Raw genomic sequence first — 143,606 nt, 5'->3', positions numbered from 1 at the left:
TGTTGTTATTTTACTGCTGTGGTCAAGGGCACGACCTGAGAGTTTTTTCTGATTTATAACAGCCACACGTAGTCATTATCTTTTCATAATTGAAACAACATGAAATGCTTCAAGCATTTTTAACTCCCCTACTCATAATCTGAAAGTATGAAAAACTTTCAACTATAATCTGATTAGCTTTTTCCTTACTGTACAATAAATATTGTTCTAAGTACTTTTAACTTTTTTTTAGCCAATTGTAAATGGGTTTTAGTTATTTCCTATTTGTAAACATGTTGAAGGCCTATTTCTTTGTTCATTATTCATTGTGGCAAATCATTCTTTTTTAATCGAGTTAACAAGTAAAGCAAGTTATGTGTTTCAGATGTGAGAGGCAGTGTGTAAGTAACACATTACCACTAACCAGTTGTAACAAAGTGCTTTCTTTCCTATTTGTGTATATTAAACTTCTTTTCATTACACTAAAGTCCATTATTTTCTTGAGTAGTACCCTTTTCTGGGTAGATTTAACCTGTTAAAATGCCAGTCACATTGCTTGTAATTATATCATGGTTGTCTAAGTTGACACACAAAATTTCAGTTCTTAATGTGTTCTTTAAATAGTGATGAGGGTTTGTGGGGGGGTTTTTTTATAAATCCCTTATCACTTATATTAAAAGGCAGACCATTAAATGTAAATTGTAGCCCTTTATGTGCTTGGGTTATAGAGATTTTATGTTTGGAGTTGGGGAACCTGAGTAGTGTTAGACCTGGTGTAGATACTGTCTTCTGTTTCGTGGGAAATTTGGGCTCTAGGAGTGGCAGGAACATGTTTCTTTCAAACTGATTTGACATATTAATACTAGCTCTGAAATGTGGGCTTCAAGACAAGTGAGAGCGATTTATAACTGTTATGATGCACCTGAGGTTTTGGTCAGCAAAACTAGTAGCACCTCCACAGTCCACCCACCAAAAATTATGTTGCTTCTGATGTTTTATCTTTTAATCCTCTATCAAAGATTGGATTTAGGCCTGACCTGTGGTGGTGCAGTGGATAAAGCGTCAACCTGGAACACTTGAGGTCGCCGGTTCGAAACCCTGGGCTTACCTGGTCAAGGCACATATGGGAGTTGATGCTTCCTGCTCCTTCCTCCTCTCTCTCCCTCTCTCTCTCTCTCTCTCTCTCTCCCCTCTCCCCTCTCTGAAAATTGAATAAAATCTTTTAAAAAAAAAATGGATTTAACGTCTTAGCTGTTATGTTCAGATTGATTTGAAGTTTAAAGACCCTAATAGAAGTATAGTTACAGTTATGGAATTCTTTAAGTAAACTCAAGATCATCTTTAATCTCACTTGGTTCCTCATTAAAATGAAATACAGTACAAAGTGAATTTCTTTCAGTTATATACTGTTTCTATAGTGTTTTTAGACAGATATATTCATGAGCTAATATTAACAACCATCAGAGAAGATGTGACTTTTTAAAAATATTTAGGTAAATTGAATGAAATGGATTAGGGTATGATTTAATAAAGAAAGGAGCCTCACCTGTGGTGGTGCAGTGAATAAAGTCTCAACTTGGAATCCTGAGAATGCTGAGGTTGCAGGTTCGAAACCCCAGGCTTGCCCAGTCAAGACACAAAAAGCAACTTCCAGCTCCTTCCCCTGCCTCTCTCTCTCTCTAAAATGAAAAAATCTTTAAGAAAGAAGGGGAACAAACTAAAAAGAGCCACTACAGAAGATAACTTAATTATTCTTTTTCTTTTTCTTTTTTTTTTTTTTTTTCCATTTTTCTGAAGCTGGAAACAGGGAGAGACAGTCAGACAGACTCCCGCATGCGCCCGACTGGGATCCACCCGGCACGCCCACCAGGGGCGATGCTCTGCCCACCAGGGGGCGATGCTCTGCCCATCCTGGGCGTCGCCATGTTGCGACCAGAGCCACTCTAGCGCCTGAGGCAGAGGCTACAGAGCCATCCCCAGCGCCTGGGCCATCTTTGCTCCAATGGAGCCTCGGCTGCGGGAGGGGAAGAGAGAGACAGAGGAAAGCGCGGCAGAGGGGTGGAGAAGCAAATGGGCGCTTCTCCTGTGTGCCCTGGCCGGGAATCGGATAACTTAATTTTTCAATCCTGGAATTTTAGAGCTGGAATGAACCTTAGATACATAAAAGGTGATTTTTTTTTTTTTAATTTAGGTTAGCAAGCCAGGATCCAATCTAGTGTTGGGCTAGAGCTAGAAATCTTCATTTTCATTGCAGTATTCCTATCCTCGCAGAATGGGAAAGCAGAAGCAGGGGTGAAAACAGAATTATTCAAGACTTACCTTTTAGGTATTAGGAAATAATTGTGTGTGTGTGTGTGTGTGTGTGTGTGTGTGTGTGTGTGTGTGTGTATGGTTGCTGTCGGAGTAGAAAAGCAGCAAACTGTAAACATACTTTTGTACTTCATATTGATCTTCAAGCATGATTACTGTCTTAATAACCTATGTTGCTATACAATATAGTCCTATAGAAAAATAAATGATCTCATTAGGAATAAAATTTACTCAAGTGATAAGGAAGTTTTATTTTCTGAATGACTTTTAGGATTACTGTACATTAGTATTTAGGGAAATACTGCTTTAAGAAAAAGTTTTTTTTTTATGGGACGCTTCACGAATTTGCGTGTCATCCTTGTGCAGGGGCCATGCTAATCTTCTCTGTATCGTTCCAATTTTAGTATATGTGCTGCCGAAGCGAGCACAAGAAAAAGCTATCTTAAGGAAAATTAATAAACTATTCTCTAGAAAATATGTAATTAGTAAAACAATCTTAAAATCCTACCCTCTTTTGCTGGTTGAAATTTCTTGGAAATTCCATTAATTACCACTGTCGTATGTTCCTTAGTTTAGTAACTATTTTATGGGTATACTGAAAATGCTAGCGAATGGAATTAATCTAATGTTACCCTTCTGGAAACCCTTTCATTTTATCTTCCTTCCTGTGTGACTGTAGAGCCCAGTTGTTGTTTTTTGTTGTTGTTTTTTCTGAAGTTGGAAACTGGGAGGCAGGCAGACAGCCTCCCGCATGCACCCGACCAGGATCCACCCAACATGCCCACCAGGGGGCAATGCTCTGTTGCAACCAGGGTCATTCTAGCGCCTGAGGCAGAGGCCATAGGAGCCATCCTCAGCACCTGGGCCAACTTGGCTCCAATGAAGCCTTGGCTGCGGGAGGGGAAGAGACAGAGAGGAAGGAGAGGGGGAGGAGTAGAGAAGCAGACTGGCGCTTCTGTGTGTCCTGGCGGGGAATCGAACCTGGACTTATGCACGCCAGGCCGACGCTCTACCACTGAGCCAACCGGCCAGGGCCTGTAGAGCCCAGTTTAACCTGTGTGATTTACAAGTAATATATCTGATGCTTAGGTAATAGAAAAATCAATAATACCTGTAAAAGTTTAAACTGGGAGGAAGGTTTACAAGACAAAGTAGAACTTCGTGGATTATGTATTTTGAGAGAGAAAATGTTTTAGGAAAATACTTCAATAGACTTAACTTGAAAAACACTCCTGCCTGGAAGAATGTGGAAGAACAGTCTTCATAGGGAAGGTGAGAGTTGATTAAGAAGTGATTATCCGATCAGGTCCAACACAACACCCACCCACTCCCTGCATGGACCTAGAAACAGAAACTCATACTGTAAATGAGGAGATGCTATCAACAAACATTTGCTTATTCTTTCAAAATAACAGAGAAATTACAAATGGTAGAATACTATTTTATCAGGCTTTTTTTTTTCCCTCATTTTCTGAGGCTTTTGCAAAAACAATGTAAAATTATTTTGGAGCCCTGGCTGTTTGGCTCAGTGGTAGAGCGTCGGCCTGGCATGCAGGAGTCCCGGGTTCGATTCCCAGCCAGGGCACACAGGAGAAGCACCCATCTGCTTCTCCACCCCTCTCCCTCTCCTTCCCCTCTGTCTCTTCCCCTCCCACAGCTGAGGCTCCATTGGAGCAAAGTTGGCCCGGGCGCTCAGGATGGCTCCATGGCCTCTGCCTCAGGTACTAGAATGCCTCTGGTTGCAACAGCTCAACGCCCCAGATGGGCAAAGCATCATCTCCTGGTGGGCATGCTGGGTGGATCCCGGTCGGGCTCATGCGGGAGTCTGTCCAACTGCCTCCCCATTTCCAACTTCAGAAAAATACAAAAAAAAAATTATTTTGGAAATTTAAGGCAGAATTCTTGAATAAATTTGAGGAGAACTGAAAGTGAAAAACATCTTTAAAAGCACAATAAAGCTGCACCAAAACAATGAAGGGAATCTTTGTGAATACCTGGTCTTTAATCTGACCTTTAGATAAGGTACCCACAAGTACAAGTTTCTCGTAAGTGATAATTCTTACAGTAAGTAATCAAAAATGAAAAATTCTGCTCTTGTATACCATAGGTTTGGACTGATTTGTTAAGGCAATATTCTCCCTAGAGAGATGTCATATAGCCTCAATGTATATATACATGCACAAGGAAGAATTATTTTTCTAATATTAGCTAACCTCTTAATTGTTGGAAAACTACTGTTATACCTCTACTTTTCTTTCAAAACTCCTGACATTTTTGTCTTGCTTCTTTCTCTATTGTTGCTTTACCTGGGAAATAAAATGAATAATAGAAAAGTCACCATAGTTAGGATTGAGATGAATCTCTTGCAGATTGCTTTTTGTTCCATATAGATTTTAAGATCATATACTGGCATATTTTTTTTAATTAATAATGGGCAGTACTGTCAGGACAATATATTGATAATTTCTCTCCCCAAATCAAGTTATGTATACCTTTTTTTTTTTTTAAATATTTATTTATTTATTTATTCATTTTAGAGAGGAGAGGGAGAGACAGAGAGAGAGAGAGAGGGAGAGAGGAGAGACAGAGAGAGAAGGGGGGGAGGAGCTAGAAGCATCAACTCCCATATGCGCCCTGACCAGGCAAGCCCAGGGTTTCGATCCGGTGACCTCAGCATTTCCAGGTCGATGCTTTATCCACTGCGCCACCACAGGCCAGGCTATACCTTTTGTATTAGATATTTGCATAAATTTTGTGGCCTTTAAGTAGATCATTCAGCCTTTGTTTGCAATTATGGATGTATCTAACATAAAAAAAGCCCTCTTGGCCCTGGCCGGTTGGCTCAGTGGTAGAGCGTCGTCCTAGCGTGCATAAGTCCTGGGTTCGATTCCCGGCCAGGGCACACAGGAGAAGCACCCATCTGCTTCTCCACCCCTCCTCCTCTCCTTCCTCTCTGTCTCTCTCTGCCCCTCCCGCAGCCGAGGCTTCATTGGAGCAAAGATGCCCCGGGCGCTGGGGATGGCTCCTTGGCCTCTGCCCCAGGCGCTAGAGTGGCTCTGGTCGTGACAGAGCGACGCCCTGGAGGGGCAAAGCATCGCCCCCTGGTGGGCAGAGCGTCGCCCCCTGGTGGGCGTGCCGGGTGGATCCCAGTCGGGCGCATGCGGAAGTGTCTGACTGTCTCTCCCCATTTCCAGCTTCAGAGAAATACCAAAAAAAAAAGCCCTCTTTGGAAAATTAGGAACTGAATATTCTTTCAACAAATAGCATGTCTCAGTCTTCATATTTGCATAATTATAAAGACCACTGTCAAAATCTTTGGTCTACCAATTACTTCACTGAGCTTATATGCACAATGCTTGTAGCATAAAAGGTCTTGCAAATAACATATTCATCCTCAACACTTTTTTAATTGGTGAGCTTTTATTCACTTTTGAAAAATTATGAAATTAATTTAAAAATAATCCTATGGTAATGTTTTTTACATTAAAAATCTAATACTGTAGTTAAGCATATTGTTTGAGTAAAATTATAATAAATGACACATTTCCCTAAACCCTGAAAATATCAAATTATATATATTGGAAATTGGTAGAAAGAAACATAAACTACATAGATGAGTTATGTTACTGAATTCTATTACTGAAATTGAGGTGATAGTTTTCAGTGAGAATGAATTGTGTAAATACAATGAAACTACAAAAATTTCTGAGCCTAGAAGGTTTTTCTTTTGCCTCTGCTTAGCACAATCATACTGACCTTATGAACACATGATACTATTTAATTTTAAAATATATTCAAATTTAAGTACTTTTAGAAGTTACCAGAATCTGTGCTTGCACAAAAGAAATAGTAAGTTAACTATTTGTCTGCTGGTTTCATTTAATGAACACTTGAGTTATTATTATTATTTTTCTTTAATTCAGTGACAGGAGGGGAGGCAGAGACAGACTCCATCATGTGCCCCAACTGGGTTGCACCCAGCAAGCGCACCAGGGGGCAATGCTCTGCCCATCTTGAGCCATTGCTCTGTTGCTTGGAACTAAGCTATTTTAGTATCTGAGGCAGAGACCACAGAGCCATCAATGCCTGAGGCCAACTCACTAATCGAGCCATGGCTGTGGGAGGGGGGTAGGAGAGAGGTGCAAGAGGGGGAGGGATGGAGAAGCAGATGGACGCTTCTCCTGTGTGCCCTGACTGGGAATTGAACCTAGAATATCTACATGCCAGGCGGACGCTCTATCACTGAGCCAACCAGCCAGGGCTACCCTTGGGTTATTAAGGGTAATGACTGAAGTGAAAGACCTCCTTTTTTATATACTGTGACCAAGTAACTGATGGATTCTGTATCAATACCAGTGTGAATGGGAACTTCTGTTTCAATTATTGGTTAGGCTTTTTTTGCAATGTAAACTGTTTAGAATCCATATACAGTCAAATTAAATCTTAAATCATATACATTGGGAAAAAAATTTTTTTGTTGTGCTGTTCTAAATATGGGCTCTTTGGTCTGGTTTACTAACATAACTTTTATAGTGCATTTGAGTTACATTTTCTTCCTTTTATAGCCAGATTCTGATAATGAAAAAATTCTCCAAAGGGATGAGATACCTATAAAAGCATTTTTTAAATTGGTTTGGGAGAGGTATTATCTAGTTCTAAATGTGTTTGCTTTGTGTAAAAGCTTTGATTTCCATAATTGACCACTTGAGGAATATTTAAATTACACAGAATAATGCCTGCATAGAATATAAATTAAGCAGGAGCCTTAAATAAAGTGAAAAACATGAGCTTTTTGACTGCCTTAAAATATGACTAACTCTCCAACACAGGCATACTATTCCTTTCATAGGGTCTATTCATTAAGTAATGCCTTAATAGCGTTAGTATTTCCAAAGTAAAGAACTCTAAGGGTCTTCTAGAGCTTTCACTTTTATGTACTGAATGGGTTTATTATAATTTCTTTTTTTTTTAATTCTTTTTTTATTTAATCATTTTAGAGAGGAGAGAGAGGGGGGGAGAGAGAGAGAGAGAGAGAGAGAGAGAGAGAGGGAGAGAAGGGGGGAGGAGCTGGAAGCATCAACTCCCATATGTGCCTTGACCAGGCAAGCCCAGGGTTTCGAACCGGCGACCTCAGCATTCCAGGTTGACACTTTATCCACTGCGCCACCACAGGTCAGGCCTGAATGGGAATTTAACTATTAAGTTTTAAAACGTTAGCCTGACCTGTGGTGGTGCAGTGGATAGAGCATCGACTTGGAATGCTGAGGTCATTGGTTTTAAGTCCTGAGCTTGCCTGGTCAAGGCACAAATGGAAGTTGATGCTTCCCGCTCCTCCTCCTACTACTCCTCTCTAAAATGAATAAAATTTGGAAAAAAAAACCAACCCAGAATTTGATTATACATTAGTACAGTGGTTCTCAAACTTTTTGAAGTCAGGGGGTACATTTAAAATTCTACAAATAATTGTAGGTGCACTATATACAAATTTCTGAGAAATATGTTATAATAATTAAGTCAAATATTAAATTTTTAAATTGTTATTTTTATATTTTTAATTTTTTTTACAGGGAAAGAGTCAGATAGAGGGATAGATAGGGAAAGACAGGAATGGAGAGAAATGAGAAGCATCAATCATCAGTTTTTCGTTGCAACACCATAGTTGTTCATTGATTGCTTTCTCATATGTGCCATGACCACAGGCCTTCAGCAGACTGAGTAACCCCCCATTCGAGCCAGTGGCCTTGGGTCCATGCTAGTGAGCTTTTTGCTCAAGCCAGATGAGCCCTTGCTCAAACTGGCAACCCCAGGGTCTCGAACCTGGGTCCTTCCGCATCCCAGTCCGACGCTCTATCTACTACACCACCACCTGGCCAGGCAAGTCAAATATTAAAGAAAAAATATGAAGTCCAAGTGTGCTTTTATGGTAATTAAATGGAATAAATACGACAAAATTAAATTTATTTTGACATTAAAAACATTTTTATGTTACTATTTTTGAATTATGCTTTTTAGAATTTGTAAAAAAGAGGGGTTAAAAAATAAAAAACAAAACAAAAAGTTATCTTTTTATATATGTAGATACATTCCTAGTAAGATTTAGTAAATTTGGCAGGTCCTGGAGCAAATGTGTTAAGTTTTTTCATTCTTGTGTTCATGAGAAACATGAGCCTAATGTGTTCTAGTGATTTCTTCAATGTTTGGGCATATATTTGAAAGGCAAACTCTCATTTCCTCGTCAATACATTGAAAAATTCCTCTCTTTTTACTCTTAATTGTGTTGAGTGCAGAAAACCCCCACCATACATATCATCTTAACTTTACACCAAACAAAGGATAGAAGAAACTTGCCTCCAGTCTTTCTGGGGAACATGGGGGATAGTGAAAACAATCCAGCACCACAGCTTAACAGCCTTTTGCAACCTAATCAGGCAAAGGAGGTGGGGGTTGGGCAGACTGTCAGCATACAGCCAAGTCCCCACACCTCTGTCCTTCAAAAATCTAAACTCCAAAAACTCTGTTGGTTTTTTGGTCCCTAACAGGCACATATTTCTCTGGAGTACCATAGGGCACACCTGGAAATCTTCTAGGGTGTACCAGTGTGCCCTGGCGCACACTTTGAGAACCACTGCATTAGTAGTTTAAGCACCCATTAACAGTATAATCTGGGATACTTATGCATAATACATATGTGACTGTTAACATCAGTAATATTTTGTTGTAGTTTGAGAGGATTTTTATTGTTTTATATAATGAAGTATCTAAGAAGCTGAACTTGATCTAACATCTCCAAGGACCAAGTTGCATATTTAAACACAATGAAAAATACTGTTAGTTCCAGAAATGGTTAATTTTTTAAGGGAATTTTTCAAGACAAAAGAAAAATACTTTATTTCGGGCCTATAAGCAAATTTTATTCAAAAGGCCGACTGTAGCTGTAAAACATTGCAACACAGAGTAGCCAGGCCAGGTGTCTGTCTCTTGACATTCTCATTTTTATCTACTTTGCCTTTCAAGCATGAATTTTTTATAAAACTGAAAGAAAACTTCAAGTTGTCAAGCTGGAGCTTAAAAGCACATGATTCAGATTTATAACCTTGTCATTTTTACAAAAGGACCCTGAAGAGAGAGGATGGGGGGATCCTGGGTCTGGTGATAATCTTACTGATGCTTTGTCAAGTCTTCCAAGTTTTCAATGTGAATAAAATACCCAACAATGTAATTTTGCTGTTTTCTGATAGATAATGGAAGAAATACTAATGCATTCAATTTATTTCAAGATAAAAATTTTCACCCATATTGTGAAATCTTGACTATTTTTGAAAAATACCATACTGAAAAAATAATTTTAGACATAGATTGCAAATGGGCATTATGAGAACTGTTCCTGGTCATTTGTGTTATTGTAGAAATTGATAGAGGTACTAAATAAACTCTATGCACTGCAAATATGTAATTGTCTTTCTATTTCTTTTTTTTTTTTAGATTTAAAAAAAATTTTTTTAATTCATTTTAGAGAGGAGAGAGAAATGGAGAGAGAGGGAGAGAGAGAGAGAGAAGGTGGGGAGGAGCTGGAAGCATCAACTCCCATATGTGCTTTGACCAGGCAAGCCCAGGGTTTCGAACCGGCGACCTTAGCATTTCCAGGTCGACGCTTTATCCACTGCGCCACCTCAGGTCAGGCATATTTCTTTTTTTTCTTTAATTTAAATTTATTTATTTATTTATTTATTTATTTATTTATTTATTTACAGAGACAGAGAGTGAGTCAGAGAGAGGGAAAGACAGGGACAGACAGACAGGAACAGAGAGAGATGAGAAGTATCAGTCATTAGATTTTCGTTGCGCATTGGAACACCTTAATTGTTCACTGATTGCTTTCTCATACGTGCCTTGACCGCGGGCCTTCAGCAGACCAGACCCAGTAACCCCTTGCTCAAGCCAGCGACCTTGGGCTGAAGCTGGTGTGCTTTTTTGCTCAAACCAGATGAGCCCTCACTCAAGCTGGCGACCTTGGGGTCTTGACCCTGGTTCTTTCACATCCCAGTCCGATGCTCTATTTACTGCGCCACCGCCCGGTCAGGCTAAAACAGGATTTCTTGTGCGAAAATATCTACTCAATGTTGCCTTTGGGAAGAGAGAACACAGAAGTCAACTATGTAAGTACACATTTTGTTTCAGTGCCAATTTGCAGAAATTGATTTTCTCTCTGAATCCCCATAAAATTTTTCCAAAAAGTTCTAAGATTGGAGCTGGCAGTAAGGAAGAGGATGAGGTCAAGTTGCATCAGAATATGCCCTCCAGCCTGACCAGGTGGTGGCGCAGTCGATAGAGCGTCGGACTGGGATGCAGAGAACCCAGGTTCTAGACCCCCAGGTCGCCAGGTTCCAGACCCCCAGGTCGCCAGCCTGAGCGTGGGCTCATCTGGTTTGAGTAAAAAAGCTCACCAGCTTGGACCCAAGGTCACTGGCTCAAGCAAGTGGTTACTTGGTCTGCTGAAGACCCCATGGTCAAGGCACATATGAGAAAGCAATCAATGAACAACTAAGGTGTCGCAACACGCAACGAAAAACTAATGATTGATGCTTCTCATCTCTCCGTCCCTGTCTGTCCCTCCCTCTGACTCTGTCTCTGTTAAAAAAAATAAAAACAAAGACAATCTCTTTTCCTTCTCTGATTCCCATGCTCTCATCCCCTTTCCCTCTGTCCGCTTTCCCTTTGGTCTCTTTGATCCCGCCTCTGTCTCTATTCTGCTCCTCAGTTCACATTGTTCATTGGATTCCTCAAATGAGTGAGGTCATATATATTTTTTTCTCTGCCTGGCTTATTTCGCTTAGCATAATAGTTTCCAGGTCCAGCCATGTTGTCGCAAAAGGTAAGATTTCCTTCTTTTTCACTGCCGCACTGGATTCCTGGATTCCATTGTGTGTATGTACCACAGCATTTTTTTTACAGGGACAGAGAGTCAGAGAGAGGGATAGATAGGGGCAGACAGACAGGAACGGACAGAGACGAGAAGCATCAATCATCAGTTTTTCATTGCGACACCTTAGTTGTTCATTGATTGCTTTCTCATATGTGCCTTGACCGTGGGCCTTCAGCAGACTGAGTAACCCCTTGCTCGAGCCAGGTACCATGGGTCCAAACTGGTCAGCTTTTGCTCAAGCCAGATGAGCCCGTGCTCAAGCTGGCAACCTCGGGGTCTCGAGCCTGGGTCCTTCCGCATCCCAGTCCGATGCTCTATCCACTGTGCCACCGCCTGGTCAGGCTGTACCACAGCTTTTTAATCCACTTGTCCACTGACGGACACTTGGGCTGTTTCCAGATTTTGGCTATTGTAAACAATGCTGCAATTATTATTATTATTATTTTTTTTTTTTTTTTTTTTTTTTTTTTATTTTTCTGAAGCTGGAAACGGGGAGAGACAGTCAGACAGACTCCCGCATATGCCCGACCGGGATCCACCCGGCACGCCCACCAGGGGGCGACGCTCTGCCCACCAGGGGGCTACGCTCTGCCCCTCCGGGGGGCGTCACTCTGTTGCGACCAGAGCCACTCTAGCGCCTGGGGCAGAGGCCAAGGAGCCATCCCCAGCGTCCGGGCCATCTTTGCTCCAATGGAGCCTCGCTGCGGGAGGGGAAGAGAGAAACAGAGAGGAAGGAGAGGGGGAAGGGTGGAGAAGCAGATGGGCACTTCTCCTGTGTGCCCTGGCCGGGAATCGAACCCGGGACTTCTGCACGCCAGGCCGACGCTCTACCACTGAGCCAACTGGCCAGGGCGCTGCAATTATTTTGACATACATAGCATTATAGAGAGAAGGAAAGCAAATCCTGCAGGGAAGGGGGCAGGGTGTGGCAAAGAGGGGGGCAAGGGGGAGGTTGAGGGGAACACGGGGGTGGGGGGATATACTTGGTGGGACACTTGAATCTATGTAAACACAATAAATTAAAATACATTAAAAAAAAAAGAAAAAAAAGACAGCCTTGGCAGGATAGCTCAATTGGTTAGATTAACAGAGTGATGCAGAAAGGATATGGGTTCTATCCCTGGTCAGGGCACATATAGAAACAGATTGATGTTTCTGTATTACTCAAATCAATAAATAAAAATTAAAAACAAAAAGTAAAAGACTAGATAAAGGGTAACACTTTTCTTAAACTGATCACCATTCTTTCTAGCCTATGGTTCTGGACAAAAAGGTTTTTTTCTCGGATACTATACTTTTATAAGCTCTAAGGTAAGGTGTTATGGACTTAATGTCTCCCAAAATTTATATGTTGAAACCCTCACCCCCAGTGTAATGATATTTGAAGATAATGGGAATTTGGGTAGTAATTAAATCTAATAACTGGTAATGGATTGGTGCATTTGAAAGAGAAACGAGAGCTTGCTTTGTTGCTCTCTCTCTCTCTCTCTCTGCCTCCTGCCCTGGGGTGCAAAGCCGGCAGAGGGCCTTCACAAAGACGAGGTCAGCTGACCTCGATCTCGGGCCTTCCAGCCTCCAGACCGGTGAGAAATAAGCTGTCCTCTGCCATCCAGTCCATGGTAACAGAGTTGCTCAGGCGAAGGCCTGGGCAGGAAGAAGAAATGGAAGGCGCCCCTAAAGTCGTAGGGCCTGGAAAACCCTGCCGGGTGCACGATACAACCATGCAGCACCCTCCCTCACCATCCTGCGGTCTCTGTGACCTGTGGTCAGCCTCCTCCCGAAAAGGGTCAATGGAAAACCGCAGCAGGAAACAACCCCCTCCCACATCGTGCGCTGCTCCGAGTCACTGAAATCTCGCGGGGTCTTGCTCCGTTCACAGCATCTCCACGCCCCAAATGCACCAGCCACTGAGTCACGTCACTGCCCAGTCAGTGGCCAGTTCCCCGTCTTCAAGTCAATACTGGAAACATGGTGGCCCCAGCTGGATGGCTGGGTTGGTCGACTGGAAGCACAGAGGTCGCTGGTTCAAACCCCGGTCAGGGCACATACAGGGACAGAATAATGTTCCCATCTCTCTTTCAAGTCAATAAATAGGAAGGTTTTTGTTTTTTTGTTTTTGTTTTTTTAATGCAAAAAGCACATTGTGTAGAGTTCATTAGCGTGTAGAGTTCATTCTGTTCTCTCCGTGGTCCCGTCTGCTGCGCATATTCCTGCAGCATTGTGACTGGAACAGTCGTTACATATGAGTGTCTGCTCTGTCCCTATGCACCATGCTGGGACTCTCATTGCCTCGTTTCTCAAATGCCACCTGCCCTTTATAAAAATGAACTTTGAGTCTCATGCTTAAGTCACCTACCTAGTCGTCTGTCATACCTGGTTAAGTGTGGAGAGTGAAATGAACACTTCTGTCTTGATCTAACAGGAGTGTTCTCTAAGGAGCAGGTAGGATGGTTTTAACTGAGGACCCCGTGCTGTGTGGTGACCCCCCCCCATCCAGATCCCTCCCCTTTCGCCCTGGGTTCGGTGACCAGAAACCTGCATAACTGGTTAAAACGGAATGTCCATGCCAGCCAGCCTTTGCTCAGTCCTAGAAGACTGGCACCCTCCTCCCCCACAGCAGACACCTGACTGACTGGCAGAGATGGAGGATTCCTAGGACCTCCTCTGTGGACTCAGTTAATTGGTAGAGCAGCTCACAGAACTCAGAAACTTACCAGATCACCAGGTTATTGTAAAGATGTGACTCAGGAACAGCCCGATGGAAGAGATGCCCATGGACAGCACTGGGGAGAGCTCAGAGCTCCCATGCCCTCAGGTGCATCACTCTCCGAATCCAGGTGTTCAACCAGCTCTCCAAACCCACCTGGGGGTTTGTACAGAGGCTTCATTGCACAGGCATGATGAAACCATTGACTGACTTCAATCTGCAGCCCCGTCCCCCCTCCCTCAAGTGGGGATAGGCCTCAACGGTCCCAACTCTTACTCGGTTCCCCTGGCAACCTGCATCCTTACTAGCATTCCAGATGTCACCTCGTTAATACAAAAAGACCCCTTTCTGGCTCCCTTCACAGAAAATTCCAAGCGTTTCAAGACCACTGTGCCAGGAAAGGGATAAAAGCCAAATAGCTAGTTCTTATTATAAATCAGTCACACACAAGGTTAATAGACTTCCTCTACTCGGTAACAGATTTAACAACACAGCAAGCATGTAAAATTTCTCATGACTTAATGCAAAACAGAGGATGTGCCATTCTCTATTCTGTGGGGGCTAAAAAATACATATATACTTCACCTGCTGACTTCTTCTAGCAGGGGGCTATTATCAAATTAGCAAAGATAGATTAACAGGAGAAAAATTAAAAATTTAATACACGCGCATAGGGAACGCACACAGGAATGAAAATTCCAAAGACAGCAAAGCAGCATTGGCTGTGTCAGGCATTTTGGACAAAGGACAAAGGGGAATGGGGTCTTAGATTTCAGAAGTGAGAATGGGTGACTTTCACATTATTGAGGAAGAGCACAACCTACATGCTTGCTGGGCAACTCAGACAGTGGGACACGGGGTGTCCGGCTAATGGGCCCCTGCCTGAAACCTCTTGTTTATCACACTTAATTCCACTTAGGCTAAGGTAACATCCTAAGATCTTTCTGAAGTAGGTTTCTCTGAATCCGGGCAAGAAAGGAGGGGGAGTCAAATGTTCTTCCTGAGTCTTTCATGTCTTATTAAACTGCTTAGCCCTGTCGGTTGGCTCAGTGGTAAAGCGTCGGCCTGGCGTGCAGGAGTCCTGGGTTCGATTCCCAGCCAAGGCACACAGGAGAAGCGCCCATCTACTTCTCCACCCCTCCCCCTCTCCTTCCTCTCTGTCTCTCTCTTCCCCTTCTGCAGCCAAGGCTCCATTGGAGCAAAAGTTGGCCCAGGTGCTGAGGATGGCTCTGTGGCCTCTGCCTCAGGTTCTAGAATGGCTCTGGTTGCAACAGAGCATCGCCCCCTGGTGGGCATACCGGGTGGATCCCGGTCGGGCGCATGTGGGAGTCTGTCTGACTGCCTCCCCGTTTCCAACTTTAGAAAAATACAAAAAAAATAAATAAATAAAATAAACTGCTTAAAGTCAGTATCTCAAAAGCAGCTCCCTGGTAGGAAAACTTTGGTTCCCTTCGGTTCTGTCCCAGCGTTCTAACATATCACATGAGCATGACATGGCCCAAATTCGTGTTTTAGCGGTGTCTCCGAATGGCCACCACTTGTCTTCTGCAAGACTGTCCCAGACGTCTTGGTTCACATTGACCACAAAGCAGCACTCTGCTTCTCTTCAAACTCATCTTCCTCGCTCTGGGTAGGTTTTTGCTTCCCAGTGCCTGGCTGTCAGCCCGTGTCATTGCTGAGGGAAATGCTAAGCTCTTAGGTGCTTCCTTCCTATAAACTCAGCTCCATTTCTGAATGGCTTCACGAATTCATCTTCATTCAAGGCTGAACTCTCCTTACTCTTCCTTTTCTGCTGAAGAGAGGCACAAAATGCAAAATGAAGGGCTTTTTTTTTTTTTTCATTTTTCCGAAGCTGGAAACGGGGAGGCAGTCAGACAGACTCCCGCATGCGCCCAACCGGGATACACCCGGCATGCCCACCAAGGGGCGATGCTTTGCCCCTCTGGGGCGTCGCTCTGTTGCATCCAGAGCCATTCTAGTGCCTGAGGCAGAGGCCACAGAGCCATCCCCAGCGCTCGGGCCATCTTTGCTCCAATGGAGCCTCACTGCGGGAGGGGAAGAGAGAGACAGAGAGGAAGGAGAGGGGGAGGGGTGGAGAAGCAGATGGGCGCTTCTCCTGTGTGCCCTGGCCGGGAATCTAACCCGGGACTCCTGCACGCCAGGCCGACGCTCTACCGCTGAGCCAACCGGCCAGGGCCTCTTTCTTTTTTAATAGGCAGAAAGGGTGAGAGAAGGTTTACAGCGGAGTGGGGGAGGCAGAGGTCTGTCAGGTGGACCTCCTCAGTGTGCAGACCAGGAGAGTCCCAACTAGCTGGTTACCGTGACACTCCTGGGAAAGGATGAAGCTGCAGGCAGGTGCCTCCATTTGGTAACACTGGTGTAACAACTAGGACTCCATTTCAGGCCCGTTGCCTCTTTTATCCCATGGCCCACAGGTGCAGTTTTGGAACTACTAAGTCATTGAACGAGATAAGTCCGTTTCTTATTGACATAAGTTGCGTTCCAGCCTAGCCATTTAATATACTACAAGGTGTGAAGGGTTGTCATGACACAGCACAGGGACGTGTCCCTGCCAAGTTCACAACTCTATCAGTTGAGATATATTTTAAAAGAAAAATCACACATCACTCCTCACCACTGAAAGCCATACAAGGTCAGGAGGTACTCCCTCTGAACAATATACATCATAAAGAATCTCAAATACATAAAATCCACATATAAGTTCCTAATAAAACATATTCTTGCCTGACCAGGCGGTGGCGCAGTGGAGAGAGCGTCGGACTGGGAAGCAGAAGACCCAGGTTTGAGACCCCGAGGTCGCTAGCTTGAGTGCGGGCTCATCTGGCTTGAGCAAAAAGTTCACCAGCTTGGACCCAAGGTCGCTGGCTCGAGCAAGGGGTTACTCAGTCTGCTGAAGGCCCGCAGTCAAGGCACATATGAGAAAGCAATCAATGAACAACTAAGGTGTCGCAACAAAAACTGGTGATTGATGCTTCTCATCTCTCTCCATTCCTGTCTGTCTATTCCTCTCTCCGACTCTTTCCATCCCTGTAAAAAAACAAAAACAAAAAAAACATATTCTTATCCACTGATGCACCTCCATTCCCCTCAGTTTTAAGTAGCATCTCTGCTCAAAAACTGGCAAGCAGGAAGATGAGGTTTTCATAGCAATTTACTCTTCATGAGTTTAACAACTTTGTCATGAAGATACTTCACATATTTAAAACATTCTTCAAACACCATCACTGAAATTCTTTTTACTTTTCTTAAAATAACACTGATGAACCAGTGGAAGCAATTTCCCTTCTTGATGAAGCCGATGGGTGTCCGTGGCACCGCCAACGAAAGTTCCATTGACGAATATTCTTGGCACCTGTAGGATAAACAAAAGAACAGGGGTCACCCTCCTGTCAGGAGCAGAAAACCATGTAGACAGATGCTCACAGTCTGGGGACTTCCTCCTAATCATTGTGGCATATAAAAGGTAAAAAAAAAAAAAAAAGGTGGCCTCTAATTGTTAACAATGTTTAAATTTCTCACACTTGTTTACTAAAGGGGAAGAGTACACTATGAATTTCTTCCACCCACACATAAGGAAAATGGCAACATTATATATTTTTTCTGATAATGCACCAATTTCATGAATCTTAAGAACATGGAGCACTAAAGCACTCCTATTGACACAGTAACTGAAGAGTAACCCCTGGTCTGTTCTGTCCAGGCGAAGGGAAGGAGCTCTAGAAGGATCTTAAAAGATTCAGACGAGCCACCCTGACACCTCCATACCTGCTGGTACACACACACATACACACACACACCCAAGGAAAATAAAATTAATAAACTCGACTATTTCCTATTCTATGAACCTATATAGTTCCCGGATCTGCCGTTTCTTTATCAATGTAAGATTCTCAGAGAATATCTGGGTCCCCTTTCCTAACACAAGGGTGACCCCTCACACCAGGTCACCATCTACTGCTAGGGGAGAAAAGCACCACAGACGACAGGATGGACTCACGGTTCTTTCTCCTGTCATTTTGTAAAGTGCATCTTGAAACTGGCTTCCATATTCGTGCATGTCCAGCTCTACCACTTTGTAGTTAACATTCATGTCCTGGAAAAGTTTTTTTGCCATTGTACAGTAAGAACAAGATGTTTTTGAGAAAATCACTACACAATTTTCAGAAATGGTTTCCTGAAATAAAACAAACAAACAGTTTAATGCCAGACATTACTTTTAGGAAAGAAATCATGATACAATAGAAAGGGTATGAATTTTGGGGGTGGGGGTCTCACGATCAATTCAGGGCTCAGACTAAGTCTCCATCATCTATTTCCTCATTTGTAGCTTGAGGGTAGTATTATTCATTTGAAAGGAACACTGTTAGGGCAATGGGATGTGCCAGGTGCCAGGTGTTGGCATAGAGCAGCGGTTCTCAACCTGTGGTTCGCGACCCCGGCAGGGGTCGAACGACCAAAACACAGGGGTCACCTAAAGCCATCGGAAAATATTTTTTAAAGACCTTCCCAGAAGATATCAACCTGGTTGAGAAAATACCCCGCAGGCCTTTCTCACAAAGAACATGACACTCTGCAAGGCATCCATATGGCCCATGAAGTGTTTTCTGTCTTTTTCTTTCTAATATGGAACACATCACAAAGTTGCGTGTCATCCTTGCGCAGGGGCCTTGCTAACCTTCTGTGTATGTATCCTTCCCATTTTAGTATCCGTGCTGCCAAGGTGAGCATGTTTGTTTCTAAATGTAGAAATGTCCAGGTCCTTCAAGAGATTCTGAATGGATAGGTCTAGGACCCAGGAACCTGTGTACATTATTCTGATGGGGGTTATAAGCAGCACCTTCAGGATGAAGGTCCAAAATCAGAAAGCAGAGTATCACGGCAAAATGGTTCGAGTGTTGTCCGACATACCGAGGTTGCAGGTTCGATCCCCACTCAGGGCACATACAAGAATCAATCAATGAATGCATGAATGAGTAGAACAACAAATTGATGTCTCTCTGTCTCCCTCTCTCTCTAAAAATCAATAAACAAAGAAAAAAAATGTTTTTAATGATCTAGAGCATTCTTGTCACATGGATTCTTTTTTTTTTTAACAGAGACAGAGAGAGTCAGAGAGAGGGCTAGATAGGGACAGACAGACAGGAACGGAGAGAGATGAGAAGCATCAATTCTTCATTGCAGCTCCTTAGTTGCTCATTGACTGCTTTCTTATATGTGCCTTGACCGTGGGCCTTCAGCAGAACCCCTTGCTCAAGCCAGCGACCTTGGGTCCAAGCTGGTGAGCTTAGCTCAAACCAGATGAGCCAGCACTCAAGCTGGCAACCTCGGGGTCTCGAACCTGGGTTCTCTGCATCGCAGTCCGACACTCTATCCACTGCGCCACTGCGCCACCGCCTGGTCAGACTCACATGGATTCTTTTGATGGCAGATTTTGAATTACAGATTAAGTTAGTCATTCCTTTGCAGAGCTGTGTCATTCAGTGTGTAAAGACACAATTCTGTTCCACACACAGGACGGTATACATGTGTCTCCCACATCACTCACCTGGATCTGATTCTCAGGAGCAGGTGCCGCCTTCCCCACAGACGATGACATAGTGCTCCCCATCCTGAAAGGGATGGTTAAAGGTGATAGATACATGAATTCCAAACTGCCCTCTTGCTGTTCTGCTTATCTGTCAGACCTCACCCTTACTGGACTATCGCCCCTGAGACAAAGGAATTCCAAAAAGTTGACAACCCCCCCGAAGGCGGGGCTCCGGATACACCAGGACTTTTGCTTCAGTATCCCCTCAGGCTCTCCCAAACACTATATAACTTGCCCCTAGTCTGTAACTGGTGCTCTTCTCCCCCGGGAGAAGTGCCCAGCAGGGTTCCTTTCTTCCTTTCAATAAAGCCTGTTACTCTGGTCTTTCAGACTCCCATGGATTCCAACAAAAGGTAAACACAGTTATTCATCAGCGAACATATCAGATGCAATGCAGTTGAAGAAAACAAACCTACTATGCAAACATGTAACCAAACTTAGGAAATAGAAAAAAAAAGTTTTACTTATTATCAGTACAAAAGATCAATTTATTTGTTTACTAAAACCAAAAGGGCCTGCATGCTTTTCTCAGTAGCCTCCTTGTGCCCTTATTTATTTTTTTCCTCTTTCTTTTCTTTTCTATATTGATTTTCTTTTTTAATTAATTAACTAATTTATTTTTTATTTATTCATTTTAGAGAGGAGAGGGAGAGACAGAGAAGGGGGGGAGGAGCTGGAAGCATCAACTCCCATATGTGCCTTGACCAGGCAAGCTCAAGGTTTCAAACTGGTGACTTCAGCATTTCCAGGTCGAGGCTTTATCCACTGCGCCACCGCAGGCAGGCCGCCCTTAATTATTTAATAAAACCACATTTCCTGTGTTAAAGCCTGGCACTAAATTTCAAAAAGACAGTTCTGATGGTTGGCCCATAACCTGACTATTGGTTAAAAAATACAGTTTCCATTTTCTTATTCTAACATACCAAAACTCCACAAACACTATGAAACAGATAACTACAAAGATTCAAAGTTTTTTTACAGCTACTGAATTATAATGTTGTACACCTGAAATTTATTAACTAATGTTCCCTAAATAAATGTAGTTTCAGGAAAATATTTTAAAGTGTAAAAAATAAAAACGCTTTTAAAAGTGAAAAAAAATTTAAGGAAACTAAGGAATCTCAACCACAACGATCAATAGCTCCAAGTTTCCCAACCTGCAAATTGGGAACAGTAATCACTCCCACCTCAGGATTTTGTGAAGGTGAAATGAACTGAACTGTTATACAAAAAACAGGACAGTGCTCTGAACACAGTAAATGTTCGATAACATCTGATGTTGCTGTTTTCTGATCCTAAGGACTCTCATTATACCTTGGTATTTATCATCCAACACCTAGCAGCTGGGAGCTTATAAAAGGAGGCATTCATTGTACTGTAAAGTACCAAAAGCTGAAAATTGATATTAATATTCTGGGAGGAAAGGTCAGGCTTTCCTATCAGGCTTTCCTGTTCTGTCCCTCCTTTAGGGAGTGGAGGGAGAACAATGTAGAAGTTTCTGGCTTGCAAGAACAATGGGTTATTCAGTTTTAAATCTAAAATAAAGGTTAACCTAGAAACTTTTTCTCTTTCAATAGGAGGCAGAATTTACATACCGCCTTGCATTGATTGTAGTTCCTCCCCCTTCCTGGAATCTTGAGAGTAAAATACCTCTAGGCTAGTGAGGGAGGATGAACCCTGAAAGATTTGTAAACATCTTTGATTGTGTTACCTTGAGTTTTGTTTTTTTTTTTTACAGGAACAGAAAGAGAGTCCGAGAGAAGGATAGACAGGGACAGACAGACAGGAACGGCGAGAGATGAGAAGCATCAATTATCAGTTTTTCATTGCAACCTTAGTTGTTCATTGATTGCTTTCTCATATGTGCCTTGACTGCGGGCCTTCAGTAGACTGAGTAACCCCTTGCTCAAGCCAGCATCCTTGGGTCCAAGCTGGTGAGCTTTTGCTCAAACCATGTGAACACGCGCTCAAGCTGGCAACCTGGGGGTCTAGAACCTGGGTCTTCTGCATCCCAGCCCAACGCTTTATCCACTGTGCCACCGCCTAGTCAGGCCCTTGAGAGTCTTAAGGTTCTGTGTATCCCCTAAGCCAGTGGTCCCCAACCCCCAGGCCGCAGACCAGTCCCGGTCTGTGGACCATTTGGTACCGGTCTGTAGAGAAAGAATAAATAACTTACATTATTTCCATTTTATTTATATTTAAGTCTGAACGATGTTTTATTTTTCAAAAATGAACAGATGGCCCTTGCTGGTTGGCTCAGTGGTAGAGCGTCAGCCTGACATGCAGGAGTCCCAGGTTCGATTCCCGGCCAGGGCACACAGGTAAAACGTCCATCTGCTTCTCCACCCCCCCCCCTCCTTCCTCTCTGTCTCTCTCCTCACCTCCCGCAGCCAAGGCTCCACTGAAGCAGAGTTGGCCTGGGCACTGAGGATGGCTCCATGGCCTCTGCCTCAGGCACTAGAATGGCTCTGGTCGCAACAGAGCAATGCTCCAGATGGGCAGAGCATCGCCCCCTGGTGAGCATGCCGGGTGGATCCCAGTCCGGCACATGCGGGAGTCTGTCTGACTGCCTCCCCGTTTCCAGCTTTGGAAAAATACAAAAAATAAAATAAAATAAAATAAACAGATTTCCTGTTACATCCGTCTAAGATTCACTCTTGACACTTGTCTCAATCATGTGATACATTTATCCATCCCACCCTAAAGGCTGGTCCGTGAAAATATTTTCTGACATTAAACCGGACCGTGGCCCAAAAAAGGTTGGGAACCACTGCCCTAAACAAATGTTGCCAGCCTATACCATGATGTCATGCTCTCCACCGCCGGTGTGTGATCAAGGGTGTATAAACAGGCCCTGAACTACTTTTGGGACTGCAGATGCCCCGTGTCAGCCATATGCGGCCGGCATATTTAATAAATCTCCTCCTCTAATAAAACTCTTCAAAATTTATCTGGACTGGGTGTCTCTACATGGACTCGATGAAATAAGGTACAGTGCCTTTCAGAATCTGGGGTGCGGTACTTTATAACAATTGTACCAGGAAAATGTTCACTAAAATACTGACCAGTTTAATATCATCAAATCTCTTGGCCTATCTCTGGAAACTATTCCATCCACTTCCTCTTTCTTGATGGGCCAGGCCCTATGGAGTGGTTAGGGAAACATCAAACATCAAGATGCAAACCAACTGCAGAGTGGAATTAAAATCTTGCAAAAGGATTATAGTAGAGGCTCCAAAAAAAGAATTACTTGACTAGGGAGTGATAGATATGTGTATTCCAAACTGCCCTCTTGATGTTCCGCTTATCTGTCAGACTTCACCCTTACTGGACTATTGCCCCTGAGACAGAGGAATTCCAAAAAGCTGTCAAGCCACCCCAAGGAGGGGCTCCGGACATACCAGGACTTTTGCCTCAGTATCCCATCAGGCTCTCCCAAACACTATATAACTCGCCCCTAGTCTGTAACCGGTGCTCTTCTCCCTAAGAAGTGCCCGGCAGGGTTCCTTTCTTCCTTTCAATAAAGCTTGTTATTCTGGTCTTTCAGACTCCCATGGATTCCAACAGGGAGTAAGAATAAATTCATGAATTCAAGCTTCAAATAGTTCAAGAAATATTCTTAACATTATGTAGCAAAATTCAGTTTTTTACTATTTTATTTATTGATTTTACAGAGGGAGGGAGCACGAAGTATCAACTCCTAGTTGCATCACTTTAGTTTTTCATTTAGTTGCAGTATGTGCCTTGACTGGGCAAGCCAGGGTTTCGAACTAGCAACCTCAGAATACCAGGTCAATGCTTTATCCACTGCACCACCACAGGTCAGGCAAAACTCAAGTTTTGACAGAAAAACTTCTTCCTCCAAATGTTAGGTTCGGGGAAGTGTGCTGTGGCTGCCAGAGTCTAACTCTTGGAGGAGAAGGAACAGGGAAGTGCTGACAGGGTCCCTGTGAGGCCGAGAACAAAGTGATCAGCACAAAGCTGGGCAAACATCCTGCATTCTATTGGTTAGAGACCCTTATCAGAAGTTTATGTTTGAAATTCGCCACTGAGCTAAACTCTTCCCCTTTTCCTTTTTTTTTTTTTTTTAAGATTTTTATTTTTTATTGAAGCTGGAAACGGGGAGAGACAGTCAGACAGACTCCCGCATGCGCCCGACCGGGATCCACCCGGCATGCCCACCAGGGGCGACACTCTGCCCACCAGGGGGCGTCGCTCTGCCTCCACCAGAGCCACTCTAGCGCCTGAGGCAGAGGCCAAGGAGCCATCCCCAGCGCCCGGGCCATCTTTGCTCCAATGGAGCCTTGGCTGCGGGAGGGGAAGAGAGAGACAGAGGAAGGAGGGGGGGGGTGGAGAAGCAAATGGGCGCTTCTCCTATGTGCCCTGGCCGGGAATCAAACCCAGGTCCCCCGCACGCCAGGCCGACGCTCTACCGCTGAGCCAACCGGCCAGGGCCTTCCCCTTTTCCTTTGTTGTGCACGACCCCCCCTAGAGAATAGCAAACTGCCACATCTGCTTCCTTATAATGCTTGCTCACTTAGGATATATAAGGACCTAGTTGTGAGTGCCAGGCGCGACTCTCGTTTGTAGCCCCCCCTGTGGGTACGGTGTCACCAGACACCTTGAGAGTTCGTCCCTGCGCAGGTTAAACTTGGCCAATAAAGTAAGATCTAAAACCCCTGAAAGTCTCCGATGCTTGTTCTTGCGCTTGGTGGATGCAACACAAACACTTCATTTATTCATTCATTCATTGTGAGTGTACTTAAATTTAAATATTAAATATATAAGTAAACTGCCTTTTGTAATGTTTAGTTTCTTTTTTAAAAGGTACCCATCAAAAAAATAAAGTACCCATCTGTTGGTCAAATAAGTTTGTAAATATGATATATATAATTGCTTGCTTATAGTTTGTATTGGATGTGGGAGGACAGGCTGTAAACAGGTAGGATTCTTATAGCCTAAGGCTTAGTTTTAAGACTAAGCCTTTCCCACCCTTTTTGATGTAGGGTGGTGCACTCTCATGAGGAATCCCATTATGCCTCAGATTAGTGACTTTGTATCAGAGACTTCCTTATTTGTATATTGGATTAAAGGTTTTGATTTTTTCTTTTTTTGTGTGTGTGTGTGTATTTTTCTGAAGCTGGAAACGGGGAGAGACAGTCAGACAGACTCCTGCATGCGCCCGACCGGGATCCACCCAGCACGCCCACCATGGGGTGATGCTCTGCCCATCCTGGGCATCGCCATGTTGTGACCAGAGCCACTCTAGCGCCTGAGGCAGAGGCCACAGAGCCATCCCCAGCGCCCGGGCCATCTTTGCTTCAATGGAGCCTTGGCTGCAGGAGGGGAAGAGAGAGACAGAGAGGAAGGGGGGGGGGGTGGAGAAGCAAATGGGTGCTTCTCCTATGTGCCCTGGCCGGGAATCGAACCCAGGTCCCCCGCACGCCAGGCCGAGGCTCTACCGCTGAGCCAACCGGCCAGGGCCTGACTTCTATACTATAAAGTGGGGCAGACTGGGAGCTTGCTCTTTCTGGGTTCCTGAGATTAGCTTTAGAGAGGAGAGCAGAGAAAGGCCATGTGGAGGAGGCCAGGAGAAGCAGCCAAGATGTCAGAGTGCTGAAAGAGAAGTCAGTTAATGCAGACTTTGTGTAGAGAGAAGGAGATGGGGAACAAAGGAGAATGAGGCTAGTGAGCTAGAAACCTTTGATTCTAGGAAACTGGAAAAGTCAGTAGCTTTGTTGTTGTTGTTTTTTGGGGTTTTTTTTGTATTTTTCTGAAGCTGGAAACGGGGAGAGACAGTCAGACAGACTCCCGCATGCGCCAGACCGGGATCCACCCGGCACGCCCACCAGGGGGTGATGCTCTGCCCCTCCAGGGCGTCGCTCTGCCTCCACCAGAGCCACTCTAGCGCCTGGGGCAGAGGCCAAGGAGCCATCCCCAGCGCCCGGGCCATCTTTGCTCCAATGGAGCCTTGGCTGCAGGAGGGGAAGAGAGAGAGACAGAGAGGAAGGGGGGGGGGGGGGTGGAGAAGCAAATGGACGCTTCTCCTATGTGCCCTGGCCGGGAATCGAACCCGGGTCCCCCGCACACCAGGCTGACGCTCTACCGCTGAGCCAACAGGCCAGGGCCTAAGTCAGTAGCTTTGTGAGAGCTGAATGAGTGGGTTTTGGAGCCCAGTGTGTGTTTTTACTTGCCTGCCAGGTGCAAGCTAGGATTAAAGATGATGGCCCACCAGTTCGTGGCTCCATTGTTTCATTACCATCTGTCCGAATCCAATGAGAACCTGCAATGGGCCAGGTTGCTGTGATAGTGGCCATGGCAACTGGCTTTACACCATCAAAACTTTTTTCCTTACTGCATAGCATGAGCCTCGAGTACAGTTTTAAAAATCCACTTGAGCTGACCTGTGGTGGCGCAGTGAATAAAGTGCCCACCTGGAACACTGAGGTCACAGGTTGGAAACCCTGGGCTTGCTGACTCAAGGCACATGTGGGAAGCAAATAGGGCTTGATGATTCCTGCTCCTCTCCCCTCCACAAAAAAAAGAAAAAAAGAATCCACTTGAAATGGCTTTTTACATGTTATGTTTGGATAATGGGTATCCCTATCAGCACACTTAGCATAAAGAAGCTGTAATAAACACTACCTTCTGTAATAACAGAGACAGAAATCGCCCCCAAGGGACCATTATAGTATAACTCTGCAATGTTTACAATCTATTTTATTGCTCCCCAGTAGTTTAGCAAGAAAACCAGTCCTTTTCTTTTTTTAAAATTTTTTACTTATTCATTTTTTTTTTAGAGAGGAGAGGGAGAGACAGAGAGGAGAGACAGAGAGAGAAGGGGGGGAGGAGCTGGAAGCATCAACTCCCATATGTGCCTTGACCAGGCAAGCCCAGGGTTTTGAACCCGCGACCTCAGTATTTCCAGGTCGACGCTTTATCCAAAACCAGTCCTTTTCATCTCAAGGCTAGCATTGTTTCATCCTCCCTCAACCATCTACTAAAGTATTCACTATTGAAGCAGGAGTTCCAGGTGAACTTTCCTAAGAGAAGGTTTTCTTAGGTAAGTGAGAGCACAGGGGAGGCACATTCTGAAATCATCACTCCCTTCCCTGACAAATAAAAGAGAAAGTTTCTGGAAGGTACCTTCCTCCTTAATTCTAGTTGAGCTGGCAAAAGTTATCTATTAGGGAAAGGGATGGCTGTGTGAGGGAGATAGCTTAAAAGGGACATAGGAGAAGTGCACTAAAAACGTTTCACTTCAACACTGACGAAACACCCTCTAGTCATGCCACATTCATGGACCCCCTACAATGTGCTAAGTAGGCAAAATGCTAAATGCCCTAAAGATACATACAATTTTGGGGGGGAAAATTAAAACAAAATCTTTAGGAACCTCAATGAACACATGGTAACAGCGAGTGATCACCGCCTTCCTAGCTCACATAGCATAGAAAGTTCAAGAGCTCCCACACTCGTGCAAAACTGGTGAAATCTACCAGAGCAAGTGGGTAGAGAGAGGTCCCAGGCGGATGCAGAGATGCGCAGGGTCCGCAGGGCCGAGTGAGCTGCAGGAGAGCCAGGACCGCGGGGCGGGCTGACGTAAGCCCAGGGAGCGGGTCTCGCACCAAGCCCGGTAGCCAACGCCTACGGGAAGGGGGGCAGCGGGGAGAAAGCACCGTGCCCGGTGCAGCCAGACGCGACCTTAACATCAACGTCCCAATCCGTAGCCCCTGAGTCGCGGCCCCTCAGCAGGAAGCGCCGCCTTCACTTCCTGCAGCATTAGCAAATAGAAACGCGGAACGCACCACCGCGTTAGCATTTCAGGTCAACAGCAAGTGCCGGTTTAGTCTGAGTATGTCCCGTGCAATATTAGGGATATCCTTAAGCTAAATTATTCGCTGTGCATCTGAAATCCCAAATTATTAGGGCACCTTGCATTTTAGCTGGCATCCATGCGGTAGCGCGGAGGGCAAACGCATACGACTCAAGGGAATTTTTCACAGAGTTAAAAGATCCCTCAGTTGCTCGGGGCACCTTCCTCTCCGCATCCTTTCGGGGCGCGCACGAACACGTGGCCCCAGGGGGCGAGGCGCTAGGCCTCCGCGTCCCACCGAGTCCGCCAAGCCCACCGTGCCAGCCGCGCCCCGTACCTCGAGACCGCCCCGCCGAGCCGGCAGGCTGAGCCGCTCCCGCTTCGGGCAATCTGCGTCCCCGCCGGCGCCGCGCGCCGCCAGAGCATGGTCACAACGCCAGGCCGCAGAGAACAGAACGGACAGGGGAGCCCACGGCCCTGGAGAGCCCTCCTTTGCCAGCAGGCCCCGCCCCGCAGCCCGACCACGCCTCCGCCAGTAGGCCCCGCCCCCATCCCGGGCACGCCTCTGCCAGCAGGCCCCCGCCCCGCGGCCCGGTCACGCCTTCGCCAGCAGGGCCCTGCCCCGCGCTCCCGGCCACGCCTTCGCCAGCAGGCCCTGCCCTCAGGTTGGTCACGCCTCCGTCGCAGGCCCCGCCCTTGCGCACCCAGGCCACGTCCCCGCCCTCAGGCCCTGCCTCCGCACTCCCAACCCCGCGATCCTCCTTCTTGCCGGTTGGCCGGCGAGTGGCTCCCCGGAAGCGCAGGGTCCGGACAGATTTCTTCTAAATGTGCACAGCCTCCCAATTGCCCGCCAGCGTCTCACCTGTTGTTCTCCAGGTCCTGTCTAAGCCGCGCACCTGTTTCTTTCAGGTTAGGGACGCTCATAAAAGCTCACAGGCACGTGAGGACAGTGCGTGGGTTTGTGTCCTATATGCTGGCCAAGCCTATATTCTTGCCAAGCAGAGAAGAAAAATAATGACTGTCCCCGGAGGCCTGGGATGTTTTTACCTAAGGATGATAGTGTCGTCACAACTTCCCGTGGGACAGGTCTCTTTTTAGTGAAATCGAAGACTAAATATGTCATCTTAAAATATGGCCATTGATGGGGAACCCGTAGCAATCAAAGGAATGTTGAATTTCCATTCAATATTTAAAACAATTTTAAGCCTGACCTGTGGTGGCGCAGTGGGTAAAAAAAGCGTCGACCTGGAACACTGAGGTCGCCGGTTTGAAACCCCAGGCTTGCCTGGTCAAGGCACATATGGGAGTTGATGCTTCCTGCTCCTCCCTCTGTTCTTTCTAGCTCTTTCCTCTCTGTGTCTTTTTCTCTCTCTGTGTCTCCTCTCTCTAAAAAAATGAATAAATAAAATGTAAAAAATAAATTAAAAAAAAAAAACAATTTTAAAGAGTCCTGGCTGGGAAGCTCGTTTAGTTAGAGCATCCTAAAGCTGTTCCATCCCTGGTCAGGGCAAACAGATCAATGTTTCTGTCTCTTTCTTCCTTCCTCTCTCTAAAATCGATTGCAAAGAAAAAAATAATCCAATATAGAATGTTCATCCCAAAGAATTCAAAATAAAAGTGAAATTATAAAATAAAATTTAAAAGACCTAGAGGTGTGTTGTCGCCATGGCTTTGAAAATAGGCCAGTACTTCGAATGATGAGACTGATACACACACGGTCATGGTAATATGCTTCAGTGTGTCGCTAAGAGGAGGTAGATCGGCCTTTATTTTTTATTTACTGAAGACATTAAGCTCTGTTAAGACCAAAGGTCAAATGGTATGCCTAAAATTCTAAACAATTTTTTGATCATGCTCAACTAGCTAAGATTTAGGTTCATGTTACCCAGTTACCAAATCAGAACTTCTGTGTCTGACAGTTCTTTTTCTACTTTTTCAAGTGGGCTATGCTTCATGCCTTCATAAAAGAGTGAAAGTTAGCTGCAGAAACAAATACCCCAAAAAGTCATTCTTCATAAATCCAAAATTAACTTAAAAAATTAAGACATGTTGCCTGACCTGTGGTGACGCAGTGGATGAAGCATCGATCTGGAATGCTGAGCTCGCTGGTTTGAAATCCTGGGCTTGCCTGGTCAAGGCTCACACAGGAAGCAGCTATGAGTTGATTCTTCTTGCTTCTCCCCCTCCCCGCCATTCTTTCTCTCTCTGTCCTCTCTCTAAAATCAATAATTTCTTTTAAATCAATAATTTCTTTTAAATCTTAAAAGAAAATAAAAATTAAGATATGTTATTTATAGTGATGTGAGGTTTTGTTTTGTTTTATTTATCAAAAGTTAGCTATTTAGAAAATGTGCTGGGTTCTTTTGGTTTACCTTATTTGCCTCAAACTGTTTTACAAAATAAAGACCATTATGAGGTAAAACAATCACATCATAATTTAATTTTAATATACTAGAGATGGCCTGTGCTCAAGTACAGGATTCATTGGGCAGATTTCATTTATTTATTTTTTCTTTTTTAGTGTATAAAATATTTTAATTCATACTAAAACCTCAGTGTATATAGATAAAGAAGAAAAGAATGCGTCATTGATATCATTGAAAAATTGACTACTGTATTAGCTTTCTATTGCAGCATAAAAACTACCACAAATTTAGCAGCCTAAAATAGCACCTGTTTACTATCTCAGTTTCTATGGGTCAAGGCTACATTGTAATTCAAGTGCTGGTCAGGACTGCATTCTCATCAGAGGTTTAACTGGAGAAGGATTCATTTCCATTCTCTCGTACATGTTGGCAGCATTAGTCTCCTTACAGTTTCAGAACTGAGATCTTCATTTTCTTTCTTTTTCTTTCTTTTTTTTCTTTTTTTTTACAGAGACAGAGAGAGGGATAGACAGGGACAGACAGACAGGAACGGAGAGATGAGAAGCATCAATCATTAGTTTTTCGTTGCGTGTAGCGACACTTTAGTTGTTCATTGATTGTTTTCTCATATGTGCCTTGACCACAGGCCTTCAGCAGACCGAGCAACCCCCTGCTGGAGCCAGCAACCTTGGGTCCAAGCTGGTCAGCTTTTGCTCAAACCAGATGGGCCTGCGCTCAAGCTGGCGACCTCTGGGTCTCAGACCTGAGTCCTTCCGCATCCCAGTCCAACGCTCTATCCACTGCACCACCGCCTGATCAGGCGAAATCTTCATTTTCTTGACAGCCATGCACCAGAGATCACTTTTAGCTTCTACTTGCATTTCCTTGATACTGATCCCTGTCCACCCACTCACAAGAAGACAGTTTATTTCTTCAAAACCAAGAAGAGGGAGAGTCTTTCTGACATGCTTGCATGCAAATACTTGCTTGTATACTTCTACAGAGAAGTACGTGCGTGCATACATATGTATGTGTGTATTTATACAGAGTAGATATAGAAAAGATATAAATATTGTATTTATGTGTGTGTATATAATCATCGGAGTGACATCTCAGTTTCAGTACCTTGCCATGTTAGAGGATTAAACAGTGTATAAACATAAGAGTCATCCAAAGTTCTGCCCACCATAACTACTCTGTAAAGCATAAGTTCAGAGTAACCTGTGCCGGCCCTGGCCAGTTTGCTCAGTGGTAGAGCGTCGGCCTGGTGTGTAGGAGTCCGGGTTCGATTCCCGGCCAGGGCACACAGGAGAAGCGCCCATCTGCTTCTCTATCCCTCCCCCTCTTCTTCCTCTCTGTCTCTCTCTTCCCCTCCCGCAGCCAAGGCTCCATTGGAGGCCCGGGCACTGAGGATGGCTCTGTGACCTCTGCCTCAGGTGCTAGGATGGCTCTGGATGCAACAGAGCAACAGCCCAGATGGGCAGAGCATCACCCCCTGGTGGGCATGCCGGGTGGATCCCGGTCGGACGCTCGCGGGAGTCTGTCTGACTGCTTCCCCGTTTCCAGCTTCGGAAAAATGCAAAAAAACCCCAAAACAAAACAAAGTAACCTGTGCCAGGTGCCCAACTTTTACCTTGGTGGGTTTAAAACTTCAAATGCAAAGGCAAATAAATAAAACACCAAAAACATAATTATAAAATTAGAAGAAATTTTTACCTTAAATAAAAAAAGACATTCTAGCTTTCTTTGGGATAGAATTTTTTAAATTCCATAAAACATTAGCAGCTGTTTGAGAATAAACTTCTTTTTCACTGGGAATCAGACGTTTTTGGCAGCTTTGACAAGTGATAATGTGACATTTCCAGGTCTCTGAATGAAAAAGCAGTATCTTTGACAAGATGTTTTGTGAAAACTTTTCTCCATTCCTTCTTCAACTAACATGGCTTATATGACAGTCACAGATATGTCATCAAAACTAAGAATTGAGCCTGACCTGTGGTGGCGCAGTGGATCAAGCATTGACCTGGAACCATGAGGTCGCCAGTTCAAAACCCTGGGCTTGCCTGGTCAAGGCACATATGGGAGTTGATGCTTCCTGCTCTTCCGCCCTTCTCTCTCTCTATCTTTCTCTGTCTCTCTCTAAAATGAATAAATGAAAATAATTAAAAAAAAAACAAAAACAAAACTAAGAATTGATGCTAAGATGCACCATTACTTTATGTTTCCTCTATAAGGAAAATCCTATAATTAGATTTTTTTTTTTTTCAGAGAGAGAGAGGGATAGACAGGGACAGACAGACAGGAATGGAGAGAGATGAGAAGCATCAATCATTAGTTTTTAATTGCGTGTTGCAACACCTTAGTTGTTCATTGATTGCTTTCTCATATGTGCCTTGACCGTGGGCCTTCAGCAGACTGAGTAAACCCTTGCTGCAGCCAGCAACCTTGGGTTCAAGTTGGTGGGCTTTTTGCTCAAACCAGATGAGCCCGTGCTCAAGCTGGCGACCTCGGGGTCTCGAACCTGGGTCCTCTGCATCCCAGTCCAATGCTCTATCCACTGCGCCACCGCCTGGTCAGGCGGAAAATCCTATAATTAAACTGTTATCATACATTATTCCTCAATTTGTCAAAATGTTTGTTTATTAATAGAACTCTTTTAGACTTAGCTTTGTTGTTGTGAGTCGGGGGCGCAGAGAGAGAGATCAGCAGACGAAATCATCAAGGACTAGCAAAGGACCACCGCTCGCTCAGGCAAATGGCCCCGAGTTCACACAGTGTCCTCATTTTATTAACAAGACTTCAAAAAGCTTGTTTACTGAGAAATTGGCATAACATCAAGTGTAACTTTTACTTAAAGATACATGGAGTGCACCTGCAAGATAGCTTAGTAACAACATAATATCAGAAGGCATTAATTGCTATTGCTTCTATGGATCCCATAACATTCCTCTCCTTATCTTAAGGGATAACCTTGGAAAGTATAGAAATCTTATGAGAATGTTTCACTGAGAAAAGCCCAGCAACTGCCTTCAGTTACATAGACCTGTTTCAGTGACCCGCCTTCAAGTCACAAAACAATTTTCTTGGCAAAACATTTTCTTGTTGGCTGTGTTCCCATCCAAGGCCGTGCAGTGGGTTATTCCACTACATTTCCCCCTTTTTGTTTATGCTGAATGTTATGAAGCACCACAGAAAACACAGCCTTCTGTCATTTATCCCTTATTTCTCTTGCTTTGATTTGTTGACAGACTACATATAAAAGAAAACATAGAATTAATATTATTATAAAAAGTCCTATAGTGGATTTCCAAAATCTTTTAATTTATTTAATAGGATTTAATTGCAATAAATTATCCATTAATCCCTTCAATATAGGTTGACATGTTAGAATTTCTACTTTTTTTTGAAAAGCTTCATGAATATGTCTTTGTAATTTAATGATTTCTTTAGTTACATTATCATGATTTAACAAATGTTTTTTAACATTATTTTAATGGAAATAAGTACAATTTTAAGAAATAGGGGTAACACAAAAAGTAGTTACATTCTAATCACATCTTAGCTTAATTTGTCTTTGCAGGCTAATAATTTGATCTCTTAACACAATCATAGTCTGTTCTAAATCATTAACTTTAGTATTAATGTTACTATTTATACGTTATTGAGAAGTCCACAGTTGTTCAGAATTTTCATGCCATTTTTGCACAAAGTCCATAGTCTGTATACTTTGATGTAATCCAACTCCAGATATAGCAGCCGCGGTGGTTACAGCTATTAGTCCTATAATGACGGTGATGATCAGTCCAACCAGTTTCTTGGTTTGCTTCAAGAACTTAATAAGATGTTGTAACAGCATCACAGAAGGGGAACCCTGCCCCATCCGATGCATTTGTACTGGAATCTAGACTCCTGTTCAGGTTCTTAAAATGTAAAGACTTTGACTATTTCATTAAAAAGAATAGAAGAGTTAATACATGTGTAAAAAGCACACTTATTGCAAGTTATTGAATAATTTTCAGCTGTCTATTTGGTTTCACCTATAACAAATATATAAAGCAATCTAACACAAGCAGATATGAAATATGTTTCATTCTTCTTAAAGATTAACATAATACGATTAGAAGGATAATTTTTCCAGATTTTTCCTTTCTACACTGACATATGTTTAAGTGCCATGGCTACTTTCCACTTTCCACAAATGATATTGTATAGGACCAGATTTTTTTTTTAATTTTTATTTATTTATTTATTTTTTACAGAGACAGAGAGTGAGTCAGAGACAGGGATAGACAGGGACAGACAGACAAGAACGGAGAGAGATGAGAAGCATCAATCATTAGTTTTTCATTGCGCATTGCAACACCTTAGTTGTTCATTGATTGCTTTCTCATATGTGCCTTGACCACGGGCCTTCAGCAGACCGAGTAACCTCTTGCTGGAGCCAGCGACCTTGGGTTCAAGCTGGTGGGCTTTTGCTCAAACCAGATGAGTCCGCACTCAAGCTGGCGACCTTGGGGTCTCGAACCTGAGTCCTCTGCATCCCAGTCCGATGCTCTATCCACTGCGCCACCGCCTGTTCAGGCTGTATAGGACTAAATTTTATATGGGGAGCTTGAGGTGACATCCCTCCTCTATGCTATATGATAGGATGATTACTTTGATCACCAGCTGTAATTAAACCATTGTTCTTATGCCACCTTAAATCAGCACCCTGCCCTTTAACTTGGGCAGAGCTATGAGGGCTTTAATCTATAACGTTTTATGTACAGATGTATTACTTTTAAATCTATATCCTTGTAACAAATGTTTTTGTTTTTCATCTCCTTTACTGTTATCTTTGACAATAGAGAGCCTAGCTTGAGCTTCTCTGTTTAAACAATGTGGCTCATGTCCTATACATATAGGTAATTCCTCAACTCCTGTTGTATGATTTCTAATTTTACGCATTCTTTCAAAGGTGCTAAAGGACCTCTATCATTAAAAGGTCCTAGAAGCCAATTAGAGTCATTAACAAAAATAGGAAAGGCACTATTTTCCTAATGAATAGCTCTACTTAATGGAGGATTAGGAACATATGCCTAATAACTAAAATTTTCAGCTCTACTTACCGGATTGTTACCAAAGCAATCATTGCTAAAAACAGGTTAGTAGCATTTTTTTTCTAGTAGCTTCTAGCATATTTTTACCATTAAAGATCAGCTTTTTAAGTTAACCCCAACTTGGTATTTTAGCCTTTTGAATACCAAGCAGCAGCACCTTTAAGATTCTTCTTTTGAAATTCATTTCTTCCATCTCAGCAATGGGTGGATATGGAAAGAATCTATTGTTCTTATTCATGTTGTTAGTTTAATTCTGCGAGCAGGACACCAAAGGACTTCACCGGATTCTGCAATGACACAAGCGAACCCTCTTCCCCAATGTTGCACTATACTAGGTACCTATTAATCCAACTCACTTTTATAGTGTATAGGTTGATTAATCTTAGAACTGTTACTTTTCATATAATGTCTGCAGCAGTCAAATTATCTTCACCTGTATTTAAGAAATTTAAAGTAAATAAAGCTTTGTGTAACATAATTCTAGGGAATAATCTCCTTTCTTCTCCCCCCTTTTGTTTAAGTAACACATTTTTCAGAGTGCAATTACTGCATTCAATAATTGCTTGTTCTTGTGGATTATAGGGAATTCTAGTAGTATGTTTAATATTCTAAAATGCTAAGAATTGTTGAAATTTAGTAGATGTATAGACAGGACTATTGTCAGTTTTAATTGCTTTAAGAATGCCTATAACATTAAAAACTTCAGTAAGATGTTGAATGACATAATCAGCCTTTTCTTTAGGCAAAGGTGTGGCCTATTGAAAGGAAGAATAAATATTAATAAAACCGTATATAAGATAGTTTTTTTTTAAAAGAAGAAATATGAGCAATATCTATCAATATTTGCTACAGGTTATTACTGTGTTGCCCTCTAGGATTCATTCCTCTGGGTAATGGAGGAGCATTTATAATACTATACTGAGGACAGTTTCTAACAATATTCTGAGCTTCTCACCAGGTTATTTTAAATTTTTGCATTAAATCTTTTTTATTTGTATGAGTCTTTGTATAAAACTTAGTAGCTATTTTTATTGATCTAATGAGTAATTAATCAACTTCATTATTTGTAGTAGACATAGGTCCTGGTAAAGCTGTATGAGAACAAATGTAAGTTATATAGATAGGCAAATTTTATTCCTACAATAAAAGTTGTAACTCTTGAAACAATTTGTGCAATCTAGAACTATTCTTTGAAATATAAACAGTTTCTATAAGTTTATTTGTATGTTCTACATATTGTGAATCGATAACAATGTTAATAGGACAGGATGTTTAAATTTTGTCTTTAACTCTAATCAAACTACACTGATTTAAGGTTTCAGAAGCATTTTTAAGGAGGACTGAAAGTTCAGCATTATTTTTATAAGCTATTAATATGTCATTTATATAATGGATTATTAAAGATAGAGGATATTTTTAACAAATTTTTTTAAAGGTTGATTTACATAATGTTGATACAGTGTCTGACTATTCAACATTGCTTATTTAAGTAATATAAACTTAGTAAGAATAGTTAGTTATGCTTATTGTTATAGACACAACAGCTAGCATTGCTAGAAACAGAGTCATTGATGTTTTCTGAAGTCTTAGTCTTAATTAAAAAATTTTTTGTCTCCTAGGTAAGTTTATTTAATTGTCAAATTTCCCTTTTTTCTATTTCCAACTTATGCCGAGGCTTCAATTTTCTGGAAGGTATTTACTAGTCCCGTATTTGTGGAAATAAGAGCAAATCCTCACCCCTACATTTTGTCTACATTGCTGTTGTAAATTAGAAAACTGTCTATTTAAAAAGTTCATCTTGTGTAATATTAATAAGAGGGTTAGCCTTAGCATTTTGATTAGTTTTAATACAAGCTTGATTTTCCTAAGTTATAAATTGTAACTCTCGCTTTTGAAAGAACAGTCCAAGCTAACATTTCTAAATTTTTTGAAATAAAACATTCAGAGTCCAGGAAGGAGGATAGCAGTTTCTGTGTATAAAGACAGTTAGTTTTATATTGGGAGCAAGCTGTTTTTAACTGTTTAAGAGCTTTGACAGAAATTTGGTCATAGTGAGTATAAAAAACTCCTTGTCAGAAAGTTTAGACTGTAATTTAAAAAGTCGCTTTTTAAATTATTTATAAGATAAATGTTTTTCTTTATCAGAGGCCAAATGACCCTTGTTATTTTCCTATTGTAAAAGAAATCTTAGAGCTTTGTTAGGGACTTTTCCTAAGCCATGCAGCTTAGTGACTACTGCCTAAGTGGGCTAAAAAGAAAACTAATGTTGCTTAGTAATAAGAGATACATTAGCTTCTATATTTAAAAGTCTTGTATTGTTCAGTCTATTATAGGGCATTAGAGGAACTAAATTCCCGCTTTCCTCAGTGCCTCCTTTTTCAGGATGTTGCCTTAAAAGCAGCCAACTTTCTGAAGCAGCTTGAGATAAATTCTTAAAATGACTTAATTTTGTTTAATTCCTTAGTTTTATAAATTTGAGCATATTTTACACATAAACAAGACAATTTTCAATACAGAAACACAAGTATAACATATAACTTAATTAATCCTAATATTTGAATTCTTATTTGATTTCAAACATTGAATATACCTTATAATGTATTAACCAAATTAGCAAGTTTTAAGGATCCATATTCTATTTAATTTAAATTTAAATGAGTGCTCCTTATAATTTCTAATTTTAAAGCAAAAAATATATGGATGAAACTTTTTTCAATATAAAAGCCAGCATTTTTAAATTTTGTATATAAACACAATTCAGGCCTTAAAAATCACATTTTAGACAACATCAAACAAAAACTAAACAGAAATTAGAATCAGACAAACCAAACTAGACAAACCAAAGAGAAACCCGGGATTTCAGAGCAGTCAGACTAGAAAGATGCCTGCCTGATTTTAATCAGGGCATTTTCTGACAGAGGGACTGATGATGGATGAGACTAAACAAAATTTCCCCAAGAAAATTCTCTTGGGAGCTGCTGGGATATTTTCTATAGTCAGATCCAACACATGTCCCCTGCCTCAGTTTCCAGGCAAAGAATAAGAAAGAAACAAAACGATAGCTCAGAGGATTGTAGCTAAAACACCAAAGAAAATTAGTATTTATTTATTTTATTATTACAAAGACTAGAGAATTTTAAGGACTTCATGATTCTTCTATATGTCTAATTTTAATTGAATTTGTACCAACTGATATAAAGCTTTAAGCTTTTCTTCCTTGTCTCCAACTCCATGAATTTGCATCCAGGCTTTAAGACAAGCAATCTAATCTGAGCTATAACAGCATCGGTATAATCAGTTTGTTGTCCCACAGCTGCATAAGTGCCAACGCCGATGAGCATTTCAAAAGTAGCTCCCGGGGGATTATTTCTGGCGTTCATGCAAGATATTCGAAAAGCCTCCTCTCTCCATCAAGATTTGAATTGTAAATATTGTCCTGGTTCCAAAACCATACTAGCAAGTAAATCCCAATCGAAAGGAATGATTAAGTGATTATTACAATAAGAAGAGATAAGACCTTGAACATATGAGGACTGAGGTCCATACGTAGCAACAGATTGTTTGACTAGCTTTAAGAAAGTAAATTCAGTTTGGTCAAATTGGATATTATGCCCTCCCCCAGGATCTGGAGCATTAAGAGGAAAAGGCTGTAGAATAATTGAAAAAATAGATGCAGAAAAATTACTAGAATTAGATTCTAAATCATCATGATGCATAAGCACCTGTTGCATTTCAGAGATTTTAGGGAATTGAAAAATCCTTCCCCTGCCAGTACCAATTAATTTTTGACCTTTAATTGGAGGAGCCGTAGGCTCACATATATCTTGCTTTTGAACAGGATAAGCAGTATACTGATTTCCATTCTCCTGTTGTTCCAGTGTAAATTGTAGTTTACTTAATAAATGTTTTAGACAAGCAACATCATCCATAGGGGCTCCCTCATTTTTTAAGAAAGAAGGATGAAAGCCTGTGGATGGCTGAATTTCATTAACATTATCAGTAACTTCAGAAGCAGAGACAGTATTGTCCAAGTCATTATTCTGTTCATTCTGTGCTGAATCAAATTCTTCAGGCTCATTAAAAATAACCTCACTCAAGTCTTTAACAGAATCTCCATCTGATTGCAAAGGGCCAAGGGCTGTAGCAATAAGATTATAAGCAGCCCACATTTCAGCATCAAGTGGATCTCTGTGCTGATGAACACAGCTTAAAGATTTTCCTATTTGTTGCCAAACATTCAAATTCAATTGATTACAATGTTCAGGAGTATACCAATAACAATGTTTCTGAATAGTATTTAAAAGACATAAAAAAACCTTGTCTTTTATCTGAATCCCAGACCCTTTTAAAAGGGATTTTAAAACTTGTACATAATTGTCCTGTAATGAATGGGAATTTTCCATGAATTTGCTAGTTACTCGAAAGTTTCGCATACACAGCGTGTCCAACTTACCCTTTTGGGGTTCCATCTGTTCCCAATCTCTTCTGAAGGCCCCACGTTGGGCGCCAAATGTTGTTGTGAGTCGGGGGCACAGAGACAGAGATCAGCAGACGAAATCATCAAGGACTAGCAAAGGACCACCGCTTGCTCAGGCAAATGGCCCCGAGTTCACGCAGTGTCCTCATTTTATTAACAAGACTTCAAAAAGCTTGTTTACTGAGAAATTGGCATAACATCAAGTGTAACTTTTACTTAAAGATACATGGAGTGACCCTGCAAGATAGCTTAGTATCAACATAATATCAGAAGGCATTAATTGCTATTGCTTCTATGGATCCCATAACATTCCTCTCCTTATCTTAAGGGATAACCTTGGAAAGTATAGAAATCTTATGAGAATGTTTCACTGAGAAAAGCCCAGCAACTGCCTTCAGTTACATAGACCTGTTTCAGTGACCCGCCTTCAAGTTACAAAACAATTTTCTTGGCAAAACATTTTCTTGTTGGCTGTGTTCCCATCCAAGGCCATGCAGTGGGTTATTCCACTACATAGCTTAGATTTTTTATGACTTTGTTGTTTTTTGTTGTTGTTGGTTTTTTTTCTTTTTTTTTTTTGCATTTTTCTGAAGTTGGAAACAGGGAGGCAGTCAGACAGACTCCCGCAAGTGCCCGACTGGGATCCACCCGGCACGCCCACCAGGGGGTGATGCTCTGCCCATCTGGGGTGTTGCTCTGTTGCAACCAGAGCCATTCTAGCACCTGAGGCAGAGGCCACAGAGCCATCCTCAGCACCCGGGCCAACTTTGCTCCAATGGAGCCTTGGCTGCGGGAGGGGAAGAGAGAGAAAGAGAGGAAGGAGAGGGGGAGGGGTGGAGAAGCAGATGGGCGCTTCTCCTGTGTGCCCTGGCCGGGAATCAAACCCGGGACTCCTGCACACCAGGCCGACGCTCTACCACTGAGCCAACCAGCCAGGGCTTTGTTTTGTTTTTTGTTTTTGTATTTTTCTGAAGTTCGAAATGGGGAGGCAGTCAGATAGACTCCTGCATGCGCCCAACCAGGATCCACCTGGCACGCCCACCAGGGGGCGATGCTCTGCCCATCTGGGGCATCGCTCTGTTGCAACCAGAGCCATTCTAGCGCCTGAGGCAGAGGTCACAGAGCCATCCTCAGCGCCCGAGCCAACTTTTGCTCCAATGGAGCCTGGGCTGCAGGATGGGAAGAGAGAGACAGAGAGGAAGGAGAGGGGTGGAGAAGCAGATGGGCGCTTCTCCTGTGTGTCCTGGTTGGGAATCGAACCCGGGACTCCCGCACGCCAGGCCGACGCTCTACCATTGAGCCAACCGGCCAGGCTTTTATCATTTTTTGACTATAAAATATTGATTAAGATGATCCTAATATTTATTCACTTAGAATTTGACTCTTAAATTCTCTATCAACTCATAGTGATAACAGCTTTGACCGAACCTATTAGTACTCTACAGTAGACTAAGAGAGATGAAAATGCAGCATATACAGAGAGAATGTTTCACTCTTGTCTCTAAGCCAATAATAACCATATCAAGTCATTTCATTATTTTTCATCTTGGGGATTTATTTCATATATTATATGAGGCAGTGTTGCTTTCCAAGGATTGGGCAATTTTTTTTTTTAATTGGTTTCATGCATACAGATTGAGGGCAAATACATTATTTATTTATTTATTTATTTTTACAGAGACAGAGAGAGAATCAGAGAGAGGGATAGATAGGAATGGAGAGAGATGAGAAGCATCAATCATTAGTTCTTTGTTGCAACACCTTAGTTGTTCATTGATTGCTTTCTCATATGTGCCTTGACCGCGGGCCTTCAGCAGACTGAGTAACCCCTTGCTTGAGCCAGTGACCGTGGGTCCAACCTGGTGAGTTTTTTGCTCAAGCCAGATGAGCCCGCACTGAAGCTGGTGACCTCGGGGTCTCGAACCTGGGTCCTTCCGCATCCCAGTCCGACCCTCTATCCACTGCGCCACCGCCTGTTTAGGCAGATTGGGCAAATTTTTAAAAAGAGATCTCACAAGGAAAGTACTTCAGACATATTATGCAGATTCAGCATATAATAATTTTCAACTTCCTTGTGCTTGATGGGGTAGCTATAGAAGTGATGATTTTTGGTCATAATTATGATGTCTATGCTAACACATGAAGAACTATGCAAAGCCCTGGGTGCTCAGTTGGTTAGAGCATTGTCCTGATATACCAAGGTTGTGGGTTTGATCCCCAGCCAGGGCACATACAAGAATCAACCATGGCCTGACCAGGCGGTGGTGCAGTGGATAGAGCATCGGACTGGGATACAGAGGACCCAGGTTCGAGACCCCGAGGTTGCCAGCTTGAGCGCGAGCTCATTTGGTTTGAGCAAAAGCTTACCAGCTTGGACCCAAGGTCTCTGGCTTGAGCAAGGGTTTACTCGGTCTGCTGAGGGTCTGTGATCAAGGCACATATGAGAAAGCAATCAATGAACAACTAAGGTGTTGCAACGTGCAATGAAAAACTAATGATTGATGCTTCTCATCTCTCCGTTCCTGTCTGCCTGTCCCTGTCTATCCCTCTCTCTCTGTCTCTGGAAAAAAAAAAAAAGAATCAACCATGAGTGCATAAATAAGTGGAAAAACAAATTGATGTTTCTCTCTCCCTTCCATCCTCTTTCTCTAAAATCAGTAAGTTAGAAAAACAAAAAAGCTATGTGAGCTGTTAGTTTACATGTATGGTGTGAACATAATGGAATATGGTAGCTTAGACAGTGATGATGATTTTTTTTTTTTTTTTTACAGAGATCAGAGTGAGAGTCAGAGAGAGGGATAGATAGGGACAGACAGACAGGAACACAGAGAGATGAGAAGCATCAATTATCAGTTGTTGTTTTTTGTTGTTGTGGCACTTTAGTTGTTCATTGATTGCTTTCTCATATGTGCCTTGACTGTGGGCCTTCAGCAGACCGAATAACCCCTTGCTCAAGCCAGCGACCTTGGGTCCAATCTGGCGAGCTTTTTGCTCAAACAGATGAGCCCGCGCTCAAACTGGCAACCTCGGGGTCTCGAACCTGGGTCTTCCGCATACCAGTCTGACGCTCTATCCACTGCGCCACCACCTGGTCAGGCTAAAAAGGCCTTTAAGGGAAGTCCTTCATAGTGAGTCCAACCTGTGGACCTCAGACCTTGGACAAGCTTTGCAAACTCTTACTCCAAAGAAACTTGAAAAAAAAAAAGCACAATGGTGAGGCCTCAATGGCGCACTACTGTATTAGCTTCCTAGGGCCACTCTAATTACCACAAACTTAAAAGAACAGAAATTTCTTCTCTCACAGATCTGGATGCTGGAAATACAAAATCCGGTGGAGAGGTGGCTCTTTCCAGAGGCTACTCTACAGGAGAGTCCATTTCTTGCCTCTCCCTCTCCTGGTGGCTCCACTGTTCTGTGGCTTTCTTGACATGTGGCCACATCTCTTCAGTCTCTCCTTATCTTTACATTGCCTTGTGTTTGTCTCTGATAAGGACACTTGTGATTAGATGTCCGACCCACCTGGATAATCTAGGATGATCTCCTCGGGGTCCTTAACTAAATTTACATTTGCAAAGACCCAGTTTTCCAAGTAAGGCAACATGCATAGGTCCCAGGGATTTGACCTAAATATTTTGGTCATTTTTTTTTTCAACCCATCACATTTCCAGCCCACATAACCTAAAATCGCCTAGAGAAAGCCTGATATTTCATTAAAGTTCGTGTATTTTGTAAAAATTTAGTGAGTTTTGCAACATGCTCTGTTTCTGTTTTACTGAATTCCTCCTCTACCGTGTCAGTCACTGCTCCATAGAAGTTTTCAGACAAGGTTCCTGCCTATAAGAGATAACACTGTTATCTTTTCTGCAATTTTGTGAAAATGGCGTAAAATCAATGGTTCATAGAGACGTGTTATATTTTCGCTCTGTCATCACTGTTAAAACCCCCATTACTAAAGGTAAAAACAAACGTGTATCCAGGCATTGTCTTAGATTGAACAATGTCTCCCCCTTGTGCTTTTTTGCCCAAATACACTGCAGCTGTAATTAAAACCCCATTAGTTTAAGACCATTTCTGAAATGCATTGTATACTTTTTGGGATTTCAAAGTTTTTCATCCTGTGAGTTTGAAGATTAGTATTACACAGGAAAGCTTGGGAAGTACTTGCTTTTCCAAACAACTAATTTTCCAGTTCTCTGACCTCCTGGGTGTTCTGCCATTCAGTTCAATGCTGACATTACCTGGGGTTGGCACACTCCCTACAGGTTCAGGGCTCAGTATAAGTCTGCCTCCACTTCAGACACCAGCCATAAATGGTGAGTCTAGGCTACAAATTTGGGGCGTTACTATGACCTCCCCTTAATAATTTGCTGGAAAAACTCACAACATTCGAGAAAGTACTGTGCTTACAAAGACAGTTCTATTATGAAGGATGTAACTAAGGAACAGCCAAATGGAAGAGAGGCATGGGGCATGGTTGGGGTAGGGTCAGTGCAAAGCTTCAATACTCTCTCTAGGAACACCAGCTTCTCATTCTAGTACACTAAAAACAACAACACAACAACAAACAAACCCAAAAACATTGTAAGGTTACAGTTAAAAACTTTAAATATACTATTTGTATATATTAATTTATGCTTAAATACACATACATATAAAGAGGTATTTATAAATCTTATATGTATAGCCAATAGTTACATGAATAATGTGCAAAAGAGTAAAATTAGAAGTAGGGTCTTTGCTTTCTGTAAAGGAATTCAGTTATTCTGTGCCCAAATTAGTCGAGGTTCCTTTTTGTCCACCAAAATATTTGTTAATTCTCAGTACTTTCTAACATATTCTTTTTTTTTTTTTTTTGTGGTAGAGACAGAGGGAGTCAGAGAGAGGGACAGACAGGAAAAGAGAGAGATGAGAAACATCAATTTTTCATTGTGGCTCCTTAGATGTTCATTGATTGATTTCTCATATGTGCCTTGACGGGGGGTGGGCTACAGCAGACCGAGTAACCCCTTGCTGGAGCCAGCGACCCTGGGCTCAAGCTGGTGAGCCTTGTTCAAACTAGATGAGCCCGTGCTCAAGCTGGCAACCTAGGGGTCTCAAACCTGGGTCCTCTGGGTCCCAGTCCGACACTTTATCTACTGCGCCACCGCCTGGTCAGGCTAACATATTCTTAAATAATTTTTTTTTAAAAATTTTATTTATTTTTTACAGAGACAGAGAGTGAGTCAGAGAGAGGGATAGACAGGGACAGACAGACAGGAATGGAGAGAGATGAGAAGCATCAATCATTAGTTTTTCATTGCGTGTTGTAACACCTTATTTGTTCATTGATTGCTTTCTCATATGTGCCTTGACCGTGGGCCTTCAGCAGACCAAGTAACCCCTTGCTGGAGCCACCAGCTACCTTGGGTTCAAGCTGGTGGGTTTTGCTCAAACCAGATGAACCCACACTCAAGCTGGCGACCTCGGGGTCTCGAACCTGGGTCCTCTGCAACCCAGTCCGACGCTCTATCCACCGTGCCACCGCCTGGTCAGGCTTCTTAAATCATTTTGAAAACACTCCTCCTCTTGAAAAATTTAGTTCCTAATAGAGTTGTTGTCTATTGCTATGTTTTTATAGTGTTGCCTCTAAATATTTCCTTAGATACATATAACTTAATTCTTATCTGCTCTAACAATTATTGTTAATTTTGCTTTTTTTTCTTTCTTTATAGAGTTTTATTTATTCATTTTAGAGAGGGGATAGAGAAAGAGAAAAGGGCGGAGGAGCAGAAAGCATCAACTCCCATATGTGCCTTGACCAGGCAAGCGTGGCTGGGGTTTTGAACCAGCGAGCTCAGCATTCTAGTTCAATGTTTTATCCACTGCGCCATCACAGGTCAGGCAATTTTGCTTTTTCTCAACTTAGGGTCCACATTCAGAATAATGTCTAAACTCTGATCAAGTCTACCAAAATGGTCATTGGGGATAAATGAATTGCTCCTTTACTTTAATCACAAAAGGTCAAGAAACATAATTAGATGTTTCCATAATTCTTCAAAATTTAAAAAAATTATTATGAGAAATCGTTGTTTATAAAACTTAGGGAAAAACTGACCAGGCAAAAAGAAGTTTGTCTTCTTAGGTTAATTATACATAAACAAAATGTGTGAATAAAAATATCTCTTGATGATTGTAGTATAGTTTTCAAGTTAAAAGCACCCTGTCTCTCAAAGATATTTTGTTTCCAGGATCATAGTGTCAAAAATCCTTTTTCTAAAATTTATTTATTTATTTGTTACAGAGAGAGGGATAGATAGGGACAGACAGACAGTAACGGAGAGAGATGAGAAGCATCAATCACCAGTTTTTCGTTGTGACACCTTAGTTGTTCATTGATTGCTTTCTCTTATGTGCCTTGACCACAGGCCTTCAGCAGACCGAGTAACCCCTTGCTCGAGCCAGCGACCTTGGACCCAAGCCAGTGAGTTTGTTTTTTTTTTGTTTTTTTTTGTTTTTTTTGCTCAAGCCAGATGAGCCCGTGCTCAAGCTGGCGACCTCAGGGTCTTGAACCTGGGTCCTTCCGCATCCCAGTCCAATGCTCTATTCACTGCGCCACCGCCTGATCAAGCAATCCTTTTTTGTTTTTGTGCACAGGTCTGAACAAACCAGAGAGGTACTGACTCTTTAAAAATTTATTACTTATTTTAGTCTTTCATTAGATCCAGTAGCCGAATGGCACTCTTGTCCAAGAGCTTCAGTTGACTGTTCCAGGACCTCTCCTAAACCTAATTGTTCCCCAAGCCAAGCAGACTTTTTTTTAAATTTATTTTTTAAATTTTATTTATTTATTTATTTATTTTTCCTTTTCTTTCTGAAGCTGGAAACGGGGAGAGACAGTCAGACAGACTCCCGCATGCGCCCGACCGGGATCCACCCGGCACGCCCACCAGGGGCGAAGCTCTGCTCACCAGGGGGCAATGCTCTGCCCCTCCGGGGCGTAGCTCTGCCGAGACCAGAGCCACTCTAGCGCCTGGGGCAGAGGCCAAAGAGCCATCCCCAGCGCCCAGGGCCATCTTTGCTCCAATGGAGCCTTGGCTGCGGGAGGGGAAGAGAGAGACAGAGAGGAAGGAGGGAGGGGGGTGGAGAAACAAATGGGTGCTTCTCCTATGTGCTCTGGCTGGGAATCAAACGCAGGTCCCCCACACGCCAGGCCGACGCTCTACCACTGAGCCAACTGGCCAGGGCCCCAAGCAGACTTTAACTGACAAAAAACACTTGACATTTCTTAGCTAGCTGCTTAACTTATAAAAATACTGTTGTTTCCCTCACACACCACACTGTTACTATACTAAACCAATTACCTGCTCTCCTTTACAAAAAAAGGAAGATTCAGCCCTGGCCAGTTGCTCAGTGGGTAAGAGCATCCTCTGGAAATGCCACTGTTGTGTTCCTCCCCTCCATCAGGGCACATAGGGGGAAGGAGAAGTGACCAATAAATGCACACACAGCTAAGTAGAACAACAAATGAATGTCTCTCTCTCTCTCTCTCTCTCTCTCTCTCTCGCACGCTCTCCCCCTCTCCCTCTTTTCTCCTTCCTTCTCTCCCTTTCTCTCTCTAAAACACATCAATAATTTTTTTAAAGGTTAATCACATCATTGATTACCTCCTTTAGGAACTATCCTTAATTCAGTAGGTCCTTGAATAACACCATTTTGGTCAAGATTATTGGGCTAGCCTGATCAGGCGGTGGCGCAGTGGATAGAGCGTCGGACTGGGATGCAGAGGACCCAGGTTTGAGACCCCGAGGTCGCCAGCTTGAGTGCGGGCTCACCTGGTTTGAGCAAAGCTCACCAGCTTGAGCAAGGGGTTACTTGGTCTGCTGTAGCCTCATGGTCAAGGCACATATGAGAAAGCAATCAATGAACAACTAAGGTGTCGCAACAAAAAACTGATGATTGATGCTTCTCATCTCTCTCCGTTCCTGTCTGCCTATCCCTCTTTCTGACTCTCTTTGTCTTTGCCACAAAAAAAGAAAAATAAAAAAGAAAAAAGAAAAAAAAAAGAATTATTAGGCTATAACCTTGATGAAAAAAAATATATATTCTGCCCGGGACAACTGTATGGATGCAGTGCCCACATCTTGCCTGTGGGTTTTCTTCCCACATCCCCAAAGACGTGTTAAATCAGCGGTCCCCAAACTATGGCCAGCGGGCCGCATGCGGCCCCCTGAGGCCATTTATCCGGCCCCCGCCGCACTTCCGGAAGGGGCACCTCTTTCATTGGTGGTCAGTGAGAGGAGCATAGTTCCCATTGAAATACTGGTCAGTTTGTTGATTTAAATTTACTTGTTCTTTATTTTAAATATTGTATTTGTTCCTGTTTTGTTTTTTTACTTTAAAATAAGATATGTGCAGTCTGCATAGGGATTTGTTCATAGTTTTTTTTTATAGTCCGGCCCTCCAACGGTCTGAGGGACAGTGAACTGGCCCCCTGTGTAAAAAGTTTGGGTACCCCTGTGCTAAATGGTCCTAGTCTAAGTGAGTGCTGGTGTGAGGGAAGTAAGAGTGAGCAGCAATACATACAATTTAGGATGGTAAATGAAAACAAATAAAAGCATTCTTTTCCAGCCCATGTATTCCGGGTCAGGACTGGTTAACAGAGCCTGTACTTGCTGCAAGACAGGCCACTCTTCCGTTTGTGAGCCACTCACACCCACCCCGCTCACTCACACTGGGACAATGTACATAGGTGAGTGAGCCTCACCTGCACATCTTTGGGATGTGGAAGGAAACCAGAGACTCAGAGTCCCCGGGAAAACCCACGCAATACATGGGGACAATGTGCAAACTCCACACAGGCAGTGGCAGGGTAATCTTGTTTTCTCATCGTTATAGCAAAACAACGTGGAAAGGAGCAACGGTTATTTCAGGACCTGCCGTATATTGACTTTATAACGTTTCCAGCACAGCAAAGACACCTTTGAGTTCACTGAGTCTCAATTAAAAAAAAAAAAAAGAAAGAAAAAAAGAAAAAAGAAATCAAGGAACCCGAAAGTGCTCTAATTCGTACAGTTTGGGGCTCGTGTTCTCTAACCTTCTCATTGGCATCTTGGAACACAACTTTTCAAATGTCGCTCTTTGGTGTCGGTGGGGAGTTGCGGGGGACGAGGGGGTCAGGGTGGAAAAAGTCATTAAAGGATCTGAGGGGTAAGATCCCACATTTGTGACATTCTGATGATTTGCTATACGCTTTCACTTAATTCTTGTATTATCTCCATTTTCTCTATTACCCGACTGTTGTGATAAAGCACTAAGTTGACTAAGGTCAAAGAGCAGTTAGCAAAAGTGGTGCCGCGGCCAGATCTCCTCCCGCTTCCCTCTTTCTCAGTATGCACTTCCACCCCAAACTCCAGACTGCACCCTTCTACGGGGTTTAGTCCCTGGGAACCGGGAAGCATGTGCTAGTCCCGAGTGCCACCTAGACGGGAACACCGTCCTCGTGTTCTGCAGACCTGTGGCCAAGCCCCGTCCGCGCCAAAGCTAGGGACCCAGAGCCTCCCACCACACAGGATGTGCGTTCAGGGACTACAGCGCGGACCCTCCCTGCAGGTGCGCGCGCACCTGTCGCCCGCCGTGCGCGCGGCGCGGGGGAAGGGGCGGGAAGGAGAGAGGGGAAATGAGGTGCGTGCTGCGCGCGCGCTTGCGTCTGGCCTCAAGTCCTGTACGTGCGTCGTACGTGGGCGCCGCGAGGTTCGGGCCGGGTAGTCGGCCCAGTGCCGCGCGGAGGTCTGGGAGGGGCGTGCCCCCGAGCGGCGGCGGGCACGCCCCCTGCCGGCGGCGGCGGAGTGGCGCTGGGGCCGTGCAGTCAGTCAGGCGTTCTCGGCGGGCAGCCGGCGGCGGGGCCTGGCCTCCTCGCGCGGGGTCCTCGGCGGCCGGGGCGGCTCCTGGCCCTGCTGTTGGCGTAGGCGAGCCCGGCTGCGAGTGCGGCCGCAGTTGGGCGGCGGCGGCCGAGCGGGAGAGCGCGGCTGTGGGCGGGCGCGGCGGCGGCGGCGGCAGCGGGGGCGCCCGGGCCCGCGGCGTTGGTGAGGGGGCGGAAGATGGCGGACGTGCTGAGCGTCCTGCGACAGTACAACATCCAGAAGAAGGAGATCGTGGTGAAGGGGGACGAAGTCATCTTCGGCGAGTTCTCCTGGCCCAAGAACGTGAAGACCAACTACGTGGTGTGGGGGTAGGTCGGGCTGGGCGGCGGGCGGGCGCTGGGCGGCGGGCTCCTCTCCCCGGGCCGGGGGACCCGGGGGCTCGGGGCGAAAGTTTTCCCGCGGAGCAGAAGTTGCACTTGGCGGCGGGCTCCGCGCGGGGCCGGGCGTGCTGGCGCGGCGTGCGCCTTCCCAGTTCGTCCTGCTCTCCCCGCGCGGCGCCAGGCGCCCCTTTTTGTTCGCGGCGCTCCCGCGCTGCCCACGGGCTGCCCACAGGTGCAGGTCGGGCTCCCGGGCTCCGCCGGGCGCTGTGGGAGAAATCGGGCAGGTGGTGGTGCTGCAGGTGGTCACGCAGGTGGTGGTGCTGCAGATGGTCACGCAGGTGCTGCTGCAGGTGGAGGCGGGAGCTCCTGAGCGGGTGGACGTGCGGGTGGGGTCCCGGGTGCTCCGCAGCGGACGCAGCCCGGGTGCTGTGTGCACGCGCGATGTCGGGGGAACGTGCTGGAAACGAGGACTGTTTTGGGGGGACGCGCCGTCCACGTGGGCTGTCCTGAATTGAAGTCGCGAGGAAGTCGCTCTAGAGAGGGAGTTCTAGTGACCATGCGGGCCTTTTTCAGGGACGTGTCTCTCTCGTCGGTGTTTTCCGGCTGGATCCCGGGAACCTGAGACCCGAACTTCCGTGCGTGGCTGGCGCGGCGGAGCGGGGGTCCGGGGGCTCGGGGAAGAAGAGCGATGAGACATCCGAGACGTAGTGTTAGTTTTTTTTGTTGTTTTTTTTTAGTTTTTTGCTTTGTGGCCTCCACGGCTCCTGACTTTATTAACATTGTGACCTGCTGATGAAGAAGCATTCTGACCCCCCCCCCCCTTTTTGTTATTTCAAAAGGATTGGCACAGACAGAAGTGCCTTTGCTTGAAGCTTTAACTTGGAGCTGATTGATTGATTTATAATGGTTGACCTTTGCTTGGAGCTTTAACTGGAGCTGATTGATTGATTGATTTATAATGGTTGAGGAGACCTCGGGGTGGAGGGTGGTTGAATCTGAGAACCAGGAAAATTCATAGAACCCTGGTTCCCTGCCTTGGAAGGAGGTTGGCGTTAATCAGTCAGTCACTGCAGACTTGGAGCGTCAGGAGAGGTTTCATAGACGTTTGCTTGGCCTGTTAGACATGCTGCAGATTTTTCTTGGACAAATGAATGGTGAAGTGAATAAGCTTTAAAGACTGGGTAGGAATTCTGAGGGCGAAATGATGGGTTAGGTCTCTCGGGACTATGGAACTGGAAGTTTAAAAGGCGTGAGAGCTGGAGAGGCAGTGTTTTGACAGCTACTCATCGAATCCAGACGTGAAGAGGGGTTACTTAGAATAGTAGGTTTCAAACTTTTACAGCAGTGATTCACACCAATGAATATATTTTCATTTCCTGCTAACCTCTGTGTACGTGTATCAGTGTGTGAATATTAGTAACATTAAACAACACCCTTATGTTGTTTTGCTTTTCTATATTATAAATAAATCTGTTGTTACCCATATATTAGATTTTATTGTACAATAATTCATAATGATGTGTGGTTTGAAATACCTCCACTTAGAGGAAAAGTGGAAAAAAGGCTAGAAAATTAGGTTTGGGGCTGAATATACTGGGTGTATTCAGATGAATTCAGATACTTGGACGTTTCTAGATGGGCAGGGTGTTGGAGGAAGGGGATTGGACCATTGTTGACCATTAAAGAGAGTGCACCCCCAGGCAACGTCGTTTTATCACAAGCAGAATTTGTTTTGCTTCTTTGGTGGTGGTTTAATTCAAGGATGTCATAAGAATTATACCTCAAATTCATTGTTTTTTGCTGTAAGAGGATCAGGTTAGGAGACATAGGATCAATTTCTTGTAAGTTTTTTTTAGCGCCTGTAACAGTAATGATAGTTGTGCTTCTCCTAATCAGTTTCTCTCGTCTTACACATCAGGATCAAGGTGTTACTGATTAGGTTTCTCAACTGACAAAGCCCAGGACCTAATTTTGACCAAATTCTAAAAAGTGTGTAGTACCTTAAGGGTATAAGTATTGTGTACTTTCCTTCCTTCCTTGTGTTTTTGTCATTGTCTACCTTTGTCTTCCCTTTGCCCAAGTGACAATTCTATTCACTAGATTTCACACTTTGTGTGTATTTTCATTAGCTGTGTTGTTGGAGAGCAAAGTGGGTTTGGGTGAATTAATACATGTAATTAAGCTCAAAGAATTGATTTGCAATTGTGAGTAAAACTCTTGCCATAATTGTTTCAGGACCGGAAAGGAAGGTCAACCCAGAGAGTACTACACGTTGGATTCTATCCTGTTTCTCCTTAATAATGTACACCTTTCTCATCCTGTCTATGTCCGACGTGCAGCCGTAAGTAGAATTCATTTTAAAATTATTTTGATTTAATTGATGGTAGGTATCATTTGGCATGGATAATTTTTCTCATGGGTTTCAACTCAGAAGGATAGAAGGTTTGTGTGAAAGTCTCCTGGTGAGTCGTAATTAGAATATTGTGATGTAAATTAAAAAAAAATTTAATTGATTTTGGAGTGGAAGGGAGAGAGAGAAACATTGATTTGTTGTTATACTCATTTATGCATTCATTGGTTGATTTTTTTTTCTTTGCAAGAGGGAGGGAAAGAGAGAGAGATGAGAAGCATCAACTCAAAGCTGTGTCATTTTAGTTGTTCATTGATTGTTTCTCTTATTTGCTTTGACCAGGGGTCTCAAGCCAACCCAGTGACCCCTTGTTCTAGCCAGTGACCTTGGGCTCAAGCTGAATGAGCCCACGCTCAAGCTGGTGACCTCAGGGTTCAAACCTGGGACTTTAGCATCCCAGGTCGATGTTCTGTCCATGGCACTACCACTGGTCAGGCTCATTGGTTGATTCTTTTTTTTTTTTCCCTACAGAGACAGAGAGAGTCAGAGAGAGGGATAGACAGGGACAGACAGGAACGGAGAGATGAGAAGCATCAATCATTAGTTTTTCTTTGCGCATTGCGACACCTTAGTTGTTCATTGATTGCTTTCTCATATGTGCCTTGACCATGGGCCTTCAGCAGACTAAGTAATTAATCCCTTGCTCTAGTCAGAGACCTTGGGTCCAAGCTGGTGAGCTTTTGCTCAAACCAGATGAGCCCGCGCTCAAGCTGGCGACCTCGGGGTCTCGAACCTGGGTCCTTGGCATCCCAGTCTGACGCTCTATCCACTGCGCCACCGCCTGGTCAGGCTCATTGGTTGATTCTTGTATATGCCCTGACTGGGGATCAAACCTATAACCTTGGCATATGGGATCATACTCTTATTGACTCTCCCTCCCTCCTTCTCCCCCCCCTCTATCTCCCCCTTCCCCTTTCTAAAATCAATACGAGAGGCCCTGGCTGGTTGGCTCAGTGGTAGAGCATCGGCCTGGCATGCGGGAGTCCTGGGTTCGATTCCCGGCCAGGGCACACAGGAGAAGCGCCCATCTGCTTCTCCACCCCTCCCCCTCTCCTTCTTTTCTCTCTCTCTTCCCCCTCGCAGCCAAGGCTCCATTGGAGCATCGTTGCCCGGGCTCTGAGGATGGCTCTGTGGCCTCTGCCTCAGGCACTAGAATGGCTCTGATTGTGGCAGAGCGATTCCCCAAGATGGGCAGAGCATTGCCCCCTGGTGGGCGTGCTGGGTGGATCCTGGTTGGGCGCATGCGGGAGTCTGTCTGACTGCCTCCCCCCATTTCCAACTTCAGAGAAATACTAAAGAGGAAAAAAAAAAAATCAATACAAAATGATAATGCAAATGGTGGTGGTTATAGGATTATTGACTTATGGTCCAAAGATGATTTGGTGCTGAACGTGTTCAGTTTTATTTGTTTTAGTTACCTCTTTACAAATTGCTAATGTTGGAGGTTAAAGGAAAATTATCCATTTTACCAAAAATCTGAAAATACATTTTTCAGATTTAATTTTTCACTCTTCTCCCCTTGCGTATGTAATTTACACAGACTGAAGGATAAAAACACTACATAATATGGAAAGTAAACTGTTGCCATTAACGTTTTCCTATATTATTGTCTATATTTCCCAAGCCCATACAACACATACCTATTGTTCATTAATAAAATTTAGTCTTAGTGACTGTTAGCGCATTTGAAAAAGAAAGAAAGCACTTAAGAAACATTGCATGACCTGAGCTGACAGTGGGAATAGAATTTCCCTCAAATATATGAACCATCATGAATAAAGTTAAATACTTAGAGCGAGCCCAGGGAACAGAAAAGATAAATTAGTATTTTAAACAGGGATAGGGTCATTGTTTTATTTTATTTATTTATTTAAAATTTATTATTATTTTTTTTTGTATTTTTCTGAAGCTGGAAACGGGGAGAGACAGTCAGACAGACTCCCGCATGCGTCCGACCAGGATCCACCCGGCACGCCCACCAGGGGCGAGGCTCTGCCCACCAGGGGGCGATGCTCTGCCCCTCCGGGGCGTTGCTCTGTTGCAACCAGAGCCACTCTAGCACCTGGGGCAGAGGCCAAGGAGCCATCCCCAGCGCCTGGGCCATCTTTGCTTGGGCCGTCTTTGCTCCAATGGAACCTCAGCTGCGGGAGGGGAAGAGAGAGAGAGAGAGGAAGCAGAGAGGGAGGGGTGGAGAAGCAGATGGGCGCTTCTCCTGTGTGCCCTGGCTGGGAATCGAACCCGGGACCTCTGCACGCCAGGCCGATGCTCTACCACTGAGCCAACCGGCCAGGGCCCATTGTTTTATTTTTAACGACTAATCTTTTTTTAATACTGTAATTGAATTTCAACAGCAGAGCTACAGAAAATTAATATGTTTCAAGTTTTTCAAGATTTTTATTAGGTTCTTTTAGCCTAGTCATTTTCTAAAAATATGATATTAACGTTATGGAGATACATTGTAATGAAAATCAGATATTACATGGTATTTATCTTTACCAAATTTCTTATAATTGTTATTGATTTGATACCTAATTTAAAATTTTGATTTTAGACTGAAAATATTCCTGTGGTTAGAAGACCTGACCGAAAAGACCTACTTGGATATCTCAATGGCGAAGCATGTGAGTGACTTCAAAATTCCGTTACAGAGTGAATGCTGACTCAAAAAATAACCTTACTCTCATATACATGTTTGCATGTTCACTTATGATTAACGCTGTGGGCACATGTTGTGAAGCTGGAGTGTTCTTTGAAGTGGCCAGTGAATTTCAGTCAGATTGTCTCAATAATTTGTAAATTAAATTGTTAAAAGTAATTTGTCATACTGATAGACTTTCTAACATGTATTAATCTTTTATAATAAAAAGCATTTAGAACGCTGCTTTAAAACTTATTTTTTTTACCTGGGATAAATCACTGTATATAAAATAATATAACACATGTTAAGTGTTTCACTTGTAATAACATCCACTATATATGTTCAGATATTGATTTCACATAAATCTTTTTAAATTGTCAGCAACGTCTGCTAGTATAGACAGAAGTGCCCCTTTGGAAATAGGTCTTCAGCGATCTACTCAAGGTATGTCTTATTCAATGTTTACAGTGAACTTTCAAGAGCCTATCCCAAAACTGGACATTTATTTTCTTTTTCTTTTTCTCACAGTCAAACGAGCTGCAGATGAAGTTTTAGCAGAAGCAAAGAAACCACGAATTGAGGTAATTATGGAATTGTATTTTAAAGGTGATTCATATTGTTACAGAAATTGGAATTGTGTAGCCATAAGAAATCTTTGATCACAGCATCCTAGGAGTTGTTTCTCTTTTTTTCTGGAGCAATGATAGAATAAACAAATTAACCTGTAGTTTATGATCTCTGATGTGTAAGCCATATGATGGACAAATCACTTTATTTTCCATATTGATGAATGTTTTGGACTAGGTCAGGAATCATAAAAATTTTTCTATGAAGAGCCGGTTAGTAAATATCTTACTTAGGCTTTTTGAGTAATTTAGTCTGTTTATCTACTCCACTCTGCTGTGCTGCGAAATCAAGCATGGATAGTATGTGAATGAACAGGCCTGGCTGTGTTCCCGTAAAATCTATAAAAGAGGTAGAGGGCCTGATTTGGTCTCTGGGTTGTAGTTTGCCCAACCCTGGTATGAGATGGTATGGAAGTTTGCTTCTTCACTTTTAAGAGCTGTGAACATGGGTGCTTATGACAGTTAATTCTTAAAATATTGACACTCCAGGTCACGTATTTTTATAGCATGTTATAGACAGCCAGTGGTGTGGTAATATTGGTAAATAAGGCAGTTCACCTGTAATAGAAGTCACATAGGGAGTGTAGTTACCTTTGGAAAGAGGATTTGTTGATTAGCTGTTGTACTACGTAAGACTTCAGGAATTTTATGATGCTACTTACTTAAATTTGTAATAAGCCCAGATCAGGTACGTATAAATTTCCCTGTCAATGGAGGATTGTGCACTGGAGGTACACGTAAGATCTGAGAAATGACCAAACTGGTCGGATAGCAGTGAGCGATACTGCAATCACACTTGTAGCTATCACCAGTTGTTAACATGACCAGAAACCGTAAGTCTTTTTATTGCACAGTTCTTTGCAAATCAGATAGTTATACCATTTGCCTGCTATGTTAACAGCGAAACATCTATAATTAAGGGTAAGAGATGTAGCTGTTAAAGGGATAGAGTTGGTAAAACGGTGGAATCCTGGGCAACATTTGATGCTCAAGTAGTGTAGCTTGAATCTCCCTACTCCTGAACTTGGGCCTGGTGCGTTTAGGTAGTGATGACGACGATTAGCTCGTTGTTATTTCTCTGTGCTGGATGATGGACTCTGTACCATTTACATTAAGTCCTGGAATCCTTAGCGCAAGCCCCCGAGTTCGGTAGCCCTGTGCATGTCGTCGGTGAGCAGACGGCTCAGAGTAAGTGACTTGTGCGGCTCACGAGACCGGGAGCAGAGCCCGGGCATCTGGCTGCCGCCGTCCCACTCTGCTCTGCTGGGCATATGTTGTGGCAGTAGAACTGATATTTCCCTCAGCTCTCTGTCTGAAAGGACGCTGAGACCCACTATATAAAACGTGTGTACTTAAAGATAACATGTATTTGGAAAACCCTTAAATCCACAGTATAATTACTGAAAAAATTGAACATTTTGGGAATGCTAATTTTCTAGCATACTAGTTATTTGAAAAGTCAGCATAATAACAATTTTTTCCAGAGCAGTTATGGATTTAAATGAATGACTTAAACAGCTCTGTTCCCTGAACTGTTTGTTCTCAGTTCAGCAAGCATGCATTGAGAGGAGGTAAAGGCCCTGTGCCGGGAGACAGAGCTGGAGGGTGGGGATTCTGCTCTGATGCAAGTCTGGGCTGCGGGGGTTCCTAAAACCTGCAGGTAGTCTAAGGAACATGGGTACCATGTTTATACCTTTGTTATAAATGGCAAAGACTTACTGCATTTCCTAAAATATTTTCTTTGCATTCATGTCAGCAGCATGTCAATTTTAAGAGTTTTACATAATAGATTAATATTAGAGCGTAGATTGGAACGTGATATCTTTTTAGACCTTGAATGCGTTGATGCTTTTTATATAGTTTCCTGTTCCATTCATTACAGATGCTGGCTCTGGTCTTCCATGTTCTCATTTGTTGGATGTGGAGATTAAACTAGATCAGAGTTATCACTAAGTTTGTTTTTAAGTAACTGGACACTTTTCACACTAAAGTTTACCTGCAACAAGCTTTGAAAACCATTGAAGTTTGATGTCTAGTGTTTTGATGTGAACTGATGGATTCCGGACCTGCGGCAACAGATAGAAACAATCTCGATCCAAAATGAAATTTTGTCCATGGTGAAGGTTTTCAGAAACGTAGTTATAAACTTTCCCAAAGAGTAGGAATTTATTTGTTGTATGGGATCTTTCTTATGGGAACCACTTAATCGTAAAAAAATGTTACTCAAATTTTTCAATAAGTCTTGAGTCGACCCTACTCTTCTGTGGTCTAGCGTAGTTTTAATATTGTTGGCTTTGTGTAACTAAAGTAACCTTAGTGTTGACGTCATGATGCCTGACACTTTACAGGCAGGAACATACGTAAGGAAGAGTCAGGTGGCCTGTGGTGGCCGGTGGACGGAGCATCAACCTGCAGTGGAGAGGCCGTTGGTTCACAGTCCGTGGCTTGCCTGGACCAGGCACATGCAAGAAGCAACTACTGCCAGTTGATGCTTCCTGCTTCTCCCCACCTTTCTCTCTCTCTCTTCTCTCTAAAATAAAAAAATTTTTAAAAAGAAAGAGAGGAAATCTACCTGGAAAATAAACCCTCCCAGGAAAAGTTACATGCAGTGTTTTTTCATTCTTAAAATACATGTACATAAAGCTCTTGTATCCTCACTAAGCAGTGATTGTTTTCAGGATGAAGAGTGTGTTCGCCTCGACAAGGAGAGACTGGCTGCTCGCTTGGAGGGCCACAAGGAAGGGATTGTGCAGACTGAGCAGATCAGGTAAGACTGCAGTAGGAAGGGGCAGTGTGTAGGGAACGGGCGCCTCGTGCTCCCTATGTTTATGTTTGCCTCCTGCGTTCATCATATGCCTCTGTGCCCTAAGTTCAGAAGATGCTGTGTGGGCGTGTTTTGTGCAGGGTGGGGGTTCAAGGCCCTGGTGCGAATTTCCCTTCGTGTAAAGCCTTCTTCTTGATTCTGTGACTGTATTGATCTTTCCTTTATAGAAGTCTGTAATGCAAGCTACTCATTTGTCGTGTGATTAGAGGTCAGCAGACTTTTTCTGTGATGTGCCACATACTCAGTGTTTTGGCTTTGCAGGTCATAGGTTTTTTTGCAACTCCAGCTCTTTTGTGGTAGGGAAACAGCCACAGGCTGCTTGCATTTCTAACTGACCAGGCTGGCTGGTGTTACCTATGGTGTTTGTTGACTCTTGATTTTTACTATAATTAGAAACATTTCATAGTTTTTCTTTGGTATAGTATGTTTTTGGAAATTTTATCGGAGCTTAAAATTATATGCAGATTTAAATATTTTTTTTGAGGATAATTGATATACAATGAGCTACTCATATTTAAAGTGTGTAAGTTGATAAATTTTTCTGTATGTCTACATTTGTGAAACCGTCATCACAAAGTCATGACTGTAGCATCAGCCCGTCAGTGTCCTGTGTGCCTTTATGACACCATGGCCTCCCTGTCCCCAGTTCTTTCCCTCCCTAGCAACCAGTGATCTGCGTAACAGTGATGAGTTTCTTTTTTCTAGAGTTAAATTATAAATGGAATTGTGTAATATGTACTTTTTTGAGGTCCTTTTTTCACTTAGCATAATTATATAGAGATTCATCTATAGTACTGGGTGTATCAGTAGCTCATTCCTTTTTATCACTGAGTCACAGTCTGTTGTGTGGATGTACAGTTTGTTTCTCAGTCACCTGTGGGTGGCTGTGTCCTGCCATTTCTCTGTACGTATGGACATAGGTTTTTTATTTATCTTGAGTAAATACCTAGTAGAGAAATGATTGGATCACGTTGTATGGGAAATTTAACTTTTTAAGGCATTGTCACTGAAGATGTGGTACACATGTATGGTGGACCACTGCTCAGCTGTAAGATTAGGTGGAGTGCTGTGTTTGTGACAATGTGGATGGCCTGTGAGAGGATCATCCTAAGGGAATTAAGTCAGAAAAAGTTAAGAACCATGTGATTTCACTTACATGTGGGATATACGATGAAACTGAAAGCAACAAGGAAACAAACGAACAACAAGCAGACCAAACTCATCGACAAACACTAATATGGCATTTATAGGAGGGAAGGGGGTTGAGCAGCAGAGGATTAAGAGAGTCAAATACGTGCTGACGGAAGATGATTGACTTTGGGTGCTGGGTATACAATGCAGTGTACAGACCACATGTCTTAGAATTGTACACTTGAAACCTGTGTAAACTTGTTAACCAATGTCACCTCAGTAAATTTAATTAAAAAAAAGGAAATTGCCAAACTAGTTTTCACAGTGGTTGTACTATTTCTGCCAGCAATGTGTAAGAATTTTAGTTTCTTCATGTTCTTGCCACACTTGATATGGTGAAGCTTTTTTTTTCCTAATAGAAACTATTTTTATTTATTAGAGAGACGGGAAGGAAGAGAGAGAGAGAGAAACATGGATTTGTTGTCCCACCCATTTATGCAGTCATTGGTTGATTCCACATGTGCCCTGACCAGGAATTGAACCTGCAACCCTGATGTATTGGGACAACACAGTAACCAATTAAACTACCCAGCCAGGGCTTGTCAGGCCTTTTAACTTTAGCTATTCTAAATGAAAAGATTTGGTGAGCATTCTCTCATGTGCTTATTTGTCATCCTATATCATCCTTATTGCAGTGTCAGATTTTTTTGTTCATTAAAAAAAAAAAATTTCCCTGGCTGGCAAATCAGTGTAGTTGGTTAGAGTGCTGTCCTGAAGCACAGAGGTGGCCAGTTCTGTCCCCAGTCGGGGAACATACAGGAGCAGCTTGATGTTCCTGTCTCTGTCTCCCCTTCCCTCTCTCACTAAAATTAAAAAAAGAATACACGTTTGCATTTCATGGATGAACTCCACTTGTCATCTGTTGCAGCATGACAAGTTAACCTGAAACCTAGTGGCCTAAATCGCACGTTGGTCATCTCAGTGTCTGTGGGTCGGAGTCAGGGAAGACTTCCGTGGCTGCCGGGCTTCAGGGGCTCTGGCAGTGCCGGTGGCCGTGCGGTTTCTGCGGGCATGATGGTGGAGGGTCTGCTCCCTGCCCACGTGGTCGTCCACAATCTAGTGTCTGGCCGGGTGTTAGACACAGTTCAATTCCTTAGCTGGGGTAAAGGGCTCTTGGTCCTGGGCCACGTTTGGTCTCCATAGGCTGTTTCACAATCCTGCAGCTTACCTCATCAGAGTGAGCAAACAGCAGGGCGGGAGGGAGGTCAAGCAAGAGGGAAGTTACAGTGTTTATGGCCCCATCTTCAGAGTGGCACCCCATCCCTTGTGCAGCATGGCTTTCCTGAGAAGCACGGCTCAGCCCACACACGCCCAGAGAGGGATTCGTGTGGGTGTAGACACCAGGAGGTGGATGTCACTCAGAGTCGTGTCAGAAGCTGCCTCCTACAGTCATGATGATGTGTGATCCCTTTTATGTATTATTATTTTCAGTGTTTATTTTATTGATTTTAGAGAGAGGAAGGGGAAGACAGAGAGAAAAGAACATCATTCTGTCCCTCCCTGTATGTGCCCTGACTGGGTATCAAACTGGCAACCTCTGCACTTTGGGACCATGCTCTAACCAATCAAGTTATTCAGCCAGAGCCTTTTTACATATTATTGAATTAGAGTTTTAGAAACCTACAGAATTTTTGCACCTCTTTGTATAAGGTCTGAGTTTTCCTTATGTCTCTGTCTTCATATTGAGACAATTCTGGTTCAGGATGAGTTGGAAAGGACTTCCTTCTCTTCAGTTTTCTGGAGGGGTTTAGACTTGGTATTATTTCCTGCTGCACTTAGGAAAGTCCACTAATGAAAATACCTGTGCTGTAGTTTTATTTTAGCTATTTTTATGTATTTCTTTCTGGTAAAGTTTTTAACTACAAATTCAATTTAATAATTGTAAGGCGCCTCTCTCTCTCTCTCTCTCTCTCTCTCTCTCTCCTCTCTATAATGAATAAATAAAATCTTAAAAAAAATTAAAAAAAAAAGCCTGACCTGTGGTGGCACAGTGGATAAAGCGTCAACCTGGGAACGCTGAGGTTGATGGTTCAAAACCCTGGGCTTGCCTGGTCAAGGCACATATGACAGCTGATGCTTCCTGCTCCTCCCCCTTCTCCCTCTCTTTGTCTCTATCTCTCTCTCCCTCACCCCTCTCTATAAGGAATAAATAAAATCTTAAAAAAAAAAAAAATTGTAAGGCTAGTCTGGTGCTCTATTTATGGAGTGTTTCTTTGAAAGAATTTGTCCATTTCATGTAAGTTATCAAATTTATTGGCATAATGTTGTTCCTGTTCTTAATATTGTTTTAGTCTATCTAGACTCTGTACATTGATATTTATTTATTTCTTTAGAGAGGCACATACACAGACACAGATAGGGACAGATAGAGGAAGGGAGAGGGATGAGAAGTGTTACCTTGTAGTTGTGGCTCCTTAGTTATTCATTGATTGCTTTCTCATATGTGCCTTGACCAGGGGCGGAAGGCTGCAGCTGAGTCAGTGACCCCTTGCTTAAGCCAGTGACCATGTTTGTGATCCCACGCTCAAGCTGGTGACCCCTTGCTCAAGCCAGTTACCTTGGGGCTTTGTACCTGGGTCCCTAGTGTCCCAGGCGTCCCACTGCACCATTGCCTGGTCAGGCTCTTTGATTATTGATGTTGTGTTTTCTGCTATTTTCCTCATTATTTTGTCCAGAATTGATCTTTCTTTTTCTTCTAAAAATCAGATAGGCTTTTTTCCCCCCCTTTTTTAGGGTGTTTTTCCTCTTTTGATTCTTTGATCCCTGCTGTTCTTCCTGATTTCTTTTCCTCTGCTTCCTCTGGGTTTGATATGCTCTACATTGTACAGTTTCTTACAGTGAAGCTGGGGTTGTTGATTTCTCTGAAAGTACCTCTTTAATGCCATCTCATATTTTGATATGTGTATTTCATTAAAATCAAAATTATTTTCTAGCCTGACCAGGCGGTGGTGCAGTGGATAGAGCATCGGACTGGGATGCGGAGGACCCAGGTTCAAGACCCCGAGGTCGCCAAGCTTGAGTGTGGGCTCATCTGGTTTGAGCAAGGCTCACCAGCTTGGACCCAAGGTCGCTGGCTCCAGCAAGGGGTTACTTGGTCTGCTGAAGGCCCGCAGTCAAGGCACATATGAGAAAGCAATCAGTGAACAACTAAGGTGTTGCAACGCGCAATGAAAAACTAATGATTGATGCTTTTCATCTCTCTCCGTTCCTGTCTGTCTGTCCCTGTCTATCCCTCTCTCTGACTTACTCTCTGTCTCTGTAAAAAAAAAAAAAAAAAAAAAATCTAATTTTTGTCATGATTTCTTACCTACCCTATGGATTGTTTACAAGTGAATTAGTTTCCAAATATTTGGGGATTTTCTAGAGCTCTTTCTGTTACTGATTTCCAGTTTATTCTAAAGTATTTTACACTTTGTGTGACTTGAATCCTTTGAAATGTATTGAAACTTGCTTTTTGGCCCCAGATATGGTCTTTCTTGATAAACATTCTGTGTGCACTCGAAAAGAACGTGTGTTTTGCTTTGTTTTGTGTGTTCTGCAAGGGCCAGTAAGGTCCAGTTGGTCCTTGGTATCAGGGAGGTACTTAAGACCTTTGTTTTCTGCCTTCCTTGTTTTGTTCATTATTGAGGTAGTGTTATTAGGGCCTCCTACTGAGGAGTTGTCTCTTTTCCCTTCTGGTTTTATCAGGTTTTGTTCTGTCGGCTTTGAAACTCTGTTTTTAGTTGTAATATTTAGGTTGTGTTGTTTTGGTGAATGAATCTTTTTTATCATTATGGAATGATCTTTTTCCCTGGCAGTAGTCTCTGTTAAAAAATCTACTTTTTCTGATACTAACTTACTCATTCTTTCAACTTTCTTTTGGCTTATTAGCTTACTAAATACATCTTTTTCATGTGTTTACTTTTTAAAAAATTGTGATAAAATACACATAACATAAGAATGCCATCTTAACAATTTCTCAGTGTGCAGTTTGCAGTGGTCAGCACGTGCACATCGTTGCGCTGTTTCCTGGACTCTTCTCACTGGGACATGGTGTTCTTTAGCTTTAACCCACACATGACGGTATAGTGTAAGTGCTTTTCTCATGTGTTTAGACCATTTACACTTATGCGATTGTTGATATAGTTACTTTTATTTTGTTGTTTTGCTGCTTTCTGTTTGTCTCTTCTGTTCTTTGTTTCTTGTTTTGAACTAAATGTGTATTTGTTGTCATTCATGTGGTCTTTTTTGTCCGGTTCTTCGTTACAATGATGTTGTTACTGGAGTGTTTGCCCCTGTAAGTGCTACACCACTTTGGAAATAGCATTGGAGCCTTCTGCATAGCCTCTCTTCTCCGGTCCGTGGGCCCTACCTTTGGCCACCTTTGTCTTACTGGACTCAGCTCTGTTCACAAGTCAGGGAGCCACTGAGTTTTGTCTGAGCTCCACTCCCTGTGCCACACCGGAAACCTGCAGGCAGGAAACTGCAATGTTCCAGGGCTCGCCTTGGGTGGCTTCGTTCGTCAGAGGTCACTGGTTTTCCCTGCTCGACACCAGATGTCCCGTACACTCGTCTCACATATTTTGGTGGTTTCGAAGAAGGAGGGTCACGTCAGTCTCTGTTTCTTCATCTTGACTGGGAAGAAAGTCCAATGCACATTTTACCATAGTTTAGAAAAGCATTTGAATTTGGCTCAAGGTACTCTGGTATGACTTAGATATTGAGGGAAGGTTGCACAGTATTCTATAAAATGAGTCAAATACTACATGTATATTCACCTTCTGTAGAGCACCTTCCTACCTGATATAAGTGAACTCATATCCTGTGTAATATTGCCATATTTAAACCTGCAGGAATTCCTGTCCTTTTCCCAGATGTTGTTTAAATGTATTTCAAGATTGTCATTTTCTGATTAGAGTAATAATTCTATCAACTGTTAAGGTACCCAAACACTTTTCCATTTTTTCTTGTTTTGCATTGTGAAGATGACATGAGGGGTAAGATGATTATCTTACCGTAACTTATACTGTCAGTGCTGTCTTTTTTATTTTTTTATTTTTTTATTTTTTATTTTTTTTCATTTTTCTGAAGCTGGAAACGGGGAGAGACAGTCAGACAGACTCCCGCATGCGCCCGACCGGGATCCACCCGGCACGCCCACCATGGGGCGACGCTCTGCCCACCAGGGGGCGATGCTCTGCCCATCCTGGGCGTCGCCATATTGCGACCAGAGCCACTCTAGCGCCTGGGGCAGAGGCCACAGAGCCATCCCCAGCGCCCGGGCCATCTTTGCTCCAATGGAGCCTTGGCTGCGGGAGGGGAAGAGAGAGACAGAGAGGAAAGTGCGGCGGAGGGGTGGAGAAGCAAATGGGCGCTTCTCCTGTGTGCCCTGGCCGGGAATCGAACCCGGGTCCTCCGCACGCTAGGCCGACGCTCTACCGCTGAGCCAACCGGCCAGGGCAGTGCTGTCTTTTTTTAATAGTTCTGAACACCTCTTTACTATTTTGCCTATTTTTGAAAATCAAGGCCCTGGCCGGTTGGCTCAGCGGTAGAGCGTCAGCCTGGCGTGCGGGGGACCCGGGTTCGATTCCCGGCCAGGGCACATAGGAGAAGCGCCCATTTGCTTCTCCACCCCCACCCCCTCCTTCCTCTCTGTCTCTCTCTCTTCCCCTCCCGCAGCCAAGGCTCCATTGGAGCAAAGATGGCCTGGGCGCTGGGGATGGCTCCTTGGCCTCTGCCCCAGGCGCTAGAGTGGCTCTGGTCGCGGCAGAGCGACGCCACGGAGGGGCAGAGCATCGCCCCCTGGTGGGCAGAGCGTCGCCCCTGGTGGGCATGCCGGGTGGATCCCGGTCGGGTGCATGCGGGAGTCTGTCTGACTGTCTCTCCCTGTTTCCAGCTTCAGAAAAATACAAAAAAAAAAAAAAAAAGAAAGAAAATCAAAGGAAACCTCAAAATATGGTTTCATCTTCTAGGCACTAAAAGAGGCATATGTTCATGTGGCATATAAAAAAGTCTCCTGTCAACTAATAAATTGATATGTTTTACATTATGATATATAGGTTTGATACCTTGAAGTAAATTTAAGAGGAAACCTAAGCTTTAAATTCTTCACTGAATGAATTTTTCACCCTCTCCCTTTCCAAAGGTCTTCACATGCGTGCTTGTGTGTGTTTGTGTGTGTGTCTGTATAATTTTCATGGGTAGAGGGACATAAGCAAATAAAAGTCTCAGAAAATACAAAGAAAAACATACTTATTAATGAGTTCTCTTTGGTGGGGGGAGGAGACACGAAAGAAAAGTGAAGATTTTTGTTACATTGATTCTTCTAAGAAATTTGCTCTTAGAGTAATATTTCTACATGGGCACTTCATAAAAATATTATCTGATTATAAAATATGAAGTTTGTTATTTTAATATATAAAAAGAAAATCTTAATTATTGCCACTTAAAGTATTTCAACCATGACCTTATAAATTTAACACTGTATATTTTGATGTGCTCAAGAGTTCCTTGCTGTGAAAAATTTAAAAATCCATTGCTTTCAGGTCTTTGTCAGAAGCTATGTCAGTGGAAAAAATTGCTGCAATCAAAGCCAAAATTATGGCGAAGAAAAGATCTACCATCAAGACTGACTTAGACGATGACATAACTGCTCTTAAGCAGAGGAGTTTTGTGGACGCCGAGGTAGATGTGACCCGAGACATCGTTAGCAGGGAGCGGGTGTGGAGGACGCGGACGACTATCCTGCAGAGCACGGGAAAGGTAACTGGATGTGCTGCGCATTTGTTACTGTGCACATCGGGCATGTGTGTTTAACCTGCGATTGGCTATGGGGAGCGTGTTTTGGGAGTACGTATTCAACCTGGGATTGGCTGTGGGAGTGGTTAAATTTGCTATGGGAAGTTTCAGGTTTTATCTCTGAAAGATCAGACTGCGGTAGATTTCTAGGTGGCCATGTTTGCCTTTGTGTTCTACCCTGGGGTTAGTTGCTGGTCACCTAAGAAGCTCATGAGAAAGTCTGATTCCAAGTGCAGATTCTTAATTTACACTCAGTTCTCATTGCAAGAAGGGGCCCACTTTTTCTGTTGATCTGATTTTTGTTTAAACCCAATGAACAGGGAATATTGATGTCAAAGCCTCTGGTCATGAAAGCCATATATATATTTTTCTACGTAAAGTAGAGAACTTAGGAAAATCAGCGAATAGTTACTGCATGTATTTTATACATTCTATTCTAGAGTGTGGGTGTAGCAATGTGTTCCTTATTAATGGAGTCTTATTTCTTTTTCCCTTTTGGCTGCAGGGTTGTGGGATTTTTCTTCCCTCTCTTTCTCCTCTTCTCCCTTCTCATTGTCTACCTTCCTATTCAGTATGGCATTATGCATCGAAAGCCTCCTTGCATATAAACTGTTGTGCGTTTTTGTGTAGACAGCAAAAGAATTAATCTCTAGAAGCACATTTCTGGTTAAAGTTGATGTGTACTTTAAATTTTGAAAGAAGGAAACGTGAAGGATAGTGGCTGTCCGGTGTCTCAGTGGCTCTGCAGAAAGGTGCCTTGATTCGGTCCACGCATACCTTTCATCTGTGTTTTCCTCCCTCGCTAAACGTTGACCCTCCACTGATGCACAGTTGTTCATGGGACACCTTCATAAGAGACTTTGCAGGTGTGTACGATGACTGGTAACAGTGAACTTTTACACGGGCTTCATTTGCAGAGTTTGGATTCTGGCCTCAAATGCTCTGTGCCGTGTTAGGGGGAGCACAGCGACTCGGCAAGAGTATGACGGAAGGAACTCCCTTGTGCATGGACTTGTGGACAGAGTGCTCAAGCTTAGGGCTACAAGTCATTCTCCAGAGCTTAGAATTAAAGAGAAATCTGAGAATACGAATAAGCTTCCGTTTTTTGTGTTGACAGTACAATGATCTGTTTAATACTTGTTTTTGCTGTCTAAGTCACTTATATTGTTCTACCAGTGTTTATTAAACTTGTTGAAGAATCTGAATTTGATGGACCTGGAGAGCACTATGCTAAGTGAAATGAAATGAACCAGAGAAAGACAAATAATATATGATTTCACTCATATGTGGAATTTAATGAACAAAATGAACTAACAAGTCAAATAGAGAGCGACTCAGACAACAGGCTGACCTCTGTGGGTGGGGGGACTGGACAAAAAAGCAAAAACTCGCGGATGTGGACAACAGCGTGGTTATTGTCGGGCGTAGGCGCAGTAGGGTATGGGGAGTAAATGGTGATAGACGAAGACCGGACTTGGGGTGCACACACAATACGGTGTACTGAGCTGTGACGTAGACTTGGGCACCTGAAACCTGTATAATTGGGTTAGCCAGTGTCATCCCAATAAACTCAGTTTATAGTAATAGTTTATATAAAACTTATGTGGTATATACTCCACCTTACTTTTAGACCAAATGTGAAGTTTTCAGAGAACTGAGATGAGCAGTTTTTATTGAGCCCTAGGTGGCAGGGTTGTGCCATCATTTGAAAAACATAATGTTCCAACTTAATTTATTGTTGTTGGCAACACTGTCATAATTTCAAAAATAGGTTAATTTAAGAATTGCTTGCATAGAAGCAAAACTAGGTTTGCTTCTATGTTATTTTTAAGATAAAAAATTATTTTGATTGGTATTTCTCTGTGTACTGTTTTTTTCCTGATAAACTTTAAAAAACCTTTTAGGTACTCAAAAAGGCCCTAGGATTCTAGAGCTTATTTTTGGAATTAAAGACAGGTTGAAGATTCCATGAAAAATATGTCCTTTTACAGCTACTTTATTTGCTGGCACCCCACATGAAGCAACCCAATTTTATGATATATTGTTAAAAACACATTTTTAAATGTATATAAGTTGCTTGTGTTCATTGTTGAAAAGTTGCTCTAAAGAGATGATTAAAAGAAAGATGATCAGGGCTCTGCTGGTTGGCTCAATGGTAAAGTGTTGGCCCAGTGTGTGGAAGTCCTGGGTTTGATTCCCAGCCAGGGCACACAGGAGAAGCGCCCATCTGCTTCTCCACCCTTCCCCTTCTCCTTCCTTTCTGTCTCTTTCCCTCCCACAGCCAAGGCTCCACTGGAGCAAAGTTGGCCTGGGTGCTGAGGATGGCTCCATAGCCTCTGCCTCAGGTGCTAGAATGGCTCCGGTTGCAGCAGAGCAACACCCTAGATGGGCAGAGCATCATTCTTTGGTGGGTATGCGGGGTGGATCCTGGTTGGGTGCATGCTGGAGTCTGTCTGACTGCCTCCCCACTTCTAATCTCGAAAAATTACAAAAAAAAAAAAAAAAAAAAGAAAGATGATCACTTGTGATTCTCCCACACAAAAGGAGCTGATAACATTTTGATTGATTTCTCTAGACTTTGTATATCTCACATAGCACTGCATTATTTATTTATACAGTAGTGAGAATTGATTTTCATCCCTTTGATAACAGGTTTAAGACTTCATTTGCATTGGTCACTGTGTTGACCTTTGCATTGCTGGCCTCTGGGCATGAGCAAGGCGTTAGCACCAGACTGAGCTGGTGGCATGTGTCCTCCATCCACTGGTAGTGTCCTTCGTGAACCCTCACAGTGTGCTAGTGTTACAAAGTGGGACCTTTGAGGAAATTGTAACTGCGTTCTAGTGTCTCATGTGAGGAAGTCGGTGTGCGAGGCATGTATGCGTGCGAAACGGCGGTGATGTTGCGGAGCCATGCCAGGGGCTCAGTCCTGTGCCCAACCAGCTGCATGCTCGCTGACACCGGTTTTTATTTCAGAACTACCTATTCTGACTTACATGTTTGGCTTACTTTTTTTTTATGAAAATGAATGAAGTTCATTCCTACAAGAGAGGCAATGACAATATTTGTTACCAATAAAAAAATGTGAACTTTTATGAGAAAATTTTAGGATTTTGGGAGGTTTCTTCTTGCTACTGTGACAACAACAGGTTCCTGATACTTAAAGACTCTGATGAGTTCTGTGATAATAATAACGAGCGTAATTCGTCTATGTTAGGTACTGAATGCATTGTGTTAACATTTGGAAAATCTACATAATTCAATGTCGGGTATTGTCCAGGTGACCAGTGCATATGTTAACAAAACTATGTGTGGGGAAAGGGAAAATCCATCTGATGTACTAAAGAGACCAGTGGATTTTAAAGTAACAATACATGAAGTTTATGGATGTGGTTTTCTCATTGCAGTAACCTTTAAGAAAGTACTTACTGTCCTCTGGCAGGGTATGAAAGGCTCTCTGCAGTCATTGAAAAATGTGTTGTAACCATCCTCCGTTTTCCAGTGCTGTGAGACTAAATTTTCTGTTATATACTTAGACCAAAACAAAACAAAGTATCACCACAGATAGTAACTACGAAAATATAGCTATCTTCTGTTCAGCTAGACACTAAGATTTACAAAAATTTAAAATAATGCCATCCTTTCTTGTCATTGTTTTTTGTGCATTTTAGGAGATGCTTTTTTTTTTTTTTTTAAATGATAGGTTACTCCAGAAAGCATTGAGCCTGTAGGAAGACTTCAGCCAGGGACCCCCTAAAATGAGTGATCCCAGCCATGCATTGCGAGCGAGGGACAGTCACACAGAGTCAGGGGTGGGTTTGGACTGAAAAATATCAAGATTACTGGAGAAGCCTGACCTGTGGTGGTGCAGTGGATAAAGCGTCGACCTGGAAATGCTGAGGTCGCCGGTTCAAAATCCTGGGCTTGCCTGGTCAAGGCACATATGGGAGTTGATGCTTCCAGCTCCTCCCCCCTTCTCTCTCTCTCTCTCTCTCTCTCTCTCTCTGTCTCTGTCTCTCCCTCTCCTCTCTAAAATGAATAAATAAAAAAATATATTAAAAAACCCCCAAAAAAATCTTAAAAAAAAAATAAAAGATTACTGGAGAAGTGGCTCCTGCTGTTGCAGAAGCAGAGTTGAAGAGGTGCTCAAACAGTTGTTACACTGTTTGTGGTTTCGGGCATCTGCTGGGGTCTTGAAGGTATCCCCCATGGAGAGGGGGATTGTTGTGGTAGACTCTGAATTAATCCTCTTGACAACAGGTCTGTCTTATTTAAATGTTAACTTGGTTCCTGGTTACATATCTGAATAGGTGCAGGATGTGAATAAGTGGATAGCCAGTTACCCGGTTTAGGTTTAAGTAAAATGAAAGAAAATGAGTAACGCTGGGTCCGTGATAATTGTGATAATTGATCTTTGGATCCGTTTCCCTGTCATAGTTGATCTGACTTGTGTGTGTAGTAGTAGCACCTCCTAGTGATGTGGAAGGGAAGAACTGATAGAGAGAAAACAGTCTGAGATTGCTTAGTAAACCTACTCTCTTTTTTAAATGAGCTCAATGAAAACTCATTTGTATTTTAGAATTTCTCCAAGAACATTTTTGCAATTCTTCAGTCTGTGAAAGCCAGAGAAGAAGGGCGTGCACCTGAGCAGCGACCGGCCCCAAATGCAGCTCCTGTGGTAAGGATGTTCTGCTTATTTAGTAATTGTATTGAAAATGACATTTGGTTTCCAGTATTATAATGTTGAAGACATTCACTGAAAGTTTTTCAGTGAGTAGGTTCTAAACCTTTCGCTGCTTCAACATTCCCAGAGGTTGTGAAAACCTTTCTCCTGTTAAAAGTTACTTTAGCTGTAAGTAATTCTTCACTCGAGACATACTGGGTCAGAATCTGAGGGAGGTCAGTTAGGAAAAGCACTCTGAGTAACTGGGCCAGCTGTAGCTAGCTGGCCTGCTCACGGCTGCTTGGTAGAAGCACTGACCACTGTGAGATCCATAAGTCCCTAGGACCGTTCCCTTTGGGGTTCTTGTTTAAATCACTAGTAACTATGACTTCATGGTGAATGTATTATGTTTCCCTGATCACAAGTCATTTGATCCTTTTACTGTGCCTTAGTTGTAGCTGTTTGAAAGGATGCCTCACTGTTTGAGGTGCCACTTAGGACGCTCCCAAAATCAATTTTATATATGACATATAGCCTCTATTTTAACTCAGCGTACCCTCCAATTTTGTTGAAATCTTCCAGTGAGTTTCATATGCATGAACAAAGGAAAAAATAAATACAAATAAAATGTTAAAAGTACACGAAAATTGAGTGGAGTACTAATACAGCCTTTGCAAGGTCTAGTTTTGTGTGTTCACGAAACCATTGGTACTTAACTTTCTGTAAGTGGTGAGATGTTGCTGTCTGCAACACTATCTGTGGACTTCACCATGGTTTGAAGTGCCTGCTGTTTGTCAGCCGTATACTGGTGGAGACGCCGTGTGACAGGAGGGGGAGGTCACAGCCCTGTCCTCGCTGGACTTGCAGTCTGGAGGACGTGGAGGTGACGAAGAAGGGGAGTGGGACAAGTGTGAAGATGGTTAAACACTGGTGCTCACGTCACGACATGGATGACATTTCAAGTAGCAGTTGGTGTGGTAGGAGACTTACATCAAATTTTAATGGTGTCACTCACCATTGTCTTTGTGACTATGAATACTTTGTGTTCTCACCATCAGTAAAGCACTTGGAAATTGTAACGCTTGGCATCTGACTGGAGGTGTGTGCACACCAAGTGCCAGTCCTGAGCAAGTGTCCTTTATTTGGAGTGACACTTGGGGTAGCATTTTATGTAACATGATGGAGTATTTTTGTCTTCCTGGGTCTCATGAACTTTCCAAGCAATTTTGGGAATATTCTTTAGTATACTTTTTCAGATTATTACAGACTGTGAGTTTTAGGTAAAGTATTTGTGAGTTAAATAATTAAATAATGTGGCTTTTAGGTTGGCAACTTTTTCTAAGTATTAAAAGAAAAAATTCACTTTTGTTAATGTCAGTCTTACCCTGTATGTTTATAATGTGTTTATTGCATGGTTGTCATTATTTTAACTTAAAGATTAGCGATTTGGAGAATAATTCAGTTAAAGGGCTCTAAAATGTCACCTCAGTAAACTTTGAATTAGAAGGGTGTTTTTTTTTTTGTTAAAAATATTATTGCATTGAGCTTATTATTTCATAAAGAAATTTAAGTAATTCGAGTGAAAGTACTAAGCACACTAATTTCATTTCTAAGTGTCTGATAAGAGTGTTGCTTTTTGCTTTGGTGCAGAGTTACTTGGGGTCCTTTGCCCTGGACCCTTATAGGGATGGTCATTCTTTAATAGTCAACAGCATCTTGAAAATCAGCATCGAACGACTCCCTGCTTTTGTTTTATTGGCCTGTTATATAGTAAGAAAAAGGCTTAGGAAATAGGCCCTGTTGTGGTTTTATGAGTATTAAGTAACAGCTTAGACCATTAACATGTTAGTCGGGACTGGTCTTTCTGCAGGATCCCACATTGCGCACCAAACAGCCCATCCCAGCCGCCTACAACAGGTACGACCAGGAGAGATTCAAAGGAAAAGAAGGCAAGTTATTTCGTCTTCCTCTTCCCTTCACTGTGGCCGTGCTTGACGCAGGCCATGTGCCTGGTGTGTAGAATAGGGCTGGGTGGGCCCTGCCCAGTTCGGGCTGCAGCAGAGCCGTGCTCCTTACCTGTGCACTTCTGTAGCTCCTTTGGAGCTGGGACGGCCATGCTGGGTTGGGTCAGCGCCCATGCCTGCGAAGCCTGCAGACATGCTCTGGTCTCCATGGAATGAGACCGCCTGGCCCTGGACCTGGAGTGCCTGTGGGGCAGTCACTGTCCCCTGACTCGCGATCAGTTACTTGAACTGCTTCTCTCTCAGTGTCCTCCTTTGGGACATGACAGGACTGATAACAGTACAGTACTGTCTCAGCCCCGTTGTGGGGATTGAACCAGTTAACACCCCTTGGATAACAATTTGTTGGCAGTAAGCTATTATATTTATTATATTTGCTGTTACTGATGTTCCGGTGCTCAAAAGTTTAGAGTACGGATTCTCTGTCACGTCACGTTTCCCAGGGTACAGATGTGTACGTTGAGAAATTGGGGAGCGTGGAATGGAGCGGCTGGATGAGGACGTAGTTTGTGGAAGCCCACGTGGTAGACTGGCTCACGCAGTAGGGACCAGTAGGCACTGGTCAGGTGCTTAGAGAAGTGGGACTCATGTCAGTGTTACTTCTCGGTTACCTGGACTTGATTCATGGAAAAATGAGGAAGTTGAACATTTGTCGTTTTTTCCTGCATAATCTGACATCTGAAGTTTTGTTAAAGGCTGCCTTGTCTTGCTGCCATGCATGTGTGTGCTGACTTCGCAGACTGGGCAAAGGTGCGTGCTGAATGCATGGTGCAGAGAGCAGCCCAGTCTTCTGTCCACTGCAGTGTTTTCCTGTGGGGTGGATTATGTAAACTGGGGGCTGGCAAAGCACAGACCACACTTGGTCCTTACCGTGCCAGTCCGTTTACCTACATTGTTTACCTTGCTTCTGCACCACAACTGTAGAGTTCAGAGACTGTGGCAGAGACTGGTGTGCAAGGTGTGAAATGTTTAGGACACTTTGCTAACTGGTGCAGCGGGGCTGTGTCCTAGCACCGGTCCCTCCCATAGCACTGCCTCTCTATAGAGTGCAGCACACGCTTGTCGCTGATTTGGGAACCTGGCTTGCCCTGTGTGTTAAGGACGTCTCATGATGATAGATCCTTGTAGTGGTCCGGTAGTTGACTCTTAGCTGTAAATAATGGGAGGGTTATATTATAAAGTGTCTTACTCAGTCTAATCTTTGGTACTGCCACCCACTGTATGAATATTGAACATAGTTATAGTGGTGGTCTCAAGCTGCTTGTACACACCCCACTCAGTGGGGTGTGTTGAGTATCTTTTTGAGACTGATACTCTTATAAAGTGCTTACCTTCACAAGTATATGATTTAGCTTTACGTGGACGGTAGAGTCAAGGCTTTGTTATACCGTTGAACTGTTAAGATGTACTGTAGATTATTATTTTAGATTTGTGATTGATCATGAAATGCATAAAGTCTAATAGAAAACCCTCTTTCTTTATAGAAACGGAAGGCTTCAAAATTGACACAATGGGCACCTACCACGGTATGACCCTGAAGTCTGTCACGGTGAGTCCCTCTGCCTGCAGAGCTCTTGTCCCCGTTGTTCTGTGTGAGTAGTGGCAGATGTTAAATATGGTCTTCCTTCTTCAGTGTCTGTCTCAAACATGTCTTTAATGGCCGTTTGTGCCCATAGATCTGTGTGGAGCAGGCGTCCCCAAACTATGGCCCGCAGGCCACAATGCGGCCCCCTGAGGCCATTTATCCAGCCCCCACTGCACTTCTGGAAGGGGCACCTCTTTCATTGGTGGTCAGTGAGAGGACCACTGTATTTGGCAGCCCTCCAGTGGTCTGAGAGACAGTGAACTGGCCCCTTGTGTAAAAAGTTTGGAGACCCCTGGTGTGGGAGGCTCCTTCCCGGGGGTCCTTATTTTTATTTTTTTAAACTGAGTTGAGTGTGTTGTGAATCTGTTTTGATTAACAGCAGGTGGGATGGGTGCTACTGGATGAGAGGACGTAAAACCATCATGAGGGTCACAGGGTCCAGCTTGAAGAATGACTTGCCATAGTGTCTCACGCTCCTTAAAATGAGGTCTCTTCATTCTTTAACAGGACATAGCGGTTGTTGGGGCGGTACATCCAACACAGATCTGGTGCTCGGGTGCCCAGGATTGTAAGCCTTTGGCTAACTTTTAGCAGCCTTTGTTATATTGTTAACCCCCTAAAGATGGTCATTTCTAGGTGTTCCGACTAAGCCGTATTTGTATGGAACACTTTTAATTTTGGTTAGCAATAAGCGCATATAGTGACATAGAGCAGGAATTCTGTTAACCTCATTTTGCGCGTTTATATCATAGCTCATTACACCTTTAAGACTGTAAGTTACTTTGTAGATGCACTCATTAGAGTACCTGTGTTTGTAAAGGTAAAGCACTGAACAGCAGACTTTGTTTTGTGCACGGTCAGACCGCTGAGGACTTGTGTGACGGGGAGCTGTCCTGAGTTTGCTAGGCATTCTCAGAATGGGACTCTCTCTACCTTGCCAGTTTGACTCCTTCCAGAAACAGACAGCAGATAAACGTGGGGAATCTGATATTAAAAGTTGACTTTTTTCTTTATTTGGACTTCAAATTGGGATTGGAGCAAGATATTTTGCTCATAGTACACCTGTTTTTAAGCACATGAGCACGGAACTGGTGGAGACGACCAGCAGGGGCCTAGTACACTTGTTTTTAAATTGTCATCAGATGTATTATTTTATTTCTGAAATTGTGTGGACTCATTGGTTCATTCAGCCAGTGCTTGCTGAGCATGTGTGTTGTGTCCCTTGTTCTGGTCGCTGAGACTGCTGATGGGCTTTAGCGGGAGGAATGAGTAAGGCCCCTTGTGAAGGGGACTGTGAACAGAGCCTGGCAGGAGAGCCATCTGTGACCCACCATGACCCACACCGTCACTGGAAGACATTGGATGGCAGGGCAACAGAAAGACTAGGAGTGGTCAAATTGCTAGTCCTTTCAGTATTTATTTATTTAATTAAAAAAAAATTTTTTTAGACTTTTTTAAAAAATTAATTTTAGAGAGAAGAGAGATGGGGTGGGGAGAGCAGGAAACATCAACTCCCATATGTGCCTTGACTGGGCAAGCCCGGGTTTCAGCAAGCCTGGGTTTCCAACCAGTGACCTCAGTGTTCCAGGTGGACGCTTTATCCACTGCGCCACCACAGGCCAGGCAGTCCTTTCAATATTTTTATACCCGTTTTCAATCTCTGCTGCTTAGGACCGATTTGTTTTAGCAGCTCTGACAGAATACTTGGAGCAGCTTGAACTTGAAAGTGTGTTTACTCTGGTGGTTGTTTCTTTCTACTCTCGGTCTTAGCCAAAAGGCCAAGAAGCGACGGTGATAGCTCCTTTTTAAAAGTTGAACCTCAGATGTATACTTCTACTTTAATTTTTATTCTCTTTTTTTCTATTTTGGACTTACTACCTATTTTTGAGCTTGTGAGTTTCACCAATCTTTTACCTTATTCTCCGATTAAGAAAGTTGCTCTTCTGATACCGTTCAGACATACAAAGCAGGTAAATGTCTGTTAAAGGCTGGAAAAGGTGAAGGGATTAAAGAAAAAAAACCTCATAGGCACAGACAACAGTATGGTGATTACCAGAGGAGGAGGAGGGGGAAGAGGTGGAGGAGGATAAAGGGGGGATAGAAAAGCCTGGACCTGGGGTGGTGAACACAGGGTGCAGTGTACAGATCACATGCTGTAGGACTGTGTACCTGAGACCCATGTGATTCTATTAACCAACCAAACAGATGGATGCTCTTAAGTAGTAGCTCTGTCTGGAAGATCCCAGTTCCACTTCTTGAACGTGACTATGCTGTTCTGAATCAGAGGGAGCACAGAGACGTGGGGGAAGACTGGGTTCTAGAGGTGACGTTCCCGCATGGGGTCCTGGATCCAGCTTTCCATCCTGCCGCTTGCTGACAGGTGAGACGCAGCCTTTGACCTCACAGCGTCTCATCCCTTCTTCTTTAACATGCTGCTGTCGTAGCCCGACTTGTGTCAGGGCTCTGAGCAAATCTCTGCATTATGCTCAGTAGGTATTAGTCATTGTTTTTATTCCCATTCCTCAGATGCATTACAGCTCTGTGGAGAGCAGTTGCTCAGTATACTTGTCAGATATTGTTGTCATGGGACTGTTAGGGCTGGGGACCCCTTGCAGTGTTTCTCTGCGTCTCCATGGCCTGAGGCTCTGCTGCCCTCTCTCTGTCCTTTTCTCATTTTTGTATGGCCTTCTTCGTCCTGCTTGGCCTCTGTGGGCCAGGTTTGAGATCCTGATCCAAATAAAGGCAGTCTTAGCTTATTAAAGAGAAATTAAGCAGTTGGAAACACTGCAAGTTTGAGGCTTTGAAGTCATCCCTGGCTTTGAGTCCCAGCCCTTCCAATCAGTCTGCAGCAAATGGAGTTGAGGTAGGTCATTATACCATTTGTCAGTGGTCGTGTTCTTTTTATTTTATGTTTACTTTTCTTTCACATGAGGAAACTTTATTAACACTTTGAAACTGAACATGTTCCAGCACAACCGCCCAGCCTTGCGGCTTCTGACGCTCTTCCAGAAGCTGGCATGTTGGAGTAATCAATTCTCTGTTTTTTCTGTTATTAAAGAGAGGTTTGTGATAATCAGAACAAATATTCTCTCATTTGTTTCTTGAAAACCTAAAATCAGACTATCGGTTTCTAGGCCTGCTGCTTAGCAACCTGTCCCACTTGCCTGCCTTCCTTCCTATTGTAAAGTACAGTGGGCATGCGATGAGTACAATGGCCGCGGACCTGAAAAGCCCCCTCACAGAGGGCTGAGAGGTACAGCGGGGTGCGCCGGCAGGCGCTTCTGTCTCTGGTGCCTGGGACGGGGAGTACCGGGGCGGGGAGCACCGGCAGGCACTGCTGTCTCTGGTGCCCGGGGCGGGGAGCACCGGCAGGCACTGCCGTCTCTGATGCCCGGGGCGGGGGCACCGGCAGGCACTGCCGTCGCTCATGTCCGGGGCGGGGGGCACCGGCAGGCACTGCCGTCTCTCAGGTCCGGGGTGGGGGGCACCGGCAGGCACTGCCGTCTCTGATGCCCGAGGCGGGGGGCACTGGCAGTCACTGCCGTCTCTGATGCCCGGGGCGGGGGGCACCGGCAGGCACTGCCGTCTCTCACGTCCGGGGCGGGGGGCACCGGCAGGCACTGGCGTCTCTCAGGTCCGGGGCGGGGGGCACCGGCAGGCATTGCCGTCTCTCAGGTCCGGGGTGGGGGGCACTGGCAGGCACTGGCGTCTCTGATGCCCGGGGCGGGGGGCGCCGGCAGGCACTGGCGTCTCTGATGCCCGGGGCGGGGGGCGCCGGCAGGCACTGGCGTCTCTGATGCCCGGGGCGGGGGGCACCGGCAGGCACTGGCGTCTCTGATGCCCGGGGCGGGGGGCGCCGGCAGGCACTGGCGTCTCTGATGCCCGGGGCGGGGGGCGCCGGCAGGCACTGGCGTCTGATGCCCGGGGCGGGGGGCTCCCGCAGGCACTGGCGTCTCTGATGCCCGAGGCGGGGGACACCGGTAGGCACTGGCGTCTCTGATGCCCGGGGCGGGGGGCACCGGCAGGCACTGCTATCTCTGATGCCTGGATATAGCCCAAACCTGGGAGGCTGAGACGAGCTTCCATGTAGCGCCCTGCCAGGACCTGTTGTGGCAGAGAAGACTGCTCCAGCAGTCGCCACATGAGGAATTTGTAGTGTATTGCCATCAGCGCTGCACGAGTTAGAGTTCACTGCAGAGAAAAGACTGCATTCTTCTAACTCTTGAGCACAAGGAAGCTTTTCTTTATCTGGGTTTGGGTTCAGTTCTTTGGAGGTCTAATACGCTGCATGTTCCGTTGTGGCTGCACGTGGGCTGCGTGTCCACAGCTCCCCTGTGCACCCCCGACTGCTCGCTCTGCCAGGGTGTCCTTCACTCTTCTTAGTGAGGACATTTCCAAGCTTAGTCTTTTTAATCATCCATGTACCGTTTTCATGGTTGATAGAAGAACTGAGATTTCCTTCCCGAAACCTCTGACCCTTGAGCACAGTGTGATGTGACTGGGCAGAAACTATACTTGCACATCTTCCTTAGTGCTGTCTCCCGGAAGCCGTGCTGTGAACTGTCACACCATCTTCTGTCTGCTGCCAGTCATATAGAGGCTCTGACTTCTCTCTGACATGGGTTCATCCTTTCTTCAGTGTCTGGACCAGTTGGAACAATATGAACGATAGTTCAGAGAACTGTCGGAGGCAGTCATTAGACTTTCCCGTCAGGCTCAGAAGCAGCATAACGTGGCGTTTGACTTTTCACGGAGAGTATGCTTGATAATTTCATGTTATTGTCTTTATTTCTCTCTCTCTCTCTCTCTTTTTTTTTTTTTTTAACAAGGACAGAGAGAGGGATAGATAGGGACAGACAGACAGGAACGGAGAGAGATGAGAAGCATCAATCATCAGTTTTTCGTTGCGACACCTTAGTTGTTCATTGATTACTTTCTCATATGTGCCCTGACCGTGGGTCTTCAGCAGACTGAGTAACCCCTTGCTCGAGCCAGTGACCTTGGGTCCAAACTGGTGAGCTTTTTGCTCAAGCCAGATGAACCTGCACTCAAGCTGGCGACCTCAGGGTCTCGAACCTGGGTCCTTGGCATCCCAGTTTGATGCTCTGTCTACTGCGCCACCGCCTGGTTAGGCTGTCTTTATTTCTCTTACTGAGAGTGACCCACTCCAAGGAAAGAAAAAAACCACTTCCTTTCATTCCCTTCTTCTTGCTCTGTTCAAAGAAGTAGGGTGGCTGTGGAATGTTCTCCAGCTCTCCGCACTGAGATGCTGTGAATGACGGCACAGGACTCCCCAGCCATTACAGAGCAGAGTCTCCCGTGGTTGAGAAGCAGTGCTCCCTGGTTCACCTGTTCAGTGAGGCCACCCTCCAGGCCCACCTGACAGGGCAGCCAGATGCAAGGTGGAATGGGTGGACGCACAGAGGCGACTGCCCTGTGCTGGCAGGCTGTCTTGTGGTTTCCCCGAGGCCGTGGCCAGCCTCCCTGTTATGTTCATAGTTTTTGAGGGTTTTCGGAGCAGCAGACGCTGTGAGGTAAGCGTGAGTCACAGTGTGGGACAACACAGCCCAGATTGTGCATGTCTTCAGGGCCCATCGCTCATCTCCTGGGTTGACTTCTGCCGCAGCTGCACCACGTTCCTGCTGCCAGCAGGACAGGGGCTCCAGGGAGGAGTGACCCTCACATGAGGAGCCAGCAGAGGGCCCGTCCCCCGCAGGGAACAGTCGGTGGCCACCCTCCTCCATTGCCTCCAGGACACTTGTGTGAGCATTGATAAAACTCTTGAAGGGTCCGTGCTTCACATAGCACGGAGACCGGGGCAGCGTGGGGTCCCATCCCAGAAACTTCTGCCTCGTGTTCTTATTTTGTGATGCAGATAATTTTCTCATCTGAAAAAGGGTATTACAGTAACTTGCTCTATAACTTGTTTCGAGGTTTAAATGTGTACAAATAGGGCGTTGTTCCTTTTGTAACTGTTTAATTGTGGCACTGAGTTAATGTACTCGTTGCAGAAATACTTTTACAGTAAACATAATGTTTTATAAACTTATTATCCTGAACAGTACAGAAAACACTTTTTTAAATTTAATTTAATTTTTTTTTTTTCAGAGACAGAGAGTCAGAGAGAGGGACAGACAGGCAGGAACGGAGAGAGATGAGAAGCATCAATTATCAGTTTTTCGTTGCAACATCTTAGTTCATTGATTACTTTCTCTTATGTGCCTTGACTGTGGGCCTTCAGCAGACCGAGTAACCCCTTGCTCGAGCCAGCGACCTTGGGTCCAAGCTGATGAGCTTTGCTCAAACCAGATGAGCCCGTGCTCAAACTGGCGACCTTGGGGTCTCAAACCTGGGTCTTCTGCATCCCAGTCCAACGCTCTATCCACTCTGCCACCGTTTGGGTCAGGCAACACTTTTTTTTAAAGTTGGGTAGTATTCAATGTGAACATGTATAATATTTAGGTAGGTGGTGGGTATTAATCTCCTTACACTGATACCTTCTTTGTGGTGAGAGATATTAAAATCTCATATTAATATTTTGCCAGTGTAATCAGCATTTTGATGCAAATATATTTTAAGGAAAATGAATTATGGCAACAGACATATTAAGAGGTATTAGCGAGTTTTAATGTATATTCATTTTTTTAAAGACTTTATTCAATTCTTTTTTCAGAGAAGAGAGAAAGAGAGAGGGAGGGAGGAAGGGAGGGAGAGAGAGAGAGAGAGAGAGAGAGAGAGAGAGAGAGAGAAGGGGGAGGAGCAGGAAGCATCAACTCCCATATGTGCTTTGACTGGGCGAGCCCAGGGTTTCGAACCAGCGACCTCAGTGTTCCAGGTCGACTCTTTAACCCATTGTGCCACCACAGGTCAGGCTAATGTATATTAAGAAAAAGTTTATCTTATTTGATTTATTGAAAATCCATTGCCTCTAAATTCAGTAATAGGTGAAAATACAAATTAAAAAAAAGAAAATCCTTTGCACAGTGAATGGTACTTTTGGTGAAAGCCTATAAATTAACTCCATTAACTTAGCTCTGTATTTCATGAAGGAGTTTATGTAAAATGTCTTAGTGATTTTGATAGGATCTGTAACATACCTTTTAAAATTAATCTATCAATGACCACATAGTTACTGCTATGATTATGAAATGCTTGAGTCCCTGGCTGGTTTGCTCAGTGGTAGAGCGTTGGACCGGTGTGTGGATGTCCTGGGTTCAATTCCCAGTCAGAGCACACAGGAGTAGCACCCATCTGCTTCTCTCCCCTTCCCCTCCCCTTCCCTTCTCTCTCTCCCCCCTCTTGCAACCATGGCTCGATGGAGCAAGTTGTCGCCGGGTGCTGAGGATGGCTTCATGGCCTCCACCTCAGGCAGTGTAAGAAAATGGCTCGGTTGCTGAGCAGTGGAGCAGGGGCCCCGGATGGGCAGAGCATTGCCCCCTAATGGGCTTGCCAGGTGGATCCCAGTTAGGGTACATGTGGGAATCTGTCTCTGTCTTCCACCTCTCACTAAAAAAAAAAAAAGACTTTGAAAGACGCACAGACAGTATTACTGTAGGAACATGTGTTAGAAATAACCTAAAACTATTAAATAATTTTAAATAATATTTACATATCTTATCTTGAAGTGTTATTGTATTGATCATTGTAAGAATAGGAGAAAACAAAAACCAGTTGGGAAATATAATAGTATTGTGTTAATAACATGATAAAAATTTATACTATGAAATTTCAGTTTGCGTACTTTTAAACAATTTATTTTTTTTAATTTATTTTTTTATTTTTATTTTTCCTTTTACAGAGACAGAGTCAGAGAGAGGGATAGACAGGGACAGACAGACAGGAACGGAGAGATGAGAAGCATCAATTTTTAGTTTTTCGTTGCGCATTGCAACACCTTAGTTGTTCATTGATTGCTTTTTCATATGTGCCTTGACCTCGGGCCTTCAGCAGACCGAGTAACCCCTTGCTTGAGCCAGCGACCTTGGGCTCAAGCTGGTGAGCTTTTTGCTCAAACCAGATGAACCCGCGCTCAAGCTGGCGACCTTGGGGTCTTGAACCTGGGTCTTCCACATCCCAGTCCGACGCTTTACCCACTGTGCCACCGCCTGGTCAGGCAGATTGCATACTTTTAATTGTAGGTCCTTGTGTAATGGTGCAGTTAAATCTGACTCATGCACAAAAGCATACTTTAATTTTCTTTAATATTCTCTCTTGGACATAGTACAGTGTAGTTTATATTATAATTTCTGTTTACCTTCATCAACACAACTTGAATCCCTCCAATTTTAACAAAATTATTATGTTTTTAATGTTTCACCAGTTTTAAATTCTTACTCCTCTGGGTCTCTGTAGGCTAACAACCACTGTTTTTTAACACAGACATTACTTTGGGAATAAAAGATTATTTTCTCTTATTTAATGCTATATGAAAAACAGCCTGCTATATTAGGTGACATACTGTAATTGGGTATTGAGACTTTTCCTCACTGGGCACTTTTCTCTTGCCTGATATCGGCAGTTTTAGTTCTGTATCAATTTTTAGGTCTTCCTAGGTTGGTTTCAATCTTTTATATAAATTCAGCTTTCAAATTTTATTTTATTAAGTTGTCTCAGTATTCCTGTCTTATTCATTGGCTTGTCTAGTTAGTTCATCCCTCTCCCCCCCGCCCCCACCGTGCCAAACCTCAGAGATCTTTAATTCTGAGTTTTGGTTTCTTTTCTAGGTCTTTTTCTTGATGCATGTTTCTTTTAGGGTTGTTCTTGTCTCCCCTCCTTCTCCTGTTCCTCTGAGTGACTGTTTCCAATTTTACTTTAAATATCTGTTTTTAAACTCGTACTGCTTCAGGCCTGGATGAAACTAAGTTCTTACTTGAAATTTTAGACTGGTGTTTTACTATGAGTAAGTTGAAAATATATTCTTTTGTAATGCTACGGAATGAAAGCTTTGAAAGATTTTTTTTTTTAAATTTTATTTATTCATTTTAGAGAGGAGAGAGAGAGGAGAGAGAAGGGGGGAGGAGCTGGAAGCATCAACTCCCATATGTGCCTTGACCAGGCAAGCCCAGGGTTTCGAACCGGCAACCTCAGCATTTCCAGGTCGACGCTTTATCCGCTGTGCCACCACAGGTCAGGCCGAAAGATTTTTATTTTAATTGGAGACAGAGGTCATACCATAGAACTCAGGGAGTTTTCTCACTATTGAGGTTATACTTTATGTTGTCATTAAAAATCTTTATACTTAGATTTTTGCAGTAATATGTAAGAGTACACACATAACTAATTGATATCAAGTCAATTTAACAATTGTTAAGAAAAATTTTTTTATTCATTTTAGAGAAGAGAGGCAGAAAGAGAAACAGAAAGAGAGAGAGAGAGAGAAAAGGGGGGTGGTGGGAGGAGCAGGAGCATCAACTCCCATCTGTGCCTTGACCAGGCAAACCCAGGGCTTTGAACCGGTGACAACCTCAGTATTCCAGGTTGATGCCTGATCCACTGCACCACCACAGGTCAGGCCAATTTAACACTTTTTAAAGATTTTATTTATTGGTTTTACAGAGAAGCGGGGAGCAAGAAGCATCAACTCATAGTTGCTTCACTTTAGTTGTTTATTGGTTGCTTGTCATGTGGGCTTTGACCAAGCAAGCCCAGGGTTTCGAACTGGCGACCTTAGTGTTCCAGGTTGATGATCTGTCCCCTATACCACCACAGGCCAGGCTCAATTTGACATTGGGCCATAGGAAACATAGGCATGAGTTTGCCCCACAGTTAGTTAGCTGACTTCTAATTTAAGTTACTGTCTTCTATATCAGTTGATAAAATTTATCTTCATATTTGAGTTGAATATTTATTTGAATTTTAGGAAGAGTGCTAATTTTTTTTTTTTTTTGTATTTTCCAAAGCTGGAAACAGGGAGGCAGTAAGACAGACTCCCTCATGTGCCCGACCGGGATCCACTTGGCATGCCCACCAGGGGGTGATGCTCTGCCCATGTGGGGCGTTGCTCTGCTGCAACCAGAGCCATTCTAGCGCCTGAGGCAGAGGCCATAGAGCCATCCTTAGCGCCCGGGCCAACTTTGCTCCAATGGAGCCCCAGCTGCGGGAGGGGAAGAGAGAGACAGAGAGGAAGGAGAAGGGGAGGGGTGGAGAAACAGATGGGCGCCTCTCCTGTGTGCCCTGGCCGGGAATCGAACCTGGGACTCCTGCATGCCAGGCTGACGCTCTACCACTGAGCCAAACGGCCAGGGCAGGAAGAGTGCTATTTAAATGCATACCTGGCATACTCAGGAAGTAAAAATACTAACTTGTAAGTTAAGTTTGTAAGCATGGAGGCATTTGCATATGGCTACTGCCTGTGTCCTACAGTTAAAACTGTAGTATAAGGTCTACCAAAAAGTTCTGTCCGTTTCTATCACAAGTTTCGACACGTAAGCACATGTTTATTTGGCGCATGTGTGCCTCTCTGTTTTTATCACTTAATGTATACATACTGACGTAGCAAATGAACTAAAACAAAGTTGATTCACGTTAGTCTTATGTGTGAAGCGATAGTGTATCCATGGCTACTGATAAAGTTCATTTACGCCACTGTAATTACGAATTTCAACAAGGAAGAAATGCTACAGAAGCATGTCTGTCGCATCCACCATATTCCCCGGACTTAGCACCCTCCGACTATCACTTGTTTTTGTCCTTACAAAATTTTTTGAAGGGCAAAAAATTCAAAAATGAAGAAGATATCAAACAAGCACTGGTTCAATTTTTCGCATCAAAAGATAAAACATTTTTCAAAAATGGGATATACAAATTGCCCTAACGCTGGCAAGAAATCATTAATAATAATGGTAACTATATTATTTAATAAAGTTTATTGACGGTAAGAAAATTTGTATTTTGTTTTATTTCAAAAACGGACAGAACTTTCTGGTAGACCTTATATATATTATTTCTAGTTTAGGAAGTACAGGAATGTGAAATGCAAATTGTTAGTGATGGATTTGGATTTCTCACTAACTGCTGAAAAAACTATGTTTATAAATGTATTTTCTAGTACTGAAGGAATTGAAATTTTAATCATTTTTATTTTTTATAAATATGAATTTTTAATTACTTAAAGCCAAGTGTAGGCACTGAATTTTGGTATTTTTTTAAAAGAAAATTTCTCATAATGATGAAAGAATGTATTGAATTTTGCTTAGACAGCCTCCTGATTTTTGACAGTTATATTAGTTGGGTAGCAGAGTTTGTAAGGCTTTTTTCTGTCAGCCAGGTTGGAAAAATGTTTTTGCAAAGAAAGACAAAGGCGCAGTTGGTGAGAGCCCGTTGAACTTGGTGGCAGATAGGTGAGCCCAGCAGTGTGATGGGCACAGGGGCCACCTTCACGCTGGTGCAGACCTGATGGTGTTTCTGCTTACACACCTGAGCCCGAGAGGTGTGCAGCCCGCTTCCTCATGTAGATGCAGAGGCTCCTTTTTACTTAAGGTCTGGTTACCTAAATACGACATTCCTTCCCCCCACCTAGGTTCTTTGGCCTCTGCCAGCCTTGAAGACTGAGCGACCTGGCACTGCGTTGTGTGTGTGTGTGTGTGTTCACAAGAATCAGGCTTGTGTCCTCCTCCCTTATGGTCCTTCTCAGCTGTCAGGTGTCCTAAGTGCAAAGCCAAAACTTAATCAATACTTGTTAGCTTTAGACTAGAACTTACTATTTCTCCTAACCTTGCTATTTCTGATGCCAGGATATGCTAGTGTGATCAAAGACTGGTTTTTCAGTCCCAGGCAGCTGAATCCTGGGAAGTGGTTTATTTTTTCTTAACCATGAATGCTGTTAGGAGTGCACACTCAACAAGATGTAGGTAATGCCAGAGCAGGTCTGAATGATGCCCTTGTTTCCCCTGAGCCTGCGGGTAAGATGGGAAAAGCCGCCTCAGCCCCTCAGGTGACTGGATCTAGGACATCATTGACCTAGGGAAGGGGCGTCTTTTTCTCATTCGGTCTATGACAGACAGTGCCTCTCTGTGATTTCCTGTCCCTCTAATGGGCTCCTTTTTGCAAAGCGTCTACTGAATGCCTTTATTCTTCTCTCCCCTACCCCCATTTCTTTTTTAATTTTGAAAAACTTTAGACACAAACATAATTAGAGAATTATAATTAGTGTGATTTTCTGTCTGCCCATCACACAGATTCTGTAATTGTCATTTTCTAACCAGTCTTACATGATCGGTTTCACAGCTCTGTTTTTCCTGAGGTATTTATTGTAAGCAGAACCCAGATGCTCATGTTCTGTGCCTGCCTCCTTTCCACTTTGAACCCTGGGCTTTTTTTTTTTTTTTTTTTTTACTTAGCCACAGAGACATTATCACCTGTAACAACATAATTTTTTGGTGTCATCTAATTAATACTCAGTTCATTTTCCAGTTTCTTTGATTTTTTTTCTGGGAAAAAAATTTCTTTCTACATTTCATTTGTTGGCAATAGGATTCAAACAAGCACCAAAAATTGCACTTAGTCGTTAGGAATGTTAAGTTTCTTGTACTCTAGGGAGAGGTTATCATCTTTTTTCATGTTGTGGATTCAGTTGGTATATTGGTGAATCCTTTGAGTCCTCTCTCTGAATGTTTTTCATGACTAAGATAAAATAGATAACAAAGAAAACCAATTGTCATGAAGTAAAATTATCAAGATATTTTTAAAATGTAAATTTATGACATGGTAGTCATTTGTACTTGATTTTTTAGTTTGTACTTCTTTCCTAATGTATTATATAACAAGATACGTTGAGTTATCTAATAAAATGCCAGAAATTTAAAATATGAGCATGTATTGTATTTCAAACTGTGTGTACTCATTGCAATATGACACAAAAATATGTGTGATTCCTGTTGATGACAAAATTACAGCCATTGTTATTAGTGCTATAGTTTGTTGCCTACATTTAGGAAAAAAGAAAATGGTAATTTCTGCTGGAGGTTGGTGAAAATAAGATTGTAAAATATTTTTTCACATCCAGATCAGAGAACCTCTGAATTCTGTCCACAAGGTGCTGCTCTGGAATAAAGGTTTTTTTTTGTTTTTTGTTTGTTTGTTTTTAAACAGAGACAGAGAGTCAGATAGAGGGATAGATAGGGAAAGACAGACAGGAATAGAGAGAGATGAGAAGCATCAGTCATTAGTTTTTCATTGCGACACCATAGTTCATTGATTGCTTTCTCATATGTGCCTTGACCGTGGGCCTTCAGCAGACCGAGTGACCCCTTGCTCGAGCCAGCAACCTTGGGTCCAAACTGGTAAGGTGAGCCTTGCTCAAACCAGATGAGCCTGCATTCAAGCTGGCGACTTCGGGGTCTCGAACCTGGGTCCTCTGCATCCCAGTTTGACACTCTGTCCACTGTGCCACTGCCTGGGCAGGCTGGAATAAAGGTTTTAAGAAAGGTTCTTTCTATAGTTTTTGTTTCACTGGCTTTTTTTCTCTTTATGCCAACTTGTCAAGTTCTCCTCGACCTCTTAGTCTTTGTCTTTGCTGTTCTGTTTGCCTGGATCATCCTTCTTGCCTTTAATGAGACTGGCTCCTCATTCATGTCTCAAGTGAAAGGTCACTTTCTTAGGAAGACCTCCCAATGTTTTCTGCTAGTAATTATGTCTGTTTGTTTACTTTGATGATTTTCTTTGACTATGAAGCTCAGAAGGCAAGAACCACATCTTGCCTGCCACAATATGCCCAGTGCTGGGAACAGGGGACACGTAGGTAGTGCTTGAAAAGTGTTTATCAAATGAATAAGCTCATACTAGACATTGTATTTCCAGTTACTTTCCCTACTTTCATATGTGTATAGAGCAGTAGTTAAACTTAGTATTGTTATTGGTGCTTTATAATACATAGGTCCTCAGTGCCACTGGTCAGTCCTTTTGCACATTTCTTGGTGGCTCTTTGGGCACTCTGATGTTATACTTGGTGAGTCAGGTTCTTACACAGTGCTTTCTCTCTAGGTAAATGGTACCATCATCCCCTCAGTGCCCAGGCACAACCCTGGGCATCATTTTTGCCACTTAACTCCCTCTTCCCTCACCTGCAATATCTAGACATCATGATATGTCCCATCATTCCTGCTGTTTGCCCCCAATTCTCTGAAATTCCTTATTTCCGTATCACCATCATCATTTCTGGTCCAAACTGTGTATTTCCCCTGGGTTATGCAGTATCTCATAATTGGCCTTCTCACGTCACTCATAATGTCTCTTCGGTCTGTTCTGCATGTTGCTTCAAACACCTAGGAAGACAGAAGCCATTATGCATGAGCTAGCTTCTGCTGTTTTCTGTTTTCCAAATATTGCTATATATTTAATGGCTTTCCATTACTCTTGGGGTTAAAAGCCATAGTTCTTAATAGGTCCTACCAGTCTTCATGTGATTGATGCATCCCTCTCGTCTTTGGCCATGTTTATGGGATGATTTTCTCACCACAGGGTCATTGTGCTCCTGACCTCCTTCCTGGAATTCTCCCCATGTTGCAGGGCGAGCACGTAGTTACCTCATAGCTGTTGGCTTGAATGTCTCCTTAGGGAAGGCTTTCCTGGCCCTCGGGAGCCCAGCGGAGTCAGGCCCCCGTTCTGTCCCCTCTCCTTACTTGAAGATGTGATCCATGGCTTTCTCTGTGGAAGGAGTATTATTACCACACAGTGATGATTGTTGTGTTCCTAATTGTGTCTGCAGCCTGTGTCTCAGTGCCTGGGCTCTCAGTCAGTGTTTCTCAAGTTCTGAGAATGGCTGGACTCAAGAGTTTCTCTTAGCCTAATGTTGGGGTTCTATTGGGTTGGGGAATAAGTTCGTAGTGTTTTTACCGAAGACTTTTATTTAAACAAAAACCAATAATTATATCAATAAGTTAATCAATTATATATTCGCCGTTGCTGTTTACAACCTATTCCCACCTCTCGACCAATTTGTTGATGCCATTCCGCCAAAAATCGCCTGGTCTGGTGTCAAAGAAGTTTTTGAGCCAGTTTTTAAGGACCTCTTTGTTATCAAAGGTAACGCCCTTCATATAGTTTGACAGGGAGCGGAAAAGATGGTAATTGGTCAGGGCAAGGTCCGGAGAATACGGCGGATGCTGAAGGACCTCCCATTCGAGCTCTTGGAGTGCGGCTTTGACGACTTGTGCAACATGGGGCCTGGCGTTGTCGTGAAGGAGTATGGTTTGACCATGTCGATCAGGTCTTTTCAGTCGAATAGCCTCATTCACACAGTGTAGCTAGGCAATGTAGAGCTCCTTGTTGACCGTGGCATTCTTTTCGAGCATTTCCCAGTTCTTCATCAAATTCAGAAGGCCTTCCGCTGCGGCACGTGTCATCGACGTCAAAGTCGCCATTTTTGAACTTTGCAAACCATTTCCGTGCTGTAGACTCGCCTATGGCACCTTCTCCATACACGTTGCAAATGTCCTGGGCTGCTTCGGCAGCTTTTTGACCTCGATGAAAAGCAAAGAAGAGCAGGTGTCGAAAATGTTGATTTTTGCCTCCTGGGTATTCCATTTCTAAGCCTCAAAACTAATAAAAAATTAAATAACTCAAAAATACAATTAACATAGTTTTGTAGAGCAGAACGAGTTTTATCGAATGAATACTTACCCTTTGCCAAACAGCAAACAAATCGTTGTAAAATAAAAGAAAATATAAAAACGCTACGAACTTATTCCCCAACCCAATAGAATATAGCATGGTGAAACTGTCTGCTTGGGGGGTGGTGCCTAGCAGTTTTGCTTGTCATCTGTGTTAAATTTGTACTGAAGAAAGTTAACACTGTCTTGATCTCAAGTATCATACACTCTGCTTAGAAGTGCGCTGTGATATGAAGGACCTTAAACAGACACGGCTTTTTGGCAAGTTTGATCGTCAGCACTTTGACCGATGCTTCCCTATTTGTGATCAAGTTCTAGTAGGTGGTTTGTAAACCCATTTTTGTCCAGTCCTAGATGACTGACTGCGAGGGAGTGAAATAGTCTCCCTACCTTCTCGTTGAAATGCTTCACAGTATCTGGCAAATAATAGTTTTGTTAGTACAGTATTGTACTTATTTTGCTCAATCTGGAATTTATTTTATTTTATTATTATTTTTTTTTGTATTTTTCCTGAAGCTGGAAACGGGGAGAGACAGACAGACTCCCGCATGCTCCCGACCGGGATCCGCCCGGCACGCCCACCAGGGGGCGACACTCTGCCCCTCCGGGGGGTTGCTCTGTCGCGACCAGAGCCACTCTAGCGCCTGGGGCAGAGGCCAAGGAGCCATCCCCAGCGCCCGGGCCATCTTTGCTCCAATGGAGCCTCAGCTGCGGGAGGGGAAGAGAGAGACAGAGGAAGAAGGGGGGGAGGGATGGAGAAGCAGATGGGCGCTTCTCCTGTGTGCCCTGGCTGGGAATCAAACCTGGGACTTCCGCATGCCAGGCCGACGCTCTACCACTGAGCCAACCGGCCAGGGCCTGGAATTTATTTTTTAATAGTATGAGTCAAGTAATAGTATAAAGACTTGACCTGAATCCTAAACATTAAATCTTAGACATTAGCCAGTTTTTCTACTGAATAATAGTAGATTGAATTGCAGATTGTTCATGATACTCGGTTGATATACATGTTAGGGTCTCTTTTCAGGTCTGATTTTTTTGTTCTCTGATATAACTGCCTAATTTTTTTTTAAAAGATTTTATTTATTCATTATAGAGAGGGGAGAGAGAGAGATAGAGAGAGAGAGAAGGGGGGAGGAGCAGGAAGCATCAACTCCCATATGTGGCTTGACCAGGCAAGCCTAGGGTTTTGAACCAGCAACCTCAGTGTTTCCAGGTTGACGTTTTATCTACTGCGCCACCACAGGTCAGGCTCTATAACTGCCTAATTCTTGTGCCAGTACAAACCAAAATCATTGTTGCTTTCTAGTAAGTTTTTTATTTAAAATATTTTCTTAGCTACCTTTTTTCTGTAGTCCATACCTTTATAATCATTTTTTTTTATTTTCATCCACACATAGTACAAACTTAAACAATTTTAACAGTTTTTAAATCTTGCTTTTGACTGATTTTCTAAGTTTTTATTCGAGTCAGTTGATATATTGAGTGTTATAAGTAAATATATATATTTCTCTTTTCTGTAGTTGTTTTCCAGTTGAAGAATCATTGAACTTGACTCATTTAATACGTACTTTTATTGACACTGTTGATCTGTTTTCATGTTTTTCAGTGTTTGGGATACTGTCTAAAGCAGGGGTAGCCAACCTTTTTATACCTACCGCCCACTTTTGTATATCTGTTAGTAGTAAAATTTTCTGACTGCCCACCGGTTCCACAGTAATGGTGATTTATGAAGTAGGGAAGTAACTTTACTTTATAAAATTTATAAAGCAGAGTTACAACAAGTTAAAGCATATAATAATAATTACCAAGTACTTTATGTCGGATTTTCACTAAGTTTGGCAGAATAAATTTTATAAAAAAACTTACTATAGTTTAATCTATCTTTTTATTTATACTTTGGTTGCTCTGCTACCGCCCACCATGAAAGCTGGAACGCCCACTACTGGGTTGTAGGGACCAGGTTGACTACCACTGGTCTAAAGTATCTGTAGAATTCATTTGCAAGTTGAGGTAATTAGATTAATAACCAGACCAAGGCAGTCACTTCAGCTCTGATTATTCTTTAGCACAGACGTCTGCTGTGGTCAAGGGAGCGGAAACAGTCCTACAGGAACAAGTGTTCTTCCGCTCCTCTGCCAAGTCGTGCCTCGCAAGTCGTGAGGTTTGCCGTGTTCAGTGCTTGGAGGTGTGTGCTCCTCAAACTCAGGATGCCCCTTTTTAGTACTGGATATATGTAATCTGTCTTCAGAGAGTCATGTTTAAGTGATAATCCAGTATTCTGCGAGGTGTATTAGAGACCTGTGTTAATGTAATGGTCAGATTCTGTGGAGGGTCAGCAGGAACTGGTTGGGAGAAGCCCCTGTCAGTCTCATCAGACAGCAGTGAGTTCCCAGGGGAGTAGGGTGTGTAGTGCTGCTTTGTCTGTTAAAGATGATCAGTGGTGCTTCCGAGAAGCGCCTTTTGTAAATTGTAAGCACCACCTCCCTGTTGTTCAGAGATGTGTCTCAGTGCCCAAAGGAGCAAGAGAGGAGCAGGAACACTTCTGCTCCCCTAAGGTTCTGGCCCCCAGACAGCAGTAGCTAGAAAGGAGAAGAAACAGTAGCCAAGGGGCAGCTCCCCTTCCTCACCCTTCTCTGCACCTGACCAGCTGCTGCTCCGGTGGGCCGACAGCAGAGGTAAGGAAGAGAGGGCAGGCCACTTTTGTTTGCTTTTTGCACATTATAGCCAGTGTCACATGAAACCTGTAGCAGACTTGCCTAGTGGTTAGGAGGAGGTCTGTGAGATGCACGAGGCTTTCTTTCCTGTCTCCTCATGTTCTTTGTGACTGCGTGAGGCTGTGCGTGTCGAGCGCTCTGACACACCCTGGCACACCGTGTGCTCCGTCAAGAAGCAGTGCCTGTTGCTGCTGTTGCTGTTCCCATAGGGGCTTTGGTAACAGACACTGGTAATATTCCAGTTGAGATTATATGTGATTATGTTGTCTAATAAGAGGTGACCAATTTATATTATTTACTTGAATTAGAATTTTATAATCTTGTTTATAATAAACTAACATACATATTGAAAGTTTTGGTATTTCTGTCTTCTACAGTATCTATTAACACTAAGCATAAAGATTATTTTGTAATTTTTTTCTTTGACCAAATGCAGTATTGTCATTTAAAATTATATTTTCACATATAATAAAAATTATATAGACTGGGCATGAGTAAGGTATTATTAACACTTGGTGAAATGTCTTAAGTATTTTAAAATATAATGTAAAAATTCATATTTTTCTAAAGAAATCAGCTTTTGCTGATTTTGACAATGGAAGGTCAAATACAAGATAATAGTAGAGTACAGGGGGTTCTCGGGGTACGACAGTCTTGATATATGATACTTTGAGTTTACGATGCTCATTCACATAAAAACTTTAAAAAATTGAGATGTGAGTGTTTCACCGTACTCCGTTAGCATCGTACTTAGACTACGTGGGTGAACTTGTTTGGTTGCATGTGGTGGAAGAACACGCAGTAACGCGGGAATGAGTGAGGAGGCTGGCATCCCCAGTGCGCTTACCTACACCATTCTGGACTGTTATATGTGCAAGGGTTCTGTTTGTGTTAGGCTAGGGTGTGTTTTGACTTACACCCAAATTCAGGTTACGTCACTGTCATAGGAATGGAGCTGTGTCATGACTCAAGGACCTGCTGTATTTATTTTAAAATAAGGATTTTCAGCAGCACTGAGAACTTAATTATTTGGTTCAGTGCTCTTTGAGGACTTGGAATATCATATTATCCATTTCCAAGATAATATTATTAGGGATATAGATACGATTTTCAATTGATCTCTGATATATAGGGGGAATTTAGTTGTCTGTTAAGTACTTGTTTTTCGTAAGTCAGCCTTTTAAACCTGAAGTTTTCCAGAAGGAAAGTACTTCTTCTAAAGATGCTTCACTGTGCCTATTAACACGCTGTGCAGATAGCGCTGGGCTGTTTCTGTGTGCACATGCATGCGCACACTCTGGAGGAGGATTTCTTTTGTCTTTTATCAAACTTACCTACTTTGATATTATTGCCTTCTTACATGTGACTTTTTTTTACTGGTTTTGGTATTTAATTTAGTATTTTTGTGATATGTGGGATTTAAACTTAATCTAGAGCTTGGGGTTTTATATAACTCAGCTTTCAGAATCACTCCATGTAGAATAGAACACTTAGACTATTGAATTGAAAATGGGAGTTAAAATGAACATAAATAGAATTCAACATATTTAATAATAAATAAGTATAGTTTCTGTGATTCTTTTATTAAGTATTACTGGTCTATTTCGATGTAATATCTTCAGAATCAAAGATAAAAATATTTGCTATAAGAATTAGCATAAGTAACATCCTGACTAAATTAAGATTATATACTAGTATGAAATAAAAGCACTATTTTAGGGTTTTAGTAGGTTTACTATTCTCTGATTTTGAAATTTGTAACAGAGCCAAACAAGATTATTGTGAAAATATTTGTACTGAACGCTCAGTGAAGAGTTTTTGTTTACCTTTTTTTATTAAAAACTTGATAAAAGTGCATTGTATACATTGTTCATCCTAGAATCAAGTGTTCATCAAACATTTGTAGTTTCCCCTCATACCCCCCCAAAAGGTTTTTAACTGGTGATGCAGAGTATTTGTCATCTACCAAATTAAAAACTGCAGGTTTGTAAACTTGGCACTTGGAAAGAAGTAGGTGCCATGAAGTGATTAAGTGTTGGCGTGTGTACACCTGCTGTCAGGAAATAAACTCCCCATATGTTGCAGTTGGCATTCATGCATCTTGAGAATGGATTGAGGGGAGCCGCCGCCGCGCTCTGTACCCTTTATCTATCTCCAGCAGTGCGCTCTCTGCGCCACCGTGAATGATCACCTCTGCTTCAGTGAGGGGCACGGTGCGTTCACAGATGTGCTCCAAGGTAAGTGGGACTCCTTACAGAGTGCTGTAACGAGCTGGTGGGGGGACTCATTCAAGTGCTAGTGCAGCACTTACACCAACAAGAAAACAGATTTGTCTGTTTTGAAACATTTAATTTTTCTTTTTATGAAAACTTGCGCCTGAGACACATTGATTTTTTCACGTTGTATCACGTCATGTCAAAATAATATCCCCCGACATGTGAGTCCTAATGAAAGAAAATGAATATCTCAATTTTTTTTCTTTTAAATAAGTACTTAGATGTGAACTGCATCAGTGAGACATCTGAACTTTATAAGCGTGTTTCTGGAGTAACTCAACTAAATCTTATTGCATGGAATACAGGTTTTAGAACCCTAGGGGTAGTCAGGTCAGAAAATTTGTCCTTTGCACAATCACAAAGTTTCCTTAAAATGGACAGGGATGTTTTATTTACATTTAATTATATATTGAGATGTAGAACTGAATCTAAAATGAGGGGTCTTCTGACTGTCTCCATTTCCTAAATTAAAATTTATGTGGGAAGTACAGGCAAATACTTCTTAATTGGCTTTTAACGTAAGACCTGAACCATTGATGTATGCATGCTTGTTATTGCATGTTAATACACAGACTCCTCTATATAGTTAACTTCTTTATAGATCCTCTTGGGATACCTTTTTGTCATATAATGTCTTTTTAAGAATTACTTTCTTCGGAAATTAAAAAAATAGTTTTGAAATTCTTTTATGTGATGAGTTTTAACTAAAACTTGTCCTACAGGAATAACCAGTGTAACTATCCATGCTTTTAGCAGTATTTTACAGAGTGCACATCTGAAGGAGAAGTCCCCTCTAGTGGAGTTTGCGGTGGCGATACCTGCCCGCCTTCTCCTTGGCTGCGTTGGCACAAGCATTGTGCTTATTTTGTTGTAAATGGTTCCAGTACTTTATCAGCTCGCTGGGCTGGAACTGATGAGAGGTAATTAGGTGGCTGTATTTACAGCTTGAGTAAGAAACCCGCCAGTGATTGAACACAAACTCATTGGGAGGGGGCACAGGATCAATTCTCAGCTTGGCAAGACAAATCCCTACATATACATCCTCCAAGTGCAAACGACGGATACTTAAAGAAACTTTGAATATCTTCTCTGCCAGATCTCCCGAGAAGACATAGCCAGTCCCGGAGCAGAAGACAGGGTAGCGCTCACTTGGGTAGAGGTCCGGTGGCATGTACCATTTGCTGTCTTTGTTTCGATTGGGTGCATATCCTCTCATTAGGTAACCAGTAAAATAGTTATGTCTGGGAGGCAGGTCTGGCTTCAGTAATTTATGTATTAAATATTCCGTGTTGACAAACATGTCACTGTCAGTTTTCATAACATATGGAATATGTGGACAGTATGTCGCAACCCAGTTCATGCCCATTAGTGTTTTAATGGTCAGATTATAGTAAGTGTCTAAATAGTCCTGCTGAATTATATCATGATATTGTCCGCTTTCTTCTAGTATTGCACGTTGAAGGTAGCCATTTAACTTAATGCTTACACCCAACAAGAAAATCCGTGTGATTTGGATCCCAGGGACTAGACTCTCGTTGCCCCAAGTCTGCCGAATGGCTCTTCTGGCTTCGACCTGTCCTGGCTCTGCAGCTATTAGGAGGATTAAGAAAGGGCTTTTCTCCTGGCATTTGTCAGGTTCGTTGATAATATATTTGAAATGGTAAGCATTTGGATGCCCTGTGCCTTTTTCATAGTAAATGCTTCCGTTGGCACTAAGTGTATTTTCCAGCCCTGTAACTCCTTGTGGTGACAGGTCCGTGTTGTTGGCATTGGTGGCAGTTTGAGGCCTCAGAGTTTGGGGGACCGTTTCTTTCCAAATGTTCCGAAGGGAGCTGTGGTTTGTTTCACTTTTGGTGGACCGGAATCCTCGGAAAGTGTAGGTCACAGGGTTCTCTTTGAATCCAGCTCTGCCTGGTAGCCAGTCATGATGACTGAAAAACAAGAACATGGCGAAAAGAAACAGCAGAGCCAGTGCACCAACGAGGTGGGTTCGGAACAGAGAGCGCTTGACCCAGCAGCAGTGCCTCCGCCTCCACTGGAGCATGTTGTAAACAGCAGGCCAGGCGCTGCTGGGGGCCAGTAGTGTTTCTTCTGCTGGATCAACGCTGGTTTCTTGTGTTCATTTCCTCACTTGGCCATGCTGTCTTGCTTGTGGTTGTTCTGTGAGGGTAAAGCACACAGGTTCATAGCATGCTGAGTCTTACAGAACTGCCTCAGAAAGACTTCGGATGCTAATACAATTGGGGCAAATCGGAATTGTGAAGCTGTGAAAATATAGTTTATGACTTGTTTCCCTTTGGCAACATTTCATCACCGAGCGCAGCATTAACTTTTTTAAAGGTACACGTTTGTGAGCACTTTGTAAAGGGGGGTGGTGGTGGGTTACTTTCTTTCCCCTTTATTGTCTCAGTAGCTCTGGCCATATGTACTTGGGACCTAAGTTAAAGATTTAAAAGTTGTATGCATGTAGAAGAGAAAAATGTTACTAGATATCTGAGAGAGGCCATGGAAGGAGGCCAGGGAGCAGATGGGAAATTTATTGGCATTAATTAAAATTGATTTGACATACCATTGGTGGTCAGTGCACAGTCAGTGGCCTTTTTTGTAAAATGGTCATGTATCAGTTGTGGGACAGACGGTGCACGGCTGATTATGGCAGAGTTCTGTTAGTCACAGTCACTGCTTGGCGTGCTTCCACTGGCCCCTACTGTGTTGAGAAAGTCAATGAGAAGATGCACCTGTCAAAATTAATTTTCAGGGTCCAGTAACTTCAGTGCAGGATTTTAAGACAGTAATAAATGAGCATTTTCAAGCCCTTTTTCTGATTTTAACCTTGCACTTCAAAACATGAAGTATTCAGGAGAACATTATCCTTACTTAGACTTAAGATTTATTTCCTTAAAAATTATAGCCACTAGTTATCTTTAATTATCTGAGGCCTTGGCAGACACTGCCACATGTCCCAGTTAGTCCCCATGCTAGTCTCCATATTAGAATCAAACAAGAACTACTTAGAATAGTCTTAGCAAATTTCTTACAATAGAAAGGCACTATTTACTGGCATATCCGACTGTTTAAGAATTTTAAATTTCACAAAATGCATTTTAAAAGATTCTCAGGTTCTGCTGCATTCTCAATTTGCATGTAGAGACTGTTACATTTTTATGACTTCTGCTAGCATGACATTCATAGAGCCCTAGATTTTTAGAAAGATGATGAGGTGTCACTGGGGAAGGTCCCTGACAGCACATGCGAGAACTTGGCTGTGTTATCTCTGACCGAGGCATTTCAGCGCAAGGTACAGGCTTGCTCGTGGTTATAAACTTGTTCCCAGTTCTCTGGATCAGGGTGTGGGGTGGAAGTGGGGGAAGGAGCTGTCGCTTGAATTCTAGTAAAAGAAAACGCTTCTTGAGAAGGAGACTAATAAGTGATTTTAGTTTTTTCAAGTTTTTGTGAAAAATATTTAAGCAAAATAAGACTAGTCAGTTATAATTTTTATGTAGCGCCATTTGTTTGAAATGATATACATACATGTATATTCATTTAGCCCGTGATAGTGAGAGATTCATGGTTAACACCAAATTTGCTTAACCCTGTTATTTAATTTAATTATTTTGGGGAAAATAACTATAGCCCTTATATAACTGAGTAATTATAGAGTAAAATCCACATTTATAATATGAAGTACTTTGAAAATACTTCTAGAGTTTAGGACATATATGAAAGAGTACTTCTCATAACAACCACTAGGGGGAGCAAGTAGCTGGGAATTGGAACAAATTCTCGAGTGTACTATATATAGTACAGGCACCAGCTTTTGATAATTTCTAGTATCTGAATTTATGTAGTACTTTTAGAAGTTATGGTATTTCTCAAAGGTAAAAAGTTATTTAATCATTTTATGAGCTCTAAACTGACTTTTTTTAAGTTTGGGATTTTAAAAACAATCTAGTTTGCTGTTCATTAGAATTTATTTGCATGAATTTTAGTCTTACATTACTGTAATGAAGACCAAGGCTATTCATTTTCACCAGTAAAACAGTTCTGTGGTGAGCTAAGCTGAAAACAATAGAGATGAGTGTTTTGATTTAGAAACTCACTTTTTCCTTTCTTGTACTGTAAGTAGTTGACCAGTCTGTTTAAGACAAGATAACTCTTCCTAAACTTTTGTTTTCTAATGAACTATCTGACACATAGTAATGATTCTTCTTCTGTCCCATAAAGAAGCCAGTATATTTAAGAGTTATGGGTATAAATTTAAAAGAAAGAAAACTTGCCCTTAAAATTTATTTGGTAATCTATTTTTAAGTGTTCCAAAGTCAGATTAAATCTATTTATTTTCTGTTGATAAAATAATGCTTGGAATCTGGTTGAAGTCCACATCTTTGAGATCTTTTAAAAGTGTGAATTTGATTATTTTAGAAACAATAAATATATGATCAGATGTTTGAATGAATGTTTGAATAAAGGACTGAAGAAGTGAATGCTAATAAATATAGTAATAAATTGTGATGTTTTTATAAAAACAGTACACCTGAGTGATATCTCTAAAGTATTTCAGTGTAACAGAAAACAGCAAATTGTATATTGTAACCCAGCATAAGTACATGGTTTAGGTTTTTTATGATTTTGTAGCAGTGGGCGATGGAGGTGCATCTTAATTTAAATTCATGGTGTTTACGTTTGTAAATAATAAGCTGATGAGGCTTGAAATCATGTCTACCCATTTGTGATTCTCCCATTGATAAAAGTGCCTGTGTCTAGCCTTAAAAATTCTTTACCAAAAGTGTCTGAAGTATTATCATTTTTTCTGTTAAAAATAAAGTAAAATTACAACCTCTTATTACATGGTAAAATTATTCTCGAGTTACTGTGTCTTGTATGTTATTTCTTAAAAAGTGGGAGTGAGGCAAAGTTAAAGTGGTTTGGCTGTGCTGAATAGCTTTGCACTTTTATATTTTCAGCATAGAAATAGTTTTGATTTATCTGCTATGTGTTCTTTATGATAATATTTTCCAGTTATTAATGTGTTGATGTCTTATGGATTAAAGTTCATTGAGAGAATGTTACTGTGAAATGTTCAGTTAGTGCACATGTGTGCGCGCACACGCACACACAGTTTTTATCATTTGTCTTTTAGAAGTGTTGATATCTTTAGTCTGTTGAATCAGCCCTAGATTTAAGTGGTGCTTGAATAAAAAATTCTACACTTTGTGTTTAGAGATACCTGGCTTATGAAAATATTAATTGGTGACTTTAACATTGAGAGAAAAAGGCACTAAGAGACTTGAGATTTTTACAATTCTATATATTTTTAATACCATCAGGTATCATTCTTAAGTAGAATAAAAATTTATGGTATGAACAAGAGTTGATGTTGAGATGTAATTATAGGGCCTGATAAAACTTGTTTAATCTTAGTTTTAGAATGGCATGCTTACATATGTCTTTAAAATGTTTGCCTTCTATGATTATGAAGTAATAGGTTATTGAGTTGTGCTGTGAGATTTAGCAAAAATTAAGAGTTTTAATAGATCTGTAAAAAATTTTTAGAAATGCCCTGAGTTCCTACCTGAATCCTGAGCTGCTGTTGTACCTGTGACTGCTGTTGAGATGGTTCATTAGGCAGCTCTGTGCCCTGCACACACATTCTGGGGCGGTAGTTCCTCACCACACAGAGCAGAGCCTGGAGCATGGTGGCTACGTTCATATCTCATTTTTGACCTTGTGGTGCTATTTATGGATATTTTTTATGGGTGTTTTTATATTAAAGTGTTTTATGATGTTTGAATTTCACTTTAAAAATGACCACCAAGCATAATCTTATATACGTGATCATTTAGAATTAATCTATTGCTTAAAATGAAAGTTCAGTATTTTAGATGGAATTTTCAGCCACTATTTAAACATTTCTTTGTTTAAAGTTGTATTCATGGACACTGTGACATGCAAATCTGCTGCGGGGCATAAACTCTCGCCTGCTGTGATCCTGTGCAGGTGCCTTCCTGTCAGTCTTTTATTGCTCTAAGTACTTAAAATTTGTTGATACTTACTTAGGTCATTATCTCTATTGGGGGAGATGGATTTTGGAGGGAAGATGTTGTTACTAAAAGCTGCTATATATTAAGATCTTGTTTTAAAGGGACTTTGAAAAAAACTGTTGGTGTTAAGATCATTTTCGATACAATTTAATGTAATTTCACTGCATTGTCTCTCTTGATAGCAATTTTTAAGGGGGCACTGTAATTTACCTGATAAGGATTCAGTTTGACCTAATTTGGTAGAAGATTGCTATGTTTTCTTTAGAGGGCTGCAGATTTTTTTTTTTAAGTTTTAATTTCTCAGAGAATGCTTGGAGCACATCTTGTTACTATTTGCCTTTTCTCTCTTGTACGCCTATGACCTGTAATTACTCCAAGCTACATAGTCCCTAGAAAAAGCAGTGACAGCTTGTCTTCTAAACAATGACACATTTTAAAATCACATATTCGGAAACCCTTTCGTAGTTGGAAGGGCAGTGAACTGTATGAACTTGTTTATGAGATATGAGCGCCTCCAGGGCGCTGTCCTTGAGATAGCACACATTTACATGGATATCACACACAAGAAAGCCACCTACCTTCCTTGGTCAGGCCATTTGTGCGGAGAGGTTTATGCCGGCTGAACGCACTCGGGGCTCGCCATCCCTTCAGCAGAAAGATGCTATCGAACATGCGCACATCCTCCAGCAGTCTGCCTCCTGCGACTGCTTTTCTCAGCCTCCGAAGTGTCCATCTGTCTGCCTGTCTCCCCAGCACCTTCCTTCTTCATTGGGGTGCCGGCTCCGGCGGCTTCTCCTTCCTTCCCGTCCCAGGGTCGCACACAAAAGAGCTGCAGCTGCTGCCGGAAGCCGCGCTGCCTCTGGCCGGCGCGGGGGCGCTCACACGGGCCGGGCGCGGGGCTGGGCAATGCAGAGCTGCCTTCCCTGCTCTGTGTCCATGTCCCCGGCGGCGACGGCGGAGGCGCGGGCCGCAGTGGGGCGCAGCCAGGGCGGAGGGGGCGGCCGCGCCGGGGGGCCGGTGGCCGGGGACCGGGCGGAGCCGGGGGCCTGGCCGCTGCAGCGGCAGCCTGAGCAGGGTCCTGGGCTTGCCGTCTCCCCAGGAAATGCACGTTCCGCAGCTGCTGCACGGGCAGCGGCAGTTTCAATGTGGGCTTGACAGATGTTCCCTCTGACAGAGCAGAATTGCACGTCACTGCTCGCTGAGTCCCACGTGATGGTTGGCATTAATTTGGACTGAAATCCTAAGGTAGGGAGAAGCGTAGAGAGCTTGCTTCTCTGTGATCTGTAGTCAGTACCAGTGCAGTGAGGAGTGAATAATATGAAAATGGGAAGGTTATGGGACGAGTGGTTACCATTTTATTTTTTCCATCTTTGTTCCTTTTTTTTTTTTTAAACTTTATGTGTAAGCACAGGCTTTCTAAATAAACAGTTTCACTGTTTGATGTTGATTTTCATGTTTTACATGGTCTTTGTAGGGCATAAGCAATATCAGCTTTTCTGTGTAACTTGATCTGATTTAACCCCCTCCGTGCACTGCTTTCTTTGAAGCTTTTTTCTCAAGTTGCCTTGCTTTCACTAATACCTAAAAACGGACCATTTTGTTTCATCTGTAACTTAGACTCCCTCCCCTCCCCCCATTTCTGGGGTTTATAAATCAGTTGCTCTGGGTTGCTTTATGGACTCACGCTGCAATACAACTTACCTCTTCTTTTTTTTGGTTTCTAATGTTCTTAAAGTCAGCAAAACTTTATTTTTAATCAGGTTTTAATGTGAGCATTTATTTCTTTAATTTGTTTTTCCATTTCTTTAAAATTAGATGTATGATAGACTTCAACAAAATGATACAGTAGATACCGTGCACTTGTACAGGGTCTTCTTGGGTAATTAGGGTTACTGATCATATTTTCTTTTCCTGTTACAGGATTGGGTAGTAACTTGCTCTCAGGCAGATTTTTAAGTGAGCATGACATATTCATATTTTTTGTGTGTGTTTAGGCACCTTCTTTTTTTCTACAGAGTATGGTGGCGATGTGGGTGGTGGTTTTTTTTTTTTTGGTATTTTTTCTGAAGTTGGAAACGGGGAGGCAGTCAGACTCCTGCATGCGCTCAACCGGGATCCGCCCGACCGGGATCCACCCGGCACGCCCACCAGGGGGCGATGCTCTGCCCATCTGGGGTGTTGCTCTGTTGCAACCAGGGCCATTCTAGCGCCTGAGGCAGAGGCCATGGAGCCATCCTCAGCACCCGGGCCAACTTTGCTCCAGTGGAGCCTCAGCTGCGGGAGGGGAAGAGAGAGACAGAGAGGAAGGAGAGGGGGAGGGGTGGAGAAGCAGATGGGCGCTTCTCCTGTGTGCCCTGGCCGGGAATCGAACCCGGGACTCCTGCATGCCAGGCTGACCCTCTACCACTGAGCAAACCGGCCAGGGCCAAGGGTGTGTTTTGTTTTTGTTTTTAGTAGCTTGAATTTTCAGATTTTAGGGAAATTAACACCTAGAAATTTAGTGTTGGAACTTAAGCTCTGTGTTTGTGGTCATGTATACCTTTGACCCACCTGTCTTCCCCAGTACTATGTACTGTTGCAAATACAGATTTGCGTTCTTATAATTTTCTTCTATTGTCATGTCAGTTTATCAAGGAAAATTGATATGCTAGAGATTAATTCTAGGTACTTGATTACCTTTTGCTGTGTCAGAGAAGACCTCAAAGTCCACAATCCATTTAGTTACACAATTACTTTCCCACATTATGTTCTGGAACATAAAATTCAAATAGAAAGAAATGTTCAAGTGAATCTGAAAACTGCTCTTTTTTTCCCCCCCAGAGGGTGGTGATTACTGGTCAGGAAGTACAGTGACACAAGGGGGGCAGGAACGGAACATGTAAAAGACAAATACTTTTGTTAGATTTCATTTTTAGAGTTTTAAATCTTTCCAAGGTAAAAAACAATTTTTTTTGAATCAAAAAAGGAATCAATACTTTTCATTCCAGTCTTGTCCACTTTAGCCAAAGCCTCTGAGCTGTGGTCGTTGTATGCATTCTCTTCTCAGTCTTCAGATCTTGTGATCTTCTTTTGTTTCTAGAGGCTCGTCTCATGACTTAACTTTCTTTAATGGGGAGGGTTTGGCAGTGAAGCTAAAGGTTCTGAAAGCTTTCAATATTTAGATAAGTCATCGCTTAATTCTCTAGAGATGTAACCAGATATCAGCCCCTGGACCTAACGACTGTAGTCACTACATGTCTGGGGCTGGGGAGCAGCACAGCACCGCTGTGTAGGCTGCCGGTGTCACTGCTGCCATAGTCCCTGTCTTCTCTGTGCTGTCCTGGTGCTGTCTCCTTTTGTCTGTTTCTTTTCCCTCTGTCCTGTGCCCAAGTACCTCCTAAAGTTCAGGAAGTTCCAGCAACACAATGCAATGTGGAAACAAGTCACGTGCTGGGCTGAGACGCTTTCTCTCCATCAGACTTCACTAGGTAGTGGGGGCAGAGCAGAGAGGCCCTGGATTGGCAGGGTGGGGGAGGCCTCCTGATGAACATCTGGTTTGTAAACCACAGGTAGGCAGCATTTGTCCTGGGTTTCAGACCGCTTCTCTAGATGACACCTACTGGACAAGGAAGGGCTCCCTCCCCTGAGCTTGGCTTAGCCAGTTTTGCCAACATAAGCCCACTTTTTACCTTCTTTGAAGCATCTCTTAAGTATCTTGGGAGCAGGAGCATGTTGCGGAGTGCAGGCTTGGGAGAGGACCTGAGGGACAAAGGCGTCTCGCTGCCGGTGCTTGTGTGAACTTTTTTTTATTTTATTTTATTTATTTATTTATTTATTTTTTCATTTTTCTGAAACTGGAAACAGGGAGAGACAGTCAGACAGACTCCCGCATGCACCCGACCGGGATCCACCTGGCACGCCCACCATGGGCTGATGCTCTGTCCACCAGGGGGCGATGCTCTGCCCATCCTGGGCATCGCCATGTTGCGACCAGAGCCACTCTAGCGCCTGAGGCAGAGGCCACAGAGCCATCCCCAGCGCCCGGGCCATCTTTGCTCCAATGGAGCCTTGGCTGCGGGAGGGGAAGAGAGAGACAGGGAGGAAAGCGCGGCGGGGGGGGTGGAGAAGCAAATGAGCGCTGTGTGCCCTGGTCGGGAATCGAACCCGGGTCCTCCGCACGCTAGGCCGACGCTCTACCGCTGAGCCAACCGGCCAGGGCTGAACTTTTTAAATTCAGCACCAGGCCCTCTGATATTTTAAATTATTGTCCATTACATTTTTAGTGTAGCTGATGAAATGTCGTGTAGGAGTCCTATGACTGTTTTTAGGAGTGTCTGCAACTTTCCTAGACATGTTAGAAGAACATTAATGCATTATATAAATGGGAAACCTAAGCCCTGGAGCTTTGAGTTCTGTGGTTGTCCTAAGGGACAGAAGCAGGTTTCTTGGCATTCGGTCCTTCTGCCCACCCGTACCACATATTCACATGCTCTTGTTTTGCCTGTTTATTTTACGTAGCAGAGTAATGCGTAAGTGCCTACTTAAAATGACTTATATTTTAAAAGTAGAAGTTCACTTTAATAGATCAGTGTTATAGGAAGTCCTCACTTAGGCTCTGCCAGTGCAGCTGGTGACAGTACCCATGTTGAGTGTTCACCCAAAGTCAGAATGGATGCTAAGCCGACCTGAGATGTTCATAAATGCTTTTTAGCTCATAATCGTGTTATTTTAATGCCCATTGGAAGATGAGAACTACGCTGAGAGTTGTAAAATAATTATCCAGCCTGTCCAAGCAGTGGCACAGTGGGTAGAGTGTCGATCTGGGACGCTGAGGACCCAGGTATGAAACCCTAAGCTTGCTGACTTGAGCAAGGGGTCATTGGCTTGGCTGGAGCCCCCCGGTCAAGGTACATATGAGAAAGCAATCAATGAGCAACTAAGGAGCCGCAACTACAAATTGATGCTTCTCATTTCTCTCCTTTCCTGTCTGTCTCCCCCTTCTTTGCTTTAAAAAAAAAAAAAATTTATTCAAAAGTCGCTAGTGAGGAGGAAGAACCTATCTGGGATTTAGGACAAGATTATTGAATTCCTTATGCCCTATTCCTAACTGCTCTGCTCCAAGGCTCTGCTGGAGAAATAGTGGGCTGTTCTTTCTGCTCCTGGGGCAGCATACCCAGAAAACATTTGCAGGAGTATCAGTGCATATTTACATTTCACTCTATTCATCTGTTCAACAAGTATAAGGTCTACTGGAAAGTTCTGTCCGTTTCTATCACAAGTTTCGACATGTAAGCACATGTTTATTTGGCGCATGTGTGCCTCTCTATTTTTATCACTTAATGTATACATACTGACGTAGCAAATGAACTAAAACAAAGTTGATTCACGTTAGTCTTATGTGTGAAGCGATAGTGTACCCATGGCTACTGATAAAGTTCATTTACACCACTGTATTGTATACAAATTTCAACAAGGAAGAAATGCTACAGAAGCATGTAGAAATTTATTGAAAGTGTTTGGTGAAGGTACCGTTTCTGATAGGACATGCAGAAGATGGTTCGAAAAATTCGAAACAGGTGATTTCGACCTTTCTGATAAGCCACGTTCTGGGCGATCATCTTTGATTGATGACGATGTTGTTAAGACCATGTTGGAGCAAGATCCTTTTCTGACAACATCAGAGATCGCAGAAAGGCTTAATTCAGCTCAGCAAACCATTTCGGACCATATTCGGAAGATAGGATTGGTGTGGAAATATATTATTTAATAAAGTTTATTGACGGTAAGAAAAATTTGTATTTTTTATTATTATTTTTTTTATTTTTTTGTATTTTTCTGAAGCTGGAAACGGGGAGAGACAGTCAGACAGACTCCCGCATGCGCCCGACCGGGATCCACCCAGCACGCCCACCTGGGGCGACACTCTGCCCACCAGGGGGCGATGCTCTGCCCCTCCGGGGTGTCGCTCTGCCGCGACCAGAGCCACTCTAGCGCCTGGGGCAGAGGCCAAGGAGCCATCCCCAGCGCCCGGGCCATCTTTGCTCCAATGGAGCCTTGGCTGCGGGAGGGGAAGAGGGAGACAGAGAGGAAGGAAGGGCGTGGGGGTGGAGAAGCAAATGGGCGCTTCTCCTCTGTGCCCTGGCCGGGAATCGAACCCGGGTCCCCCGCACGCCAGGCTGACGCTCTACCGCTGAGCCAACCGGCCAGGGCCTGTATTTTGTTTTATTCCAAAAACGGACAGAACTTTCTGGTAGACCTTATACATATTGATCAGTTACTGTGTGCCCACATTGGCAGTTAGGCTTACCTTGTTAAATGTTAGTGTCCCAATAGAGCCCAAGCTCTCTGTCGATCAGGTGTCCCCAATTTGACTTCCCTGCACAGTGGGACACTCCTGCTTATCAGCAGGGCTGGCGGCCTCTTTGAGACCACTCTTCAGGTGGCTGTGAGGATTCTACTTATCAGTGCCGACACTAACTGCCACTGGAGGAAAGACATGACTGACACACAAGTTAGTTCTAAGAATCACACAGACAGTTTATTACTCACAAATCCTATAGCGTGCCTGGGTATAGTTTAAGGGGGCCCCATTGGTGTGCTCCTCTCGGCTGTCCTTGGTCAGAGTGGCGTGGAGACAGTTCATATTCACATTGGAGTCTGGTCAGCTTTAGTACCTTTTCTGGCCAACTCCTAACAGGTGTCAATCGACTAAATATCACCTCAAACCACCTTTTTGGGAGTTCCTCCCAGGGAGCCTTTTATGTTAATCTATTGAAATGTCACATCAAGCCACTTTTAAGGTGTTCCTAGGGACGCTTCTTGTTAACTTACAGAGTTAGGACATCAAGCCACTTCTTATCAATATATAACTTCACACACATACTAACTGAGCCCTGTGCGAATGGCAGTCTGTTTATTCTATCTGCACACACTATATTCCTATCTAGACGGCATAACTTTTAATTTCCTTAATTGCTTCTAATATATCCTAACGTTTTATATATCTTTCATACTTTTCTATATTTCTATATATTTAATTACTAAAACCTTATATTACTACAACAATTAGGGATAAAAAGATGGCTCAGGCACATTTTCTGCCTTTGCTCCAGGAAGCATAAAGCAATTATTTTTTGCCAGTTCTTTTGCTCGGGCTCTCTTTTGATGTCTCACTGGATTCATTGGGGATCTGGATTATTAAGAGAGCTCCCCAGATAACGTGCAGGCTAGTTGGGGACCGTCAGTGTTGTATGGAGCACCCGGATTCCCAGGGCTTGTTGACTAACTCTGTTCCCTATGGGGCAAGTGTTGATACAGCAGAGACTCCCAAAAACCAGTAAAGAGGGGCTGGGCACTTAACCCGAATTCACTTTACACTGAAGGCTTCTGGCCGCCCGTCTCCTCAGTGCGTTGGGCTGGCCCAGAACGCGACGCTGTCGAGATGGGAGGTCCCTCGGTGGCTCTCAACAGTGCGCTTCATGTTCCCAGCCCAAGAGTCTCAAAGTCTGCAACAGGCAGGCTATAGATGTTCTTCCTTTTCTCTGGCTTCTTTTAACATCTGAGTTCTCTGGTTAAGCCCTCTCAGTAAGTGACAGCTTCTTTGTCAGACTTAGCAAACTGGCAACTAGTTTGTTGGGTTTTATAGTGATAACTGTCTTGTAATTTTACTTTTATGGGTCGACTCTTTCATGCATAGTGTGTCCCTTGTGGGAAAAGAGGTCGTCGTTATTGAGTGCCGATGGCCAGACCATGCTGGCCAGCGTCTGGGTGTTCCTGGGCCTGCTGGAAGAGCCAAAAGACTCAGCATTTACAGACAGGATCTGCCGTGCCTCTGTCAACCTTAAAAATAAAATAGCCAGTCATTCTACCAGCAAAAATGAGTTTATTCAGGGATTGCAACTTGGGACATGAAAGCAGTGACAAACCACGGGCAAGTGCAGAGAACCGAGGAGAGGAACTTTGCTTTCTAGAGAAAAAGGGGAAGTTGGGGGGGGGGGGATACTTTGCATGTAGGTCATTAGAGGAGTTCAGGAGTTCAGGGCAGGGGCCAACAGCTCTCCAGGGCTTTCTGACTTCATTTCTAAATGCGGTTCCTTTCTTCATTTTCATACCTCTCAGAGCTAGTTTCTGCTGTGTACAGAAGTAAACGTTCTATTCAGGTAAGGTAGTTCATAGTTTTTGAGTGATCATTGCACAGTGAATCAGGTATAGATTGGCTCAGTATCTGATCGTAAAGATACATCATTTCATGGGCTTACCTTATGTTTATCTACCTAGATAAATTCAACCAAATGTCCTTGGTGAAAAGAATGTGGAAGAAAGGGGTGTGGGGAATGCACTTCGACTCTGGTGTGGCTGATCCTCACTCATGGAGAACATGCAGATGGCCTCAGGTCATGAGAAGGGAGACGGGGAAGCCCCACGTTGGTCTCTGTTCCTGCTGGAGCTTGAGTGTGAGGAGGTGGCCCCTGCATGCACGCATGTATCTTAGTGCGTGTGCACCTGCCGGCCAGTGTCCTGGCTGATGCTGGAGATAGAGCCCGATGCTAGGGAGCAGAAGTGATTTCCCCCAGAGTACTCTGAACGTGCCATTCGACACAGTTATTTAGAGACCGATTTTAGTTTCCCTGGGATCAAACAATTTTGCATGGGGTTTATATCTCTTGACCGTTTTGATTTAAAATTGGATGAAATCTTTTTCATTACATTAAAAGATTAGACAAAAGGCATATTTTTGGCTATTCAAATTTAGTAAATAGTTTTTCCTTTTTGAAGAAAATGATTGTTCAGAGTTTAGCATTTTCCTTTGAAGACAATGATGATTTATGAATTAGTTTTACTCTTTGAACTCACAAGGCAGGAATTAGCCTAAGTTGTAAATTAGCAATCAGAATGGCAGGTGTCAGCGTTGGCCGGCCTATCTTTCCCTTTCATTTTTCATTGCTTGTACAGCAAGTAGTAAGTTTTTTGACTTGCAAACTGAGCTAAATGTCAGTGTCTTTTTCAGAACTAATGGTAGACACCTTTGTGTTTTAATTCATAGAAACTCTCCATGAGCCTAAGGGAGAATGTGAGCATTTAAAATCAGTAGTAATTTGATACATTCTTGATAGTATGCTAGTGTGTTCTTTGGTTTCTCTGTAGCATAGTTATTTCAGATGAGCAAAACCAACTAGATCTTTGGGTTGACACTTAGTGACACTTTTGGTTAGAGGAGTGGAGTGAGGTGAGGTAATACTACTTTCTAGGAGGTGTTCCGGAAGCTTATGAGGGGGTTTTTGATTGACAAAATCATTAAAGGTCATTTAGTGAGAGAGGCCCTGGAAGGCAGGCTGTATGTAGTGTGTGGAGCCATCTTTGAAAACAATGAAGACGAGTTCCATGTTCTGCAGGACTTGTGAATGTCCCATTGGATACCTGCATGTGGGCGAAAGACCTTCTTTGTAATTAAGTTAAATAAACCTAAAATATAATTGGAACACAGTCTATTTTATAAAGATTTAAACGTGCATTGAATATTCTTAGGAATTTAACAACAATGTATATGGAGGGAGGATTATACTTAACTTTGTTCTGAACTTTACCAGTAGTTCACCACTTTGTAAACTGTTGCTGGTAGTGGCTCATTGTGGTGCTCATTGTAGTTGACTCACCAGCACATGCCAGTGTGTGGGTGTCTGTAGCTGTTACACTCACTGATTTTGTGTCGAGGTTTTAGTATCTGGTTACTTAGTTAAGCTTTCTGGTGTAGTCAGGTCTGAGACTCACATGTTGAAATACATGTTACCATACTTTTTTTTTTTTTTTTTTTTTACAGGGACAGAGAGAGAGTCAGAGAGAGGAATAGATAGGGACAGACAGGCAGGAATAAAGAGAGATGAGAAGCATCAATCATCAGTTTTTCGTTGCGACACCTTAGTTCATTGATTGCTTTCTTATATGTGCCTTGACCGCGGGCCTTCAGCAGACCGAGTGACCCCTTGCTCAAGCCAGCAACCTTGGGTCCAAGCTGGTGAGCATTGCTCAAACCAGATGAGCCCACGCTCAAGCTGGTGACCTCAGGGTCTCGAACCTGGGTCCTCTGCATCCCAGTCCGACGCTTTATTCACTGCGCCACTGCCTGGTCAGGCTCTTATTTTTTTAATTAAAATTTTTTTTTTCTGAAGTGAGAAGTAGGAGGACAGAGAGACGGACTCCCACATGCACCCCTACCAGGATCAACCCAACAAACCCTCTATGGGGCTATACTCGGCTCACCTGGGGCCCTTGCTCTGTTGCTTGACAACTGAGCTATTTTATTTTAGTGCCTAAGATGAGGCTGTGGAGCCCTCCTCAGCACCTGGAGCCAACTCACTCCAACCAAGCCATGGCTATGGGAGGAGAAGAGAGAGAGAAAGGAGAGGGGAGGGTTGGAGTAGCAGATGGGTGCTTCTCCTGTGTGCCCTGGCCAGGAATTGAACCCGGGACTTCCACACACTGTGCTGATGCTCTACTACTGATCCATCCAGCCCATGCCACCATATATTTCTTTAAAGAAAAATGTTTTAATGAAAAACTTAGGGTGACTATGATTGAAACTATTGCACTAAAGGTAGACAACTTTTTAAGTGTGTGAAGTATTTCAGAGGCGTCTACTCTGAATAAATAATTGAAGAAATTCACACTTAGCATATTTTCTTGAATATATCACCTGCTTAGTAATTATTTGAGATTTGTTATTCAGTTTTTAAGATATTTTCAACCCTGGCTGGTTGGCTCAGTGGTACAGCGTCGACCTGGTGTGCGGAAGTCCCGGGTTCGATTCCCGGCCAGGGCACACAGGAGAGGCGCCCATCTGCTTCTCCACCCCTCCCCCTCTCCTTCCTCTCTGTCTCTCTCTTCCCCTCCCGCAGCCAAGGCTCCGTTGGAGCAAAACGATGGCCTGGGCGCTGGGGATGGCTCCTTGGCCTCTGCCCCAGGCGCTAGAGTGGCTCTGGTCGCGACAGAGCGATGCCCCGATGGGCAGAGCATCGCCCCCTGGTGGGCGTGCTGGGTGGATCCTGGTCGGGCGCATGCGAGAGTCTGTCTGACTGCCTCCCTGTTTCCAGCTTCAGAAAAATACAAAAAAAAAAAAAAAAGATATTTTCAACCACTCTTAAATATAACTAATCTCGTCTTTGTAAGTGGGATTATTTCCCTTTAATATTTTTAAAGGCATTTCATGAGAAGTGGTTTTTAATGCAAAGTAACATTGTTTACATCTTTCTTTTTTTTTATAATAATTTTATTTTTTTAATGGGGTGACATCAATAATTCAGGATACATATATTCAAAGATAACAAGTCCAGGTTATCTTGTTGTTTAGTTATGTTGCATACCCATCACCCAAAGTCAGATTGTCCTCTGTCACCTTCTATCTTGTTTTCTTTGTGCCCATCCCCCTCCCACTTTCCCTCTCCCATCTCCCCCCCCCCCCCCCCCCCCCGCGTAACCACCACACTCTTATCAATGTCTCTTAGTTTCACTATTATGTCCCACCTACGTATGGAATAATGCAGTTCCTGGTTTTTTCTGATTTACTTATTTCGCTTCGTATCATGTTATCAAGATCCCACCATTTTGCTGTAAATGTTCCGATGTCATCATTTCTTATGGCTGAGTAGTATTCCATAGTGTATATGTGCCACATCTTCTTTATCCAGTCATCTATTGATGGGCTTTTTGGTTGTTTCCATGTCCTGGCCACTGTGAACAATGCTGCAGTAAACATGGGGCTGCATGTGTCTTTACGTATCAATGTTTCTGAGTTTTTGGGATATATACCCAGTAGAGGGATTGCTGGGTCATAAGGTAGTTCTATTTTCAGTTTTTTGAGGAACCACCATACTTTCTTCCATAATGGTTGTACTACTTTACATTCCCACCAACAGTGTATGAGGGTTCCTTTTTCTCCACAGCCTCTCCAATATTTGCTATTACCTGACTTGCTAATAACAGCTAATCGAACAGGTGTGAGGTGGTATCTCATTGCCGTTTTGATTTGCATTTCTCTAATAGCTAAAGAAGATGAGCATCTTTTCATATATCTGTTGGCCATTTGTATTTCTTCCTGGGAGAAGTGTCTATTCATATCCTCTTCCCATTTTTTTATTGGATTGTTTGTTTGTTTGTTGTTGAGTTTTATGAGTTCTTTGTATATTTTGGATCTTAGGCCCTTATCTGAGCTGTTGTTTGAAAAAATCATTTCCCATTTAGTTGGCTTTCTGTTTATTTTGTTATCAGTTTCTCTTGCTGAGCAAAAACTTCTTAGTCTGATGTAGTCCCATTCATTAATTTTTGCCTTCACTTCTCTTGTCTGTGGAGTCAAATTCATAAAATGCTCTTTAAAACCCAGGTCCATGAGTTGAGTACCTATGTCTTCTTCTATGTACTTAATTGTTTCAGGTCTTATGTTTAGATCTTTGATCCATTTTGAGTTAATTTTTGTACAGGGGGACAAACTGTAGTCCAGTTTCATTCTTTTGCATGTGGCTTTCCAGTTTTCTCAGCACCATTTATTGAAGAGGCTTTCTTTTCTCCATTGTGTGTTGTTGGCCCCTTTATCAAAAATTATTTGACTATATATATGTGGTTTTATTTCTGGACTTTCTACTCTGTTCCATTGGTCTGAGTGTCTATTTTTCTGCCAATACCATGCTGTTTTGATTGTCGTGACCCTATAATAGAGTTTGAAGTTAGGTATTGTAATGCCCCCAGCTTCATTCTTTTTCTTTAGGATTGCTTTGGCTATTTGGGGTTTTTTATAGTTCCATATAAATCTGATGAATTTTTGCTCTATTTTTTTTTTAAATAATTTTATTTTTTTAATGGGGTGACATCAATAAATCAGGATACATATATTCAAAGATAACAAGTCCAGGTTATCTTGTCATTCAATTATGTTGCATACCCACCACCCAAAATCAGATTGTCCTCTGTCACCTTCTATCTTGTTTTCTTTGTGCCCCTCCCCACCCCTTTTCCCTCTCCCATTCCCCCCTCCCCCCCCCCCCGTAACCACCACACTCTTATCAATGTCTCTTAGTTTCACTATTATGTCCCACCTACGTATGGAATAATACAGTTCCTGTTTTTTTCTGATTTACTTATTTCACTTCGTATCATGTTATCAAGATCCCACCATTTTGCTGTAAATGTTCCGATGTCATCATTTCTTATGGCTGAGTAGTATTCCATAGTGTATATGTGCCACATCTTCTTTATCCAGTCATCTATTGATGGGCTTTTTGGTTGTTTCCATGTCCTGGCCACTGTGAACAATGCTGCAGTAAACATGGGGCTGCATGTGTCTTTACGTATCAATGTTTCTGAGTTTTTGGGATATATACCCAGTAGAGGGATTGCTGGGTCATAAGGTAGTTCTATTTTCAGTTTTTTGAGGAACCACCATACTTTCTTCCATAATGGTTGTACTACTTTACATTCCCACCAACAGTGTATGAGGGTTCCTTTTTCTCCATAGCCTCTCCAACATTTGCTATTACCTGTCTTGCTAATAACAGCTAATCGAACAGGTGTGAGGTGGTATCTCATTGCCGTTTTGATTTGCATTTTTCTAATAGCTAAAGAAGATGAGCATCTTTTCATATATCTGTTGGCCATTTGTATTTCTTCCTGGGAGAAGTGTCTATTCATATCCTCTTCCCATTTTTTTATTGGATTGTTTGTTTGTTTGTTGTTGAGTTTTATGAGTTCTTTGTATATTTTGGATATTAGGCCCTTCTCTGAGCTGTTGTTTGAAAATATCATTTCCCATTTAGTTGGCTTTCTGTTTATTTTGTTATCAGTTTCTCTTGCTGAGCAAAAACTTCTTAGTCTGATGTAGTCCCATTCATTAATTTTTGCCTTCACTTCTCTTGTCTGTGGAGTCAAATTCATAAAATGCTCTTTAAAACCCAGGTCCATGAGTTGAGTACCTATGTCTTCTTCTATGTACTTAATTGTTTCAGGTCTTATGTTTAGATCTTTGATCCATTTTGAGTTAATTTTTGTACAGGGGGACAAACTGTAGTCCAGTTTCATTCTTTTGCATGTGGCTTTCCAGTTTTCTCAGCACCATTTATTGAAGAGGCTTTCTTTTCTCCATTGTGTGTTGTTGGCCCCTTTATCAAAAATTATTTGACTATATATATGTGGTTTTATTTCTGGACTTTCTATTCTGTTCCATTGGTCTGAGTGTCTATTTTTCTGCCAATACCATGCTGTTTTGATTGTCGTGACCCTATAATATAGTTTGAAGTCAGGTATTGTAATGCCCCCAGCTTCTTTCTTTTTCTTTAGGATTGCTTTGGCTATTCGGGGTTTTTTATAGTTCCATATAAATCTGATGATTTTTTGCTCTATTTCTTTAAAAAACATCATTGGAAGTTTGATGGGAATTGCATTAAATTTGTATATTGCTTTGGGTAATATAGCCATCTTGATTATATTTATTCTTCCTAGCCAAGAACAAGGTATATTCTTCCATCTCATTATATCTTTTTCGATTTCCCTTAACAATGGTTTATAGTTTTCATTATATAAGTCCTTTACATTCTTTGTTATGTTTATTCCTAAGTATTTTATTTTTTTTTGTTGCAATCGTGAAGGGGATTATTCTTTTGAGTTCCTTCTCAGTTGTTTTATTGTTGGCATATAGAAAGGCTATTGACTTCTGTATGTTAATTTTGTATCCTGCGACCTTACTGTATTGGTTTATTGTTTCTAGTAGTCTTTTTGTGGATTCTTTGGGGTTTTCGATGTATAGGATCATATCATCTGCAAAAAGTGATACCTTTACTTCTTCTTTTCCGATATGGATGCCTTTTATTTCTTTGTCTTGTCTGATTGCTCTGGCTAGAACCTCTAGTACCACATTAAATAAGAGTGGAGAGAGTGGACAACCCTGTCTTGTTCCTGATTTAAGGGGGAAAGCCTTCAGTTTAGTGCCATGTAATATGATGTTAGCTGATGGTTTATCATATATGGCCTTTATCATGTTGAGATATTTTCCTTCTATACCCATTTTGTTGAGAGTCTTAAACATAAAATTGTGTTGTATTTTATCGAAAGCCTTTTCTGCGTCTATTGATAAGATCATGTGGTTTTTGTTCTTTGTTTTGTTGATATGGTGTATTACGTTAACCGTTTTACGTATCTTGAACCATCCTTGAGATTCTGGGATGAATCCCACTTGATCATGATGTATTATTTTTTTAATATGTTGTTGTATTCGATTTGCTAGTATTTTGTTTAGTATTTTAGCATCTGTATTCATTAGAGATATTGGTCTGTAGTTTTCTTTTTTTGTGCCATCCTTGCCTGGTTTTGGTATGAGGGTTATGTTGGCCTCATAAAATGTGTTTGGAAGTATTGCTTCTTCTTCAATTTTTTGGAAGACTTTGAGTAGAATAGGAACCAAGTCTTCTTTGAATGTTTGATAAAATTCGCTTGTATAGCCGTCAGGGCCTGGACTTTTATTTTTGGGGAGGTTTTTAATGGTTTTTTCTATTTCTTCTCTACTGATAGGTCTGTTTAGGCTTTCTGCTTTTTCTTTACTCAGTCTAGGAAGGTTGTATTTTTCTAGGAATTTATCCATTTCTTCTAGGTTGTTGAATTTAGTGGCATAAAGTTTTTCATGGTATTCTACAATAATTCTTTGTATATCTACGGTGTCCGTGGTGATTTCTCCTCTTTCATTTTGGATTTTGTTTATATGAGTTCTTTCTCTTTTTTCCTTGGTAAGTCTTGCCAAGGGTTTGTCAATTTTGTTGATCTTTTCAAAGAACCAGCTCCTTGTTCTATTAATTTTTTCTATAGTTTTTCTGTTCTCTATTTCATTTATTTCTGCTCTGATTTTTATTATCTCCTTTCTTCGGCTGGTTTTGGGTTTTCTTTGTACTTCTTTTTCTAGTTCCTTAAGGTGTGAAGTTAAGTGGTTCACTTGGGCTCTCTCTTGTTTGTTCATGTATGCCTGAAGTGATATGAACTTCCCTCTTATCACTGCTTTTGCTGCATCCCATAGATTCTGATATGTAGTATTGTCATTTTCATTAGTCTGTATATATCTTTTGATCTCTGCACTTATTTCTTCTTTTACCCATTCATTTTTTAAAAGTATGTTGTTTAGTTTCCACATTTTTGTGGGATTTTTTTCCTCTTTTTTGCAGTTGAATTCTAGTTTCAAGGCTTTATGATCAGAAAATATGCTTGGTACAACTTCGATTTTTCTGAATTTGCTGATGTTGTTTTTGTGGCCCAACATATGGTCAATTCTTGAGAATGCTCCATGTACACTGGAGAAAAATGTATACTCAGTCACTTTGGGATGAAATGTCCTGTAGATGTCTATCATATCCAGGTGCTCTAGTGTTTTGTTTAAGGCCACTATGTCTTTGTTGATTCTCTGTTTGGATAACCGATCTAGAGCCGTCAGTGGTGTAGTGAGGTCTCCAAGTATGATTGTATTTTTGTCAGTTATTGTTTTAAGATCAATAAGTAGCTGTCTTATATATTTTGGTGCTCCTTGGTTTGGTGCATATATATTAAGAATTGTTATGTCTTCTTGATTCAGTGTCCCCTTAGCCATTATGAAATGGCCATTTTTGTCTCTGAGTACTTTTCCTGTCTTGTAGTCATCATTATCCGATATGAGTATTGCTACACCTGCTTTTTTTTGGATGTTATTTGCTTGGAGTATTGTTTTCCAGCCTTTCACTTTGAATTTGTTTTTATCCTTGTTACTTAGATGAGTTTCCTGTAGGCAGCATACAGTTGGATTTTCTTTTTTAATCCATTCTGCTACTCTGTGTCTTTTTATTGGTGAGTTTAATCCGTTTACATTTAGTGTAATTATTGACACTTGTGAGTTCCCTATTGCCATTTTATATCTTGCTTTCTGTTAGTTTTGTGTTTTGTTTGATCCTTTTGTTTTTCTATCTTTTGTTTTTATGTGGTTGTATTCCATACATATTTCCTCTGTTGCTATCTTTTTTATCTCATGTGCTTCTGTGGTGGTTTTTTCAATGGTGGTTACCTTTGAGTAATGAAAAGGGTCCCTACCTTGTTCATTGTAGCGAACTATTTTGTTAGTACTTTTGCACTCCATCGTCCTTTGCTACTGTTAATCTCCATCTTCTCCCCCCCTTTCTTTTTGTTGTTGTCACAGTTTAAATTTGGTTTTATTGTGTTCTTCTTGGAGCTTTTACTTGTGGCTCTGTTTTTTTTTGTTCTTTGTATGTGATTGGAGAACCCCCTTTAGTAATTCCTAGAGTGGGGATTTTCTGATGATAAATTCCCTCATCTTTTCTGTATCTGTGAATGTTTTTATTTCTCCTTCATATTTGAAGGATAGCTTTGATGGGTATAGTATTCGTGGCTGAAAGTTCCTCTCTTTCAGGACTTTAAATATTGGGGTCCACTCTCTTCTAGCTTGTAGAGTTTCTGCTGAGAAATCTGATGATAATCTAATGGGCCTTCCTTTATATGTTGTATTCTTCTTTTCCCTGGCTGCCTTGAGAATTTTTTCTTTGCTGTTGGTTTGTGTCAATTTCATTATGATATGCCTTGGAGTAGGTTTGTTGGGGTTATGAAAACTTGGAGTTCTGTTTGCTTCTTGAATTTGAGGCTTTAGTTCTTTCCACAGGCTTGGGAAGTTCTCATCTATTATTTGTTTGAGTATGTTCTCCATTCCATTTTCTCTCTCTTCTCCCTCTGATATACCTATTATTCTTATGTTATTCTTTTTGATGGAGTCAGATAATTCTTGTAGGGCTATCTCATTTTTTTAAATTTTTGAATCTCTTTCTTCTTCTCTCTGTTGTGCCTCAAGTTGCTTGTCTTCTATTTCACTAATCCTCTCTTCTGTCTGGCCTGTTCTATTAGCTAAGCTTGTTACCTCATTTTTCAGCTCGTGAATTGAGTTTTTCATCTCTGTTTGATTTGTTTTTATAGTTTCAATTTCCTTGGAAATATATTCTTTGTGTTCGTTGAGTTGTTTTCTGAGCTCCCTAAATTGCCTTTCTGTGTTTTCTTGTATATCTCGGAGGATTTTTAGGATTTCTATCTTGAATTCTCTGTCATTTAGCTCCAAGGTTTCCAATATATTAAATTTTTTCTCCTTAGATTTTTCCTCATCTAGCTGTGTTACCTCTCTTTCTTTTGTATACATGATATTTGATTTTCTCTTCCTTAATGGCATCTGAGGGTGGTTTTGTTGATAGTATTAATGAGATTTAATAAAGAATAAAAAGTTAAAAAAATAAAAAATCGAAAAGAGTTTTTTTTTAAAAAAAATTAATAATGAAATAAAGAAAAATAAAATAAAATAAAAATTAAAAAAAAAGGAAATTATTCCCTCCTCCTTTTTTCCTCTCCTCTCCTCTCCCCTCTTTCTTGAGAAAATCTTGTGGTGAAATGTGAATTATAACAAACAATGCCTGTAATGGAGGGCCTGAATTGGGGAAAAGTTATAAAGGGGCAAATAAAAGAAAAAAGAAAAAGTAAAAAGAAGGGTGTATGGACCCACAAAAAGCAAATAAGGAAAAAATTTGGGTCAAGAATAAAATGATTTGCTTTTAGGTGTTGGTTGACTAAGAGTTATGATGAGAGGAATAAGAGGAAAACAGAAAAATGGGGGGACAAATTAAAAAATTACTATTGTATTTAGTGGAACAAGAACTAGATAAAATGGAGAGCCAGGGATGGGAGCACTGCTAGTGAGTTAAAAAGATGAAGTAAAAAACCCCCAAAATGCCGCAAACATAAGTTTGAGTCCCAGATAAGATAATTTGATTGTTATTGAGGTTTGAATGAGAGGAGATGTAAAGGAGAAAGGAAGAAACTAATATAGAGGGAGAAAAGAAAGAGAGAGAGAGAAAAAAAAGAGGGAACCACTAAAAGAAGAAAAAAGAGGAGAGAGAGAGAGAGAGAGAGAGAGAGTTAAGGGTTTTGGAGTACAACCCTCATAGAGAGAAAGAAAGAGGAAAGAAAAGATAATGGGAGATGTAACACTTATGGGTAGTATAGTTCAAGGAGAGGAGAGAGTAAGACCGGCAGAGAGTTAATCGGCCAAATTGGAGGAGGAAAAAAAATATCAAGAATGAAGGTAAGAGAAACAAACGAACAAATATAATAAAATGGGATAGGTTATAAAGTCTGCAGATTATTCTTGATTTTGAGAGGTTATCTTCTTGCTTTTTCTTTTCTCTCCCTCTTCCTGGTCGGTGACTCTGTACCCCTGGTTCTGCCCCTTTGGCACGCTCAGGTGGAGGTTTGCAGTTGATAAGTCTCTATGGCGATGTCATGTATTGTGCTTCAGTCTCGTTGGCAGTCGAGGCTCATTAGCATTTATAGGCTCCGATAGTGAGAGAGTCTGTGTTCCTGGAGCCTTTCTCCTAGTCTTTCCTTCCTCAATTAGTAGCCTGATAATCCAGCTATGGGGTTGCTGCTGCCTCTGCCTGGATAGTAAGAGGCTCAAAGAGCTGGCAACTCCCCACTCTATTTCCACTCAGCACAGGGCTCTGGGTAAGGCTCAGTCAGTCAGAGCTGCTAGCATAATCAGGCGGGGTTTCCGCACACTCAAAGACCTCTGGCTCTGCCACTCTGTCCGGTAACACAGGCGGGCGCCCACTTCTGGGGCGCTTGGAGGAATCTCTCGCTCACTATCTGTGCGCGCAGACCAGCATATCCGACCAGCAGTCTCACGCTCTCAGTGAAACCCCCAACCGCAGGGAAAAGTTGCAGCGTTGGAATTGGCTCTCGCTCCGTCCCCGTGTGCGGCTTTTGCAAGGTGCTGGGGCGGCCTGAGATTCCGCTTTGGCCCACACAAAGGCCCCTGACTCTGCCCCTCTGTGCGATAACACGGGCGCGCACTGCCGAGGCACTCGGAGGAATCTCTCACTCACTATCTGTGCGCGCAGACCAGGATATAAGGCCGGCCGCATTTCCCTCTGAGTGAATCCCCTACCAGCACAGAAAAGTTCCACCGTTGGAATTAGTTCTTGCTTCCTCCCGTGCGCGTCTTTCCCAGGGCGCTGGGGCTGCCCAGAGATTCTGCTTTCAGCCCACAATAAGGCCTCTGACTCTGCCTTTCTGTGGGGTAACACAGACACCCACTCCCGGGGCTTAGGAAGAAATCTCTCGCGCGCCGACCAGGAGATCGGGTGAAATGGCTGCCCCGCTTGTCTGTCTTTGTTTGGGTTTGGCGCGAGTGTTAGCTTGTATTGCCTGGGTTGCCACAGGATCAGTTTTTCCTCGGCTTGGATCTCCGTGCCACAGCCTGGTTCGGCCGTTTGTGCCGCGGCCTGGATGTATTCACCCCCTTTGCCCGCCTCAGTTTCTATATTCACGGATCCCAGAGAAAGCCGCCCTGTTTAGGTTAGTGAGGAAGGTGGAGCATTTCTTACTCCCTATTTCCTTCAGGGTTTGGTTATATATTTAGCCAATTTTTCGCTCGACCATACCTTCGGGTGTATTGTGAAACATCTGGAGGCTCCAAGGATAGGTTTTTCTGTTTCTGGTTGAAGATCTTGTTGAGTTTTGGGGGAGATTTATCGGTATCGCTTCCTACCCCGCCATTACTCTGACGTCATCTCTCGTTTACATCTTTCTAACATGAGATTATGTATTAATTATTCATTTTGAGACTGTTGATGGGAAAAAAAGATTGACTTGATTTAAAAACCGGTAATGACATTTTAGAAATGTTAAAATTGTTCGCAATCAAGCAAATGATTGACTATTTGAGCAATATTACAGGCTTATAACTCACTGCATGGTAACAATTTTATATTTATTTTTCACTGAAGATTTCTATTTCCACCTCATGACTAATAGTATAAAAAAGTAATGAAAGGGTTATTTATTTATTTATTTATAACTCTTAGGATCGTGGCATGTTCAGTGGGGGACTGAGAGACAGACAGACATATAGCACTTACTTACAGTAAAGAAACAAAAGAGTTTATTGTGTAAAGAAACTGATGTCATGTGTCATTTTTATTCTTTTCAAGGAAGGTGCGTCGGCCAGGAAGACACAGACTCCGGCGGCACAGCCGGTACCACGACCAGGTAACCACAGTCCGTAAACCATCAGAGTTGAAAGCCATTTGATATTTATAGTGCTTTGAAGGAATTGAAATTTTACTTAAAAATATATACCTCTAAAGTCATATAACATTGGCTTTTTCCTGAAGTAATGGGACTAGGGGCCGAAGCAGTTAGCGTCCCCCACTTGGTTAAGGAGATTTTGCAGTAGTGTCATGGTGTAGAAACTGTTATCTCTGTGTCAAGGTTGGGGACAGCTGAAGTTGAGCGGTGGTCAGTCACTTAGCTGGCCAGGGTAATCTGCCTGGAAAGGGGCAAAATGGGGATAGGTAGTGATGAGATCATTTGGGTCGAGTCTTACTGACTGACATGGGGACTCCAGTGAGTCTGGCCTCCCTGGCTCTCATAGGCCAGGCGTGTCCCTGACAGTGCTCTGCCTTGGTCCTCACCAGGGAACCTTGGGTGCTTGCTTCTGCGTTTGTTTTTATTAAACCCCTGAACTTTGTATGTAATATGCAAGCTGTTATAGTTTGTCTCTTTCTCACAGAGGGTCTTCTGAGCCTTAATATCAGTGCCGTTGTTCCTAACCCTCGATCGAGTCCATCATGGCTCTCTGGTGTCCTGTCAGTCACAGGTGTCTGTTTGTGTTTCTCCGAGTCATTCTCAGAGCAGCTCCTCTCTCCTGTTTGTCCACTGCCTGTCTAGCCTGTCAGTCCCGTATCCCACCAACAGATTCCAAGTGCTCATTGAGACACTTGTTTTCCAGTGATGCTTCTAGCTAATCAGCTGTATCTGAGTTCTAGTTCTAAAAATGACGTGGCAAAGTTCTAGTATTTTTTCTCAGCAATAAGAAAAATGAGAACGCTAGAATAATTATGTATGTGTACAGACTTTTATTTGTATACCTTTCTCTGCTTCATGTGTCTGGAAGAATCATACTGCTGAACTTGATAATACCTAATCACAAGGAATTAGCTATATACAGGAGTATGAAGTATTAGTAAAAATGTAGCATTTTACTGTTTTAAAATGGAAAATATTCCAAAAACGGCATGCTTCCCTTTAAAATGATGTTTCTAAGAACTGATGTTTAATTAGTCAGAATTTTAAGTCTCCTAAATTTGTAATTATTTTTATGACTAAAAAAGATATCTAAGCACAGCACATGGCACATAGAAAACAATTTAATTGTATGGATAAATTGAAGAAAATTGAGCATATGGCCCTTTTTATCCTAAAATATGTATATTAATCCTGAACTAGGCTGGTATTACCATTATTATGCCAACAAATCCTTTTGTGTAGCATAAAGTCTATTGCATGCAAATAAAGAAGAGATATGAATACTTGTGTTTTTTATAACAACATTTACAATTTTAAACAACATGGGCAATTACAGAGAATAGAGACCTTTCTATGACCTGTTGCGTATAAGATTCTCTTCCAATGAAAAAACAAAAAACAATTTTAAAGAGAAAAAAGACAAATATTTTAGGTCTCAGCCCCCAGTAACTCTTTTTCTCATTCCTTCAAAATGCTTAGGCACACTGCCCTCCTGGTCCTTTCCCCAGCGTTGTGTGTCCTGTGTTCTGTTCTGCACTTGTTACGGGGCTAGAACCAGTTAGCTAAGAAGTGCTTTACTTCCGTTGGTAGGCCTTACCATCCACTGACACAGCCCTGCCAGTGCAGGGCATTCTTCCCTGTGACTGCAGAGGGTTGAAGAGTGGCTAAGGCGTTTTAAAGTTTTTGTGAAGCAGAAGAATAGTATTATTTGATAAGGTTGCAATACATTTAAAGATTTTATAATTAGTAATATGTAAATACAGGCAATCTTTTGGATTTACTTGCCTTTTTTTTTTTTTTTTTTACAGGGACAGAGAGTCAGAGAGAGAGGGATAGATAGGGACAGACAGACAGGAACGGAGAGAGGTGAGAAGCATCAATCATCAGTTTTTTGTTGCGACATCTTAGTTGTTCATTGATTGCTTTCTCATATGTGCCTTGACCACGGGCCTTCAGCAGACCCAGTAACCCCTTGCTCGAGCCAGCGACCTTGGGTCCAAACTGGTGAGCTTTTTGCTCAAGCCAGATGAGCCCACGCTCAGGCTGGCGACCTCGGGGTCTCAAACCTGGGTCCTGCACATCCCAGTCCGATGCTCTATCCACTGCGCCACCTGGTCAGGCGGATTTACTTGCTTTTTATAATAATTTTTTTTTTTTTTGGCAGAGAGAGTCAGAGAGAGGGGCAGATAGAGACAAACAGGAAGGGAGAGAGAGATGAGAAGCATCAATTCTTCGTTGCGGCTCCTTAGTTGTTCATTGACTGATTTCTCATATGTGCCTTGACCAGGGGGCTACTGCAGACCGAGTGACCCCTTGCTCGAGCCAGCGACCTTGGGCTCAAGCTGGTGAGCCTTGCTCAAACCAGATGAGCCCATGCTCAAATTGGTGACATCGGGGTCTCGAACCTGGGTCCTCCGCATCCCAGTCCAACGCTCTATCCACTGCGCCACTGCCTGGTCAGGCTTTACTTTTTAAACTTGAAAATAAGAATGTGATTTTTATAACATCTAGAAGTTTGGTCTTTATTTTTCTCTTCCAGTTTCTCAAGCAAGACCTCCCCCAAATCAGAAGAAAGGTGAGGTTGTGCATGTGATTCTAGACTGTTCTGAAAGGTAAATGTGAGTAAGGTCGATTACAGAGAGATGAGGGGAGGCGGGGAGGAGCAGATGGGCGCTTCTCCTGTGTGCCCTGGCCAGGACTCAAACCCAGGACACCCACACGCTGGGCTGACACCCTGCTGCTGAGCATCCTCACGCACTTTATCCGGCGTTTGTGCTGGTGTCTGCTCTGATCAATGCTCAGTTCATACTGAGTATTTGATATTTTGACTATCACTGCTGACTTAAAATATTTTTTAGCTCAAAAGAGTGAAAATGATAAGTTTTTGAATTTTTGTTTGGGAGAGTAACTCTAAGCCTTGTAATAGCCATGCCATCATTGCTGCCGTGAGTGACCATTGTGTCTTCCCAGGGTCCCGCACGCCCATCATCATCATCCCTGCTGCCACCACCTCCCTGATCACCATGCTGAACGCAAAGGACCTGCTGCAGGACCTGAAGTGAGTTCTTCGCTCACTCCTCTCTCCTGGGCGTGCACAGGTGCTGCCGAGGACTGGCGTGCCTGTGCCATGTCCCTTATATGGGGGAAACAGAATTGCTGTTTCCACTTTACAGAAAGCCTGGGATATAATTGTCAAAACAGAGTATATTCTTTTATATCTGGATCCTTACTTCAGTGTTAGTTAGAATAGCAGTAATGGTAACTAGGGAGATATATTCACTCAGTAACCTAATTAGTATCTATAAGAAGAGTGTGAGTGATTGCCTTGCCTTTCTCAATAAAATAAAAGTGACAATTCTGGAAGAAAGAAGAAAAGCCCCCTCCAAAAAGGAAGGCACACCAGTTCTCAATAACTTGACTTATTAAAAACAAGTAAAACAACTTGATACTTGGCTAAGGGTAGGTTTCACCAAAAGCAGCATTGAAATGTCTGTGCCTGTGACTTAAAAGCAGTGTAAGAATTGGTATAACCTAGCACACCCACACTTGTCCGCATAGTGACTGTTGTTTCTTGAGTTCCTGTGAACGAAATTCTCAATGAACATGGACAGAAGGAATTTTTTAAAATTGAATTTATGGAGGCAGCATTGGTTAATAAAATTATAGGTTTCAAGGGTACAGAAGGAATTTTTATGTTTTATATTTTATTAGGTTGTATAGTGATGTTTAGTATCTGCCAGTGTCGTGGATTACTCAGATAATTCCTCTGGTAATCTGCAATTCGTCGGATAATCTACAGTTGGGTGGAATATAGTAATCATTTTTGTCCTCTTGAAATATGTTTGGGAATATGAGACTTTAAGACCCATGTAAAAATGGTTTTTGTTAACTCCTCTAAAAAAAAATGTTGCTTTTATTTGAGTGTGTATTCCCTTTTCGCCTTCTAATCAGCATGGCGAGGAGATTGCTCAGCGTTTACAGTCTGCGGGACGTGACATCACTCTGGACGCCGGCTTCGTTCAGTGCTGGCTCTGTGTCTGGCACCCGCTCCTTCAAATTCAGTTGTGGGTTCGGCAGAGAAACGGGCTTGCTCTTTTATTGTCATTTGTGTCTCCGTTATTTAAAACAAAAACAGTGTTTGCCAAATAATGGGCATGGAGTACACGCTTAGGAAGGAGGGAAACGGGGAGAGGGGTGCATTGAGAGAATAGGAGAACGGTAGACTGCGCCTGAAATTCAAAATCGGGTTGTGTGCGTGCGCTAGCTGTGAGTCAGTCTAGTTAGTGCATGTCTCTCCGGTTTCCTTTTTTGTGTGTGGTGTCACGCCTGCACTTGTGACTTGCAGTTAGTTCCCATGAGGTGTCATTGTACTTGGTATTGTTTGCACTCGCTGTATTGGGGTCTTTACGATCTTTTCTAGCTCTTGGATTTTTAGGATTTGTGAATTTATTTACAGTTCTCATAATTTTTAGTAAGTGACAATTGTATTTTTTATAAATATGCCTGCATAAAGAAAATTCACAGGAAGTTATTGAAATGTTAAAGAAGAAATCTGTCTTTCGTATTTCATTTTCTGAATCTTTATGGTGCTTCTCTGAATATATCACAAATCTAACAGTTAAATATTATTTTATAATAGAAGCTAGCAGATAGTGTGAGGAAATCACACAGTGAGTTTTAGTGTTTTCTCCTCCGCCTTAGTGCAAGCAGAGAAGCCAAACTGCCCCACAGGCCCCCATCCTTAGGGCAGAGCATGCCTGATTTTTCTCTGAGTTTGAATCACTCTCTTCACTGTTTAACACCTCATTGCAGCTTGACACAGCCTTGCAGTTGGAGTCGGGTACAGGCTCTGTTGTGTAATTAATGCATAATTGAAACCTCCTCCACACAATTGCAGTCCTGGCTGCAACCCATAGCTCATGTTGGCATAGAGTCTGTTTGGTTTCCTGTAAAACTGAGGATTCTTCAATTTTCTAGCCCCACAGTAAGTAAGAGAAACAAAACAAAAGAAAACCCACCTTAATCTTTATTATCCCAAAAAGCGGAATTAAGGTTATATGATGGAAGTATTGAAAAGCACATTTCACATGTATAAGTGTGACCTTGAGGCAGGCATTTTAGTGGGATTATAAGTCTATTCAAAACAAACTATTGGATGGCACTCCTGGTTCTGGTAGTGATGATGACCTCACAGGGCAGAGTTCCGGAGGAGAAACACACACATGGGCAGGTGCCCCAGCTGGAGAGAGGCAGGGGCACAAGGTGGAGTTCCCAACGCAGTGCAGAATAACTCAGTGCTGGGAAACAGCACGGGGTGTCTGGTGGTTTTATTATTCATTACATTGAAGACTGTCCGCTATGTCCTCGCTTCCTCTGTTGTGACAGTGGGTCAGCCGGTGGAGAGAGTCCCAGGAAGGACCCGGCTTTCTCTGCTCTCTACCTGGAGGTCGATACCTTCTATTATATATCCCACTTGGGGGTTTGTTAGAATTAAATCAGTGGATTCATGTTTCTCATCAGTTCTCTCTGGTTCTTTCTCTTCAGGTGTTAGTCTTTCCCCCTTTTTCTTCTTTCTGGGACTTAAATGAGATATACTGGAGACCTCTCATATCATTTTCATGTCTCTTAAATGATTCTATTCTCCATCTGTTTCTGTCATCTGCATTCTTGATAATTTCTTTAGATTTAACAACTAGAAAGTTGTTTATTTCTTTGGCCATGCCCTAATCTAACATTCAGTCTAACTATTGCATTTTTAAATTAAGATATCTCATGTTTCAATTGTAGTGGTTCTGTTTAGTTCATTTTCAAACCTTTGGTCTTTTCTTTTTTTAAATGTTTTTATTTTATTGATTTTAGAAGAAGGGGGAGAGAGGGAGAGACAGGGACCTCAGTCTGTTCCTGTGTGTGCCCTGGCCAGGGATCTAATCCACAACCTCTGCTTTTCGGGATGAGGTTCTAACCAACTAGATATCTGGCCAGGGCTCCGTCCAACCTTTAGTTTTTAATTATTTTTTTCCCTTTACATATTTGCAAGCTTTTTATAAACTTTGGTCTTAGATAATTGCATCAGCGGGGTCCTCAGTTTCTTTTTCTTTGACCGTTTTTTCATTCATGACACCTTATTTCCTTCTGTGTTTTTTTTTACAGTTCATTTAATGTATTTTATTGTTTTCATTAACTTATTTCCTTGGAATTGTTTTTTCTGGGGATTTTTGATGTATAGAGTGTAGGTGGGGGTGCTCCGGAGGTCTGCGTCCATCTGCTCGGCGCCTGGGCGTTTTCAGTTTATACCACTTTCCGTTTTCAGTGTGAGGTTGTTTAATGTCCAGATATTAGTTTATTTACTTTGTTTTATTTTTTATATTTCTATTTTTTTATTTAGGAAAAAGGAAAACTAACCTGGGAAATATCCATAAATTTGTTCTGTATTTAAAATAACAAAGTCTGGAACATAATTAGCTTTATCTCATTTGCATTTTATTCTTTGACAGTATTAACTGTCAAGGCTTGGCAACACTAAATGGATCAACCAATGGGGTCAAAATTATTTCTCCAAATCAGATATATCCATGTAGCATCTCAGTGGTGCTGTTATGGTCAGATTTGTTAGAATGCTTAGTTGTAAGTGATAAAAACCAACTCAGAGTAGCTTTATCAAAAATTAATTTATTGGCTCAGCATAACTGAAACGTTGTGGCTTTGGGCTCAGTGCTGAAACGGTGTAGTCAGGAGTTGGTCCCTCCATCCCTCAGGCAGGTCCTCGCCCTGCAGGGACAGGATGTCAATCTGAAACTTGAGGTTAGCAATCATAGTACAAAGACAGTGCCTGTTTCTTGGAAATCTTAAACTGAGGGAAAGAAGTCAGGCACCAAAGAATATGCCTGTAAATTTTTACCTGTATGAGTTCCCAGAACAGGCAAAGCTCATCCCGGGTGACGGAAGGCATCGGATCACGATGCCTGTTTGGGGACGGGGGACTTTCTGAATGGTGTGCAAGGAAGTGCTGCCTGCATGCAGATGGTTTGTCTTGACTGGAGTGTGCTCACGCCGAGTGCACATCTCTGACGACTCATCTGTTTGTGCATTGTGTATCCATAGCGTGTTACAGTGTCTGCAGAAATGCAGCGAGAGGGGATGTAAATGTGCTATTGGGGAAACATTTGTTCTCTGTTGGAAGAGTGATCACGCCCATATTTTCTTGTAGATGACTTTTTATAAATGAGTCCATAGGCAGTGAACTGATTATGTATGTGAAATTTTTCAATGACAAGGCAGTTTTAACTTTCCCATCAGATGTGACGTGGGCGTGAAAACAGTCACTCAGAAGTGAAGGTCAGGCCTGACCAGGCAGTGGCGCAGTGGTTAGAGTGTTGGACTGAGATGTGGAGGACCCAGGCTCAAGACCCGAGGTTGCCAGCTTGAGCGTGGGCTCATCTGGTTTGAGCAAAGCTCACCAGCTTGAGCCCAAGGTTGCTGGCTCAAGCAATGGGTCACTCGGTCTGCTGTAGCCCCCTGGTCAAGGCACATATGAGGAAGCAATCAATGAACAACTAAGGAGCCGCAACGAAGAATTGATGTTTCTCATCTCTCTCCCTTCCTGTTTGTCTATCCCTGTCTGTCCCTCTCTCTGACTCTCTCTGTTTCTACCACAAGGAAAAAAAAAAAAGTGAAGTTCAGTGTGTCATAATTGCCATGCACTAACAGCTTTCCTGATGACAGAATTAGGATCACTTTGTAATGGCTCCAGGATGTGGTGTTGAAACTTTTCAAAAGATTCCAAGTGCAGAGCTCTCTGGCATCCCCTTGCCCTGTCTCCCTGCCTTGCAGGAGCAGAGTGGCACTCGGGGTCTGGACTGCATGGCCCTGTTCGGTTGGGCTGGCAGACCACAGTGGATAAAACATGCCAAAGACAGTGTTAGGAGAACGTGTTAAAAAAAAAAAGTTTAAAATGCTTTGTGAACACTAACAAACCGAGAGCTGGAAACAGCTCTGCAGATTGCAGAATCATTTCTGAGAATAAGTTTGATGGCACAGTGGAGAATTGAACTGCCTAGATGTGCTAATTTATTAAATTACTAGCAGTATTTACTAAAACAGGCAATTGGCATACACCGATTTAATTTCCTTACTTTAAAACTTTGCAAAGCAACCCCGAAATTTGATGGCATTTTCCTGATTTTGCTGAGGCATAAACTGTGAAAAGGGGGTGTTTTGTGAAGTTCTTGTATTGGCTGTGTCACCTGTCCAGTGAGGGGCTTTGCTGGGCACAGTGTCTCCATTGCCAGCCACCTTCCAATTCAGAGTCAATTTTTCCTACAGTAGCACTTGGACAGTCGGATCAGTGTGGTGTTTGTGTAGCCCTGGAGAATGCTTGTGCTAGATGAGTGTGAACCGGGTGTCTGAGAGACACAGGGCTGGCCGGTGGCTGTGTGAGCCTGCGCTTTGTTCCACGTGTATGGGAGGGACCTGTCCTCAGGCATCGTAGTCTCTATGTGCAGAACAGGTTTATTTTAAAAAACAAATGTTTTGGGGTTAAAACAATATTAAAAAAATAGTTTCAAAATATTTATTTTCCCATTTTTATCACCGTGAATCATTTGACCTTTTCTCTCTCTCTCTTTTTTTTTCTCAAAGATTTGTCCCATCAGATGAGAAGAAGAAGCAAGGCTGTCAGCGAGAAAACGAGACTCTGATACAGAGGAGGAAAGACCAGGTGCAGCCGGGCGGCACAGCCATCAGCGTCACGGTTCCCTACCGTGTGGTGGACCAGCCCCTGAAGCTCATGCCCCAGGACTGGTGAGCCTGTCGGTCTTCTCCACAGTCGCTGGGACAAGTCTCAGACCCTGTTTTTGAAACCAGTGTGAATGCTTGATTTGGTCATCAATAGTACAGTCCAGTAGTCCTGAGTTAATCTGTATGCTGGATCACTAAATTTTATTGTACTTATAAGGAGAAATGCTGGGGTTAAGTTCAGTTACTATTCTGTAAACTTAGTAGAAATTTTTTATTATTATTATTTTTTTGTATTTTTCTGAAGCTGGAAATGGGGAGAGACAGACAGACTCCCGCATGCTCCCGGCCGGGATCCACCCGGCACGCCCACCAGGGGGCGACGCTCTGCCCACCAGGGGGTGATGCTCTGCCCCTCCGGGGTGTCGCTCTGTTGCGACCAGAGCCACTCTAGCGCCTGGGGCAGAGGCCAAGGAGCCATCCCCAGCGCCCGGGCCATCTTTGCTCCAATGGAGCCTTGGCTGCGGGAGGGGAAGAGAGAGACAGAGAGGAAGGAGGGGGGGAGGGGGGGAGAAGCAGATGGGCGCTTCTCCTGTGTGCCCTGGCCGGGAATCGAACCCGGGACTTCTGCACGCCAGGCCGACGCTCTACCACTGAGCCAACTGGCCAGGGCCTTAGTAGAAATTTTTTATGCTTGTCCATTTGCTCTGGTTTTTTAGCGCACAACTTTCAAGCAGACTACTCTTTTGAGTACCTCTATTTTACTTATTTATTTACTTACTGTTTTACTTACTTATTTACTTATTTACTCCATTCATTCATTCATTCATCTGGGGGTGGATCAGCTCATTGTCTCACTTAGTTGTGCACTCATTGAGTGCTTCCCATATGTGCCCTGACCAGGGTTCAGACTGGCACCCTTGGTATCGAGCCAGCAACCTCTGTGCTCTGGGGTGTTCTCTATTCACCATACCTCCAGGCAGGGCGCGGATCTATAGTTTAGATTTTAGATTTGGAAAATTCATATTTTCTGGAAAAAAATGGTAAGTGAAGGCGTTGTTACTTGTATTACAAGGGAATAATTTAATAGAAATAATGTGATCACCCTGGTTTAGCTCTTTCGTTTTAGTAAAATATCGAGCTGTGTATGATAGAAAAAGGCTGTAACGTGTTAACTTCACTAACCTAAGCTGGAGTAGAAGTCCGTGACACAGAGAACGTGGCACAGCGGTGCGCTAGCTGACGTGGCCCTGGCAGGGCCTGCTGGTCTCCCACACTAGGGGGGTCGGCAGTGTTGGTGTGTTAGACATTTGCTACAGACTAACAAGTTCCTGTGTTGTAATTCTCCCTTCATGCCTAACCAAGATACATTGAGTAATAGATGAAGTAAGATGAGAATTTCAGGTATCAAGTTTAAAACTTGAGAGAAGTAGGAATGTTGCATATTTGTGTCATATGTTTGTACTTACTTGTAGAAAACTAGTACATCAGGGTATACACGTGTGTGAATATTCTCTTGGTTTCTAGCCATTGGTGTCCTAATCTAGGAATGATACTTTTTTTCTTGGCTAATTGTTCTTTTAGGAATTCAGTGGGTGGAATGTTTATGTCACCCTTCTGCCCTGCTCGCCTAGCAAGACCTGGGGGGCTGGTCGGTGACGTGACGTCTGGTCAGCACATTCCCTCCAGCTGGCAGGCACCCTGAGCTTCCAGCTGCTGTAGGGTACAAGTTACATCATAAAATTAAGAGGCCATTTCATAGTGTGCTTTCTCCATTATTAAAGATGGTGTTGGCCATACTGGGCATATACTCCTTGAAAGGTGTAATTTTAGTCTGAGAGATTTTGAGCAGGATAAGAATTTTAAGCTGTAATTTTTCACAGTGACTGGTTTTTGTTGTAGTTTATTTAGTTGACTAGAAGGTAACCCCAGTTTAAAGACTGATTGGATGTGTAGAGTCTTCATTTAAGGTAGTGGTTATCTGTGGACCTCTGGGCACTCCCAGGACCAGGGGTCCCCAAACTACGGCCCGCGGGCCACATGCACCCCCCTGAGGCCATTTATCCGGCCCTCGCAGCACTTCTGGAAGGGGCATCTCTTTCATTGGTGGTTAGTGGGAGGAGCATAGTTCCCATTGAAATACTGGTCAGTTTGTTGATTTAAATTTACTTGTTCTTTATTTTAAATATTGTATTTGTTCCCGTTTTGTTTTTTACTTTAAAATAAGATATGTGCAGTGTGCATGGGGATTTGTTCATAGTTTTTTTTACAGTCCAGCCCTCCAACGGTCTGAGGGACAGTGAACTGGCCCCCTGTGTAAAAAGTTTGGGGACCCCTGCCCAGGACCCTTTTGAAGGGTTGTGAGGTCAGAACTATTTCCATAGTAACAGTGATGGCTGTGCTCATGGTTTGTCAGTCCCTGCTCAGGGACAGCAGCGCGGCCAGTGCACAGGATCAGTCACGTTCATCTCTCATGTCTCCTCTCCCTTTCCCTCTCCCTGGCTCCCCTCTCTCCTTTTTCAGGTATGCCCCTGCTCTTCAGGCTCCTCACGAGAGTGCTCATGTTGGGCTTGCGTGGGGGAGTGGCGGTGGTACCTGGTGCTGTGTGAGCGACTCCGGCCAGCACTGCCACAGGGACTCGTGCCCTATCGGCCACGGCTCTGCTCCCCACTGTGGTCGTAGACGACACTGTTCAAGGCTGTTTCAGTTTCTGAGTTCTGTTAGATATTTTGTAAACTAATGGAAGAGGAGGGCCTAAAAAGACCTTTTATTCTTTTTAGGAAAACAAAGTTAAATGGTTGGAAAAACAGGTTGCTTTAAGAAAAACTTACAGTGTATGGTGCAGGAAACATCTGTAAAACAAGTGAAAACTTAGCGAAGTCTCGATGGTTTCTGTGCTGAGGTCACTTTCCTAAGTAACCAGAAGTCAGAAATAAGGCCTCAGTGCCTCGGAAACTTGTTCGTGGATTACTATAACTCATAGCATTATAATGAGAGTAAAATACCTCAGGCTTGTTTGAATTCTAAGTGATTTTGTTTTAAAGCCTACTATTTTGGTGAATAGAACAGCTGCTCTTCCCTCTTGCATTGGAAAAGTGAGCCCTTATTGTGGTTACTAGCAGGGCAGTAATAAAAGGCTAAAAAGATCACATAAGATTGTGTGTATAATGAATCACATGTAAAAGACTTGGGTGCAGGAGCAGCTGTTCACTCCTGTCGTGGTGCATTCCAGTGAGGACCTGGCTCACGCCTGTGCCTCAGAGCAGGGCGGCTGGGACTGTCACCAGGGTGACGGGCAACTAGGAGACATCCTCCTGACAGGTGTACAGTCACCCAGGCTCACGTCTGCCCATGGTCTCACTCTTCCCGCCCATTTTCTGCTCACAGGGACCGGGTCGTGGCCGTGTTCGTGCAGGGTCCTGCGTGGCAGTTCAAGGGTTGGCCGTGGCTTTTGCCTGATGGATCACCAGTTGACATATTTGCTAAAAGTAAGATTCTGTTTTTTTTACTGCTAATCCAATACAGGAGTGCTCTTGGCTTTAGTAAGAGAAAAAGCCATCTGTACCTCTGCATATGAGATGTGTACTGTATATAAATGATTCTTACCCAGTACCATATATACTGTTACTTTTTGAGCACTAGTGAAATATTTTTAAAGCCTTTTTTAAAAAATTTGAACATTAATAGTTTCTGTGTACTGTGAATTGTCATGTGTTCCCCAACACTAATAATTACTTTTTAGGTCACTTTAAAATCATTAATATTGTTGCTTGCCCATACATTTTAATTAAAATTGGTGGCCACTCTGTACCTTTGTTGTAAGTCCCTGTCTAGAGTATTAGTCCCCTGGCTGAGGAGGCTCACCTCCCTGGTTCGCCCCCTGTATTTTCACATGGAGTGTGGCATAGGGGCACAGTCAACAACAGTGGAATTCCCTTGGCTTATACCCTTTAATGACCATAGCCATGCACTGGGCAGTAAAAAGTGGGTGAAGTTAGCCTTTTTTTTCTTTGCTGGTTGGGATTTTTTAGTTATAAATTCCAATACCCAGTTATATTGATAGTATAAGAGAACTACTTTATAAAAAAATTCTCATTTTAACAAATGTTTATTAAAAATGACAACTTTATTAAGAGTATAGATTGTTCTATTGTGAAAGCCAGCCAGTTTTAAGCAACCTCTGTTTTCATTAGTGATTCAGTGGACTGTATGCATTTTATCTTACTCCTTAGTTCGGTTCTCAATGGGACCAAACCCTAAGTAAATACTTATTAATTTGAACGTTTTGACGATGCCACAGTTCCTGACATCTGTTTCAGAGACCACTTTGGTTATAGTAATAGCTTCAGTTGGTGGAACAAAAATTGTATTACTTTTTTTTTTGCATATGCCTATTTTGGGTATTTTAATTTTTTAAATAAAATACTTTAATAATTCTGATTGCATTTTGAACAAAAATATTATTTCCCCCCATATAGTTAAAGCCTTTCATCTCAAATACGATGAAGTTCGTCTAGACCCAAACGTTCAGAAATGGGACGTAACCGTGTTAGAACTCAGCTATCACAAACGTCATTTGGACCGACCGGTTTTCTTACGGTTCTGGGAAACATTGGATAGGTAATTCTGGTTCTAAAATGCATTTCTTCTGCTTTCTTGTAGTAATTTTCCTGTCTCTTCAGTTAGATTTTTAACATTGTGAATAGTATCTTCCAATTCCGTTCTTTTAATGTTGCCCAATTTGATGCTTCTAACATTGTCTAACTTGATGCTCATCTCCAGTCGATAATTAACAAATATCTGTTACATTGATTGTAGAAACAGGAGAGAGGGCTTCTCATTGGTAGAGATCACACTGAACTCTGAGCAGGCCGGGGTTTTAGTCTTGATTCTCTGGTCTGGCTGTGGTGGGCTGGGTGACCGAATTTTTGGACTGTGCATTCTGTCCCTCCAAGGAGCTTGCATTAAGTGAGCCCTGGGTTTTTTGCTGGCACAAAAGATCTCTAACTCTGGATTTGAGTTGTGGTAGCTCTTGAAAGGAATTTAGATTTTTAATTTATTTTAATTGGCAGCATAGAGTTATCAAGGGCCTTTACAACAATGTCAGTTTTGTGATTATATAACTAAAAAGCGGCATATAATCACAGTTATTGCCACTGATTTTGTTACTCTTTCTGAGGCGCCCTTTAAGATCTGCCCTTCTGGGTCTAAATCCCCCACTGAGTATTCTGGGTTTCCTCAGGAGAGGTAACTGAGGTAACCTGATGATTAGAACCAGTAATACATTAAAGAGAAGCATAGCCCTGGCTTACTCAGAGTCTTTATATTTGCAAAGGTTACAGAAGCAAGTTTCAGGTGGTTTATAGAAAAGATCCTGTTTCACTGTTGATTTTAAGTTAAAAAAAAGTTTTACATGTAATGTTTCAAAAATCCTACGATTCTTATTATAAGTCACTGTAATACTATTTTTCAGGTACATGGTAAAGCATAAGTCGCACCTGAGATTCTGAATTATGTGGTTTCCTCCTGGAAGTCTGGGTTAAGAAGTGTGGATGTACTTTGATCTCAAGACTGAAGAGTCGAGCTTTATGAATTTATCAAAGAACTTACAAATGAAGAAGGTCCCAGATCGATCAAAAGACCTCATTTGATGTGTTATGCTTCAAAGAGATGATGCCTGTCATTCATATAAGCAAACTTTTTGGCTTACAATTATTTTTTTAATATTAGCCTTCTAGTCTGTAATGGAAATTGTATATTTTGATAGAAGTTTTTTCTCTATTGGTTAAACTAGCATTACTTAAAATGTGTTTCTTTAGGAAATAAATGCAGGTTATGAATATGTGTATATTAGAGGTTATTGGGCTCTCTAAGCCATCTTCTGATTTTTCATTGCTCTATAATTCCTTTTATTGAAAAGACTATGTTAAGAATGATTGTTAAATTTAAGTTTCTGGAACTTGCAAAACCAAGCAAAGGGATGTGACTATTTTGGATGAATCAAAATGTCAACCTGTACACTATATGCTTACTTTTTATTTATAAAGGAATAATGAAAAATCAAGAACAGTTCTTCAGCTTTGGTTGAACTGTTCAGCCTTTTCAAGATTTCTTTACTTACATGGAATACATTTAATGAATGTACATTCTTCTCACTGACTCTGGTGATTTTAAAACTTAGAATGCTATATTTCTATCTGTGATACCTTTTTTCCACTTGAAAAATCTCCAAACACAGATTGAAAACCTAATAGGCTATTTAGTACTTTCTATTTTGGGAGCCAGAGTATGTATGATTTGGAGGAAGGAAATGTTATTAGTCCTAGTGCAGTGTAATTTTAACTTCCTTATCTTTTCTCGTAAGTCCAGCTTTGATTCTTAACTTAAAGGGTATGGGAATTTGAGTCTTCTGTTTCTAGGCATGTGTTGACCTTGGAGTTCTTATCTTCCATTATCCTTAACTGTTGATTGATAAACTCTCCCAGGCACCAAAGAACACATTTGGTTAAGTGTCTGAACAGAAACAAGATAAAAACACTGGTATTTTTATGTGTGTATTCAATATCGTATGAAATATAAAACCTATATTTTAACTTAGTAAAATATTTTACTACTTCTCTACTTTAGATAGAGTGTTGCATCCATGGACAATGAATGAGCATTTTCCTTGAGTTGTAATTTTGCCTTTTATTACTTTAAGCAACTTCAAACCTTGATTCCCCTAAAGAGTTTTACTGTTAGAATCGTTGCTAATAATGTATGTCATCTCCCCCTTTTTTCCCCAGTGATCTCTCTTAGGTTAACATTGTTTTCTGTAAACATTGAATTCCTTCTTATGTTCACCTAGCATTACCTAGCCTCATTTTGAAATGTAATGCTGTTGTAAAAATGAGAAGCACTTATTTATTCTTTAAGTAACCATGAAAGTCCCTACCAAGAGGGAATAGAGAAAGTACATATTCATATGGAATTCAGTAGGTTTTTCAGAAGAAAAGCAGTCAGCCCTTGAAATGATTAGTTTTTAGGTTTATTTATAAGGTTTGAACAGATTCTGACCCCTTCTTCTCTGCATCTTTCCTTCTTGAAAATTAAAGAAAACTTAAATTTGTTCACATTAGAATATCTCAGCATATAAATGTTTTCAAAATAAATTATGTATTGTATACTTTCTCCATGATAAAATAGTCAAAATCTAGAATCTGTTAATATTTTAATGTAAGATTACTTAAGACTACTACAAGTGGACATGAACTACCTTTCTATAAAGATTTTTAGTATTTATACTTATGTCATGTATAAAATTTACTTGATACAGAGTGTAGTCAGAATTGGGAACATCTGCTTTAAACAGGATTTATTTTTCTATTTTGAATTTGCCTTATATGCATTCAGAGGCTTCGGGAATACTGTAAGGAACATCAGGAAAAGTACAGATACGCTATGCCATGTATTTTAAAACCAGACCCTTAGTATGTACTTATTCTCTTTGTCTTTTTCTTTTTCTTTTTTTTTTTTGCAGTTCAGTTCCTTATTTAGGTCCATTAGTTAATTTATAGCCATTCTAAAAAAAACACCCAACTCACAGCCAGTCACTGTTAATTTTCTCATGACTCGAAGTCCTACAGCAGCCACTTATCAGTGCCTTGCACATAGTAGGCATTCAGTAAATATTTACATATGTGAATCAGCGGTGTATTTTCAATGTAACCGATTTATCCAGAAAAAGAACTTGGTACTTGGTCTTAGAGTTTGAAAATACAGAATTACAAGGAAAGAAGAGGCGTTTGAAGATATTTTAATAGAAATGAAGTGCTCATTTAATAAAGTCGACTTACTCCTAAGTTACTGTTAACAGGAGACGACCATGTCTCGTCCCATTAAAAGCAAGCTTCATTTCATGATGCAGTGGACACTCCTCAGTCAGGCAGCCCTGAGAGGCGTGTAGGTTTCCATCCGTGGCTCTCAACCCCCGACTACGGGCGGCAGTTATTTGGGGGCCTTTGAAAAAGACTGTTGCCTGAATGCCAATTCTGATTTAATTTGGGATGAGAACTGGTCATCAGTATTTTTAAAAAGCTCTTTTAGGTCCAGAAAAGATTGAGAATCACTGGTTTAATTTGTTACTGAAAACAATACCAGTATTAATTGTCGTGTTTCTTTTTTTCTTCTTTTTTCTTTTTTTTTGTGGCCACCCTTTGCACTAGACCATCCCCCGTTATTGGTGGTATTGGCCTATGGTTCCACATGACAAATTCAAGTTTTATTTATTTAACATAGGAGTATTTTGCTGTTTAATATTTAAACAATGTTTAATATATTTCATGATAAACTAGTATTATAGTTTATGATTTGTTTTCCATGTGTCTGTGCCCTTTACTGATTTTTTTTATTTTAAACAGCATGACAACAATCCATACAGAAATAACCAATTGACAATGAGAAAAACTTCATAGTTGTAAAGGTAGAAGTAAAGTATTAATTTCTTGTCTGCCATGCAGAATTAAGAGCTTGCTTATGAAAGGAAAGAGGCATACTTTTTCATTGGTCAGCACAGAAAAGTAAAAAAGTAAATTATTCATTTAAATAAAATTCATTATCTAATCAACATTGAAGGAAATATTTTTTTCCTAAATAAAAGTTTTTGTGACTCCTAAAAAAATGGAAGGAATGACATTGTCCTTTTTTGGAGGGTGGGGTGGGATGGGGTCTTTAGTTGCTATATTTCTTATATAATAATTCCATTTTATTGGTGTCAACAATAGAGACGGTGATGGTACAGTATACATATGACGTGGCCGGTAATAAAGCGCCAGGCCCTCAGACACCTATTATGAGTCTTGTTAATAATAAGGTAGTTAAGTTTATAAAATTCTTTGTGGCTAATGGAATATTTTATATTATGGTATAATAATTACAAAAGCTGGTAAAAATGAAAGAACATGAAAAATAAATTTAATTACATTAGCCTTAATGTTATTTGAATTTTTATTATTCACTGGTTACGCTTAATGATAGTATATTCACTTTAAAGAAAAAATTGGGGGGGGGAGGAAGTGACCTAATTTAACTGCAGATTTGGATTAGACGTTTTGAAATGCCATGCCTGATATGTCCTGGGCTCGTCACTGCCACATTAGCATATACCTTGACCCTCGCACGGTGTTTACATTATTACATTGGGATAATAAATAAGGAAAAGTTGAAAGTGTACTGTAATAATGTATAAATGCATAATATTGATAGTTAATCATACTTTCAGGTGATCTGTTTGGGTTTATGTATATTATTTTAGGTAGTGCTTTTTAACAGGATCTTGGGAGTTATAAACCTGTTGCCATTTAACTGAGTAAGGCTAACAATATAAACTGATTTTATTACCAAAATTTAAAAAGTGGGATGATTGTCAAATTTAAGTAAATGATCTGAGAATTTTTTTTGCCACTGAATTCCATTTTAAATCCACTTTCAGTAGACTAACAGCTGCTGGGCCTCCAAGTTGGATTGCAATGCCAGCATGCACGTGGTGTGCGCGCACTCCGTGATGTATAGCCACCAAGTTGTGCTCGTTGTGAGGAAAAGCAGTTCTTGCATGGAGGTCAAGCTTGGGCTGTGTGACCTGTTGAAATGTTCCTTCATTCGGGGACACCCACACTTCAGGTGTCACTACAAAGAAAACACGTTTCAGTTCCTTTTGTTAAGAGCCCCCAGGTGATGCCCACCCACCCCAGTTGCGCAGTGGAGAAAGGAGAGGAAAGGCGAACTGTGTTCACGTGTGGGGCTGCTGCCGTCGGAAACCCACCAGTCCCTTGATTGAGGCGCGGGTACAGGACGGGGGGGGGGGGTGGTGGTGGCGGGAGGCGCGCCCCGCTCCCGCACACTGCGCCGGCCTCTGCATGTGCACGCGCGGCTGCCCAGGTGCGAGCGCGTGCCCAGCGGCTGGGAGTCGGCGGTTAAGAACTTGCGGCTGCGTTTCGGTTTCCTCCGTTTCCGTGGGAGACCAGGGGTCTGCGCATGTGGAACCCACGGGGCCCTGCGGGTGGACCTGCATGGGTGAGGGTCACCTGCCGGGATTGTGGGATCGTTGGCTCTGAAAAAGAGCGAGTTGGGTGCCGGTGCCGTTAGTCCCCTTCTGTCTTCGCGAGTTAAGTCCCTGGAGACTCAGCTCTTCGTCAAGGGGATAGGTCACGCCCCGGTGGGTTACCTGGTCCTTACAGGTGAGCATCCTGAGTTTAACCTTTGCAGTTTAAACTTTTATTTGTCTATCACAGTTGACATTCAGTGGTATTCTGTATCGGTTGCTGGTGTCCAGCAGAGCGGTTAGACTTTTCATTTCCTTCACAAAGTGTCCCTCCCCCCCCCCCCATATTTCTAGTACCCACCTGCCCCCACACAGTTATCGCAATATTAACTATATTCCCTGTGTTGTACTTGACACCCTCATGACTGTAAGTTCCAATCTACTCAGTCCCCTCACCTTTTACACTCAGCCCCCAATGCCATCCCCTCAGGCACCTGTCAGCTTGTTCTCTGAGTCTGTTTCTGTTTTGTTCGTGTACTATTCTTTAGAGCCCTCATGTAAGTAAGATCATGGTGCTCCTCTCTGTTATTTCAGTGAGCCTAAAACCCTGTACGTCCCTCCATGTTGTCACAAAAGGTAAGGTTACGTTCTTTTTTATGGTGGAGTAATATTCCATTATACCTATGTACAACTCTTCTAGCCACTCGTCTCTTTTTTTCTTTTTAATTTATTCATTTTAGAGAGGAGAGGGAGAGACAGAGAGAGAAAAGGGGGGAAGGAGCTGGAAGCATCAACTCCCATATGTGCCTTGACCAGGCAAGCCCAAGGTTTCGAACCAGCGACCTCAGCACTTCCAGGTCAATGCTTTATCCCACTGCGCCACCACAGGTCAGACGCCACTTGTCTCTTGATTGGCACTTGGGTTGTTGCCTGATTTTCACATTTTACAATATGAGAACACACTGTAGTACTCCTGTGTAAGCAAATCGGTCACGGCGTGACCATCCAAGTGGTGCCAGGGTTGCGTGAGACTGTCCTGCGGTCTTGTGGATGAAGAGCCACACGGGCCACGCTGGACCCTGACTCCCATTGCACTCATGAGTGTCAACAAGATGTGTTCTGCTCCAGGGACAGAATGCTCCAAGGCTCAAAGTTGATAGAATGTACATAAATAACAGCGCATAGCCAACAGATCCCTTTTCCTCTCACATTCTAAAACACTTGGCCTCTATAGTGAACTGTGTAAGAAGCAACATTTACAGTGGGTGGGAAGACTTCCTCTCAATTTTCACAAGTCACAGACACAAAAGATAAAAAGTAGCCCTGGAGAAGGCTACGTTGTGGCATGCGTCTCATAATTCCTTGTAGAGCCCTTGGCACAGGAGTGTTTATAGAGAACAATTTGCCATCACCCAGAGAATGGGGGTTTATAGTACGTGAGGGATGAGGACACCCACCACGCTGCCGATCACGTTTGGGCCCCCTCCTGGGCTGTGCTTCATTTGCCCAAAAGTCCCAAGTGGAAAAACGTGGGGTCAGACAACATTGGCTGCAATGGAGTGTGTCCTCATAGAGACACTGTCCTGGAGAGTACAGTGTTAAAAAAGGAAATAGGGCATCTGTTTCTCTTTAAAATGGTTAGATAATGTGGTTTTATTTAACAGTGGAATAGTTTGAAAAGTTGATCAAGTCGTGTGTGTAATGGTTAAGGGAGAGTGGCTGAGCTCGTTCGTGGCTCAATCGGGTAGTTTCTAGCACAGTTGTGTTTATGGTGATTTTGATTTATATGTTTATTCTGTATTTCCCATAATGCACCACTGAGTACAAAAGAGGTATAGGGGTTACTGAAGATGAGATAAATTGAGGAACATTGATGATGTTTCAAACGTTTGGATACAGGAATTTGAGGAGAGATGGAATTCTGTGGGCATGCCAACATTTTCTCTTGGTTGCACCGTGGATCTTTTTTTTTTTTTTTTAATCATTTTTTAAATTAAATTTAAAGCAGTGACATTGATAAATCAGGGTACATATGTTGAGAGAAAACATCTCCAGATTATTTTGACATTTGATTATGCTGTATACTCCTTCTCAAAGTCAAATGGTCTTCTGTCACCTTCTATCTGGTTTTCTTTGTGCCCCTCTTCTCCCCCACCCCTCTCTCCTTCCTCGCCCCATCCCCCCTCCCCCCCCACCCCTACCCCTATTACTATCACATTCTTTTTCATGTCTCTGAGTCTCATTTTTATGTCCCATCTATGTATGGATTCATATAGTTCTTAGTTTTTTCTAATTTACTTATTTCACTCCGTATAATGTTATCAAGGTCCATCCATGTTATTGTAAATGATCCGATGTCATCATTTCTTATGGCCGAGTAGTATTCCATAATATATATGTACCAAAACTTTTTTGTTTGTTTGTTTTTTTTTTTTGTTTTTTTTTTTTTCATTTTTCTGAAGCTGGAAACAGGGAGAGACAGTCAGACAGACTCCCGCATGCGCCCGACCGGGATCCACCCGGCACGCCCACCAGGGGGCGACGCTCTGCCCACCAGGGGGCGATGCTATGCCCATCCTGGGCGTTGCCATATTGCGACCAGAGCCACTCTAGCGCCTGGGGCAGAGGCCACAGAGCCATCCCCAGCGCCCGGGCCATCTTTTGCTCCAATGGAGCCTTGGCTGCGGGAGGGGAAGAGAGAGACAGAGAGGAAAGCGCGGCGGAGGGGTGGAGAAGCAAATGGACGCTTCTCCTGTGTGCCCTGGCCGGGAATCGAACCCGGGTCCTCTGCACGCTAGGCCGACGCTCTACCGCTGAGCCAACCGGCCAGGGCCGTACCAAAACTTTTTAATCCACTCGTCCTCTGACG

General features: G+C 42.6%; 3 protein-coding genes, 2 non-coding genes and 1 pseudogene across 7 annotated transcripts; 1 reads left to right on the top strand and 5 right to left on the bottom strand.

Moving 5' to 3' along the window:
* Positions 1-2,610: 2,610 nt before the first annotated feature.
* Positions 2,611-2,717, bottom strand: LOC136390211 (U6 spliceosomal RNA). Its single transcript, XR_010748643.1, has one exon. It is a non-coding gene; the product is annotated as a U6 spliceosomal RNA (small nuclear RNA).
* A 13,402-nt stretch (positions 2,718-16,119) lies between these two features.
* GLRX2 (glutaredoxin 2) lies at positions 16,120-27,851 on the bottom strand. Its single transcript, XM_066379906.1, has 5 exons — positions 27,681-27,851; positions 19,486-19,549; positions 17,938-18,114; positions 17,181-17,292; positions 16,120-16,967 (listed from the first exon to the last, which is right to left on the bottom strand). The coding sequence occupies exons 1-5, from the start codon at positions 27,767-27,769 to the stop codon at positions 16,879-16,881; spliced, it is 531 nt and encodes a 176-aa protein (XP_066236003.1). The 5' UTR covers positions 27,770-27,851; the 3' UTR covers positions 16,120-16,878.
* LOC136390303 (U6 spliceosomal RNA) lies at positions 18,558-18,668 on the bottom strand. Its single transcript, XR_010748719.1, has one exon. It is a non-coding gene; the product is annotated as a U6 spliceosomal RNA (small nuclear RNA).
* A 21,215-nt stretch (positions 27,852-49,066) lies between the features above and the next one.
* CDC73 (cell division cycle 73) lies at positions 49,067-139,683 on the top strand. The gene is made up of 17 exons (XM_066379917.1): positions 49,067-49,492; positions 51,740-51,845; positions 54,466-54,535; positions 54,934-54,996; positions 55,081-55,133; positions 57,857-57,945; positions 65,718-65,934; positions 70,550-70,648; positions 72,504-72,582; positions 74,139-74,203; positions 121,890-121,947; positions 124,526-124,561; positions 124,957-125,044; positions 130,624-130,785; positions 134,107-134,207; positions 135,198-135,339; positions 136,193-139,683. The coding sequence occupies exons 1-17, from the start codon at positions 49,362-49,364 to the stop codon at positions 136,227-136,229; spliced, it is 1,596 nt and encodes a 531-aa protein (XP_066236014.1). The 5' UTR covers positions 49,067-49,361; the 3' UTR covers positions 136,230-139,683.
* B3GALT2 (beta-1,3-galactosyltransferase 2) lies at positions 95,511-102,086 on the bottom strand. 3 transcript variants are annotated; one of them, XM_066379905.1, is made up of 3 exons: positions 101,460-102,086; positions 97,410-97,578; positions 95,511-97,000 (listed from the first exon to the last, which is right to left on the bottom strand). In XM_066379905.1, the coding sequence occupies exon 3, from the start codon at positions 96,882-96,884 to the stop codon at positions 95,634-95,636; it is 1,251 nt and encodes a 416-aa protein (XP_066236002.1). In that variant the 5' UTR covers positions 96,885-97,000; positions 97,410-97,578; positions 101,460-102,086; the 3' UTR covers positions 95,511-95,633. The 3 variants fall into 3 exon arrangements, with proteins under 3 accessions (XP_066236002.1, XP_066236001.1, XP_066236000.1); XM_066379904.1 differs by having other exon boundaries at positions 97,410-97,547; XM_066379903.1 differs by lacking the exon at positions 97,410-97,578.
* Positions 103,801-104,335, bottom strand: LOC136389738 (ribonuclease H2 subunit B pseudogene; annotated as a pseudogene).
* Positions 139,684-143,606: the final 3,923 nt, after the last annotated feature.

Source organism: Saccopteryx leptura, chromosome 1 (assembly GCF_036850995.1).
Source record: "Saccopteryx leptura isolate mSacLep1 chromosome 1, mSacLep1_pri_phased_curated, whole genome shotgun sequence".
NCBI classification, from domain to species: domain Eukaryota; kingdom Metazoa; phylum Chordata; class Mammalia; order Chiroptera; family Emballonuridae; genus Saccopteryx; species Saccopteryx leptura.
This window is presented reverse-complemented; position numbering and strand designations above follow the sequence as displayed.

Bases quoted from the DNA above. Each gene is read 5' to 3' on its own strand.
- CDC73 (XM_066379917.1), top strand. From the start codon at position 49,362: ATGGCGGACGTGCTGAGCGTCCTGCGACAGTACAACATCCAGAAGAAG. The intron at 130,786-134,106 runs GTGAGCCTGTCG...TTCTGCTCACAG, and splicing joins AAGCTCATGCCCCAGGACTG to GGACCGGGTCGTGGCCGTGT. The intron at 134,208-135,197 runs GTAAGATTCTGT...CCCCCCATATAG, and splicing joins AGTTGACATATTTGCTAAAA to TTAAAGCCTTTCATCTCAAA.
- GLRX2 (XM_066379906.1), bottom strand. From the start codon at position 27,769: ATGCTCTGGCGGCGCGCGGCGCCGGCGGGGACGCAGATTGCCCGAAGC. The intron at 17,293-17,937 runs GTGAGTCCATCC...TTTATCCTACAG, and splicing joins AAATGACAGGAGAAAGAACC to GTGCCAAGAATATTCGTCAA. The intron at 16,968-17,180 runs GTAAAAAGAATT...GTTTTTTTACAG, and splicing joins TCAGTGTTATTTTAAGAAAA to GGATGGAAAGAGTCGGAGAG.
- B3GALT2 (XM_066379905.1), bottom strand. From the start codon at position 96,884: ATGCTCCAGTGGAGGCGGAGGCACTGCTGCTGGGTCAAGCGCTCTCTG.